General features: G+C 43.9%; 1 protein-coding gene across 1 annotated transcript; it reads right to left on the bottom strand.

Moving 5' to 3' along the window:
• Positions 1-12,093: 12,093 nt before the first annotated feature.
• Positions 12,094-43,553, bottom strand: LOC143817604 (uncharacterized). Its single transcript, XM_077299094.1, has 12 exons — positions 43,292-43,553; positions 42,530-42,784; positions 40,705-40,817; positions 38,247-38,466; positions 33,778-33,918; positions 33,524-33,664; positions 31,833-32,939; positions 30,301-30,441; positions 21,954-22,034; positions 20,604-20,716; positions 20,197-20,398; positions 12,094-13,020 (listed from the first exon to the last, which is right to left on the bottom strand). The coding sequence occupies exons 1-12, from the start codon at positions 43,551-43,553 to the stop codon at positions 12,827-12,829; spliced, it is 2,970 nt and encodes a 989-aa protein (XP_077155209.1). The 3' UTR covers positions 12,094-12,826.
• Between the last annotated feature and the right edge of the window lie 100,626 nt (positions 43,554-144,179).

Consider the following 144,179-nt stretch of genomic DNA (forward strand, 5'->3'; position numbering starts at 1 on the left):
GATTAGACAGCCACCACTAAGGGAACCTCATTACATATAGACTGTTATGAACTGGTGGCCAAGGAGCCAGGGCCGGCCTTTGCGGCCGCACAGGGCGCCAAGGCTCGTTAGCATACAAGGGGCGCATTTATTGAGCTCAGCAGATTAATGTCACATTACATCAAAATCAGGGGTGGGATTCAGCCGGTACGACCCGGTACGGGGCAGCCGTTTTCTAAAATTTCCATCTGCCAGCGTTCCGGTTACCACGCCCCCGGTCATCGGGCCCCCCCTGGCAGTGGCGTAGGAAGGGGGCGGCACAATGCGGGGGGCGGCACAATGCGGGGGGGCGGGTCGCCGGCGGCGCAGAATTTACCTGGCTGTTCGCTTCTCGGCTTCAGAAAAATGGCCGCCGCGATCTCCATCTGCGCATGCGCGGCATCCCGCGGCCATTTTCCTGAAGCCCCGGGCAGCAGAGCACTCCACCTGCGCACGCGCGGCCTCAGGAAGATGGCCGCCCCCACCGATAAGCAGATAGAGCAGGATCGCGGTCAGGTAAGAAGAACTTGTTTTTTTTTTTAATTATTATTGAGAGCGGCGATCGGGAGGGGGGGGCAGGGCAGAAAGCTGGACACAGGGAGGCAGAACGCTGGACACTGGGGCAGAAAGCTGGACACTGGGGCAGAAAGCTGGACACTGGGGCAGAAAGCTGGAGACGGGGCAGAAAGCTGGACACAGGGGGGGCAGAGCGCTGGACACTGGGGCAGAACGCTGGACACTGGGGCAGAACGCTGGACACTGGGGCAGAACGCTGGACACTGGGGCAGAGCGCTGGACACTGGGGCAGAACGCTGGACACGGGGGCAGAACGCTGGACACGGGGGCAGAACGCTGGACACGGGGGCAGAACGCTGGACACTGGGGCAGAAAGCTGGACACTGGGGCAGAAAGCTGGACACTGGGGCAGAAAGCTGGACACTGGGGCAGAAAGCTGGACACTGGGGCAGAAAGCTGGACACGGGGGCAGAACGCTGGACATTGGGGCAGAACGCTGGACACTGATGCAGAACGCTGGACACTGGGGCAGAATGCTGGACACGGGGGCAGAACGCTGGACACCGGGGCAGAACGCTGGACACTGGGGCAGAACGCTGGACACTGGGGCAGAACGCTGGACACGGGGGCAGAACGCTGGACACGGGGGCAGAACGCTGGACACGGGGGCAGAACGCTGGACACTGGGGCAGAACGCTGGACACTGGGGCAGAACGCTGGACACGGGGGCAGAACGCTGGACACGGGGGCAGAACGCTGGACACTGGGGCAGAAAGCTGGACACTGGGGCAGAAAGCTGGACACTGGGGCAGAAAGCTGGACACTGGGGCAGAAAGCTGGACACTGGGGCAGAAAGCTGGACACTGGGGCAGAAAGCTGGACACGGGGGCAGAACGCTGGACATTGGGGCAGAACGCTGGACACTGATGCAGAACGCTGGACACTGGGGCAGAAAGCTGGACACGGGGGCAGAAAGCTGGACACGGGGGCAGAAAGCTGGACACGGGGGCAGAACGCTGGACACGGGGGCAGAAAGCTGGACACTGGGGCAGAAAGCTGGACACTGGGGCAGAAAGCTGGACACTGGGGCAGAAAGCTGGACACTGGGGCAGAAAGCTGGACACAGGGGCAGAACGCTGGACACAGGGGTAGAACGCTGGACATTGGGGCAGAACGCTGGACACTGATGCAGAACGCTGGACACTGGGGCAGAAAGCTGGACACTGGGGCAGAACGCTGGACACTGGGGCAGAAAGCTGGACACTGGGGCAGAAAGCTGGACACTGGGGCAGAAAGCTGGACACAGGGGGCAGAAAGCTGGACACTGGTGCAGAATGCTGGACACTGGTGCAGAATGCTGGACACTGGTGCAGAATGCTGGACACGGGCAGAATGCTTGACACAGGGGCAGAATGGAGACACGGGGCAGGATGACAGACATGGCGTCATGACTGGAGACACTGGAGGCAGGATTGGAGACAGATGGGGCAGGATGGATACGATGGAGACAGATAGGGCAGGATGGGAAGATCATATGGGGCAGGATAGATACTCATTAGGGCAGGATGGGAGAATATATGGCTGACGCCAGGAATGAGACACACGGGGGCCAGGATGGCGAATATTATTACCATAGGGGCTAATTAAGGGATATTATTACTGCAGTGATGTATTTATTTTATTTTTTGAGTATACTGTTTTAAATGGAGGGGCGGTCCTATTACTGTGTAGAGTGACACTATGTCGCCTTCTTCATGTGGTGTAATGTAGAAGTTGGGAAAATTAAGTAATGTGTTCTGCAAGTGGAACTCGAGATAACTGTGTTATTTCCTGCAGAGACGAGTCCTGGCTGGATGAAGTGATGGCGGTCTGTGCGGGATGAAAGATGAAGGACTTCACCTAGAGATGTCACTGGTGAGTCAGTGTGTTACCTATACACTGACACTATACACTGTATACTATATACTGAGGTCCTGTGTATGTCACCGGTAGTGTTGAGCATTCCGATGCTGCAAGTATCGGGTATCGGCCGATACTTGCTGTATCGGAATTCCGATACCGGGATTCCGATACTCTTGTGGTATCGGGTATCGGGTATCGCAACAACATTAATGTTGAAATGTGTAAAAGAGAGAATTAAAATAAAAAATATCGCTATACTCACCTGTCCGACGCAGCCGGGACTTCAGCGAGGGAACCGGCAGCGTTGTTTGTTTAAAATTCGCGCTATTACTTGGTTACGTGAATTCCCGGCTTGTGATTGGTCAGGTCGGCCACGTTGCCGGGACGCGGACCAATCACAGCAAGCCGTGACGAAATTACGTCACGGCTTGCTGTGATTGGTCCGCGTCCCGGCAATATGGCCGCCCTGACCAATCACAAGCCGTGACGTCACGGGAGGCTGGACACGCGCCCATTTTAAAATGAGCGCGTCCAGCCTCCCGGCTTGTGATTGGTTGACCGCGGCGCAACCAATCACAAGCCGTGACGTCACGGGAGGCTGGACACGCGCCCATTTTAAAATGAGCGCGTCCAGCCTCCCGGCTTGTGATTGGTTGACCGCGGCGCAACCAATCACAAGCCGTGACGTCACGGGAGGCTGGACACGCGCCCATTTTAAAATGAGCGCGTGTCCAGCCTCCCGTGACGTCACGGCTTGTGATTGGTCAGGGCGGCCATATTGCCGGGACGCGGACCAATCACAGCAAGCCGTGACGTAATTTCGTCACGGCTTGCTGTGATTGGTCCGCGTCCCGGCAACATGGCCGACCTGACCAATCACAAGCCGGGAATTCACGTAACCAAGTAATAGCGCGAATTTTAAACAAACAACGCTGCCGGTTCCCTCGCTGAAGTCCCGGCTGCGTCGGACAGGTGAGTATAGCGATATTTTTTATTTTAATTCTTTCTTTTACACATTTATATGGTTCCCAGGGCCTGAAGGAGAGTTTCCTCTCCTTCAGACCCTGGGAACCATCAGGAATACCGTCCGATACATGAGTCCCATTGACTTGTATTGGTATCGGGTATCGGTATCGGATTGGATCCGATATTTTGCCGGTATCGGCCGATACTTTCCGATACCGATACTTTCAAGTATCGGACGGTATCGCTCAACACTAGTCACCGGTGATCACTGTATTACCTATACACAGACGCTGCATACTAAGTACAGATCTCCTGTGTATAATGGCACTTATGGTGATAGTATTGTGGGTTTTTTTATTATTGATCAGTATTGTAGTATTCAGTCACTATGTGGTGGTAATATGTGGTCTGGTCATGATGTTGTGGTATTCGTTCCTTGTATTTGATATTATTCGATCACTGTGGTGGTAATATGTCATCTGGTCATGGTGTGGCGGTGTTTGGCCTTGCAGGCCGCCGCTCTGCACTCTGATTGGCTGTCAGCCCATATGGCTTTGGACCAAGCGTCATTTTTTCCTTTTGGTCCGCTTTAAAGCACTTTATAATTCCCGTTATTGCAATATTAGTGTTTCTTCAAGTGTTTTGCAGGGAAACACAAGTTTTCTAAGTAAACGTGTTGTTGTGAATATTAAAGAGTTATTGTTTTCTTTCAAAGTTTGGAGGGGGGGGCGCCGTCCTGCAGTCTCGCACAGGGCGCCTTTTGGGCTAAGTCCGGCCCTGCTAGGAGCGGTATGAGACGTACTCTGGAGAATGTGGTAACTGTACTGACCGCAGACCCTGGACTTAACACCGCAACTAGAAGTAGCCGTGGGGTGTACCTACCAATCCTAGACACCTCGACACAGCCGGAGGACTAATTAACCCTATAGATAGAAAAGGGAAAACTATCTTGCCTCAGAGAAAATTCCCAAAGGATAGGCAGCCCCCCACAAATATTGACTGTGAGAGGAGAGGAAAAAAACATACACAGGGGCTGAAAACAGAATTTAGCAAAGGAGGCCAATCTAGCTAGATAGAAAAGATAGGACAGAGAACTATGCGGTCAGTATTAAAATACTAAGAAATGTCCACCACAGATAAGACAAAAAAACCTCCACATCTAACTAAAGACATAAAGGGTAAATCTGCCTCTCCAGAGATTCCAGCTTGGCTGCATAAATCCTTACACAGATTAAGCTGGACAAGAAAAAACATGTAATGCACTGAACAATGAGGCCCACAACATGTGGGCAGAAAAACAAGCAGAACTTATCTTGAAGAAATGAACTGCAAGCAGGAGCGACCAGGAAGGGATGTGAATCCTCCAGAACAATGAACAACTGGCACTCACCAAAGGGTGAAGCCAGACTAAATAGCCCCGTCCGAAGTGGACGCACCTGATGACTGCTGTGAAGGATAAACAGCAGCACTACCACTTATAACCACCGGAGGGAGCCCAAGAGCAGAACCCACAACAGAATTCACAACAGTACCCCCCCTTGAGGAGGGGTCACCGAACCCTCACCAGAGCCCCCAGGCCGATCAGGATGAGCCAAATGGAAGGCACGAACCAAATCGTCAGCATGAACATCGGAGGCAACAACCCAAGAATTATCCTCCTGGCCATAACCCTTCCACTTGACAAGATACTGAAGCCTCCGTCTTGAAAAACGAGAATCCAAGATATTCTCCACAACATACTCCAACTCCCCATCAATCAACACCAGGGCAGGAGGATCAACAGAGGGAACCACGGGCACCACATATTTCCGCAACAAAGATCTATGAAAAACATTATGGATGGAAAAAGAGGCTGGAAGGGCCAAACGAAAAGACACTGGATTGATAATCTCAGAAATCCTATAAGGACCAATAAACCGAGGCTTGAACTTAGGAGAAGAAACCTTCATAGGAACATGACGGGAAGACAACCAGACCAAATACCCAACCTGAAGCCGGGAACCCACACGCCGACGACGGTTGGCAAAACGCTGAGCCTCCTCCTGAGACAACACCAAATTGTCCACAACATGAGCCCAAATTTGCTGCAACGTGTCAACCACATAGTCCACCCCAGGACAATCAGAAGACTCAACCTGCCCTGAAGAAAAACGAGGATGAAACCCAGAATTGCAAAAGAAGGGTGAAACCAAGGTAGCAGAACTAGCCCAATTATTAAGGGCAAACTCGGCCAATGGCAAGAAAGCCACCCAATCATCCTGATCGTCAGACACAAAGCATCTCAAATAAGTTTCCAAAGTCTGGTTAGTTCGCTCGGTTTGGCCGTTTGTCTGAGGATGAAATGCGGAAGAAAAAGACAAATCAATGCCCAGCTTAGCACAAAAGGACCGCCAAAACCTAGAAACAAACTGGGAACCTCTATCGGACACAATATTCTCCGGAATGCCATGCAAACGAACCACATGCTGAAAAAACAACGGAACCAACTCAGAAGAGGAAGGCAATTTAGGCAAAGGTACCAAATGAACCATTTTAGAAAACCGGTCACAGACCACTCAGATAACCGACATCCTCTGGGAAACAGGAAGATCCGAAATAAAATCCATAGAAATATGCGTCCAAGGCCTCTCAGGGACCAGCAAAGGCAAAAGCAACCCACTGGCGTGGGAGCAGCAAGGTTTGGCCCGCGCACAAGTCCCACAGGACTGCACAAAAGAACGCACATCCAGTGACAAAGAAGGCCACCAAAAGGACCTACTAACCAAATCTCTGGTACCAAAAATCCCAGGATGGCCAGCCAACACAGAACAGTGAACCTCAGAAATCACTTTACTAGTCCATCTGTCAGGAACAAACAGTTTCCCCGCAGGACAGCGATCAGGTTTATCAGCCTGAAACTCCTGAAGAGCCCGTCGCAAATCAGGGGAGATGGCAGAAAGAATCACCCCCTCCTTCAGAATACCAACCGGCTCAAGAACCCCAGGGGAATCAGGCAAAAAACTCCTAGAGAGGGCATCAGCCTTAACATTCTTAGAACCCGGAAGATACGAGACAACAAAATCAAAACGGGAGAAAAACAGGGACCATTGAGCCTGTCTAGGATTCAGCCGCTTGGCAGACTCGAGGTAAATCAGATTCTTATGATCGGTCAAGACCACAATACGGTGCTTGGCCCCCTCAAGCCAATGTCTGCACTCCTCAAATGCCCACTTCATAGCCAACAACTCACGATTGCCGACATCATAATTGCGTTCAGCAGGCGAAAACTTTCGGGAAAAGAAGGCACACGGTTTCATCAAGGAACCATCAGAATTCCTCTGAGACAAAACGGCCCCTGCCCCAATCTCAGAAGCGTCAACCTCAACCTGAAAAGGAAGAGAAACATCCGGCTGATGCAACACAGGGGCAGAAGTAAATCGGCGCTTAAGCTCCTGAAAGGCAGAAACAGCCTCAGAGGACCAATTCGTTACATCAGCGCCCTTCCTCGTCAAATCAGTCAGGGGTTTAACCACACTGGAGAAGTTGGCAATGAAACAGCGATAAAAATTAGCAAAGCCCCAAAATTTCTGAAGGCTCTTCACGGATGTGGGCTGGATCCAATCATGAATGGCCTGAACCTTAACCGGATCCATTTCTATAGATGATGGAGAAAAAATGAAGCCCAAAAAAGAAACCTTCTGTACTCCAAAGAGGCACTTAGACCCCTTCACAAACAAGGCATTATCACGAAGGACCTGAAATACCATCCTGACTTGTTTCACATGAGACTCCCAATCATCGGAAAAAATCAAAATATCATCCAAATATACAATCATGAATTTATCAAGATAATTCCGAAAAATATCATGCATGAAGGACTGAAACACAGATGGGGCATTAGAGAGTCCGAATGGCATCACAAGATATTCAAAATGGCCCTCGGGCGTATTAAACACAGTTTTCCATTCATCACCCTGCTTAATACGAACAAGATTACAAGATTATATGCCCCTCGAAAGTCAATCTTAGTAAACCAACTAGCCCCCTTAATCCTGGCAAACAAATCAGAAAGCAAAGGCAAAGGGTATTGGAATTTGACCGTGATCTTATTCAAGAGGCTATAATCAATACAAGGTCTCAAGGAGCCATCCTTCTTGGCAACAAAAAAAAAAACCTGCTCCCAATGGAGAAGAAGATGGTCGAATATGCCCCTTCTCCAAAGACTCCTTAACATAACTCCGCATGGCGGCATGTTCAGGCACAGACAGGTTGAAAAGTCGGCCCTTAGGGAACTTACAGCCTGGAATCAAATCAATAGCACAATCACAGTCCCTATGCGGTGGAAGGGAACTGGATTTGGGCTCATCGAAAACATCCTGGAAATCTGACAGAAACTCAGGAATTTCAGAAGAGGGGGAGGAGGAAATTGAAATCAGAGGAACGTCATCGTGAACCCCCTGACAACCCCAACTAGTCACATACATAGATTTCCAATCCAACACCGGATTATGTACCTGTAACCATGGAAACCCCAGCACAATAGCATCATGCAAATTATGCAACACCAGGAAACGACAATCTTCCTGATGGGCTGGCGCCATGCACATGGTTAACTGTGTCCAAAACTGAGGTTTATTTTTAGCCAATGGTGTAGCATCAATGCCCCTCAAAGGGATAGGACTCTGCAAAGGCTGTAAGGGAAAACCACAACGTCTGGCAAATTCTAAGTCCATTAAATTTAAAGCGGCGCCTGAATCCAGAAATGCCATGACAGAAAATGACGATAATGAGCAGATCAGGGTCACAGATAACAGAAATTTAGGTTGTACAGTACTGATGGTAACGGAACTAGCGATTCTCTTGGCACGCTTAGGGCAATCAGAAATAACATGAGCAGAATCGCCGCAGTAAAAACACAACCTATTCTGACGTCTGAATCCTTGGCGTTCAGCTCTGGACACAATCCTATCACACTGCATAGGCTCAGGTCTCCGCTCGGAAGACAACGCCATAGTGTGCACAACTCTGCGCTCACGCAAGCGCCGATCCATTTGAATGGCCAGAGACATAGAATCACTCAGACCTGCAGGCGTGGGAAACCCCACCATAACCTCTTTAACGGATTCAGAAAGACCCTTTCTGAAAATTGCCGCCAAAGCATCCTCATTCCATTTAGTGAGCACAGACCATTTTCTAAATTTCTGGCAATACGATTCTGCCGCTTCTTGACAATAACCCAAGTGCCTGAAAAAAGGTGTCTACATTAAGCAAGGCCGGATTCCCAGATTCCAGGCAAAAAAATGCCCAATCCTGAGGGTCGCCATGCAACAGAGATATGACAATTTTTATCTGCTGGATGGGATCACCAGAGGAACGGGGCTTCAGAGCAAAAAACAGTTTACAATTATTTTTAAAGCTCAAAAATTTGGACCTGTCCCCAAAAAACAGATCAGGGGTAGGAATTCTAGGCTCTAAAACAGGAGTCTGCACGATATAATCAGAAATACCCTGTACTCTAGCAGCAAGTTGATCCACACGAGAAGCAAGTCCCTGAACATCCATGTCAGCGCCTAACTCCTGAGCCACCCAGAGGTAAAGATGGAAAAAAAAACACAACAGAGTACAGAAAAAAAAATGGCTCAGCACTTTCTTTCCCTTCTTTTGAGATGCGGTTAACTTATTGTTGGCCAGTTGTACTGTTATGAACTGGTGGCCTAGGAGCGGCATGAGACATACTCTGGAGAATGTGGTAACTGTACTGACCGCAGACCCTGGACTTAACAAGCCGTGGGGTGTACCTACCAATCCTAGACACCTCGACACAGCCGGAGGACTAATTAACCCTATAGATAGAAAAGGGAAAACTATCTTGCCTCAGAGAAAATTCCCAAAGGATAGGCAGCCCCCCACAAATATTGACTGTGAGAGGAGAGGAAAAAAACATACACAGGCTGAAAACAGAATTTAGCAAAGGAGGCCAATCTAGCTAGATAGAAAAGATATGACAGATAGATAGGACATAGAACTATGCGGTCAGTATTAAAATACTAAGAAATGTCCACCACAGATAATACAAAAAAACTCCACATCTAACTAAAGACATAGATGATAAATCTGCCTCTCCAGAGATTCCAGCTTGGCTGCATAAATCCTTACACAGATTAAGCTGGACAAGAAAAACATGTAATGCACTGAACAATGAGGCCCACAACATGTGGGCAGAAAAACAAGCAGAACTTATCTTGAAGAAATGAACTGCAAGCAGGAGCGACCAGGAAGGGATGTGAATCCTCCAGAACAATGAACAACTGGCACTCACTAAAGGGTGAAGCCAGACTAAATAGCCCCGTCCGAAGTGGACGCACCTGATGACTGCTGTGAAGGATAAACAGCAGCACTACCACTTATAACCACCGGAGGGAGCCCAAGAGCAGAACCCACAACAGAATTCAAAACAATAGACTAACACAGCCAACTCAAGGATGGGCTTAGTATTTAAGAATGTTTTTTCTGGTAGTTGACAACCTCTAATAAATATATACAGTAACTAGATGGTAGCCCGATTCTAACGCATCGGGTATTCTAGAATATGTATGTAGTTTATGAAGATTTTAGAATAATACATTGAATACACAGGATTCGGCCGGCCGCGACCAATTAGTGAAGAGTGGTTCAAATCCCGCGCCAATTCTCAGCCGGACTGCGCCTGTCGCTGATTGTTCGTGGCCGGCCGTGTAGTATATAACAGCCTACGTAGTAAATAGCACAGCCACGTAGTATATTGCACAGCCACGTAGTATATTGCACAGACACGTAGTATATAGCACAGCCACGTAGTATGTAGCTCAGCCACATAGTAAATAGCACAGCTCACGGAGTATATAGCACAGCCCACGGAGTATATAGCACAGCCACGTAGTATATAACACAGCCCACGGAGTGTATAACAGCCCACATAGCATATAACACAGCCACAAAGTTTATAACAGCCCACGTACCATATAACACAGCTCACGTAGTATATAACAGCCCATGCACGCAATATATAACACAGCCCACGTAGTGTATAACACAGCCCACGTAGTGTATAACACAGCCCACGTAGTGTATATCACAGGCCACGTAGTGTATCACACAGCCCACGTAGTGTATCACACAGCCCACGTAGTATATTGCACAGCCCACGTAGTATATAGCACAGCCCATGCAGTATATTGCACAGCCCAGATAGTATATTGCACAGCCCACGTAGTATATTGCACAGCCCACATAGTATATTGTACAGCCCACGCAGTATATTGCACAGCCACGTAGTATATTGCACAGCCATGTAATATATTGCACAGCCCATGTAGTACACTGCACAGCCCACGTAGTATATTGCACAGCCCGCGTAGTATATTGCACAGCCCACGTAGTATATTGTACAGCCCACGCAGTATATTGCACAGCCCACATAGTACATTGCACAGCCCACGTAGTATATTGCACAGCCGCTTAGTATATTGCACAGCCCACATAGTATATTGCACAGCCCATGCAGTATATAGCACAGGACACGTAGTATATTGCACAGCCACGTAGCATATTGCACAGCCCATGTAATATATTGCCCAGCCCACATAGTATATTGCACAGCCACGCAGTATATAGCACAGCCCACATGGTATATTGTACATCCCACGCAGTATATTGCACAGCCACGTAGTATATTGCACAGCCCACGTAGTACACTGTACAGCCCACGTAGTATATTGCACAGCCCACGTAGTATATTGTACAGCCCACGTAGTATATAACAGCCCACGTAGTATATTGTACAGCCCACACAGTATATTGCACAGCCCACGTACTACATTGCACAGCCCATGTAGTATATTGCACAGCCCACATAGTATATTGCACAGCCCACGCAGTATATAGCAAAGCCCACGTAGTATATTGCACAGCCACGTAGTATATTGCACAGCCCACGTAGTATATTGCACAGCCCACGTAATATATTGCACAGCCCACGCAGTATATTGCACAGCCCACGTAATATATTGCACAGCCCACGTAGTACTGTATATTGCACAGCCCACATAGTATATTGCACAGCCACATAATATATTGCACAGCCACGTAGTATATAGTACAGCCCACGTAGTATATTGCACAGCCACACAGTATATAGCACAACCCGCATAGTATATAGCACAGCCCATGTAGTATATTGCACAGCCACGCAGTATATAGCACAGCCTGCGTAGTATATAGCACAGCCCATGTAGTATATTGCCCAGCCACGTTGTATATTGCACAGCCCACGTAGTATATAGCACACAGTACACGTAGTATATAGCAATGTGGGCATCATTTCCCTGTTAAAAAAAAGAATAAAAAAAAATAGTTATATACTCACCTTCTGTTGGCCCCGGATGCAGGCGAAGAGGTTACCGGTTATTATTATTATTTTTTTTTTATTTTCATTTACGGTAGTTCTGAATGCCTCTTTGCTTAGAGACGTATGTGTACGTAAGTGCAAATTTCCTTCGTAATTCTAAAATTAAGTGAAACGGGTTCTGCCACCACTAGGGGGAGCTCAGTGCAGATAGATTTTATTACTGAGATGAATGGAAATTGAATCAGTCTTCAGTGAGCTCCCCCTAGTGGTGGCCATTATCACTACACTTTGATTACTAGTAGTAAATAATTTAGCAGAAACCGCACTTTAATAAAAAATAATCTGTTTATTGTCTTCAGCTTAAATAGCATCATAATAAATAAAAAAAGTATACATATTATTTCTTTACGCATTACACAGTATAAACATTGTTTTATAGCATCATACACATATACATACACCATTTAAGGGTTGCTTAAAACAAAAAATCACATCATTGATAATACGCCACCCAAGCGATCCCAGTGCTGTTCCCGGCCAACTATAAAGATTAATCGACCATGGATATGAATGGGAGTTATGGGCTGTCATTTCTGGCACCACCAGGGTAACATGTAGAACATATAGTTCCATACCTTATAATATAAATGCAATCAATGCATATTAATATAATAAAAAATATAATATATATTATACTATCATCATGTAAACCAAAGAGAGCGACATTTGTTCTTTACGACAATACGGGGATTTTCATCGATCCCTATATTGATTATTTGGCACATTATTGGCTGATTACGGCCCCATAGACGCTAATGAGGACACAAATAGAAAAATAGTGCAAAAAAAATAGTTCCAAATATATCACTATAATGAGTAATCGGAGGTTTTCGGAACTGATATATGACTGATACATTTTATCCCCGTTATGCTAGGTAGGAATAGCCGGAGTCATATATACGATCACAGCCAGGTCCCTTATATATGGTAAATTCCTTTAATCCGGCATCTGAACTCTGTACATCCAGATCTATTTGTTGACTTAACGTTCCGTTTTCCCTATAAATGTTTGTAGGAGGAGGCTATGATGTTCTCCGTGTAGGGCGAGAACCTCCCGACTCTGTTCTTGGTGTAAATCCACAAGGCGGACAACACTACGACAATTAGCAAGAAGACTCCGAGCAGGACGGCGACGACGATGGTTGCCGTCCTCCAGCTGCTGTCTTCGCTTGGCGTCGTGGTTGTGATTATCGCTGTAATCAAAGGTAAAGATGCGTTAATATCATCACTTGTGTGCAGCATTCACAGATTATTATTAGTTTTTATACTAATACTTGTGTATGGCGTTTGCTATTATATGTCCTTTATTAACTTAAATAAAACCATAAAACGCAGTTATTTCTGTTATTGACACCAGGTGTCGCTGTTGTCACATTATATTGGCAATGATACCTCATGTTGCACCTTGCAGAATTTTATCTGTAGGGTATTTTGTCAATTTTGTAGGATATTATGGCACTGATGCGAGGACAATCGGATTTTAATTGTGTGTTTTTTTCTAATATAAGAGGTCCTTGCATGCAGCTGTATACAGTTCTTTACTACCTGTATAAATCCATAGGTAATGAGTTCCCTCTAGTGGAGGCTGTATACATCTAGTGGTGTTTGCATGCAGGTATATATAGTTCTTTACTACATGTATAAATCTATATGCAGCGAGCTTCCCCTAGTGCTGGCTGCATGCAGATATATACAAATTTTTATTACCTGTATAGATCTGTATGTAGTGAGCTCCCCTGTTGTGAATTTGCTTTTTGCTCCCTCTAGTGGTTACTAGTTTTTTGACTCTGGTTTTTCTGTCATTCCTTTTATCCGCACCTGGGTCGTTAGTTAGGGGTGTTGCTATATAAGCTCCCTGGACCTTCAGTTCAATGCCTGGCAACGTAGTTATCAGAGCTAGTCTGCTGTGCTCTTGTCTACTGATCCTGGTTCCAGTTATATCAGCTAAGTCTGCCTTTTGCTTTTTGCTATTTGTTTTGGTTTTGTATTTTTGTCCAGCTTGTTCCTAATCTATATCCTGACCTTTGCTGGAAGCTCTAGGGAGCTGGTGTTCTCCCCCCGGACCGTTAGACGGTTCGGGGGTTCTTGAATTTCCAGTGTGGATTTTGATAGGGTTTTTGTTGACCATATAAGTTACCTTTCTTTATTCTGCTATCAGTAAGCGGGCCTCTCTGTGCTAAACCTGGTTCATTTCTGTGTTTGTCATTTCCTCTTACCTCACCGTCATTATTTGTGGGGGGCTTCTATCCAGCTTTGGGGTCCCCTTCTCTGGAGGCAAGAAAGGTCTTTGTTTTCCTCTACTAGGGGTAGCTAGATTCTCCGGCTGGCGCGTGTCATCTAGAATCAACGTAGGAATGATCCCCGGCTACTTCTAGTGTTGGCGTTAGGAGTAGATATATGGTCAAACCAGTTACCACTGCCCTATGAGCTGGATTTTTGTATTCTGCAGACTTCCACGTTCCTCTGAGACCCTCGCCATTGGGGTCATAACAGTTTGCCAGGCCAGTATTAAATGTTTAATGCATTGCAGAAGAGGGATTATAAGAAAGAAGATTCTGAGTTTTTTTTTTTTTTCTTCTTCCCCTTTACCTCAGAGTGGCTATGCTTGCTGCAGACATGAATGTCCAGACCTTGATTACAAGTGTGGACCAGCTGGCTACTCGTGTGCAGGGCATACAAGACTATGTTATCAGAAATCCTAGGTCAGAACCTAAAATACCGATTCCTGAACTGTTTTCCGGAGACAGGTTTAAGTTTAGGAATTTCGTGAATAATTGTAAATTGTTTTTGTCCCTGAGACCCTGTTCATCTGGAGATTCTGCTCAGCAAGTAAAAATTGTTATTTCGTTCTTACGGGGTGACCCTCAGGATTGGGCTTTTTCGCTGGCGCCAGGAGATCCGGCATTGGCTGATCTTGATGCGTTTTTTCTGGCGCTCGGTTTACTTTATGAGGAACCCAATCTTGAGATTCAGGCAGAAAAGGCCTTGCTGGCTATGTCTCAGGGGCAGGACGAGGCTGAAGTGTATTGCCAAAAATTTCGGAAATGGTCCGTGCTGACACATTGGAACGAGTGTGCACTGGCCGCTAATTTTAGAAATGGCCTTTCTGAAGCCATTAAGAATGTTATGGTGGGTTTTCCCATTCCCACAGGTCTGAATGATACTATGGCACTGGCTATTCAAATTGACCGGCGGTTGCGGGAGCGCAAAACCGCAAATTCCCTCATGGTGTTGTCTGAACAGACACCTGATTTAATGCAATGTGATAGAATCCTGACTAGAAATGAGCGGAAAATTCATAGACGCCGGAATGGCTTGTGCTACTACTGTGGTGATTCTACACATGTTATCTCAGCATGCTCTAAACGTATAGCTAAGGTTGTTAGTCCTGTCACCGTTGGTAATTTGCAACCTAAATTTATTCTGTCTGTAACTTTGATTTGCTCACTGTCATCTTATCCTGTCATGGCGTTTGTAGATTCAGGTGCTGCCCTGAGTCTCATGGATCTCTCATTTGCTAAGCGCTGCGGTTTTACTCTTGAACCATTAGAAAATCCTATTCCTCTTAGGGGTATTGATGCTACACCATTGGCAGCAAATAAACCGCAGTATTGGACACAGGTTACCATGTGCATGATTCCTGAACACCGCGAGGTGATACGTTTCCTGGTTTTACATAAAATGCATGATTTGGTTGTTTTAGGGCTGCCATGGTTACAGACCCATAATCCAGTCCTGGACTGGAAGGCTATGTCAGTCTCAAGTTGGGGCTGTCGTGGTATTCATGGGGATTCCCTGCCTGTGTCTATTGCTTCTTCTACGCCTTCGGAAGTTCCGGAGTATTTGTCTGATTATCAGGATGTCTTCAGTGAGTCTGAGTCCAGTGCACTGCCTCCTCATAGGGACTGTGACTGTGCTATAGATTTGATCCCAGGCAGTAAATTTCCTAAGGGAAGACTGTTTAATCTGTCGGTACCTGAACATACCGCTATGCGTTCATATATCAAGGAGTCTCTGGAGAAAGGACATATTCGTCCGTCTTCTTCCCCTCTTGGTGCGGGATTCTTTTTTGTGGCAAAAAAGGACGGATCTTTGAGACCTTGTATTGATTATCGGCTTTTAAATAAGATCACTGTCAAATTTCAGTATCCTTTACCGCTGTTGTCTGACTTGTTTGCCCGGATTAAGGGTGCCAAGTGGTTCACCAAGATAGACCTTCGTGGTGCGTACAACCTTGTGCGCATTAAGCAAGGTGATGAATGGAAAACCGCATTCAATACGCCCGAAGGTCATTTTGAGTACTTGGTGATGCCTTTTGGGCTCTCCAATGCGCCTTCAGTTTTTCAGTCCTTTATGCATGACATTTTCCGGAAGTATCTGGATAAATTTTTGATTGTTTATCTGGATGATATTTTGGTTTTTTCTGATAATTGGGATTCGCATGTGGAGCAGGTCAGGTTGGTCTTTAAAATTTTGCGTGAAAATTCTTTGTTTGTCAAGGGCTCAAAGTGTCTCTTTGGTGTACAGAAGGTTCCCTTTTTGGGGTTCATTTTTTCCCCTTCTGCTGTGGAGATGGACCCAGTCAAGGTCCGAGCTATTCTTGATTGGACTCAGCCCTCGTCAGTTAAGAGTCTTCAGAAGTTCTTGGGCTTCGCTAACTTCTACCGTCGTTTTATCGCTAATTTTTCTAGCATTGTGAAACCTTTGACGGATATGACCAAGAAGGGCTCCGATGTAGCTAACTGGGCTCCTGCTGCCGTGGAGGCTTTCCAGGAGTTGAAACGCCGGTTTACTTCGGCGCCTGTTTTGTGCCAGCCTGACGTCTCACTTCCCTTTCAGGTTGAGGTGGATGCTTCGGAGATTGGGGCAGGGGCCGTTTTGTCGCAGAGAGGCCCTGGTTGTTCTGTTATGAAACCTTGTGCCTTTTTCTCTAGGAAGTTTTCGCCTGCCGAGCGAAATTATGATGTGGGCAATCGGGAGTTGTTGGCCATGAAATGGGCATTTGAGGAGTGGCGTCATTGGCTCGAGGGTGCTAAGCATCGTGTGGTGGTCTTGACTGATCACAAAAATCTGATGTATCTCGAGTCTGCTAAACGCCTTAATCCGAGACAGGCCCGCTGGTCATTGTTTTTCTCCCGCTTTGATTTTGTTGTCTCGTATTTACCAGGTTCAAAGAATGTGAAGGCCGATGCTCTTTCTAGGAGCTTTGTGCCTGATGCTCCTGGAGTCGCTGATCCTGTTGGTATTCTTAAAGATGGAGTTATCTTGTCAGCTATTTCTCCGGATCTGCGACGTGTGTTGCAGAGATTTCAGGCTGATAGGCCTGAGTCTTGTCCACCTGACAGACTGTTTGTCCCGGATAAGTGGACCAGCAGAGTCATTTCCGAGGTTCATTCCTCGGTGTTGGCAGGTCACCCGGGAATTTTTGGCACCAGAGATCTGGTGGCCAGGTCCTTTTGGTGGCCTTCCTTGTCAAGGGATGTGCGGTCATTTGTGCAGTCCTGTGGGACTTGTGCTCGAGCTAAGCCTTGCTGTTCTCGTGCCAGCGGTTTGCTCTTGCCTTTGCCTGTCCCGAAGAGACCTTGGACACATATCTCCATGGATTTCATTTCTGATCTTCCGCTATCTCAGGGCATGTCCGTTATCTGGGTGATATGTGATCGCTTCTCCAAGATGGTCCATTTGGTTCCTTTGCCTAAGCTGCCTTCATCTTCCGATCTGGTTCCTGTGTTTTTCCAGAACGTGGTTCGTTTGCACGGCATCCCTGAGAATATTGTGTCAGACAGAGGATCCCAGTTCGTTTCCAGGTTCTGGCGATCCTTTTGTAGTAGGATGGGCATTGATTTGTCGTTTTCGTCTGCTTTCCATCCTCAGACTAATGGACAGACGGAGCGAACCAATCAGACTTTGGAGGCTTATTTGAGGTGTTTTGTCTCTGCTGATCAGGACGATTGGGTGACATTCTTGCCGTTGGCTGAGTTTGCCCTTAATAATCGGGCTAGTTCCGCCACCTTGGTTTCGCCTTTTTTCTGCAACTCTGGTTTCCATCCTCGCTTTTCTTCGGGTCATGTGGAGCCTTCTGACTGTCCTGGGGTGGATTCTGTGGTGGATAGGTTGCAGCAGATCTGGAATCATGTGGTGGACAACTTGAAGTTGTCACAGGAGAAGGCTCAGCGCTTTGCCAACCGCCGCCGCGGTGTGGGTCCCCGACTACGCGTTGGGGATTTGGTGTGGCTTTCTTCCCGCTTTGTTCCTATGAAGGTCTCCTCTCCCAAATTTAAACCTCGTTTTATTGGGCCTTACAAGATATTGGAAATCCTTAATCCTGTATCTTTTCGTCTGGATCTTCCTGTGTCGTTTGCTATTCACAATGTATTTCATAGGTCCTTGTTGCGGCGGTACATTGTGCCTGTAGTTCCTTCTGCTGAGCCTCCTGCTCCGGTGTTGGTGGAGGGCGAGTTGGAGTACGTGGTGGAGAAGATCTTGGATTCTCGCCTCTCCAGGCGGAGGCTTCAGTACCTGGTCAAGTGGAAGGGCTATGGTCAGGAGGATAATTCCTGGGTGGTCGCCTCTGATGTTCATGCGGCCGATTTGGTTCGTGCCTTTCATGCCGCTCATCCTGATCGCCCTGGTGGTCGTGGTGAGGGTTCGGTGACCCCTCACTAAGGGGGGGGTACTGTTGTGAATTTGCTTTTTGCTCCCTCTAGTGGTTACTAGTTTTTTGACTCTGGTTTTTCTGTCATTCCTTTTATCCGCACCTGGGTCGTTAGTTAGGGGTGTTGCTATATAAGCTCCCTGAACCTTCAGTTCAATGCCTGGCAACGTAGTTATCAGAGCTAGTCTGCTGTGCTCTTGTCTACTGATCCTGGTTCCAGTTATATCAGCTAAGTCTGCCTTTTGCTTTTTGCTATTTGTTTTGGTTTTGTATTTTTGTCCAGCTTGTTCCTAATCTATATCCTGACCTTTGCTGGAAGCTCTAGGGGGCTGGTGTTCTCCCCCCGGACCGTTAGACGGTTCGGGGGTTCTTGAATTTCCAGTGTGGATTTTGATAGGGTTTTTGTTGACCATATAAGTTACCTTTCTTTATTCTGCTATCAGTAAGCGGGCCTCTCTGTGCTAAACCTGGTTCATTTCTGTGTTTGTCATTTCCTCTTACCTCACCGTCATTATTTGTGGGGGGCTTCTATCCAGCTTTGGGGTCCCCTTCTCTGGAGGCAAGAAAGGTCTTTGTTTTCCTCTACTAGGGGTAGCTAGATTCTCCGGCTGGCGCGTGTCATCTAGAATCAACGTAGGAATGATCCCCGGCTACTTCTAGTGTTGGCGTTAGGAGTAGATATATGGTCAAACCAGTTACCACTGCCCTATGAGCTGGATTTTTGTATTCTGCAGACTTCCACGTTCCTCTGAGACCCTCGCCATTGGGGTCATAACACTCCCCCTAGTGGTGGCTGTATAAATCTGTATGTAGTGAGCTCTCGCTAGTGGTGGTTGTATAAATCTGTATGTAGTGAGCGCCCTCTAGTGGTGGCTGCATGCAAGTACATACAGTTCTTTACTACCTATATGAATCCATATATAAGTGAGCTCCATCTAGTGGTGCCTGCATGCAAATATATATAGTTCTTTATTACTTGCATAAATCCATATGCGGTGAGTTCCCCCTAGTGGTGACGGTATAAATTCATATGCAGTGAGCTCCCCCTAATGGTGGCTTTATATAGATCTGAATGTAGCGAGCTCCCCCTGGTGGTGGGTGTATAGATCTGTATGCAGTGAGCTCTCCCTAGTGATGGTTGTATAAATCCATATGTAGTGAGTTCCCCTTAGTGGTGGCTACATACAGATATATACAGTTCTTTGCTACCTATATAAATCTATATGTAGCAAGCTCTCTTTAATGGAGGCTGTATAAATCCATATGTATTAAGCTCTCCCTAGTGGTGACTGCATCCAGATATATACAGTTATTTGCTACCTATATAAATCTATATGTAGCGAGCTCTCTTTAATGGTGGCTGTATAAATCTATATGCAGTAAGCTCCCCTAGTGGTGGCTGTATAAATCCATATGAAGTGAGTTCCCCCTAGTGGTGGATGCATCCAGATATATACAGTTCTTTGCTACCTATATAAATCCATGTGTAGCGAGCTCTCTTTAATGGTGGCTGTATAAATCCATGTGTAGTGAGCTCCCCCTAGTGGAGGCTGTATAAATCCATATGTATTGAGCTCCCCCTAGTGGTGCCTGCATGCAGGTATATACAGTTCCTTACTACCTGCATTAGTTCATGTGTAGTGAACTCCTCCTAGTGATGTTCTCATGCAGCTAGAATTGCACTGATATAATATGAAGTATAAACATTACTTACGTGACTTTACAGTAACTGAGACATCCGTAGAGAAGATTCCTTGGGCACCAGTTCTCAGAGCGTTCTCCATTACAGTGGAGCTAATTGGCGAAGATGAATTTAGGATGGACACAAAGTAGGCAATGATGCTGCCCTGCCGGAAGCCCACTATGGCAATCTCAAAACTGTTCTCATTCAGCTCTATCCTCATGTAATTTGTTAGCTGCAGAGGGAAAATAAATTGTCAGTCCGCATAAGGTAAGTCCATAGTTGATACCACAAGTTCCCAATATTAGCCTTAGTCGATATGGACGAGACAATGAAGCTCGCGGGCCCCAATGCAAAATCTCCAACATGGCCCCCAACTATCACGGGCCTTTAGTATTATATCTACGCCCTTGGGCCGTGCTGGTTTCATCGTTACTTACGTTGCGGGTGAACAGTATGGAGAGATTTCTATAGGCTTCACTGGATGGATTATAGTAGTCTTTGGTAAAAGTAAGGTTCTTCATCAGGATGGAGGATGGGAATGCCTGTTTACCTGTGGAAAGTAGAGAAGGACCATTAGAGATGATGACGTGGGACACTTAGAGGGTCGTCCAATTTAGAAATCTTATTTTCGTGCACCCTAGTAATAAATTCTATGTTAATAGAGGAGAGTCATGGTAATTTGGATCTTCATCTTTTGTTCAATGCGCACATCTGTGTAACGCGTTTTTCGCGGACGGCATGCTGGCCCACGAAGTTTCGTCATTTCATAAACACATCAATTTAAAAAAAGTGATTGATGATTCCGATCCGTGAGACCCATCCGACTGCGCTCGGATGACATCCCAGTGCACTCCGACCTCTGCGGACACAGACAATGGAGAAGATGGAGAAATTAAGCTCTCCATCTTCGCACCTGTGAATCGGATCACAGTAAACTGATGCTCGGATGAAACTCTGATTGGGGTGTGTGCCGAGGGTCATTACCATAATCGATCCGATTTTCTCGGAAGAGGGAATCATCGCTAGAGTGAGCGTACCTTAAAAATGTTTCTAAATCTTTTCTGGAATAAAATTTGGCAAATGCGGTCAACCCTGATACATTTTTAGAGTGGAGAAGGGATGGAAGGTGTTGGTCCTTGGGAATTTTTAGTCCAGCTCCTTGAACAGTTGTGGTGATGGTCGGCCCACTTGCCTGCAAGACCCCAATACCTTCTACTTGTACAGGACAGGTTCCCAGTAGTTGTAGTCATCAGCAAAATGTCCTATCAAGGTTGAAGGAGAAGCTGCAATGGGCAATCAGCAGGGGAGATGCCCCGGGTTCAGGGTGCATAGGAGGGCATTAAAAAGGCACGTTCAACTTTGGCCAGGGTTATTAAACGGATGGCTGGGACTGCACACTGAAATTCTGCCCTGGTTTAGGGAAAGCCCAGCTACTACTCTGCAGTGAGTGCTACTTTAGGGGCAAAAAGTGGCCTCAATTCCTTGACCCCTTACACATAGAGTACAGTTATATATCCATTCTGTAATATCCCAGACAAGTATTGGAAATGAATATAAATTTATAACGTGGAGACAAATTTGGTAACTGGGAAAAAAATAAGAAGGTAACTATAAGTATGATAAATGGGGATGCAGCAGAGCCGAAGCTGTGTCTTCCGCGGTTAGTAAGTAAAGGTAATAAAGTAGAATGACCTGCGATACACGTATAAAACATCCTGTTATAACATTGACATTTGTGAAATGACAAACCGCTGCACAAATAATAAATAGGTGTAGCCGATACTTACTGGCACATATATTGACTTTGGAGTCAAAGTTGCAGGTAGATGCAGAGCAGAGCGTGGAATCGCTATAACAATCGACAGGTTCTGGAAGATAAATGACATGATTGACGGTTGCCAGCTACATAATCAGGTCTGCCAGTATTCTCCGTAGTGACATAAGCTGGAAGAACAAGTCGGTCTTGTCCGCTTTGTGCGGAGTATAATACATCCCATATAATGACTGGGGTATAACGCGGGCAGGCCGGCGCCCACTGTACAAAGAGATTTCAAGAATGTTTTATTCCGCATGTTCATTTATTGGGTCCAAGGAAAGATGGGTGATGAGTCTAATTTAATAGATTTCTGAATGGGAAATTATCTGGTCTGGAGAAAACTACTAAAGAGCAAACAAATTACATTGCATTGTTATATATGCATCTCTGCATTCAGGATTCTGGGAAAGCTGGGTACCCCCCTGACAATAAAGGGGGCCTCTGTGCAGGATGAGTGTCTGGCCACCAATTCTGTAAAGCCTCACTCACATGTACAAACACATTCATACACATGCTTATTCACATTGGGCACACATACAGTGGGGCAAAAAAGTATTTAGTCATTCAGCAATAGTGCAAGTTCCACCACTTAAAAAGATGAGAGGCGTCTGTAATTTACATCATAGGTAGACCTCAACTATGGGAGACAAACTGAGAAAAAAAAATCCAGAAAATCACATTGTCTGTTTTTTTATCATTTTATTTGCATATTATGGTGGAAAATAAGTATTTGGTCAGAAACAAAATTTCATCTCAATACTTTGTAATATATCCTTTGTTGGCAATGACAGAGGTCAAACGTTTTCTGTAAGTCTTCACAAGGTTGCCACACACTGTTGTTGGTATGTTGGCCCATTCCTCCATGCAGATCTCCTCTAGAGCAGTGATGTTTTTGGCTTTTCGCTTGGCAACACGGACTTTCAACTCCCTCCAAAGGTTTTCTATAGGGTTGAGATCTGGAGACTGGCTAGGCCACTCCAGGACCTTGAAATGCTTCTTACGAAGCCACTCCTTCGTTGCCCTGGCGGTGTGCTTTGGATCATTGTCATGTTGAAAGACCCAGCCACGTTTCATCTTCAATGCCCTTGCTGATGGAAGGAGGTTTGCACTCAAAATCTCACGATACATGGCCCCATTCATTCTTTCATGTACCCGGATCAGTCGTCCTGGCCCCTTTGCAGAGAAACAGCCCCAAAGCATGATGTTTCCACCACCATGCTTTACAGTAGGTATGGTGTTTGATGGATGCAACTCAGTATTCTTTTTCCTCCAAACACGACAAGTTGTGTTTCTACAAAACAGTTCCAGTTTGGTTTCATCAGACCATAGGACATTCTCCCAAAACTCCTCTGGATCATCCAAATGCTCTCTAGCAAACTTCAGATGGGCCCGGACATGTACTGGCTTAAGCAGTGGGACACGTCTGGCACTGCAGGATCTGAGTCCATGGTGGCGTAGTGTGTTACTTATGGTAGGCCTTGTTACATTGGTCCCAGCTCTCTGCAGTTCATTCACTAGGTCCCCCCGCGTGGTTCTGGGATTTTTGCTCACCATTCTTGTGATCATTCTGACCCCACGGGGTGGGATTTTGCGTGGAGCCCCAGATCGAGGGAGATTATCAGTGGTCTTGAATGTCTTCCATTTTCTAATTATTGCTCCCACTGTTGATTTCTTCACTCCAAGCTGGTTGGCTATTGCAGATTCAGTCTTCCCAGCCTGGTGCAGGGCTACAATTTTGTTTCTGGTGTCCTTTGACAGCTCTTTGGTCTTCACCATAGTGGAGTTTGGAGTCAGACTGTTTGAGGGTGTGCACAGGTGTCTTTTTATACTGATAACAAGTTTAAACAGGAGCCATTACTACATGTAATGAGTGGAGGAAAGAGGAGACTCTTAAAGAAGAAGTTACAGGTCTGTGAGAGCCAGAAATCTTGATTGTTTGTTTCTGACCAAATACTTATGTTCCACCATAATATGCAAATAAAATGATAAAAAAACAGACAATGTGATTTTCTGGATTTTTTTTTCTCAGTTTGTCTCCCATAGTTGAGGTCTACCTATGATGTCAATTACAGACGCCTCTCATCTTCTTAAGTGGTGGAAATTGCACTATTGCTGAATGACTAAATACTTTTTTGCCCCACTGTATACACATTACACATCAACATACAGAGTACACAAGCATATATAAAATGAGCATATACACATTATGCACACATGGAACACAAAAAAGGCACAGTAAAACCAAAAAATACTCTGTTGCAAAAAAATATCAGTAAACGGCAAGTGCTAATAAAAGGATGGAAAAACACAGGGTATTCGGTTGATACGTTTTTTGCAAATATACATTTTTTGATTTTACTGTGCCTTTTTTTGTGTTCCAGTTTCTTGGTGGTCATGTGTTTCTGTTTTACACAAGCACACATGGTATATACCTATTTGTGCATCACACAAATGTTCTCTTTAAACATGCATTCAATTACACGTTACACACACATATACACATTGCACTGGCATATATACATATATAATCATCACCACAAAAACTTCCCCATAAATAGGGCACAGAAAAAACTGATACACGTTATATTCTCACCATAGAAAATCCAGTATACTGTGCTAACCTATACAGGTTCGCCTCCTAACGAAGGGACGAAACGCGCGTTGGGGCGCTTCAGGGGATTACCACACACCACGGACCACCCTAATGTAAGTGCCATATACACATAGTGATATGAGTCTGATTCCATAGGCACGTAGTATACAGCTGATGTACCGCAACTAGTAAGGACTTTACTGCATAATATACTGAGCACTGCATGGATAGGTTTTGGCTATGTGGGTGTTGGAAATTTTCCCCATTAAAGTAGTGACCTGAACGGTTTTAATAATTTTCATTGATACTTTGTGTATTGCATATTCCTGAACTTTTTGTTGAGTATATTTCAATAAATATTATATCTTTTACTCAGCACAGTATACTGGATTTTCTATGGTGAGAATATACATATATAGTACACACATACACAGCATGCATATGCACATGAGTACATTACATACAAATGTACAAATTACGTATATATATATATTCACATTTATATATTCACATTATGCACACATAAAATATGCACATTACACATGCATATACCTAATACAAACATATACAGTACATACTAAACACACACATATATAGGAACATTTATACACAGTACAAATGCATATACATAGTACAAACAAAAACATACTAAACACACACACATATATATACACATGCACACAATATAAATGCATATACACATTATGCACACACAAAACATGCACATTACACATGCATATACCGTACATAGTACAAACATAAACATACTAAACACATATATATATATATATATATATATACACACATATATACATATGCAGTACATACACACAATATAAATGCATATACACATTATGCATAATACACCCAAATTCACACACGTATAATATGGATTAGTGGAAAAAGGAGATCGACGTTTCAGAATGGACCGCACTGATGTAGAAGGGATGGAGGTGCAGAATGGAATAGTAATGTTGTAGTTTTTTTTTAACGCGCTTTGTGCTCGCCCTTCTTCAAAAACAAACTACGTAGCACAATCATGCACACTACACATTGATATGCATAGTACACACATATACATATAAACGAACACACACTTAAATATATATATACACACAATACACATTATTCACACACATGCACATTACACACATAGTCACATTACACACACATATACATACATAGTACACACATATACAAGTATAGAAAAATATTCACCCACATAACAGACATACACATTACATATGAGTGTAAATATGACATACACATGTACTGTATATAGTAAACACATACATATATATAATATCTAGTATATAAAGCTGAATGTGTGTATGTATGTATGTATGTATGTGTGTGTGTATGTCCCGGATTGGCATCTGAACCGTCGCAGCTACAGGCACAAAATTTTGCACAGTCACACGTCTGGACCCCGAGAGCGTCATAGGCTATGTTGTGAGGTGAAATTTTAACCCCGCGCTTTCCAATTCACCAAACAATTTTGCCCCTATCTACATAATGGGGAAAAAATGAAAGGAAAAGTGTTGGAGGCAAATTAACAGCTGCCAGATGTGAACAAGGGGGACTTAAAGAATGAGAGCGATGGCGCCAAAGAGAATATACTGTACAGTTGCTAAGGTGGGGCCCCGACATGGGATAATCACCACACCACCACGGGGATATGAACACACACACAAAATGCGCCACACACTACCACGTGCTCGAACACATATACCACCCTCAGTGCACATTTCACCACACATACACCAACATCGCCACATAAAAGTCGAAACACAAAAGTCGCCGCTCAAAACTCGCCACGCGCAAAACTCTCCACATACAAAACTCGCCACACGTGCAAAACTCACCTCATGGAAAACTCGCCACATGCAAAACTTGCACACACGGAAAAAATGCCACATGCACAAAAGTTGCAACACATGCAAAAGTTGCCTCACACAAAACTTGCACATACTCAAAAAGCACCACACATAAAACTCGCCACGCGCAAAACTCGCCATGCGCAAAACTTGCTGCACACAACTTGCTACACTAACCTGTCACATGCAACTCGACACACAAAAATTTGCTACACGCATGTCGCCACACAAAACTCATCTCACAAAAGTCACTACATGCATGTCGCCACACGCAACTCAACACACACAACTTGACACACGAAACTCGCCCTAAAACACACACAAGTCTGGTATTATCCTTCAAAAATAAAAATCTGATTAATAAGCAGACAAACTACAAGAGCAACAAATGTACCATATAGGAATCCGGCAGCTGTCAGTCACATGACCAGTCTATTATGTGTATGTGTGAGCTAATATATACTGCCAGGGGGTGGGCTTACTGTTGGCTGGGGATTTATCAGGCTGCCAATTTAGCTTACAAATACTGAGGTAAAAATACTGACCAAATAACGTGTGAACGAGGTCTAATACAGGAGGAGATGACATACAGATATATAGTATATACAGGAGGAGATGACACACAGGTATATACTATTTACAGGGGAGATGACACACAGGTATATACTATATACAGGAGGAGATGACACAGATATATACTATATACAGGAGAGATGACACACAGGTATATACTATATACAGGAGGAGATTACATACAGGTATATACTATATATAGGAGATGACATACAGGTATATACTATATACAGGGGACATGACACACAGCAGGTATATACTATATACAGGGGAGATGACATACAGGTATATACTATATACAGGTGTATACTATATATAAGGGAGATGACAAACATGTATATACTGAGGTGAAAATGAGAGGTGTGAGGTGAAAATGAAAAGGTTGAGTGCAAAATGAGAGGAGTGATCGGAAAATGACAGATGTGAGGTCGAAATGACAAGTGTTAGGGGGGAATGAGAGGTGTGAGGGAGAAAATGAGAGATGTGAGGGGGAAAATGAAAGATGTGATGGGGAAAATGAGAGGCGTGATGGGAAAATAAGAGAAGTGAGGTGCTATAACTAACCACAGATATTTACTATGCCCAGGCAACGCCGGGCTCTTCAGCTACTATATATATATATATATATATATATATATATATATATATATATATATATATATATACACACATTACACATTACACATAAACACATTATCCACATATGATCATGTGAACACATGCTGAAACACATTATACGTATGTGTAAAGGTAAAGCATAACAGTGACATAAATATAGGGTAACGAGAAGCTATGGGGTGAGATGGGTCCTCATTTTAGGCTATCTAGATAGAACGTTTAGTCCCAGCACTGTACATGTAGTTATAACATGGGGGATCGTCCGGGATGTACTGTGGGAATGTTTGTCATCCTCCTAGTGCTAATAGACTCACATAAAGAAAATATTGACTCAGCTTCACGGAAGAAAACCTTCTATAATAAGGATAAGAGAATAAGTTCAGATGAAGGCCGGGTGTAGGAGGGTCTCTGGGCCGTGCCAAAAGCTACTGCCCGACACCTGGGCAGACAGTCACCGGTATAGGAAATCCAGGCCGCCATGAAATATCTATGATACACGACAATCCGCGCTCCTCATGCCGCTATTATTTCACAATCTATGGGGCTGATTCATCATTTTTGCTTTTTAATGTCATTTTTCTGTCTAAATTTATTAATTTTGTGCCTAATGCAAGGAAACATTGAACATTTTGTGAATTCGGCAGATTTTAAAAATTTCCGCCGATTTACAAAAAATGCACAATTTTTCTGACATCTTTGAAGTGTAGTTTGGGTAGAAAAAAAATTGCACTTTTTGTAAAAGTCAGTCGGCATCATTTTCTCTGTGTTTGACACCCAAAAAGGAAGAAAATTGTTAAGACGACGGCAAAATATCAATGCAAAGAAAATGGTGTAAATTAGGTCAAAGGAAAAAAAGGAGCAATAAGCCACTATGTCATCATAATTACAATGTCTTGGTCATATAATCAAGGGGTGTAGGTAAAAGAGGTGCAGAAGCAGCTGTGGCCCTCTTAGAGCTGTACTTTCACATATAAGTGGACACAAGTGGCACATGGTAGGTGGGCAGCATTAAACTTGGGTTTAATAAAAGGAGATATATCTAAGTAAGTGTATTTTAGTTCAGGTTCTGTAACGTGTTTTGTTGGTTTCTCAGTGACAGAAAACCTGTATATACGGTAAACAGAAAGGCCTAAAAGAACCAATCAGATCCCAGCTTTCATTTCCCAAGCCCAGGTTATAAAATGAAAGCAGTGAGTTCATTGGTTGCTATGGGCAACACCTTTGCCTCATGAGGCCTAGTGTTTTTCTTGTTCACAAAAGCCTCCATTTTCATAACCCCAAAGAATACAGAAAAAAAAAGTCATAAACATGAAGTGCCTTGCCTTTCATGTGAATGATTATTGTCTATTCATTTACTACAGTAAATCCGATAATCCGCTAATAATCGTGCCGCTTAAAATAGTCTAAAAGTTCCCAGAGAGGTCAAAGGGCAATTGCAAACCCATAATTATCACTAATTATTGCATACATCCTGAGTTGTATCCGGGCTCTGTTTGGTGCAAACTATAGGTTACGTTCCCACGGGACCTTATGTAGTGGAATGTTCCCATTGAATGAATGATTTTCTCCACATTTCACCCTTTGCTTAGATATAAGCCCCTGTACCCCTGATGAAGCCACATTAAAGATGAAACGTGTCGGCGAGGGTGCTTGCGTGATAGGTCAGCCAGCACAATTTAGAAATATCTTATTAATACGGCGGGCAAAGGAATACTACGGAATGGATTTTCCACAGGCAAATCCTCTGCAAAAAATGCATTGTGGGAACATACACTAAGGCCTCCTTCACTTACATTTTTTTTTTCATTAAGGCTTCCTCTACTGGCATTGTTGTTTTTTTAGTATTTTTTTCTGTGTTTTTACTTGTTTTTCTTCTTTAACAGTCATTTTTTGTCATTCCCTTTATAACATGCGTTTTATGATGCTTTTGAAGTCCTATGGAGATACCTACAGCGCGCTGCTTTTTTTTTTAATATCATAAACCACAAAATAAAGGCTGGTAGCTTTCTGAACTAATATAGTTTTTTTAAATAATAAAACTCAAAAATGGCAAAAAAGGCTGGTACTTTTTTTTTTAACTAATATGGGGGTTTTTTGTTTGTTTTTTATAATATGTCAATTGATAAAAAACAGGCTAAAATAATAAAATAATGTATTATTCAGCTTTACTATAAATGTTATATCTTCTCCCTCCTCTGGCCATTTTTGGAGTCCTGCATGGCGACACTTTATCTGGCGGTATAATACAGTGGCTGACCCTGATTGGCTGCCATGAGAGACCCTACTGGGGAGTGTAGAGTCAATATAATCCCCCTTTTTTTTTACTGTTTTCACAGCCACGTGGGTTGTCAACCCAACTTTCCCAAACTCCTATATAAGAAATCTGCTAAGGGATAGTTTGTCATTCAGGGGTCATGCAAAGCTGGGTGACCTCGGCTCTTTTCTATCCATTGTCTATAGGGGGAGGGGCATGTTCCTAATTCTAGACATGCAGATATTGATGAGATTGTATAAGGACAGGCTTTAGTAAATGGAGGGTTTGCGCAGAAATGAAGGTTTTCTGATCTGTACTGGTTAGTTCTGCAGAACAGGTAACGCCGATTCACCCGAATAAAGTCCGAAGCAGTGAAAATACAGAGATGCCAAGCTGCACTCACCTAAACAGTCCCGTCCGGCATTGGAAGGGGTGAGATCCTGAATTCCTGGGTAGCACTGACATGTATAGCTTCCATTAGTGTTGGTGCAGGTCGCCAGCACTGAGCACGTGTTAGTATCTGCCGCGTCACACTCATTTATATCTGTGCAGGAACATAAAATATAAACCAATGTGAAATAAATAAAAAAAACCAGCCATACTAAAATAAAAAATGATGTATTGTCATAACTTTTCTGATATCACAAGAATGGAGCTTCCCTTTAAAGAGTAACTAATCGTATATATATTTTTATAATTTTGTCCAGCATACAAAGTTATGAAACTTTGTAAATCACTTTATTAGGAAATGTTCTTCATTCCGTAAAAAAATGTACACATAAGTGGTTTCCCAAACCCCTGCTATACCCCAGTCTATTCGCCTGCCTTCATCTGCAGTGATATCAGAGCTGGAGTACAGATGATGGCAGTGACAGGGACAGATGAGCACCTGTGTAATACTCTGGGGATAATCTACTGCACGAGATTGTCCTGATAAGCAGAACAATCATCTACAGACACAGATCAGAGGTGCAGACCGGTGCTGACCCTTTCACTGCCAGCATTAGTACTCCAAATAATTGCGTTTTGAAATCAATGCAGCTAAAGGCAGGCAAAACGAAATGAAGAAATTAAGACAAAGCCCCAAATAAAGTGCTATTTACAAAATATTATCACTTTCCATGCTGGGCAAAATTATATAAAATAAAATTAATTAATACTTTAAGACTACTACGCAGCATCAATAGTAAAAAGTTGGTCACACAGGGTTAATAGCTGCGTTACCGGAGTGCGTTACACCGCGGCATAACGCGGTCCGTTAACGCTGCCATTAACCCTGTGTGAGGGCTGACTGGAGGGGATTATGGAGCGGGCACTGACTGCGGGGAGGAAGGAGCAGCCATTTTGCCGCCGGACTGTGCCCGTCGCTGATTGGTCATGGCAATGGTCGTGGGCGTTGTGCCACGACCAATCAGCGACTTGGATTTCCATGACAGGCAGAGGCCACGACCAATGAATATACGTGACAGACAGAAAGAAAGAAAGACAGAAGGACAGACAGAAAGACGGAAGTGACCCTTAGACAATTATATAGTAGATAGTGATCAGAGTTTAGCCACCACTAGAGGGAGCTAAAGAGCTTACTGCATACTGATAATACATTGAACTCTATGAAAAAAACAGTATGGAGTGAGCTCCCTCTTGTGGTGACCACATGCAATGGAATATATTAACTCTGCTTATGCAGGAGATGGGGAATCCTGTATCAGAGTTCCAAATCTGACTGCTATAAAGATATATTATGAAAATGTGATACATTATGATAGGGGATTCAGAGCATAACTATAGGTCCTCATAGTAAAAAAAAAATTCAGTTTCACTTTACACCACTACTGCTGAAATCTATTTTACTATTTACAAAAGTTGTTTATATACTGTACTGTCTATGTGTAGCATCAGACTGGGACAGAGAAAAGGACAGTATTATTAACTTACCAGAAACTGAAGTTGTTGTTGCTTTTGTGGTTGTCTTTGTTGTTGGCTTTGTAGTTGGCGCCGTTGTTGTTGGCTTTGTGGTTGTGGCTGTTGCTGTTGTTGATGTGGTGTTTGATGGTGTAGTGGTTGTTGTTGATGTGGTGTTTGCTGGTGTAGTGGTTGGTGTTGTTGCGGCTGTTACTGTTGATGTGGTGTTTGATGGTGTAGTGGTTGGTGTTGTTGCGGTTGTTGATGTTGTTGATGTGGTGTTTGATGGTGTAGTGGTTGGTGTTGTTGCGGTTGTTGCTGTTGTTGATGTGGTGTTTGATGGTGTAGTGGTTGGTATTGTTGCGGTTGTTGCTGTTGTTGATGTGGTGTTTGATGGTGTAGTGGTTGGTGTTGTTGCGGCTGTTACTGTTGATGTGGTGTTTGATGGTATAGTGGTTGGTGTTGTTGCGGTTGTTGCTGTTGTTGATGTGGTGTTTGTTGGTGTAGTGGTTTTTGTTGATGATTTTGTGCTTGTTGCTGATGTTGCTGGCAATGTGGTCACTGATGGCATTGTTGCTGTTGTAGCAGTAGGTGTGGCAGGACTTGAAGGAACACTTGTCGTTGTGGAACTGACAGATGTCTCAGCCGTACCACTTGCTGTAGATGGTTCTGTCGAATTGTTTCCAGCTGTGCTTAAACTACTACTGGCCTTACTTGTTGTTACTGATGAGGTTAAGCTTGAAGAGGGTGTTGTTTTGGTTATTTCTGTAGATGTAGTACTTGAAACAGTGCTTATAGTTGTGTAGTTGACAGATGTGCCAGTTGTTGGTTCAGTGTTAGTAGTAGCGGTGGTAGAAGTGGTTGTATGTAATGTGGTACTTGCTGTAGAAGCTTCTGTTGAATTGATCCCAGCTGTGCTCAGGATAGTGCTGGTCTTATTCGTTGTTGCAGATATACTTGAGCTTAAAGAAGGTGTTATTGTTGTTGTTGATGTAGATGTAGAACTTGGAAGGATGCTTGTCCCTGTTGAGTTGATAGATGTGCCAACTGGAAGTTCAGTAGTAGTGGTGGTGGCAGTAGTGGTTGTGGCTGTATCTATTGTGCTACTTGCTGTAGAAAGTTCTGTAGAGTTGTCTATATCTGCACATGATCATAAAATATGCAATAATGTAAAATAAGAAAACAACCATACTAAAATAAAAATGATATATTGTCGTAACCCTGCGCATGTCACAATATGGAAACTCCAACAATAGAGTTTCCCTTTAAAGAGTAACTAAACATTTATTTTTTTATATTTTTTTCCAGTATGTAAAGTTCTGATACTTTGCAATTCACTTTATTAGAAAATGTTCTTCATTCCTGGGAAAAGTTTTTTGCATGGACGTGGTTTTGAAATCCCTGCTTATCCCCAGTCTATTCACCTGCCTTCATCTACATTGATATCAGAACTGGAGTACAGATGATGGCAGTGTCAGGGACAAATTAGCACCTGTGTTTCACTAACTCTGGAGAGGTGGGAGAAATAAACGTTGAATATTGTTTCCATGTTGTTGTTTTTTTGTTTTGAACACATTGCCTTCCTTTTAAAGCCCAGATAACACATTTAAAGGGTCACTCCACCCAAGCAGCATCACCTACTATTCTCGGTCTCCTACCGTCACTGCAGAAGTTTTGAAAATGAAAATACTGTGAATCTTTTGTCCTGTAGTGTCCGTACTCACCTACACAGTCCCGCCCGGGGATGGAGGGGTTGTTATCTGTGGTTCCTGGATTGCACTGACATTGATAGCTGCCAACATTGTTGGTGCAGGTCGCCAGCTGGGAGCAGTTGTTGCTGCTTGCATTGGCACATTCGTCTATATCTGTACATGATCATAAAATAAAAACAAACGTGACATTAAAAAGAAAGAGTAAACTCATTCTGTCAGTGAATCTAATACTAAAATACATCACCGCTGCGGTGGCTCAGCCGTACCTGCTTCACATGTGATCCCTGGGACACTGGGACTGGTGTCAACAAATCCAGAAAAGCATACACAAGTGTATGTTCCATTGGATGGTGTGCAGGTGGCATTCTCAGAGCATCCATTCAGCCCAGACGCACAGCTGTTCTGAGCTGCACAAATAAAATATACAAATGTATAAATAAACTATAAATATAGAGAAGAATATTGATAAGTCAGAAATACATTTTATTAACTATATAGTAGTTAGATTCTTGTATATAGGGAGCAGTATTATAGTAGTTATATTCTTGTACATAGGAGCAGTATTATAGTAGTTATATTCTTGTACATAGGAGCAGTATTATAGTAGTTATATTCTTGTACATAGGGGCAGTATTAAAGTAGTTATATTCTTGTACATAGGGGCAGTATTATAGTAGTTATATTCTTGTACATATGAGCAGTGTTATAGTAGTTATATTCTTGTACATAGGAGCAGTATTATAGTAGTTATATTCTTATACATAGGAGCAGTATTATAGTAGTTATATTCTTGTACATAGGGGGCAGTATTATAGTAGTTATATTCTTGTACATAGGGGGCAGTATTATAGTAGTTATATTCTTGTACATAGGAGCAGTATTATAGTAGTTATATTCTTGTACATAGGAGCAGTATTATAGTAGATATATTCTTGTACATAGGAGCAGTATTATAGTAGTTATATACTTGTACATAGGAGCAGTATTATAGTAGTTATATTCTTGTATATAGGAGCAGTATTATAGTAGTTACATTCTTGTACATAGGGGCAGTATTATAGTAGTTATATTCTTGTACATAGGGGCAGTATTATAGTAGTTATATTGTTGTACATAGGGGGCAGTATTATAGTAGTTATATTCTTGTACATAGGAGCAGTATTATAGTAGTTATATTCTTGTACATAGGAGCAGTATTATAGTAGATATATTCTTGTACATAGGAGCAGTATTATAGTAGATATATTCTTGTACATAGGGGGCAGTATTATAGTAGTTATATTCTTGTACATAGGGGCAGTATTATAGTAGTTATATTCTTGTACATAGGGGCAGTATTATAGTAGTCATATTCTTGTACATAGGAGCAGTATTATAGTAGTTTTATTCTTATACATAGGAGCAGTATTATAGTAGTTATACTCCTGTACATAGGAGCAGTATTATAGTAGTTATATTCTTGTATATAGGGGCAGTATTATAGTGTTTATATTCTTGTACTTAAGGGGCAGTATTATATTAGTTATATTCTTGTACATAGGAGCAGTATTATAGTAGTTATATTCTTGCATATAGGGGCAGTATTATAGTAGTTATATTCTTGTACATAGGGGCAGTATTATAGTAGTTATATTCTTGTACATAGGGGCAGTATTATATTAGTTATATTCTTGCATATAGGGGCAGTATTATAGTAGTTATATTCTTGTACATAGGAGCAGTATTATAGTAGTTATATTCTTGTATATAGGAGCAGTATTATAGTAGTTATATTCTTGTACATAGGAGCAGTATTATAGTAGTTATATTCTTGTATATAGGAGCAGTATTATAGTAGTTATATTCTTGTACAAAGGGGCAGTATTATAGTAGTTATATTCTTGTACATAGGGGCAGTATTATAGTGGTTATATTCTTGTACATAGGGGCAGTATTATAGTAGTTATATTCTTTTATTAAGGAGCAGTATTATAGTAGTTATATTCTTGTACATAGGGGCAGTATTATAGTAGTTATATTCTTGTACATAGGGGCAGTATTATAGTGGTTATATTCTTGTACAAAGGGGCAGTATTATAGTGGTTATATTCTTTTATTAAGGAGCAGTATAATAGTAGTTATATTCTTGTACATAGGAGCAGTATTATAGTAGTTATATTCTTGTACATGGGGCAGTATTATAGTAGTTATATTCTTGTACATAGGAGCAGTGTTATAGTAGTTATATTCTTGTACATAGGAGCAGTATTATAGTAGTTATATTCTTGTTCATAGAGAGCAGTATTATAGTAGTTATATTCTTGTACATAGGGGCAGTATTATAGTAGTTATATTCTTGTACAAAGGGGCAGTATTATAGTGGTTATATTCTTGTACATAGGGGCAGTATTATAGTAGTTATATTCTTTTATTAAGGAGCAGTATAATAGTAGTTATATTCTTGTACATAGGAGCAGTATTATAGTAGTTATATTCTTGTACATGGGGCAGTATTATAGTAGTTATATTCTTGTACATAGGAGCAGTGTTATAGTAGTTATATTCTTGTACATAGGAGCAGTATTATAGTAGTTATATTCTTGTTCATAGAGAGCAGTATTATAGTAGTTATATTCTTGTACATAGGGGCAGTATTATAGTAGTTATATTCTTGTACATAGGAGCAATATTATAGTAGTTATATTCTTGTACATAGGAGCAATATTATAGTAGTTATATTCTTGTACATAGCAGTATTATAGTAGTTATATTCTCGTACATAGGAGCAGTATTATAGTAGTTATATTCTTGTACATAGGAGCAGTATTATAGTAGTTATATTCTTGTACATAGGAGCAGTATTATAGTAGTTATATTCTTGTACATAGGGGGCAGTATTATAGTAGTTATATTCTTATACATAGGAGCAGTATTATAGTAGTTATATTCTTGTACATAGGGGGCAGTATTATAGTAGTTATATTCTTGTACATAGGAGCAGTATTATAGTAGATATATTCTTGTACATAGGAGCAGTATTATAGTAGATAAATTCTTGTACATAGGGGGCAGTATTATAGTAGTTATATTCTTGTACATAGGGGCAGTATTATAGTAGTTATATTCTTGTACATAGGGGGCAGTATTATAGTAGTTATATTCTTGTACATAGGAGCAGTATTATAGTAGTTATATTCTTGTACATAGGAGCGGTATTATAGTAGATATATTCTTGTACATAGGAGCAGTATTATAGTAGATATATTCTTGTACATAGGGGGCAGTATTATAGTAGTTATATTCTTGTACATAGGGGCAGTATTATAGTAGTTATATTCTTGTACATAGGGGCAGTATTATAGTAGTCATATTCTTGTACATAGGAGCAGTATTATAGTAGTTTTATTCTTGTACATAGGAGCAGTATTATAGTTGTTAATTTGTTGTCCATAGGAGCAGTATTATAGTAGTTATATTCTTGTATATATGGGCAGTATTATAGTGTTTATATTCTTGTACTTAAGGGGCAGTATTATATTAGTTATATTCTTGTACATAGGAGCAGTATTATAGTAGTTATATTCTTGCATATAGGGGCAGTATTATAGTAGTTATATTCTTGTACATAGGGGCAGTATTATAGTAGTTACATTCTTGTACATAGGGGCAGTATTATAGTAGTTATATTCTTGCATATAGGGGCAGTATTATAGTAGTTATATTCTTGTACATAGGGGCAGTATTATAGTAGATATATTCTTGCATATAGGAGCAGTATTATAGTAGTTATATTCTTGTACATAGAGGCAGTATTATAGTAGTTATATTCTTGTACATAGGGGCAGTATTATAGTAGTTATATTCTTGTACATAGGAGCAGTATTTTAGTAGTTATATTCTTGTACATAGGGGCAGTATTATAGTAGTTATATTCTTGTACATAGGGGCAGTATTATAGTGGTTATATTCTTGTATATAGGAGCAGTATTATAGTGTTTATATTCTTGTACTTAAGGGGCAGTATTATATTAGTTATATTCTTGTACATAGGAGCAGTATTATAGTAGTTATATTCTTGTACATAGGGGCAGTATTATAGTAGTTATATTCTTGTATATAGGAGCAGTATTATAGTAGTTATATTCTTGTACAAAGGGGCAGTATTATAGTGGTTATATTCTTGTACATAGGGGCAGTATTATAGTAGTTATATTCTTTTATTAAGGAGCAGTATTATAGTAGTTATATTCTTGTACATAGGAGCAGTATTATAGTAGTTATATTCTTGTACATAGGGGCAGTATTATAGTAGTTATATTCTTGTACATTGGGGCAGTATTATAGTAGTTATATTCTTTTATATAGGAGCACTATTATAGAAGTTATATTTTTGTTCACAGTGGGCAGTATTTGTTGCTGATTTAGAAAAGATGTTCATTAGTTTGATCAGCTTCAGTAAGCTTTGAAAGGTATCAGTAACCCTTAGTGTAATCCTTAATACAAAAATCGTATTTAACAATGATTGCTTAGTAGTACAGGCCCAGTGTCTGATGCTAGACTACTGCCAGGTTTTGATGAGAACGTTTATTTTTCTTATTCATATCGTCTGTGTGTTATCTAGAAGTATCTGCCTCTATGAAGTCAGGGTGGAGGACAATTTTGCACCTGGCTGAAATCAGAGCAGGACAACCTCTCAGTAGTGCAGCCTCCGGCTTTGGGCCTGTATCTTCCCTCCTAACACAATATTTCTACGCACCGTTATACGTGTAAGATCTCGGATCTATCACCAGGGTAGAGCTATTTTGTAGGGAATCAGTGAATTCTGCGCTCACATTTTCCAACGTGATATTGTCAGCGACGTTGGTGATAATGTCGTAATCCACAATGATGCTGCCATTGGTCAGGCTGTTCACCACCACTCTCATTCGACCAGAATTAATCAGGTCTTTTAAAAGAGGGATCAGGGAGTTTAGTAACTGGAAATTAAAAGATAATCGAGAGACAGAACGTTAGGACCTGTGATATTCGGCCCAATGCATAAATCCTACTTTCAATGCAGAATTGTGAATTCAGCTCTGGAGTATCATTTAGAGTAACCTATGTACAGAGGATGAATCGCGTGTATATATAATGCTTCTGTACCCTTGGTTTATTTGTGCCGCATGCTTAGATCCAGAGTAGCCACTTTCACAAGAAAGTAAGTGTACATAACCTGTCATCATCTCACGGCTGAATCATGTCAGTAAATATTTGTCTTCATAAGGAACTATTGTAAAAGCTGAATTACTGCGTTAACACACATCTACATAATTGCCGCATGTGTCAGCGGTGCCAGTGCCTCCGGGAAATGTCTGACACGAAGATAAGAAGCTTCTACAATAATTGGTCATACATATAGATATTTAAAGGAGAAATCTCTCATTTGAGACTGGTCAGGAGGGTGGTAGAAGGCGGTCTGTTACTGAGGTATAAAAAGGCTGGCATAACTCTGTGTCTATCTATCAGCGGCGTACATAAAAATCATGGGGGCCCCCTCCTAAAAAAAAAATCCTTTATAATTGGCGGAGTCACAAAAGTGAATATCTCACTACTTTGCAGCCCTTACAAAGTCATTTTCCACATGGTATCATTCCTCAACCGTGATCACCACACAGCCCTCCATACAGTATAATGGCCCCCACACAGCCCTCCACTCAGGATGATGGCCCCAATACAACCAACCACACTGTATAATGGCCCCTACTAGTATAGTACCACATTAGAAACAGTATAGTGGTCTAAACCCAACAGTCCTGACAGCATACTGACCTCCACACAGCCTTCCATACAGTATAATGGCCCCCACACACCCTTCCACTCAGTATGATGGCCCCAATACAACCATCCACACTGTATAATGGCCCCTACTAGTATAGTACCACATTAGAAACAGTATAGTGGTCTCCACCCAGCCGTCCTGACAGCATACTGACCCCACACAGCCCTCTACAAAGTATTTTGGAACCCACAAAAACCTTCACACTGTATAATTGTTTGCATACAGTGTAATGGCCCCGAACTAGCACTCCAATCAATATAATAGCCCTCCAAACAGTATAATGGTCCCCACATCGCCCTCTAAATAGTATATGGCCCCCACATAGCCTTCTAAATAGAATAATGGCCACACAAAGCCCTCCTTACAGTATAATGGGCTCCATATAGTGCTCCATACAGTAGTATTGGTACCATATAATGCTCCTTTCATTATTATGGGCACCATATAGTCCTCCACAAAGTCCAAATGGGTCCCATATAGTGCTCGATACAGTATTATGAGCCCCATATAGTCCATTATACATGAAAAATGATAATGTCTGTAAAGTGCTACGGAATATGTTAGCGCTATATAAAAATAAAGATTATTATTATTATTATTATTATTAATAAAAAAAAAGATAAATACTCACCTCTCCCATTCCTCCACAGCTCCAGTCTACTCAGCATCTCCTGATCATCTGCACGGCTCAGCACAGTGCTACCCTCTGTCACAGAGCTCAGACGCAGAGGAAGAATGATGGGAGAGGGAGCGTCAGCTGAAGGCTCCCTCTCCCATCATTTTTTTCCACTGTATTGGCATCGAAGACCAGATGTGATAACCGGCCCCCCACAGGCCACATAGAATCCGCGTGATCTGCCACCATCCCACGGATATCTATCTATCTATCTATCTATCTATCTATCTATCTATCTATCTATCTATCTATCATCTATCTATGATCTATCTATGATCTATTATCTATTTATTATCTATCTATCTATCTATTTATCTATCTGTTATCTATCTATCTGATATCTATCTATCTATTATCTATCTATTATCTCTCTGTTATCTATCTATTTATTTATCTATCATCTATCTATTATCTATCTGTTATCTATCTATCTATACAGTATATAATCTATCTATCATCTATTTATCTATTATCTATCTATTATCTATTTATCTATTATCTATCTATCTATTATCTATTTATCTATTATCTATCTATTTATCTATTATCTGTTTATCTATTATCTATCTATCTACGTATTTATCTATCTATTATCTATCTAATTTGTAAAGCGCTGTGGAATATGTTGGTGCTATATAAATAAAATTATTATTTATTATTATCTATCTATTATCTATCATCTTTCTATCTCTGATGCTGTCACAATCTGCCTTTTCTCACCTGAGTAATGAATATGTTCTCAAAGTCCTGGAACTCTTGGCTATTTTTGTTGGCGTATCCATCTGTGTAGTCCATATTTGTCACCCTGACTTGTGCTGTAAATATTCTGGCAGCTGATGAGGCAAAACAGGCGTTAACAGGTACATCAGACACGGTAAAGCGTGGCGTCGCGGTTATAATCTACGGGTCATTATAATACCTTATCGGCCTGATATACACTGCTTCTCACGTACTATAACAAGACACATGGAGATGTTCACATTTCACCCTACACCATCCATACATCACGCCTTGCTGCACTTTCCGTGCGGAGGCCAAGTGCGTGGGACAGGCACAGGTGACAGAGGTCATATAATGCAGTGGGAAAACCAAACAAGCAAGTGTGTCTGTGTATGGCGGGGGCAGTGTCAAATAGTGGAAAATGGGTGACAGTCATCAATCAGCAGCATGAAGCACATCACCGGACCGGTCACGTTACGTTCCTCCGCGCCTGGAGGATGAGTCACTTCCTCCTAGCAGAACATCGCACCATCGCTTCTCCTCTCTGTAGGTTTTATGTCGCTTTCTGTACTTTTTTCTATTTATCTTTACATTTACAAAGAAGACGAGGATTCACAGGTAACGTCTTCTTAGGTATCATGTCACAATATCCACGGGACTTCAGGAAATGCCAGACTTATTCCTGAAATGTAAGCTCCCGGTGCTGATAAATGATGTTTATCTGAGTAGTCTATAAACAAGGCGAGTAACATATTCATTCCCGCTGGTGGAGATTAGATGCAAGGTAAATACTTACATAATAGAAGAACAGTAAGAAAAATATTTAATGAACGGGTAACACCTCGGGCAAACTAAAAATCGTTGGTCAAAATTCAAAACAGCGCCGCACCTGACCACAGGTTGTGAGTGGTATTGCACCCTAGCTCCATTCACTTCAATGGAGCTTCAATATTGGTCACAACTAGAGACGAGTAAAACAAATTGACCTCAACATTTTACCAAAAATTACAATTGACCAGGATAAAAAAATTTTTTCTGGAGAATCCGGCAAAATGAAAAATTATATTTTTCTCTCCTTGGTCTTCTCCGTACCAGTTCCATCTCTGCCGTTCCTTCATCTGGCTCTGCTATCTTCTACCTTCGTACTTCTATCTTCCTTCTGGCCAAATCTTCCATTCACTAAGGCCTGCGTTAATGACGTGCGACATGGGATCTAGTGAACGGAAAGATCCGGCTGCAAGGAAAGTAGAAGACAGAAGATAGAAGAGCAGATCCTATGGGACAGGTTCAGGGAAGGCCAAAGAGAGGTGAGTATAAGTTTTTTTGTATTTTTTTTAATCCCTTCCTACCCTTCCCTCCCACTAGTGACCAAATCTGCCAAGATTGCAGAAGATTTGCTCAACACTAGTCATGACCGGTTGAAAGGTGTGTGACACTGGTTTTAGAAGAAATCCGACACTAATGATCTTCACATAGATACATGTAAAAATCTGCAGACACAGACTCAAGTATCAATAATCTGCTACCTGCGGCCACCACTAGAGGGAGCTTATGAGCTCAGTGTATACTGCTTTTTAATGGATTTCAATGGATCACCTGTATGCAGTAAGCTCTTTAGCTCCCCCTAGTGGTGGCTACAAGTAGATGAAAAAAATGTTCTTGTAACTATTCCCATACAATGTGTTTTGAGCTATGAATGGAGCTACTTCATCTATAAAATAAATTATTAAATTCATCTTTAAAAAATGTTGAAATCTATTAAATTATGTATAGCATAAAAAGGAAACGATTGTATTTAAGCAGTTTATGTAAACCAGCCACTTACTTGTCCAGACGGCTATGGTATAATTTGCGTTCTGAGGACAAAATGTCTGCTGCACAGATATTTGATACTGAGTTGAAGGCAAAAGATCGGTGATGTTCAGTTGTGTGTCTGACGTATCCATCTGTTTTATGACTTGGCCGTTGGTGGACACTACCACTCTGTAGACAGCACTGATTGGCGCACTTTGTTTGATAAGCTTAAGCGTAATCAAATCACTGGTGATGTTGAGTAGTTCTACAGAAACAGAGGCAACAGCTGCAAAAAGAATTGAAGCCATTAGTCCACAACAGGCATATTATAAATAATGAATATTCAGAACTGAGCAACATTTTGTTTCCTTTAAGTCTGACATTCTGTCCTGATATATCTTCATAGTGATCAGAGTTTAGCCACCACTAGAGGGAGCTAAAGAGCTTACTGCATACCGATTACACATTGAACACTATAAAAAAAAAGTATGCAGTGAGCTCCCTCTTGTGGTGACCACATGCAGTGGAATATATTAACTCTGCTTATGCAGGAGATGGGGAATGCTGTATCAGAGTTCCAAATCTGACTGCTATAAAGATATATTATGAAAATGTGATACATTATCATAGGGGATTCAGAGCATAACTATAGGTCCTCATTGTAAAAAAAAATTCAGTTTCACTTTACACCACTACTGCTGAAATCTATTTTACTATTTACAAAAATTGTGTATATACTATATATGTGTAGCATCAGACTGGGACAGAGAAAAGAATGGTATTATTAACTTACCACAAACTGAAGTTGTTGTTGCTTTTGTGGTTGTCTTTGTTGTTGGCTTTGTAGTTGGCGCTGTTGTTGTTGTCTTTGTGGTTGTGGTTGTGGTTGTTGTTGATGTTGCTGTTGTGGTTTTTGCTGTTGTATTTGATGTCTCAGCCGTACTACTTGTTGTAGATGGTTCTGTCGAATTGTTTCCAGCTGTGCTTAAACTACTACTGGCCTTACTTGCTGTTACTGATGAGGTTAAGCTTGAAGAGGGTGTTGTTGTGGTCATTTCTGTAGATGTAGTACTTGAAACAGTGCTTATAGTTGTGTAGTTAACAGATGTGCCAGTTGTCAGTTCAGCGTTAGTAGTAGCGGTGGTGGTAGTGGTTGTATCTAATGTGGTACTTGCTGTAGAAGCTTCTGTTGAATTGATCCCAGCTGTGCTCAGGATAGTGCTGGTCTTATTCGTTGTTGCAGATATACTTGAGCTTAAAGAAGGTGTTGTTGTTAATGTAGATGTAGAACTTGGAAGGATGCTTGTCCCTGTTGAGTTGATAGATGTGCCAACTGGAAGTTCAGTAGTAGTGGCTGTGGCTGTATCTAATGTGGTACTTGCTGTGGAAGGTTCTGTAGAATTGTTCCCTGCCATGATTACACTAGTACTGCTGTCACCTGCTCCTGTTGTAGTCAAAGAAGGCGTTGACGTTACCTTAGATGAAGAAGTGGAAAGGATACTTGTCGATGTTGAGTTGACAGTTGTGCCACTTAGCGCAGACGTACTGGTGGCAGTAGTGGTTGTGGCTGTATCTAATGTGCTACTTGCTGTAGAAAGTTCTGTAGAATTGTTTCCAGCTGTGCTTACACTAGTACTGACATTATTTGCTGTGGCTGGTGTAGTCAAGGAGGATGTTATGGTGTTGCTGGTGGTGGTCATTTCTGTAGATGTAGGAGCTGAAACAGTGCTTGTAGTTGTAGAACTGAGAGATGTGTCAGTTTTTAGTTCCGTAGTAGTAGTGTTGGAAAAAGTGGTTGCATCTAATGTGGTACTTGCTGTAGAAACTTCTGTTGAATTGATCCCAGCTGTACTTAGGATAGTACTGACATTGTTGGTTGGAGATGCAGTTGAGCTTACAGGTGATGTTGTTGTTGTTAACGTTGATGTAGAACTTGAAAGGATGCTTGTCCCTATTGAGTTGATAGATGTACCAGTTGATAGTTCAGTGGTAGTAGTTGTGGCTGTATCTAATGTGGTACTTGATGAAGAAGCTTCTGTAGAATTGTTTCCTGCCGTGATTACACTAGTACTGCTGTCACCTGCTCCTGTTGTACTCAAAGAAGGTGTTGATGTTACCTTAGATGAAGAAGTGGAAAGGATACTTGTGGATGTTGAATTGACAGTTGTGACACTTGGTACAAAAGTGCTGGTGGCAGCAGTGGTTGTTGCGGTATCTAATGTGGCACTTGCTGTAGAAGCTTCTGTAGAGTTGTTCCCAGCAGTGTATTCACTAGTACTGCTGTCACTGGCTCTTGTTGTTGTAACCAAAGAAGGTGTCGATGTTGATGTCAATGTAGATGGAGAACCAGATGTGACAGGTGTTGGTGCAGTAGAGGTGGTTGTTGAAATGGTTTCAGCAGTATCTAATGTGCTACTTGCTGTAGAAGGTTCTGTAGAATTGATCCCAGCTGTGTTTGGACTACTACCAATAATATTTTCTGTTATTGGTGTAGTTGAGCTCAAAGATGATGTTATAGTTGTTGTTGTGTTGGTAGTAAAAGTCACGACTGGTGTTGATGTCACTTTTGACTCTGTTGAGTCAACTACAGTGTTTGAAATAGTTGTAGGCACACTAGCCGATGTAGAAGTGCTAAAACTGCTTGTAGTAGAATCAAAAGTCACTTGAGGTATTGTAGAGGAAGATGTGAGGCTTGCAGTTGGGATGCCTGTCAAGCCATTTGTACTAGTAGTTTGCACTGCATTCGTAGAAATTTGACCAGTTGTAATGGTTTGTGATACTGTTGATTGCACATTCGTGTGTACACTCTGGGAAGAGCTCTCTCGCAGATTTGTCGTATCTGGTATCGTAGATTCAGAAGCTGTTGGCCCAACTGTTGTCAGACTACTTGTAGAAGTTGACGTAAGGACACCTGAAGTATCAGAAATAGTGTTTGGTAGTACTGTAGTTGTAGATTCAGTTATAATGGTTGATATTGGACTAATCGTGGTTTCGGATGTGGGCACAACAGATGTTGTGGAGCTTTTAGTAGACAGTTCTGTGTTCGTTCCAGTGGTGGTAGATAGAAATGATGTTACTACTGAGATTATTGGTGTACTTGTAGTACTAAGTGTGTTAAGGGGGCTTGTAAATGGTGATGTGGTTGCAGTTGGACTAATTGATGAGCTTGGTGATGGTGTTTCAGAGAACACGGTATTTGGTGATGTCTCAACAATTGAAGATGTTACAATGCTACCTTGCGTAGACAATGTTTCTGTGACTGCTTTAGTTGTAAGTACTGTGGAGGATGCTGTATCTTTAGTTGAGCTAATAATTAATCCACTTGTTGCACCAGTAATTGAACCTGTCCCAGTGGGTGGTTCTGAAGGACTTGAAGGCGATGATGAAGATAGGGAAGTCACAAAATATGAAGATGAAGAAGATTCTGTAGTTGTGACCGAGGATTCTTGGTTAGCCCCAGTTGAAGCTGTCATGGTGGATGACCCAACTGGACTTGACTCAAGAGATGTGTCTGTAGGACTCAAATTAGATGCTTCAGAAGTCAATGAAGAGCTTGGAGATGATGATACAGCAGTAGAGGTTTCAGTAAATGTAGATGACAATAAATTGCTTGATGTCACTGAAGATATTTCAGAAGCTAAGAAAACTGTAGAGAAACTGTCTGCAATTGGTGAAGAAACAATAACTGGAGAAGTTAAAGGCTCCCTAGTGGTTGCTGCAGATTCTGATTGTATCACACTTGTAGTAATTTCAGTGGATGATGTTGTAGATGACTCTAAGATACTTGATGTTGCAGAGGTTGAGGAATCTGTGGATACACTATCTGTGCTGGGTGAAGAAAAAAGGTTTTGAGAAGTTACAGGTTCAACAGTGCTGGCTGCAGTTTCAGACTGTTTCACACTCGTATTAATTTCAGTGGATAGTGTGATTGATGACTCTAAGTTACTTGATGTTGCTGAAGATGTTTCAGAGGTTGAGAAGTCTGTGGAGACACTTTCTTTAGTGGTTGAAGAAATAACTTGGGAAGTTACAGGTTCAGCAGTGGTTGCTTGTATTTCTGATTGTGTCACACTTGTAGTGATTTCACTGGTTGGTGTGGTTGACTCTAAGTTATTTGATGTTGCTGAAGATGTTTCAGAGGTTGAGAAGACTGTAGAGGCACTGCCTTTAGTGGTTGAAGAAATAACTTGGGAAGTTACAGGTTCAACAGTGGTTGCTGCTGTTTCTGATTGTGTCACACTTGTAGTGATTTCACTGGATAGCGTGGTTGACTCTACATTATTTGATGTTGCAGAAGATGTTTCAGAGGTTGAGAAGTCTGTGGAGACATTGTCTATGGTGGTTGAAGAAATATCTTGGGAAGTTACAGGTTCAGCAGTGCTTGCTGCTGTTTCTGATTGTGTCACACTTGTAGTGATTTCGCTGGATAGCGTGGTTGACTGTACATTATTTGATGTTGCAAAAGATATTTCAGAGGTTGAGAAGTCTGTGGAGACATTGTCTATGGTGGTTGAAGAAATATCTTGGGAGGTTACAGGTTCAGCAGTGCTTGCTGCTGTTTCTGATTGTGTCACACTTGCAGAGATTTCACTGGATAGCGTGGTTGACTCTACATTATTTGATGTTGCTGAAGATGTCTCAAAGGTTGAGAAGTCTGTGGAGACATTGTCTATGGTGGTTGAAGAAATATCTTGGGAAGTTACAGGTTCAGCAGTGCTTGCTGCTGTTTCTGATTGTGTCACACTTGTAGTGATTTCACTGAATAGCGCGGTTGACTGTACATTATTTGATGTTGCAGAAGGTGTTTCAGAGGTTGAGAAGTCTGTGGAGACATTGTCTATGGTGGTTGAAGAAATATCTTTGGAAGTTACAGGTTCAGCAGTGTCGGCTGCTGTTTCTGATTGTGTCACACTTGTAGTGATTTCACTGGATAGCGTGGTTGACTCTACATTATTTGATGTTGCAGAAGATGTTTCAGAGGTTGCGAAGTCTGTGGAGACATTGTCTATGGTGGTTGTAGAAATTTCTTGGGAAGTTACAGGTTCAGCAGTGGTTGCTGCTCTTTCTGATGGTGTCACACTTGTAGTGATTTCACTGAATAGCCTGGTTGACTCTGCATTATTTGATGTTGCAGAAGATGTTTCAGAGGTTGCGAAGTCTGTGGAGACATTGTCTATGGTGGCTGAAGAAATATCTTGGGAAGTTACAGGTTCAGCAGTGCTTGCTGCTGTTTCTGATTGTGTCACACTTGTAGTGATTTCGCTGGATAGCGTGGTTGACTGTACATTATTTGATGTTGCAAAAGATATTTCAGAGGTTGAGAAGTCTGTGGAGACATTGTCTATGGTGGTCGAAGAAATATCTTGGGAAGTTACAGGTTCAGCAGTGCTTGCTGCTGTTTCTGATTGTGTCACGCTTGCAGTGATTTCACTGGATAGCGTGGTTGACTCTACATTATTTGATGTTGCAGAAGATGTTTCAGAGGTTGAGAAGTCTGTGGAGACACTGTCTATGGTCGTTGAAGAAATATCTTGGGAAGTTACAGGTTTAGTAGTGCTTGCTGCTGATTCTGATTGTGTCACACTTGTAGTGATTTCACTGGATAGCGTGGTTGACTCTACATTATTTGATGTTCCAGAAGATGTTTGAGAGGTTGAGAAGTCTGTGGAGACATTGTCTATAGTGGTTGAAGAACTATCTTGGGAAGTTACAGGTTCAGCAGTGCTTGCTGCTGTTTCTGATTGTGTCACACTTGTAGTGATTTCACTGGATAGCGTGGTTGACTCTACATTATTTGATGTTGCTGAAGATGTTTCAGATGTTGAGAAGTCTGTGGAGACATTTTCTATGGTGGTTAAAGAAATATCTTGGGACGTTACAGGTTCAGCAGTGCTTGCTGCTGTTTCTGATTGTGTCACACTTGTAGTGATTTCACTGAATAGCGTGGTTGACTCTACATTATTTGATGTTGCAGAAGAAGATGTTTCAGAGGTTGAAAAGTCTGTGGAGACACTATCTATGGTCGTTGAAGAAATATCTTGGGAAGTTACAGGTTCAGTAGTGCTTGCTGCTGATTCTGATTGTGTCTCACTTGTAGTGATTTCACTGGATAGTGTGGTTGACTCTACATTATTTGATGTTGGAGAAGATGTTTCAGATGTTGAAAAGTCTGTGGAGACACTATCTATGGTCGTTGAAAAAATATCTTGGGAAGTTACAGGTTTAGTAGTGCTTGATGCTGATTCTGATTGTGTCACACTTGTAGTGATTTCACTGGATAGTGTGGTTGACTCTACATTATTTGATGTTGCAGAAGATGTTTCAGAGGTTGAAAAGTCTGTGGAGACACTATCTATGGTCGTTGAAGAAATATCTTGGGAAGTTCCAGGTTTAGTAGTGCTTGCTGCTGATGCTGATTGTGTCACACTTGTAGTGATTTCACTGGATAGTGTGGTTGACTCTACATTATTTGATTTTGCAGAAGGTGTTTCAGAGGTTGGAATCTCTGTGGAGACACTTTCTATGGTTGTTGAAGAAATATCTTGGGACGTTACAGGTTCAGCAGTGCTTGCTGCTGATTCTGATTGTGTCTCACTTGTAGTGATTTCACTGGATAGTGTGGTTGACACTACGTTATTTGATGTTGCAGAAGATGTTTCAGAGGTTGGAATCTCTGTGGAGACACTTTCTATGGTTGTTGAAGAAATATCTTGGGACGTTACAGGTTCAGCAGTGCTTGCTGCTGATTCTGATTGTGTCTCACTTGTAGTGATTTCACTGGATAGCGTGGTTGACTCTACATTATTTGATGTTACAGAAGATGTTTCAGAGGTTGAAAAGTCTGTGGAGACACTATCTATGGTCGTTGAAGAAATATCTTGGGAAGTTACAGGTTCCGTAGTGCTTGCTGCTGATTCTGATTGTGTCACACTTGTAGTGATTTCACTGGATAGTGTGGTTGACTCTACATTATTTGATGTTGCAGAAGATGTTTCAGATGTTGAAAAGTCTGTGGAGACACTATCTATGGTCGTTGAAGAAATATCTTGGGAAGTTACAGGTTTAGTAGTGCTTGCTGCTGATTCTGATTGTGTCACACTTGTAGTGATTTCACTGGATAGCGTGGTTGACTCTACATTATTTGATGTTGCTGAAGATGTTTGAGAGGTTGAGAAGTCTGTGGAGACATTGTCTATAGTGGTTGAAGAACTATCTTGGGAAGTTACAGGTTCAGCAGTGCTTGCTGCTGTTTCTGATTGTGTCACACTTGTAGTGATTTCACTGGATAGCATGGTTGACTCTACATTATTTGATGTTGCTGAAGATGTTTCAAATGTTGAGAAGTCTGTGGAGACATTTTCTATGGTAGTTAAAGAAATATCTTGGGACGTTACAGGTTCAGCAGTGCTTGCTGCTGTTTCTGATTGTGTCACACTTGTAGTGATTTCACTGAATAGCGTGGTTGACTCTACATTATTTGATGTTGCAGAAGAAGATGTTTCAGAGGTTGAAAAGTCTGTGGAGACACTATCTATGGTCGTTGAAGAAATATCTTGGGAAGGTACAGGTTCAGTAGTGCTTGCTGCTGATTCTGATTGTGTCTCACTTGTAGTGATTTCACTGGATAGCGTGGTTGACTCTACATTATTTGATGTTACAGAAGATGTTTCAGAGGTTGAAAAGTCTGTGGAGACACTATCTATGGTCGTTGAAGAAATATCTTGGGAAGTTACAGGTTCAGTAGTGCTTGCTGCTGATTCTGCTTGTGTCTCACTTGTAGTGATTTCACTGGATAGTGTGGTTGACTCTACATTATTTGATGTTGCTGAAGATGTTTCAGATGTTGAAAACTCTGTGGAGACACTATCTATGGTCGTTGAAGAAATATCTTGGGAAGTTACAGGTTCCGTAGTGCTTGCTGCTGATTCTGATTGTGTCACCCTTGTAGTGATTTCACTGGATAGTGTGGTTGACTCTACATTATTTGATGTTGGAGAAGATGTTTCAGATGTTGAAAAGTCTGTGGAGACACTATCTATGGTCGTTGAAGAAATATCTTGGGAAGTTACAGGTTTAGTAGTGCTTGATGCTGATTCTGATTGTGTCACACTTGTAGTGATTTCACTGGATAGTGTGGTTGTCTCTACATTATTTGATGTTGCAGAAGATGTTTCAGAGGTTGAAAAGTCTGTGGAGACACTATCTATGGTCGTTGAAGAAATATCTTGGGAAGTTACAGGTTCAGTAGTGCTTGCTGCTGATTCTGCTTGTGTCTCACTTGTAGTGATTTCACTGGATAGTGTGGTTGACTCTACATTATTTGATGTTGCTGAAGATGTTTCAGATGTTGAAAACTCTGTGGAGACACTATCTATGGTCGTTGAAGAAATATCTTGGGAAGTTACAGGTTCCGTAGTGCTTGCTGCTGATTCTGATTGTGTCACCCTTGTAGTGATTTCACTGGATAGTGTGGTTGACTCTACATTATTTGATGTTGGAGAAGATGTTTCAGATGTTGAAAAGTCTGTGGAGACACTATCTATGGTCGTTGAAGAAATATCTTGGGAAGTTACAGGTTTAGTAGTGCTTGATGCTGATTCTGATTGTGTCACACTTGTAGTGATTTCACTGGATAGTGTGGTTGACTCTACATTATTTGATGTTGCAGAAGATGTTTCAGAGGTTGAAAAGTCTGTGGAGACACTATCTATGGTCGTTGAAGAAATATCTTGGGAAGTTACAGGTTCCGTAGTGCTTGCTGCTGATTCTGATTGTGTCACACTTGTAGTGATTTCACTGGATAGTGTGGTTGACTCTACATTATTTGATGTTGCAGAAGATGTTTCAGATGTTGAAAAGTCTGTGGAGACACTATCTATGGTCGTTGAAGAAATATCTTGGGAAGTTACAGGTTTAGTAGTGCTTGATGCTGATTCTGATTGTGTCACACTTGTAGTGATTTCACTGGATAGCGTGGTTGACTCTACATTATTTGATGTTGCTGAAGATGTTTGAGAGGTTGAGAAGTCTGTGGAGACATTGTCTATAGTGGTTGAAGAACTATCTTGGGAAGTTACAGGTTCAGCAGTGCTTGCTGCTGTTTCTGATTGTGTCACACTTGTAGTGATTTCACTGGATAGCATGGTTGACTCTACATTATTTGATGTTGCTGAAGATGTTTCAGATGTTGAGAAGTCTGTGGAGACATTTTCTATGGTAGTTAAAGAAATATCTTGGGACGTTACAGGTTCAGCAGTGCTTGCTGCTGTTTCTGATTGTGTCACACTTGTAGTGATTTCACTGAATAGCGTGGTTGACTCTACATTATTTGATGTTGCAGAAGAAGATGTTTCAGAGGTTGAAAAGTCTGTGGAGACACTATCTATGGTCGTTGAAGAAATATCTTGGGAAGGTACAGGTTCAGTAGTGCTTGCTGCTGATTCTGATTGTGTCTCACTTGTAGTGATTTCACTGGATAGCGTGGTTGACTCTACATTATTTGATGTTACAGAAGATGTTTCAGAGGTTGAAAAGTCTGTGGAGACACTATCTATGGTCGTTGAAGAAATATCTTGGGAAGTTACAGGTTCAGTAGTGCTTGCTGCTGATTCTGCTTGTGTCTCACTTGTAGTGATTTCACTGGATAGTGTGGTTGACTCTACATTATTTGATGTTGCTGAAGATGTTTCAGATGTTGAAAACTCTGTGGAGACACTATCTATGGTCGTTGAAGAAATATCTTGGGAAGTTACAGGTTCCGTAGTGCTTGCTGCTGATTCTGATTGTGTCACACTTGTAGTGATTTCACTGGATAGTGTGGTTGACTCTACATTATTTGATGTTGGAGAAGATGTTTCAGATGTTGAAAAGTCTGTGGGGACACTATCTATGGTCGTTGAAGAAATATCTTGGGAAGTTACAGATTTAGTAGTGCTTGATGCTGATTCTGATTGTGTCACACTTGTAGTGATTTCACTGGATAGTGTGGTTGACTCTACATTATTTGATGTTGCAGAAGATGTATCAGAGGTTGAAAAGTCTGTGGAGACACTATCGATGGTCGTTGAAGAAATATCTTGGGAAGTTACAGGTTCAGTAGTGCTTGCTGCTGATTCTGCTTGTGTCTCACTTGTAGTGATTTCACTGGATAGTGTGGTTGACTCTACATTATTTGATGTTGCTGAAGATGTTTCAGATGTTGAAAACTCTGTGGAGACACTATCTATGGTCGTTGAAGAAATATCTTGGGAAGTTACAGGTTCCGTAGTGCTTGCTGCTGATTCTGATTGTGTCACACTTGTAGTGATTTCACTGGATAGTGTGGTTGACTCTACATTATTTGATGTTGGAGAAGATGTTTCAGATGTTGAAAAGTCTGTGGAGACACTATCTATGGTCGTTGAAGAAATATCTTGGGAAGTTACAGGTTTAGTAGTGCTTGATGCTGATTCTGATTGTGTCACACTTGTAGTGATTTCACTGGATAATGTGGTTGACTCTACATTATTTGATGTTGCAGAAGATGTTTCAGAGGTTGAAAAGTCTGTGGAGACACTATCTATGGTCGTTGAAGAAATATCTTGGGAAGTTACAGGTTCCGTAGTGCTTGCTGCTGATTCTGATTGTGTCACACTTGTAGTGATTTCACTGGATAGTGTGGTTGACTCTACATTATTTGATATTGCAGAAGATGTTTCAGATGTTGAAAAGTCTGTGGAGACACTATCTATGGTCGTTGAAGAAATATCTTGGGAAGTTACAGGTTTAGTAGTGCTTGCTGCTGATTCTGATTGTGTCACACTTGTAGTGATTTCACTGGATAGCGTGGTTGACTCTACATTATTTGATGTTGCTGAAGATGTTTGAGAGGTTGAGAAGTCTGTGGAGACATTGTCTATAGTGGTTGAAGAACTATCTTGGGAAGTTACCGGTTCAGCAGTGCTTGCTGCTGTTTCTGATTGTGTCACACTTGTAGTGATTTCACTGGATAGCATGGTTGACTCTACATTATTTGATGTTGCTGAAGATGTTTCAGATGTTGAGAAGTCTGTGGAGACATTTTCTATGGTAGTTAAAGAAATATCTTGGGACGTTACAGGTTCAGCAGTGCTTGCTGCTGTTTCTGATTGTGTCACACTTGTAGTGATTTCACTGAATAGCGTGGTTGACTCTACATTATTTGATGTTGCAGAAGAAGATGTTTCAGAGGTTGAAAAGTCTGTGGAGACACTATCTATGGTCGTTGAAGAAATATCTTGGGAAGGTACAGGTTCAGTAGTGCTTGCTGCTGATTCTGCTTGTGTCTCACTTGTAGTGATTTCACTGGATAGTGTGGTTGACTCTACATTATTTGATGTTGGAGAAGATGTTTCAGATGTTGAAAAGTCTGTGGGGACACTATCTATGGTCGTTGAAGAAATATCTTGGGAAGTTACAGGTTCCGTAGTGCTTGCTGCTGATTCTGATTGTGTCACACTTGTAGTGATTTCACTGGATAGTGTGGTTGACTCTACATTATTTGATGTTGCAGAAGATGTTTCAGATGTTGAAAAGTCTGTGGAGACACTATCTATGGTCGTTGAAGAAATATCTTGGGAAGTTACAGGTTTAGTAGTGCTTGCTGCTGATTCTGATTGTGTCACACTTGTAGTGATTTCACTGGATAGCGTGGTTGACTCTACATTATTTGATGTTGCTGAAGATGTTTGAGAGGTTGAGAAGTCTGTGGAGACATTGTCTATAGTGGTTGAAGAACTATCTTGGGAAGTTACAGGTTCAGCAGTGCTTGCTGCTGTTTCTGATTGTGTCACACTTGTAGTGATTTCACTGGATAGCATGGTTGACTCTACATTATTTGATGTTGCTGAAGATGTTTCAGATGTTGAGAAGTCTGTGGAGACATTTTCTATGGTAGTTAAAGAAATATCTTGGGACGTTACAGGTTCAGCAGTGCTTGCTGCTGTTTCTGATTGTGTCACACTTGTAGTGATTTCACTGAATAGCGTGGTTGACTCTACATTATTTGATGTTGCAGAAGAAGATGTTTCAGAGGTTGAAAAGTCTGTGGAGACACTATCTATGGTCGTTGAAGAAATATCTTGGGAAGGTACAGGTTCAGTAGTGCTTGCTGCTGATTCTGCTTGTGTCTCACTTGTAGTGATTTCACTGGATAGTGTGGTTGACTCTACATTATTTGATGTTGGAGAAGATGTTTCAGATGTTGAAAAGTCTGTGGGGACACTATCTATGGTCGTTGAAGAAATATCTTGGGAAGTTACAGGTTTAGTAGTGCTTGATGCTGATTCTGATTGTGTCACACTTGTAGTGATTTCACTGGATAGTGTGGTTGACTCTACATTATTTGATGTTGCAGAAGATGTTTCAGAGGTTGAAAAGTCTGTGGAGACACTATCTATGGTCGTTGAAGAAATATCTTGGGAAGTTACAGGTTCAGTAGTGCTTGCTGCTGATTCTGCTTGTGTCTCACTTGTAGTGATTTCACTGGATAGTGTGGTTGACTCTACATTATTTGATGTTGCTGAAGATGTTTCAGATGTTGAAAACTCTGTGGAGACACTATCTATGGTCGTTGAAGAAATATCTTGGGAAGTTACAGGTTCCGTAGTGCTTGCTGCTGATTCTGATTGTGTCACACTTGTAGTGATTTCACTGGATAGTGTGGTTGACTCTACATTATTTGATGTTGGAGAAGATGTTTCAGATGTTGAAAAGTCTGTGGAGACACTATCTATGGTCGTTGAAGAAATATCTTGGGAAGTTACAGGTTTAGTAGTGCTTGATGCTGATTCTGATTGTGTCACACTTGTAGTGATTTCACTGGATAGTGTGGTTGACTCTACATTATTTGATGTTGCAGAAGATGTTTCAGAGGTTGAAAAGTCTGTGGAGACACTATCTATGGTCGTTGAAGAAATATCTTGGGAAGTTCCAGGTTTAGTAGTGCTTGCTGCTGATGCTGATTGTGTCACACTTGTAGTGATTTCACTGGATAGTGTGGTTGACTCTACATTATTTGATTTTGAAGAAGGTGTTTCAGAGGTTGGAATCTCTGTGGAAACACTTTCTATGGTTGTTGAAGAAATATCTTGGGACGTTACAGGTTCAGCAGTGCTTGCTGCTGATTCTGATTGTGTCTCACTTGTAGTGATTTCACTGGATAGTGTGGTTGACTCTACGTTATTTGATGTTGCAGAAGATGTTTCAGAAGTTGAAAAGTCTGTGGAGACACTATCTATGGTTGTTGAAGAAATATCTTGGGAAGTTAAAGGTTCAGTAGTGCTTGCTGCTGATTCTGATTGTGTCACACTTGTAGTGATTTCACTGGATAGTGTGGTTGACTCTACATTATTTGATGTTTCAGAAGATGTTTCAGAGGTTGAGAAGTCTGTGGAGACATTGTCTGTACCGGTTGAAGAAATATCATGTGAAGTTACAGGTTCAGTAGTGCTTGCTGCTGATTCTAATTGTGTCACACTTGTAGTGATTTCACTGGATAGTGTGGTTGACTCTACATTATTTGATGTTGCTGAAGATGTTTCAGATGTTGAAAACTCTGTGGAGACACTATCTATGGTCGTTGAAGAAATATCTTGGGAAGTTACAAGTTCCGTAGTGCTTGCTGCTGATTCTGATTGTGTCACACTTGTAGTGATTTCACTGGATAGTGTGGTTGACTGTACATTATTTGATGTTGGAGAAGATGTTTCAGATGTTGAAAAGTCTGTGGAGACACTATCTATGGTCGTTGAAGAAATATCTTGGGAAGTTACAGGTTTAGTAGTGCTTGATGCTGATTCTGATTGTGTCACACTTGTAGTGATTTCACTGGATAGTGTGGTTGACTCTACATTATTTGATGTTGCAGAAGATGTTTCAGAGGTTGAAAAGTCTGTGGAGACACTATCTATGGTCATTGAAGAAATATCTTGGGAAGTTCCAGGTTTAGTAGTGCTTGCTGCTGATGCTGATTGTGTCACACTTGTAGTGATTTCACTGGATAGTGTGGTTGACTCTACATTATTTGATTTTGCAGAAGGTGTTTCAGAGGTTGGAATCTCTGTGGAGACACTTTCTATGGTTGTTGAAGAAATATCTTGGGAAGTTAAAAGTTCAGTAGTGCTTGCTGCTGATTCTGATTGTGTCACACTTGTAGTGATTTCACTGGATAGTGTGGTTGACTCTACATTATTTGATGTTGCAGAAGATGTTTCAGAGGTTGAGAAGTCTGTGGAGACATTGTCTGTACCGGTTGAAGAAATATCATGTGAAGTTACAGGTTCAGTAGTGCTTGCTGCTGATTCTAATTGTGTCACACTTGTAGTGATTTCACTGGATAGTGTGGTTGACTCTACATAACTTGATGTTGCTGAAGATGTTTCAGAGGCTGAAAAGTCTGTGGAGACACTATCTATGGTCGTTGAAGAAATATCTTGGGACGTTACAGGTTCAGCAGTGCTTGCTGCTGTTTCTGATTGTGTCACACTTGTAGTGATTTCACTGAATAGCGTGGTTGACTCTACATTATTTGATGTTGCAGAAGAAGATGTTTCAGAGGTTGAAAAGTCTTTGGAGACACTATCTATGGTCGTTGAAGAAATATCTTTTGAAGTTACAGGTTCAGTAGTGCTTGCTGCTGATTCTGATTGTGCCTCACTTGTAGTGATTTCACTGGATAGCGTGGTTGACTCTACATTATTTGATGTTACAGAAGATGTTTCAGAGGTTGAAAAGTCTGTGGAGACACTATCTATGGTCGTTGAAGAAATATCTTGGGGAGTTACAGGTTTAGTAGTGCTTGCTGCTGATTCTGATTGTGTCACACTTGTAGTGATTTCACTGGATAGTGTGGTTGACTCTACATTATTTGATGTTGCAGAAGGTGTTTCAGAGGTTGGAAACTCTGTGGAGACACTTTCTATGGTTGTTGAAGAAATATCTTGGGATGTTACAGGTTCAGTAGTGCTTGCTACTGATTCTGATTGTGTCACACTTCTAGTGATTTCACTGGATAGTGTGGTTGACTCTACATTATTTGATGTTGCAGAAGATGTTTCAGAGGTTGAAAAGTCTGTGGAGACACTATCTATGGTTGTTGAAGAAATATCTTGGGAAGTTAAAGGTTCAGTAGTGCTTGCTGCTGATTCTGATTGTGTCACACTTATAGTGATTTCACTGGATTGTGTGGTTGACTCTACATTATTTGATGTTGCAGAAGATGTTTCAGAGGTTGAAAAGTCTGTGGAGACACTATCTATGGTCGTTGAAGAAATATCTTGGGAAGTTCCAGGTTTAGTAGTGCTTGCTGCTGATTCTGATTGTGTCTCACTTGTAGTGATTTCATTGGATAATGTGGTTGACTCTACATTATTTGATGTTGTTGAAGATGTTTCAGAGGTTGAAAAGTCTGTGGAGATATTGTCTATAGAGTTTGAAGAAATATATTGGGAAGTAATAGGTTCAGCAGTGCTTGTTGTCGTTTCTGATTGTGCCTCACTTGTAGTAATTTCACTGGATAGCGTAGTTGACTCTACGCTATTTGATGTTGCTGAAGATGTTTCAGAGGTTGAGAAGTCTGTGGAGACACTATCTATGGTGGTTGACGAAATATCTTGGGATGTTACAGGTTCAGTAGTGCTTGCTACTGATTCTGATTGTGTCACACTTGTAGTGATTTCACTGGACAGTGTGGTTGAATCTACATTATTTGATGTTGCAGAAGGTGTTTCAGAGGTTGGAAACTCTGTGGAGACACTTTCTATGGTTGTTGAAGAAATATCTTGGGAAGTTACAGGTTCAGCAGCGCTTGTTGTTGTTTCTGATTGTGCCTCACTTGTAGTGATTTCACTGGATAGTGTGGTTGACTCTACATTATTTGATGTTGCAGAAGATGTTTCAGATGTTGAAAAGTCTGTGGAGATACTATCTATGGTCGTTGAAGAAATATCTTGGGAAGTTACAGGTTCAGTAGTGGTTGCTGTAGTTTCAGATTGTGTTACACTTGTAGTGATTTCAGTGGTTGGTAATTCTGAATTACTTGATGGTGTAGAAGATATTGTTGAAACTTCAGGTGAATAAGTACTGGATACTTTTGTGGATGAAGAGTCTTGAGTAGTTGAATTATCTGTGGTACTCGTATCTGTAGTACTCGTAGACTGTCCTTTATTTAGAACATCTATAAAAACATATAAAACATCACCAAATCAAACTTTGACAAACTTTTTAGGAAATTAAAGAATGCATATAGGAATGATATTGATCAGTACGATTACTCGTTAGCAAGTAGTATTATTTTGTCCTTGATATTAACAGCCATTTATATAGTGCCTGGTAATAAAGAATTCCCTCACTTTATTTATTGGATCAGATGGACCATCACATAAGAAAGACAGCATAGAGGGCAAGTTGTTTTTCAAAATGTTTTTTTTTCTCATCAATTACGTTACACATTTGAATCTCACTAGAAAAACCTGCATGGAGAATAACTGGATTTCGAGCTAAATAATGTATCTACAAGGGATCTTTGTGTGCCCTACTATTCCTAAAGATATTCCCCATACATAGGGTTAAATGGCTTCTCCATTTTGGAGAATCCCTACTCTTTGGAAAGGTTTCATGACAATAAGCTGTTAATCGAAACCCATCATTGGGTTTCTGTTTAATGCTGGACAGGAAGGGTCCTCCAGACAGAGATGGTATTTATAATTGTTTTCCCTTTTATTCATAAGGTGAAGACCATAAAGCTCTGGTCTCCAGTATCACTATTATGGAGTATGGAAATGGGTGCTTAATAGAGAAGACCGGTCCTAGTTCGTCACCTATGTTCTGCCTTCAGTTTATAGCTAGTTTCATTTAAGTTGGAGACCTTAGAAAGGTTGGGGACAATACCACTGACCCTACTGGCTAATTTTAATTCAATTTAAAAAAAAAAATGAAATCTCCCATGTAAATGAACATTAATATTGTACTTTATTGGAAAAACAAGAACAGCTCATAGGCTTTTTAGTAGTATCATCTTAACTACTTTCCGTAAGTTCTACCGGGCAGCCTCTTCAAAACCTATGAGAGCACACAGAGAACAGCGACAGTAGAGGACACGGCTCTGGTAAAACACAAAGGACTAACACACAAAAGCTATTCTAAAATAAACTAAAAAAAGTAAAACATTGACATTTTCATCACACGGAACTCTCTTATATTGAGAAACACAAAGAAGAGAGACACATTCATCCTGACCCTGCCCTCCTATCCTCACATTTTATATTTGGATTGTGTCATGTGTTTGCTTTGTGTTTTGCGAGAGGGTAAGAAAACACAATTGAGAGGTAATAAACCGACACAATCAAGTAAAACTGCGTAAAACCGCATTAAACTGTACAGTCATCTTGGATTATCAAAGAACCAGATGCAAAATCAGAAGACGTTTCTTAATCTCGAAAGGACATCGTGCACTTTGAGCACATACCAAACTTCCGTATTTCAAGGTTACAGCAGGTGTCAGAAATTCCCAGTGCTGCTCCCTCTCCCCTCTCACAGCAAGCAGTCTCAGAGATACACTGTGAATTTGAAGCTGCAGCTTCATCCCCCTCCTCTCCCCTACACTTTTTCTATTATTTAATGTATGAATTTAGATAGATTTTTTTTGCTACTCATGAACTTGGTGCAGGGAGAGAAAGATGATCCTCATTTCTGATTAGGTAGATTACAGATTTTTTACATTGAGATATATTACTGATTTATTGTAAAAAGAAAAAACTCCCAAAGAAGCGAACAGACAAAACTTCACAAGATGGAGTTCCGTTCTCAAAACAAGATACGTCCATTTTATATATAGTATTTAGCTTCATCTTTATCTCCCATCATAAATGTGGCCTCATATACTTGACAGCTCTGTACATATCGAATCATCACTTTACAGTCATTTCTTTGTGAAAAATGACAAGAGTAAGCTAAAACCTACTGAAATTAGTTGAGGGGTTATCCTGTAATTATATTGTCAAAGGTCTGGAATTTCAACAAAGTTATTGTCCTCCTCAGCACTGCTTAAAACAAGAACCGGACATTGTAACCTCTTCCACATACGTGAAAAACAGGTCGGCTGTCACTCTTCTGCACAGTTTTTGCAGTCTCACTTGGAGCATGGGATGAATCTTGGAGTTTGCCTCCGGATATCTGGACCGTCCCTGGCTATGTTCACTGCAAACATTTACACTTTACGCATCAGATCCTTCTTCAGGATTAATATTTAACTGCAGATCCCTTATACTCATGTTCAATATCTACTTTCACAAGTTTGCGGCACGGATGATGACTATCACCAATATTGACCATTACGTGCTGCCAAGTGAAAGCATTTTTATTTGCACATAATACTTATAAAATCTACCCTGTAAATAATGTTTTATGGGAAAGACGTCAAGGAATCGTCCATACACCCTATGAGGGCTGAGTGCGTCTCTGCCCCACTTAAAGGGCTATAGGGTGGATAGAATATAATTTAAATTTGGAATACCCCTTTAAGTGAATACCTGCAATACCAGAAACAACCTATAGACCAGAGTGGCGCTATTTCTGAAACAGACATATTCTGACGGCTCCTTTCTAAATTTCTCTATTATCCCATTGCCTTACTATTCTTTATAATATTGGGGAGATCAAATGGAACAACATGTGATGAGTTCATATTTCAAAACTCTTACACCAAAGCCAATAATAATCTTTTCTATTTCATTAACAACAGGAATCATAATTATCTTCCCCCACCCGTAAGGAATGGAGGAGACCTCGCGATCAACTCACGTGTCAACCGATAAGGTTATGTTCCCATTATTGGGGGTCCATAAAAATCCCCCAAGTCTAGAAGTGGCGGATATTTTCTCCAAATCCATTTGTGCGGCTTCTCCGGCAATATATTGAGCACACAGTGGATTGGAGAATCTATAGGGTGTTCTTCATATTTCTGCTGTGGCTTTTTTTTCCCGCCAGGTGTGGTGGGAGTTTTTGAAAACACAAGTCCGCTTATAATATAATGTAAACTTCTGCTCCGCAAACATATGACAACTCTGCCACATCTGAACACATCCCAATAATCCTAACCGGTAAACCTCAACCCATAAAATTCCTTATTAATCAGGACACTCGTATTAAGTATTTAAAAGTTTTAGTACTACATTTTTAGAATTATTATAATATTATGTTATTAATATATTATATTAATATTCTATTATTATATTATTATAATGTAATAATATATAATAATAATTATTTATTTATTATTAGAATTATTGGTATTATAATTATTTAAAAATATTATAATAATATTAAATAATGCATAAAATAAATATATAATATATAATGTATTTTTATATTAAAATAAATAATAATAATAATAATAATAATATAGATATATGTCAAGACTCCAAATAAAGGTTTTAATGCATTACAAAATACTATGATAATGGGACAAATAAAATACACTGAATATTATATTTTTTAATAATTTTAAGTTTTTATGCTTTTTTGTATTTTATCAATAGTACATTATATTATTATTATTATTATTAATAATAATAATTTCAATAATATTGTCATTTTGCTGTGTGTAAAAAATAATAGTAATAATAATGCAAATAATACGTATAATAATATGGCACTATTATTAACAGTTAATACTTGTTTATTGTATAATTGTATATTTTTTTATTTTAGGTATAGATATGCTTGGAATGAAAAAAAATATATTTCTTGAAAAAAGAAAAAGTTTTTTGTTGATATCATTAAAAAAAAATAATAATAATAAATAAATTATCAATAATCAGAATTTTTTTTTTTTTTTTTAAATCCTATAAGACCATCCTTAAATTAAAATGTTTCATTATCGTTGGATTTTCTTTAATTTGCATAAATCAGAAACCTTAATGTGAACCCTAATTTCAGTTCCTAACATTTTCTATCCCTCAGCACTCTCAATTCTAAATATTTTTCAGCACAATACATATATATTTATTTTTATTTTATTATTATTATTATTATTATTATTATTATTATTATTATCATTATTATTATTATTATTTTATATACACGGTATATACAATAATAAAACTAATATAAAAATAATATTAATAATAATAAATAAAATTATAATAAAATAAAAATCCTTTGCTGAAAGGATAAAATGTACTTTTTCAGATGGCATATTAAAAATTAAATTCAAATATGTAGTAACAATCTTAAAAGTGAACAGTGAAAAAAAAAATTCTGCTAAATAATACTGAAAACAATTATCTATTTTCTTAATAATAATAGTGGAAAAAAATATTAAAAAATGATTCTAAATTTAACAGATGTATAAAAGTGTGAGGCTGACTTACATGAGCTGAGGGCAATAATAATCAATAAATAGGTCCTGTCTCCCATGGCAGGCAGTGTGTGGTATCCCTGGGAGTGAATGTGTGCAGCAGTCAGTGTGGGGTTATGAAGCCTCTGTTACAGGTGGGTGAGGCCATTGAGAGCAGAACAGGAAATCTCTGAAGAGGAACCTGTCCTCAGTAATACCTGTGTTTGGCCACTGAGGTACAATGAGGTTATAAATATCCTGCAGCGACGCGTTTCCATCAGATGTTTATTGTTTCTATGTTTTCCTCTTACGAAATTGGATGATTCCCCTGTAAAGGGCCACTGGAGGTGTGAGAGGCCGAGCATCCAGGTGTAGAGAGCCACAATGTCACCAAGAACCTCCCAGTGACCGACTACAATGGCTGTAACCACATACTGCACCCTATACGGCGAGATGGACCACACTGGTATAACCTGGGCATCTCCTGTATATAATTATGGATCGCCCCCATGCAAGGGCAATGGGGTACTCGGCACCGCGTCCTTCGGTTCTGGGAATGTCACGGTGGCTCGACCCGGTCCATGGCCCTTTGAGGGACGTCCAATAAAGAAAAGAGTTTTTATGGTTTTGGGAAAGGTCTTTAAAAGGGTAGTTCGTGACGCCACCTGTGGTATTCGGTCAGGGTGACCGACGCTGTTTAGGGGTCCGCTGGGGTGATGTGATGGCAGCTAGATGGTATACCTTCCCACAGGTGAAATGTATCCCCAGGGCTTCCCAGAAGTGTAGGTGGTGATGGTGGATGATGTAAGGCGCAGTGAAGAATGAGGACACAAGGTTGCAGTCTCTTTACCTTTTACTGAATCCAGGGTACAGACCACAGGGCAGGCAGAGTCCAGCCGGTCCGAAGGCAAATCCAGAGTCCCCTTATCCAGGTGGAAATCAGTAGCCTTCCTACTAGCGCCTGTGTGGGGGTAGCACCCAATTCAGGGGTCCTCAGTACCGGGTAAGATCCTGCTCCTAGCGGTGTCTGAGTGGTGGGATATATTTGTTGACGCCAGTGGGTTTTTTACTCATATCTGTCCACGGACATTTCACAGGTTAATCCCCACTCTGAGCTGTGTGTTAGCTAGACCTTTATAGTTAAAGTAATATTTGGCATGATTGTTACAAATAGGGTTATTGTTGTAGGCTTCACAGCCTGGTGTCTTTTTAGGGGGCTTCTGGAGACTATGGATCCTCTACTTATGCACAATTATATGTACTGATGTTACCATTTGGTGTCTTTGTTTGGTTTTTTAAATGTGTAAATTTTAATGAACTTTTCTAATAAACTTTGTATAATTAGTTTTATAAACGCTCCTGTTGTCCTCCTGTGTTGGCATATGGCTTTTTGGGAGCTTTTGATATAGGGGCCGGGAAATTTTCCTTGGCTACCTTTCAATATGAGTCTGGGTTTATGTGCAGTCATAGCGCCTGTGTGTTGTAGTACCTCCCTGCTGAGCTTCTCGGTAAGGTCCTCACAACTCTTGTAAATGTTCTAGATGTTATTTCTTCCTCTCTGTCCCCCAGATGGTATGGATAGGACATACCCATATGACTGATGGCCTGAGGCTTGTTTATAGGGACCCTAGAGACGCCCCCACCCCCACAAGTTGCCACTGTGTCTTCTTAGGTATTAACGTCGGGCAGCCAACTTGGAATTGACTGTCCTGCCGGTCTCTGGAGCAAGGCTTGGAGACGGTTGCTCCCTCGGTGTTCCGGCCACCGGCTTCGCGCCTCAGAAGGAGGCAGCCTTTTACAGGGCAGAACTCCTTCTGGTGTTTTCTCCTTGTGCTATGACTTCGTTTCTCACCCTCTACAATAAAATTCTCTTTGTGTCCTTTCTTAGGATGCTGCCACACGTGGGGCAGGCGCAGCTCCGTAGCTTTCTGTCTAGCTAGGCCTCTGACAGGATCCCACCCCTGTCAGGGACCCTCTGTCTGCAGCTCCAATGTTCCTCCTTTCCCCCTGTCTGCTGCCTGACAGGTGTTGCCTGGGCAAAGCCCAGTCAGCTTCTCTCTCACTTTCTATTCAGCCCACCAGTTTTACCGTTCTGTGAGGAGTCCCCTAGTGGATAGGAGCAAGGCTCCCCCTGGTGGTCTGGAGTGTGAAGTGTGGTGTATGGTTTGTGATACCTGGTAGTAAGATCTCCTTTATTGCCATCAGACGTAATATCACTCCCCCTGGTGGAAGAATGACATTACTGCAACGACCAGGACTCTGGGGCACTGCACTTATATATGTACAGCTGGTATAACCTGGGTTTCTCCTGTATTTCATTTTATATGTACAGCTGGTGTAACCTGGGTATCTTCTGTATAAAATTATATATGTACATCTGGTATAACCTGGGTGTCACCTGTATATAATTATATATGTACTGCTGGTATAACCTGGGCGTCTCCTGTATATCATTATATATGTACAGCTGGTATAACCTGGGAATCTCCTGTATATAATTATATATGTACAGCTGGTATAACCTGAGCATCTCCTGTATATAATTATACTGTATATGTACAGCTGGTATAACCTGGGAATCTCTTGTATATAATTATATATGTACAGCTGGTATAACCTGGGTATCACTTGTTTACAATGATATATGTACAGCTGGTGTAACTTGGACATCTTGGGTATATAAATATATAAGTGCAGCGCCCCAGAGTCCTGGTCGTTGCAGTACTGTGGCTCCGCCACTAAGGGGAGCTATGGTACGTCTGATGGCACTGAAGGAGTTCATCTGATCAGGTATCACAGACACCAATACATTTCACCGCCGGGCCTCCAGGGGGAGCTAAGGGTTCTATTTACTAGGCCACTCCCCACCATAGTGGGTAAACTGGGGGTCAGGCAGGAAGTTAGATCAGAAAGCTGACTGGGTTGGAACCAGGCAACACCTTGTGGCAGAGGGTGTTGTAGGGGAAGAGACAGTAGGGTCTCTGTTAGGGGTGGGATCCTGACAGAGGCTTGGCAACGAGAACGAACGTAACGGGACCGTGCCTGCTCCGGGTAGCGGTGGTGCCCAAGAAAGGATTAGAAGAGAGATAGATTGTGCTGAGTGAGAAACGAGATCAAAGCGATAGGAGAATACCAGTAGAAGTCATGCTGTAAGACCGAGGCAACATTCTACTGAGGCGCACAACCGGTGGCCGGAACGCCGAGAGAGTATCATAATATCCAGCTTCAAGCAATACTCTAAACAGCGGCAGGACAGTCAGTCTCAGGCGGGCTGTCTAACTCAAATCACCTATGAAGTCTTGGGGGGCAACTTGTGGAGAGGGGCGTCTCTAGGGTCCCGGAAGAGCTCCGAGCCTACCCGTCAAACGGGTGCCGTTCCTACCCGAACCTCAGGGAGGGATGGAGGATTAGCAGAACATCATCTAGTCGAGTTGTGAGGGAACTTAAGAAACAGACACAACAGTTGTGGGGACTTTCCGTAAGCACAGCAGGGAAGGACCACAACACATAGCGCAAGCGGGAAGGCACAGATTTCCACCTGTGAAGAGAACTCTGGAGGTGCCATTGGACCGGCCGGACTTGCGCAGCCTGGTAAACCGTATCCTGGACTGAAGACTCAGAGATCTTCAGTAAAGAGGTAAAGAGACTGCAACCTGGTGTCCTCGTTATTTACCGCGACCTGCACCTCACAATTGCACCGTTACACCACCACTTATTCTACCGGACGTCCCCCGCTGACAGACAGGGCCACGGACCGGGCCTAGCCACCGTGACATCCCCAGAACTGAACAGAGACTCCCAGAGGCCCGGCTCCGGGTATCCCTCGGCCCTGCGGCGGTGTGGGGGCGCTCCAACTTGGCGTCACGAACAGGATTCTACTTAAGCCTGAAGAATCAGGTCATGTGTGCCTTGGAATTGTGATTTATTGTGCTTGGACTGTACTTTATTGCAAGGACTGTGCTGCGCCATTTGCCGCCAAAATCCGCCGCCATTACAGCGCTGAGGAGAGCGCAGGAAGAGAAGAGGGGCGTGGAGTGGGCGTAGGCAAGCTGGAGAGCGCGAAAGACAATGGCCGCCCAGTCTAAATATTTCTGTGTCCTGCGGACGTGTCCGTCAACGGCTGAGGTCCGCCTCCTGATCCTGTTTGGAGGGTGGAGACCATCGCGACGGGGCCGCCCACGAAAGAGACCGCGGGAAGAAGACTTTGGAGAGGAGAAAAAGATGGCGACGCCGGAGGCACCGCATGGGGATGGTCGAACGCAGAGAGGGGCTGGACAGTCCGATGTGGCTCAGGATACGCCGTCACTGCGAAAGCTGACCCTTACGGAGCCAACGATGGGCCGACCCCCCCGGCCGCCGTCGGAAGAATGTATGGCCGCAGCCGAGGCCCGGCGGATCACTGCCCGCCTGGAGGCCGATGCCCGTGTGACTGCTCGGCTGGGCCAACCCACGGAGGTCTGCTTGTCTCCAATGTCCCCTGATCCTCTCGACCCGGTCGCGGCTGACAGCGCGCCGCAGGCACCGGGCCTGAAACTCATGCCTGAGGCCGAACACCTGCGGCGCATGATGGATGCACGGCGAACCCGACCACAACCGGCAACCCGGGTTGATCTAACCACCGTTGCGGAGCCCCCTTTGTCCCACTGGGGTGTAGTGGTCTCCTTCAACCCCCAATATGGACGCGGGGTTATCCAGGAGATCGGGGAGCCGCTACAAGTCCACGTGGACCGAGAGGAGGTGGAGCCTTGCGAAGGACGATTCCCTCGCGATCTGGAGCCTGGTGATGCGGTAACTTATACCAGATGGAAGAGAGCCATGGGAGAGGCTGGCTGGGTGGCGCGGGGCGTCCAGCGGTGCGTCGCACTACAAGCCACTGCCGGAACACCGGAGGATAGATCTCCTGTTGAAAAAGCCGCTGAATCTGGCCCTGAAGAACAGCGGAACACCCGGACTCACCATGTACCTTGGGGGCGTGCCGGAGCTTCAGTGAAAAGAACATCCCGGCGAGGGGTCCTGTCGCTGTTGGGGCGGGACCCGATCCTGGAACCAGCCGGACGACCCGTTGGTCTGGTGAGGCCCGGAAGGAAACCACCTTCTTCCCCGAAAAATGAGTAAGCATGAATGCCTTAAAGATGTACATAGTTTTTAACTGTTTGTTTTCCTGATTCTTGTTGCTGAACCCGTCCAGGGTTAATTCTTCAATGGATCCCTTTGTTGACCCGGGATCCCTGTTTGTTTATTTTTCTTCGAGTTTGCACAAAAGTTGAAAGAACTGTTGTAATCATGGACCGTGCGTGATACAAACTTTTTTTTGTGAATAGTTTGCACCTTCTTAAAGGCGCTTCCTACTGGTTTTACTTAAGGACTCTTTGCGAAGATACCACACCGGAGCCTTTGCTGAGTAAAGACTGGTAGCCAGAAAAGAAATGTTACCCCTTAAAGACTTGGTCCCCTCCCTTAAAGGAGACCTCCATGTTTTACATTCACAGAACTGTATTGCTTTAAGATTGATGGATAGCAATAATGTCTTGATGGACGAAAGTGATGACAATCTTTACATGTAAAAGTTATATGTATCTGATTAGTTAAGTTGTAAAAGAAAAGCAGATGATGTTTTCAGAAGGAAGGATGCAGTAGACCCGTAGGGGTAGACATAGAGTTCTGCATGATTGCTAGTAAGAAAGTAATGATGGAAGTCAAGAAAATGTTGATAACGTTGATAGAAAATGGGGATAGAAGGTGAACCCTGAGTCCTCCGTAGAAAGCTAGTTTATTGTAAAGAAGGAGTTAATAATGTGTTGCAGAGGACAGAAAGTGAACCCGTAGGGGTTAGGTAGTGAGTCCTCCTAGGAGCCATATGAAGATGGCTCAGTGTTCCTAAACTGAAAGCATGTTATGTTCTATACTGTGTATAGTAGAGGAAAAGACAGAAGGCTCGGGCTGAAAGGAGCGGTCCTGTAAGAAAGGAGAGGCAGTAGGTCTGGTGCCGTTAGGACAGGCGGTCCTGCAGATTTAAAGAAGGAGAATGTAGCACAGTTGCTTAAGCCTTATAATGTGTATAAGAAGGTCTTTTAGGGATTTAGAGTGTGCATCCTTAAAGGCAATGTTAACTTATTGTTCCAGAATTTGTGCCAAGTAGAATACCCGGTTGGGTAAGAAAAGTTATTTATAGCATGTTGCTATGTTATTTAACCATGTTTGTAACGTTCAAGTGTCCTCACCTCCCATAAAGGGAAGCTCTGTTCAAGTATACTTATTGTTATTTGCACTCAACAAAAATTGTATGTCTTTTTGCTAACCTGTATTGTTGTTTCTTCCCAGTCCCGGAGTACTGGATTTAACCGGGGGGGAGTGCAGCGCCCCAGAGTCCTGGTCGTTGCAGTACTGTGGCTCCGCCACTAAGGGGAGCTATGGTACGTCTGATGGCACTGAAGGAGTTCATCTGATCAGGTATCACAGACACCAATACATTTCACCGCCGGGCCTCCAGGGGGAGCTAAGGGTTCTATTTACTAGGCCACTCCCCACCATAGTGGGTAAACTGGAGGTCAGGCAGGAAGTTAGAACAGAAAGCTGACTGGGTTGGAACCAGGCAACACCTTGTGGCAGAGGGTGTTGTAGGGGAAGAGACAGTAGGGTCTCTGTTAGGGGTGGGATCCTGACAGAGGCTTGGCAACGAGAACGAACGTAACGGGACCGTGCCTGCTCCAGGTAGCGGCGGTGCCCAAGAAAGGATTAGAAGAGAGATAGATTGTGCTGAGTGAGAAACGAGATCAAAGCGATAGGAGAATACCAGTAGGAGTCGTGCTGTAAGACCGAGGCAACATTCTACTGAGGCGCACAACCGGTGGCCGGAACGCCGAGAGAGTATCATAATATCCAGCTTCAAGCAATACTCTAAACAGCGGCAGGACAGTCAGTCTCAGGCGGGCTGTCTAACTCAAATCACCTATGAAGTCTTGGGGGGCAACTTGTGGAGAGGGGCGTCTCTAGGGTCCCGGAAGAGCTCCGAGCCTACCCGTCAAACGGGTGCCGTTCCTACCCGAACCTCAGGGAGGGACGGAGGATTAGCAGAACATCATCTAGTCGAGTTGTGAGGGAACTTAAGAAACAGACACAACAGTTGTGGGGACTTTCCATAAGCACAGCAGGGAAGGACCACAACACATAGCGCAAGCAGGAAGGCACAGATTTCCACCTGTGAAGAGAACTCTGGAGGTGCCATTGGACCGGCCGGACTTGCGCAGCCTGGTAAACCGTATCCTGGACTGAGGACTCAGAGATCTTCAGTAAAGAGGTAAAGAGACTGCAACCTGGTGTCCTCGTTATTTACCGCGACCTGCACCTCACAATTGCACCGTTACACCACCACTTATTCTACCGGACGTCCCCCGCTGACAGACAGGGCCACGGACCGGGCCTAGCCACCGTGACATCTCCAGAACTGAACAGAGACTCCCAGAGGCCCGGCTCCGGGTATCCCTCGGCCCTGCGGCGGTGTGGGGGCGCTCCATATGTACAGCTGGTATAACCTGGGCATCTTCTGTATATAGTTACATATGTACAGCCGGTATAGCCTGGGCATATCCTGTATATAGTTATATATGTACAGCTGGTATATTTGGTCTAAAAAGAAATAATTCATACACAAAAAAGCAAGCCCTCATATGGGGACATCAGTGGAAAAATTATGACAATGGTGTAAAACCCCCGGTGACCGGTTGTTACAGTGATATTGCCTTCCTTTCGTTGAGGGTAATATCATGCTTGGAGGCAAGGAGGATCCTCTTTACCAGGTAAGGCACCCGCACACAACACATTCCAAATCCAGGCCAGGAGGGGGAGCTCTGAACCCGGATTCGGGGGATCTTCCCTTAGAGAGATATCCTGGTCAGGAGGAGGAGTTGGACAGGCAGTCGGAGAGAAAAAGTGGACAGAGAAGGAAGTCTGAAACTGAGTGCAGACAGCGGAGCTGTGCAGCCAGGATTGAGCTGCAGCTCAAGGAAGGAAGGAGAACCCAAGGGGTTGAATGTGGGAGAGCCACTGAGGGAAGGAGCAGAGGAGAAATAAAGGGCTCAGAGGGGAACTGCGACCGGGCACCCTCAGAGCCAGAACGCAGAAACCGGGCACCAGGAGCCTGAGGTCGTGTTGCTCTCCAGGACACACGACAGAACCGGAGGGCCAACAACTGTATGTGATTTCCCCACACCACATCTGAGGACGCAGCAGCACCTGAAGAGCCCGGATCATGAGAGAGACCCTGTGAAACGGCTCAAGCTGCCCGCCATACAGGTACCTGTCCCAGGACAGGGGAAAGAAGGGGGTACCTTGCCAGCAAGCTTCAGGCAGCAGGCACCTCACACACCAGCGTTAGTAGGAAAGGCTCACGAATCTCAACTGGAAAAGGGATTCATCTATCTCCTCCAGGCCGGCCGGACCACCGCGACACCTGTACCTGGTACCCTGGACTGAGATGGACTGCTACCATCAGTAAACCAGGTAAGGACTATCATACGGTGTCCTTTATTATTTACCGGCCACACATCATCCCTGCCATACACCTTGGGAGCCCTGGGGACCCCGCTTCACCTGTGGGAAGCATCACCCCAGAGGACCCCTTTAAGCGGCTTCGGTCCCTACTGACTGAAAACCACAGGTGGCATCACGAGCAATAGACTTTATTCGCAATTTCCCTTAACCCCTTCGCGACATGCGCCGTACTAGTACTGCGCTGCCGGCACTGCATTTGTGCCAGCAGCAGTACTAGTACGGCGCATCGATCACCGCGGTCTCGCGCTGAGCGCCGCGGTGATCGGGTGCGGGTGTCAGCTGTATATGACAGCTGACACCCCGCAGCAATGCCCACGATCGGCGCTATCGCCGATCGCGGGCATTTAACCCCTCTGATGCCGCTGTCAATAGTGACAGCGGCATAGAGGGGGATCGCGCAGGGACGGGGGCTCCCTGCGCTCTCCCACCGGAGCAGCGCGATGAGATCGCACTGCTCCGGTGACCTGGAAGGAGTCCACGGATCCAAGATGGCCGCGGGACTCCTTCCGGGTCATGAGATGACCCTGCTTGCCGGCGCCTGCTGAGAATTCCTAGTAGCAGGCGCCGGCAAGCCTCTGTAAGGTGCCTCTAAGATCGGTGATCTTACAGAGTGCTGTGCACACTGTCAGATCACCGATCTGTGATGTCCCCCCCTGGGACAAAGTAAAAAAGTTAAAAAAAAAAAAGTCCACATGTGTAAAAAAAAGAAAAAAAAAATTCCTAAATAAAGAAAAATATATATATATATATTCCCATAAATACATTTCTTTATCTAAATTTAAAAAAAATCACACAATAAAAGTACACATATTTAGTATCGCCGCGTCCGTAACGACCCCACCTATAAAACTATATCACCAGTTAACCCCTTCAGTGAACACCGTAAAAAAAAAAAAAAAAAAAACGAGGCAAAAAACAACGCTTTATTCTCATACCGCCAAACAAAAAGTGGAATAACACGCGATCAAAAAGACGGATATAAATAACCATGGTACCGCTGAAAATGTCATCTTGTCCCGCAAAAGAAAAGCCACCATACAGCATCATCAGCAGAAAAATAAAAAAGTTATAGCTCTCAGAATAAAGCGATGCAAAAACAATTATTTTTTTATATAAAATAGTTTTTATTGTGTAAAAACATAAAAAAATTACATAAATTAATAAATTACATAAATGAGATATCGCTGTAATCGTACTGACCCGAAGAATAAAACTGCTTTATCAATTTTAACAAACGCGGAACGGTATAAACGCCCCCCCTAAAAGAATTTCAGGAATTGCTGGTTTTTGTTCATTCTGCCTCACAAAAATCGGAATAAAAAGCGATCAAAAAATGTCATGTGCCCGAAAATGGTACCAATAAAAACGTCAACTCATCCCGCAAAAAACAAGATCTCACATGACTCTGTGGGCCAAAATATGGATAAATTATAGCTCTCAAAATGTGGTGATGCAAAAACTATTTAACCATATTAACTATTTAAAATCCGCCCAAAAAACGCTATAAAAGTAAATCAAATCCCCCTTCATCACCCCCTTAGTTAGGGAAAAATAATAAAATTAAAAAATATATATTTATTTCCATTTTCCCGTTAGGCTACTTTCACACTAGTGTCGGCCCGACATACCGACGCATACTGTGCAAGCGCCGCACAACGGGGGCAGTGGATGCTGTTTTTCCAAGCATCCGCTGCCCCATTGTTAGGTGCGGGGAGGTGGGGGCGGAGTTTCAGCCGCGCATGCGCGGTCGGAAATGGTGGACCGTCGGCACAAAAAAAGTTACATGTAACGTTTTTTGCTGCCGGCGGTCCGCCACAACACGATGCAACCGTCGCACGATGGTTGCGACGTGTGTCAATACGTCGCAATGTGTCGCTAATGTTAGTCTATGGGGAAAAAACGCATCCTGCAGATGACTTTGCAGGATGTGTTTTTTCGCCAAAACGACGCATTACGACGTATGCAAAAAAACGCTAGTGTGAAAGTAGCGCTAGGGTTAGGACTAGGGTTAGGGCTAGGGTTAGGGTTGGGGTTAGGGCTAGGGTTAGGGCTGGGGTTAGGGTTGGGGTTAGGGTTTCAGTTAGAATTGGGGAGTTTTCACTGTTTAGGCACATCAGGGGCTCTCCAAACGCGATATGGCGTCCGATCTCAAATCCAGCCAATTCTGCTTTGAAAAACTAGAACAGTGCTCCTTCCCTTCCGAGTTCTCCCGTGCGCCCAAACAGTGGTTCCCCCCAATATATGGGGTATCAGCGTTCTCAGGACAAGTTGGACAACAACTTTTGGTGTCCAATTTGTCCTATTACCCTTGGGAAAATAAAAACGTGGGGGCTAAAATATCAGTTTCGTGGAAAAAAAAATATTTTTTATTTTCACGGTTCTGCGTGATAAACTGTAGTGAAACACTTGTTGGTTCAAAGTTCTCACAACACATCTAGATAAGTTCCCTGGGAGGTCTAGTTTCCAATATGGGGTCACTTGTGGGGGCTTTCTACTGTTTAGGTACATCAGGGGCTCTGCAAATGCAACATGACACCTGCAGACCAATCCATCTAAGTCTGCAATTCAAACGGCGCTCCTTCCCTTCCGAGCTCTGCCGTGCGCCCAAACAGTGGTTCCCCCCCATACATGGGGTATCAGCGTACTCAGGACAAATTGGACAACAACTTTTGTTGTCCAATTTCTCCTGTTACCCTTGGGAAAATAAAAACGTGGGGGCTAAAATATCATTTTCGTGGAAAAATATATATTTTTTATTTTTACGGCTCTGCGTGATAAACTGTAGTGAAACACTTGTTGGTTCAAAGTTCTCACAACACATCTAGATAAGTTCCTTGGGGGGTCTAGTTTCCAATATGGGGTCACTTGTGGGGGGTTTCTACTGTTTAGGTACATCAGGGGCTCTGCAAATGCAACATGACACCTGCAGACCAATCCATCTAAGTCTGCATTTCAAACGGCGCTCCTTCCCTTCCGAGCTCTGCCGGGTGCCCAAACAGTGGTTCCCCCCAATGTATGGGGTATCAGTGTACACAGGACAAATTGTACAATAACTTTTGTGGTCCAATTTCTCCTGTTACCCTTGGGAAGAAAAAAATGCGGGCTAAAACATCATTTTGTGGAAAGAAAAAATGATTTTTTTTAATTTTTACAGCGCTACATTCTAAACTTTAGTGAAACAATTGGGGTTAAAAGTGCTCACCACACATCTAGATAAGTTCCTTAGGGGGTCTTCTTTCCAAAATGGTGTCACTTGTGGGGGTTTCCACTGTTTAGGCACGTCAGGGGCTCTCCAAACACGACATGGTTTCCGATCTCAATTCCAGCCAATTTTGCATTGAAAAGTCAAATGGCGCTCCTTCCCTTCCGCACTCTGCCATGCGCTCAAACAGTGGTTTATCCCCATATATGAAGTATCAGCGTACTCAGGACAAATTGCACAACAACTTTTGGGGTCCAATTTATCCTGTTACCCTTGGGAAAATAAAAAATTTGGGGCAAAAAATCATTTTTTGTGAAAATTAATATGAATTTTTTTTTACGGCTCTACATTCTAAACTTCTGTGAAGCACTTGGAGATTCAAAGTGCTCACCACACATCTAGATTAGTTCCTTAGAGGGTCTACTTTCCAAAATGGTGTCACTTGTGGGGGTTTCCACTGTTTAGGCACATCAGGGGCTCTGCAATCGCTACATGGGTTCCGATCTCAATTCCAGCAAATCTTGCATTGAAAAGTCAAATGGCGCTCCTTCCCTTCCGAGCTCTGCCATGTGCCCAATTAATGGTTTACCCCAACATGTGGGGTATCGGCATACTCAGTACAAATTGTACAACGACGTTTTGGGTCCAATTTCTCCTGTTACTCTTGGTAAAATAAAACAAATTGGATCTGAAGTAAAAATTTTGTGAAAAAAAAGTTAAATGTTCAATTTTTTTTAAACATTCCAAAAATTCCTGTGAAGCACCTGAAGGGTTAATAAACTTTTTGAATGTGCTTTTGAGTACCTTGAGGGGTGCAGTTTTTAGAATGGTGTCACTTTTGGGCATTTTCTGTCATATAGACCCCTCAAAGTCACTTCAAGTGTGAGGTGGTCCGTAAAAAAAAATGGTTTTGCAAATTTTGTTGCAAAAATGAGAAATCGCTGGTCAACTTTTAACCCTTATAACTCCCTAACAAAAAAAAATTATGTTTCCAAAATTGTGCTGATGTAAAGCAGACATGTGGGAAATGTTGTTTATTAACTATATTATGAGATATAACTCTCTAATTTAAGGGCATAAAAACTAAAAGTTTGAAAATTGCTAAATTTTCATAATTTTTGACAAATTTTTGTTTTTTTCACAAATAAATGCAAGTCATATCGAAGAAGTTTTACCACTATCATGAAGTACAATATGTCACGAGAAAACAGTGTCAGAATCACCAGGATCCGTTGAAGCGTTTTAGAGTTATGACCTCATAAAGTGACAGTGGTCAGAATTGTAAAAATTGGCCGTCACTTAGGTGAAAACAGGCTTCGGGGTGAAGGGGTTAAAAGACTGTTTCCCTTTTATTTGAGCACCCAGTGCCACAGACTGGGTCGCAGCCACCGTGACATCCCCTTTAAGAGCGTCCGTACCCGGTGCCGAGTATCCCCATTGCCCTGGTGGGCGACTCAATGGTTAATAAAAATATGGCGTCTAGTGGAGGGACACAAATTTCAGTCTGTAAATAGTACCCTGGAACATGTGGCACCAGATTTTTTACTTTATGAAGGTCGGTATTCTTACATCATAGAAGACCTATGGAGACAAACAAATCGATTGTCAGTCTGCTAGTCCAGCAGTCACATCAGTTGTCAGTGGTGATCAGACATGAGCCTTGTTAAGCGCCTCATATCTTCCGACATTACCCGCGCCTCTCCTGATTACTAGGCCCAGCACAAGGTCATACTTCTCTACTCCTCTAAGATGATGTCATCCTGGGCCTAAAAGTAAAAAGAGGCACTGGGTATTCCAGAAGGCAGTAGGATGTTCACAGCCATGGACTACTGACGTGGCCACTTGACCAAGGTCTTCTGAAAAGCTTCACTCATCTCAACCTGTAGTTTTTTTTACTGAAGAATACCATCAGATGGAAATATGGAGCCAACAAACGCAAAAGTGAAGAAGAACTTACGTCTAAGCTTAACATCATCAAAAGGACAAGACCAACAAGTTGGTAACTCTTTGTTTAAGAACTACCCAGGGGCAATATAATATTTTAAAGGAGTCACGCCTTGGCCTACTGTCGAGTTTGTATGATTCCTATCAGCATGGTGATGACTGAGTGCTCTTCTCACTATGTGTGCCATGAGGTTTAACATTTCGCATGGGAATGCTTTACATTCCGGCTTGTGACAAAGACCATAATTTGAGGATTACCGTATGACTGAAAACTGGGCTGTCATTATCTAATGGTGCTGGCATATGGACAAAGTGACTATATCCTAAATTAATAGCACTCTATTTATATCTTGGTCATGTAGAAATAATATGTCTAGGTTCTTAGGGGAAATTTACTAAGACTGGCATTTCACACATAGGTCCTAAACAGGAGCCCATTGGGTAAGTTGCAACCAAATGTATCTGGTGTATCTTGGCTGTCCGGGCACCGCAAACTGAACGCTACACCAACTATGAGCTGGCATATATTTTCCGCTATTTTCTGCATAGAAAATCAGAGTCAACCCTATGTAACTTCTTTCGACTTTTTGGCAAAATTGGCGTAAAAGTTAACATTTTTTGCTCAAAACAGAATACTGCAGGCACATTCACAACTTGCGGTCCCCAAGTATCTGCTGATTGGTGATGGCTGCAGCATATGGACCGTAAACAAAAGCTAAACGTTGGGGTAGAATTTTGAGTCAGGAAGTAGAGACCAAAGCCAGAAGTCAAACCTTGAAAACCAGGAAATGCAAACCAACGTGACAATCAAAGATTTAAAGCAGCTGGTTTTTCATGATTAGAAACATTGGCAGTTTTCCAACAGAAACAGAGCCACACCTCTCCATTGGTTGATTTGGGAACTACAGCTCCCTTTTAATTAAGCTGACATGACTGAGCTGCAATGTAACAAACAATCTGTTTGGTATAGAAGAAAAGTCAGGTTTCTCCATTTGCATATTGCCATGTACACGGGAAAATCCTCATTCAGTCAATCATCTTCTCTTTTCTATCGTTCTGCATCCAAACTCTCCGCCACCCTTTTCACCTTCTCCGCAGTCATGTAGCTAGGAATGGTTTCCACCACTGTAATCACCTTCTCATGCTCTCAAACCCAGCGCTTATCAATCTAGTCACCACCTGTATACTCTTATAGCCAGGACTCCTATACACCGTTCTAAGCACTTTTTCCATAATCTTGATCCATGCTATAAGATCTAAGACTTCTAGTAACACCTCACCACTGTATTCAAATAACCTGGACTTCTTACCACCGCTTTACTGACCATCTCCACACTCAAGTACCCATGATTTGTCTACCACCCTAGTAATTATTATTATTATTATAGCGCCATTTACTGCATAGCGCTTTACATGTGAGAAGGGGTATACATATGTGGCACCCCTCAGGGTCCTGGTCGTCACAGTAGCATAGCTTTCCTCACGGGGAGAGTGATGCTACGTTTGGAAGCGATGAAAGATAACTCTCATCAGGTAACCACCAAACACACAACATGTTCACACTCCAGGCCACAAGGGGGAGCGCTTGATCCTATTTACTAGGTGACTCCCCTATATATTGTGGTTTGGAGGGAAAAGAGATCAGATTGTCAGAGAGACAGAAGAGAGCAGACGGAGCTAGAGGGTCAGAACGTCTGAAGGGGCCGTGTGGTCTGAAGCACCACAGCTCTGGGAAAGAGACACACAGAAAGCCGAACATTGTTCAGTGAGCATGCAGGAAAGTGAAGCACAGGAGAGGAAATATCAGGGGAGACCAGCTAAGAGCAGGCTGCCTCCCTCTAAGGCGCAGATAACCGGTAGCCGGACCACCGAGGTTGTAAGGACTCTACGACTTACATCAGACACCGGCAGGACAGCTGAACTGCAAGTTACCTGTCCGCCTTAAAACCCAGGAGGCACGGTGACACCTATAGAGCCCGGGGCGTGCTAGAGTCCCTGTAAAAAGGCTCAAGTCACCAGTCATACGGGTTATGTCCTATCCTATATGGGGGACAGAGAGAACAACTGTGAGGACCTTATGTGAAGCCATAGGCAGTAAGGGACTGCAACACCCCCACGCTTTAAGGAAGGCTTTTAACTCCCACCTGGTAAAGGGGACTCTGGATTCCAAACCGGCCGGACCCTGCCTGCCCTGTGATCTGGTACCCTGGACTGTGGCTGCATGAAGTCTTCAGTAAACCAGATAAAGAGACTGCAAACCTGTGTCCTCATTCTTTGCTGTGCCATTCACCATCTTCCATCTATACACCGGGAGCCCTTGGGATATACTTCACCTGTGGGAAGGTATACCATCTAGCTGCCATAACATCACCCCAGAGGACCCCTTAAAGCAACGTTGGTCCCCACTGACCGAATACCACAGGTGGTGTCATGTGTTGTGAATTTGCTTTTTGCTCCCTCTAGTGGTTACTAGTTTTTTGACTCTGGTTTTTCTGTCATTCCTTTTATCCGCACCTGGGTCGTTAGTTAGGGGTGTTGCTATATAAGCTCCCTGGACCTTCAGTTCAATGCCTGGCAACGTAGTTATCAGAGCTAGTCTGCTGTGCTCTTGTCTACTGATCCTGGTTCCAGTTATTTCAGCTTAGTCTGCCTTTTGCTTTTTACTATTTGTTTTGGTTTTGTATTTTTGTCCAGCTTGTTCCTAATCTATATCCTGACCTTTGCTGGAAGCTCTAGGGGGGCTGGTGTTCTCCCCCCGGACCGTTAGACGGTTCGGGGGTTCTTGAATTTCCAGTGTGGATTTTGATAGGGTTTTTGTTGACCATATAAGTTACCTTTCTTTATTCTGCTATCAGTAAGCGGGCCTCTCTGTGCTAAACCTGGTTCATTTCTGTGTTTGTCATTTCCTCTTACCTCACCGTCATTATTTGTGGGGGGCTTCTATCCAGCTTTGGGGTCCCCTTCTCTGGAGGCAAGAAAGGTCTTTGTTTTCCTCTACTAGGGGTAGCTAGATTCTCCGGCTGGAGCGTGTCATCTAGAATCAACGTAGGAATGATCCCCGGCTACTTCTAGTGTTGGCGTTAGGAGTAGATATATGGTCAACCCAGTTACCACTGCCCTATGAGCTGGATTTTTGTATTCTGCAGACTTCCACGTTCCTCTGAGACCCTCGCCATTGGGGTCATAACAGTTTGCCAGGCCCGTATTAAATGTTTAATGCATTGCAGAAGAGGGATTATAAGAAAGAAGATTCTGAGTTTTTTTTTTTTTTTTTTTTCTTCTTCCCCTTTACCTCAGAGTGGCTATGCTTGCTGCAGACATGAATGTCCAGACCTTGATTACAAGTGTGGACCAGCTGGCTACTCGTGTGCAGGGCATACAAGACTATGTTATCAGAAATCCTAGGTCAGAACCTAAAATACCGATTCCTGAACTGTTTTCCGGAGACAGGTTTAAGTTTAGGAATTTCGTGAATAATTGTAAATTGTTTTTGTCCCTGAGACCCTGTTCATCTGGAGATTCTGCTCAGCAAGTAAAAATTGTTATTTCGTTCTTACGGGGCGACCCTCAGGATTGGGCTTTTTCGCTGGCGCCAGGAGATCCGGCATTGGCTGATCTTGATGCGTTTTTTCTGACGCTCGGTTTACTTTATGAGGAACCCAATCTTGAGATTCAGGCAGAAAAGGCCTTGCTGGCTATGTCTCAGGGGCAGGACGAGGCTGAAGTGTATTGCCAAAAATTTCGGAAATGGTCCGTGCTGACACATTGGAACGAGTGTGCACTGGCCGCTAATTTTAGAAATGGCCTTTCTGAAGCCATTAAGAATGTTATGGTGGGTTTTCCCATTCCCACAGGTCTGAATGATACTATGGCACTGGCTATTCAAATTGACCGGCGGTTGCGGGAGCGCAAAACCGCAAATTCCCTCATGGTGTTGTCTGAACAGACACCTAATTCGGTGCAATGTGATAGAAAAACCGCAAATTCCCTCATGGTGTTGTCTGAACAGACACCTGATTTAATGCAATGTGATAGAATCCTGACTAGAAATGAGCGGAAAATTCATAGACGCCAGAATGGCTTGTGCTACTACTGTGGTGATTCTACACATGTTATCTCAGCATGCTCTAAACGTATAGCTAAGGTTGTTAGTCCTGTCACCGTTGGTAATTTGCAACCTAAATTTATTCTGTCTGTAACTTTGATTTGCTCACTGTCATCTTATCCTGTCATGGCGTTTGTAGATTCAGGTGCTGCCCTGAGTCTCATGGATCTCTCATTTGCTAAGCGCTGTGGTTTTACTCTTGAACCATTAGAAAATCCTATTCCTCTTAGGGGTATTGATGCTACACCATTGGCAGCAAATAAACCGCAGTATTGGACACAGGTTACCATGTGCATGACTCCTGAACACCGCGAGGTGATACGTTTCCTGGTTTTACATAAAATGCATGATTTGGTTGTTTTAGGGCTGCCATGGTTACAGACCCATAATCCAGTCCTGGACTGGAAGGCTATGTCAGTCTCAAGTTGGGGCTGTCGTGGTATTCATGGGGATTCCCTGCCTGTGTCTATTGCTTCTTCTACGCCTTCGGAAGTTCCGGAGTATTTGTCTGATTATCAGGATGTCATCAGTGAGTCTGAGTCCAGTGCACTGCCTCCTCATAGGGACTGTGACTGTGCTATAGATTTGATCCCGGGCAGTAAGTTTCCTAAGGGAAGACTGTTTAATCTGTCGGTACCTGAACATACCGCTATGCGTTCATATATCAAGGAGTCTCTGGAGAAGGGACATATTCGTCCGTCTTCTTCCCCTCTTGGTGCGGGATTCTTTTTTGTGGCAAAAAAGGACGGATCTTTGAGACCTTGTATTGATTATCGGCTTTTGAATAAGATCACTGTCAAATTTCAGTATCCTTTGCCGCTGTTGTCTGACTTGTTTGCCCGGATTAAGGGTGCCAAGTGGTTCACCAAGATAGACCTTCGTGGTGCGTACAACCTTGTGCGCATTAAGCAAGGTGATGAATGGAAAACCGCATTCAATACGCCCGAAGGTCATTTTGAGTACTTAGTGATGCCTTTTGGGCTCTCCAATGCGCCTTCAGTTTTTCAGTCCTTTATGCATGACATTTTCCGGAAGTATCTGGATAAATTTTTGATTGTTTATCTGGATGATATTTTGGTTTTTTCTGATAATTGGGATTCGCATGTGGAGCAGGTCAGGTTGGTCTTTAAAATTTTGCGTGAAAATTCTTTGTTTGTCAAGGGCTCAAAGTGTCTCTTTGGTGTACAGAAGGTTCCCTTTTTGGGGTTCATTTTTTCCCCTTCTGCTGTGGAGATGGACCCAGTCAAGGTCCGAGCTATTCTTGATTGGACTCAGCCCTCGTCAGTTAAGAGTCTTCAGAAGTTCTTGGGCTTCGCTAACTTCTACCGTCGTTTTATCGCTAATTTTTCTAGCATTGTGAAACCTTTGACGGATATGACCAAGAAGGGCTCCGATGTAGCTAACTGGGCTCCTGCTGCCGTGGAGGCTTTCCAGGAGTTGAAACGCCGGTTTACTTCGGCGCCTGTTTTGTGCCAGCCTGACGTCTCACTTCCCTTTCAGGTTGAGGTGGATGCTTCGGAGATTGGGGCAGGGGCCGTTTTGTCGCAGAGAGGCCCTGGTTGCTCTGTTATGAAACCTTGTGCCTTTTTCTCTAGGAAGTTTTCGCCTGCCGAGCGAAATTATGATGTGGGCAATCGGGAGTTGTTGGCCATGAAATGGGCATTTGAGGAGTGGCGTCATTGGCTCGAGGGTGCTAAGCATCGTGTGGTGGTCTTGACTGATCACAAAAATCTGATGTATCTCGAGTCTGCTAAACGCCTTAATCCGAGACAGGCCCGCTGGTCATTGTTTTTCTCCCGCTTTGATTTTGTTGTCTCGTATTTACCAGGTTCAAAGAATGTGAAGGCCGATGCTCTTTCCAGGAGCTTTGTGCCTGATGCTCCTGGAGTCACTGATCCTGTTGGTATTCTTAAAGATGGAGTTATCTTGTCAGCTATTTCTCCGGATCTGCGACGTGTGTTGCAGAGATTTCAGGCTGATAGGCCTGAGTCTTGTCCACCAGACAGACTGTTTGTCCCGGATAAGTGGACCAGCAGAGTCATTTCCGAGGTTCATTCCTCGGTGTTGGCAGGTCACCCGGGAATTTTTGGCACCAGAGATCTGGTGGCCAGGTCCTTTTGGTGGCCTTCCTTGTCAAGGGATGTGCGGTCATTTGTGCAGTCCTGTGGGACTTGTGCTCGAGCTAAGCCTTGCTGTTCTCGTGCCAGCGGTTTGCTCTTGCCCTTGCCTGTCCCGAAGAGACCTTGGACACATATCTCCATGGATTTCATTTCTGATCTTCCGCTATCTCAGGGCATGTCCGTTATCTGGGTGATATGTGATCGCTTCTCCAAGATGGTCCATTTGGTTCCTTTGCCTAAGCTGCCTTCCTCTTCCGATCTGGTTCCTGTGTTTTTCCAGAACGTGGTTCGTTTGCACGGCATCCCTGAGAATATTGTGTCAGACAGAGGATCCCAGTTCGTTTCCAGGTTCTGGCGATCCTTTTGTAGTAGGATGGGCATTGATTTGTCGTTTTCGTCTGCTTTCCATCCTCAGACTAATGGACAGACGGAGCGAACCAATCAGACTTTGGAGGCTTATTTGAGGTGTTTTGTCTCTGCTGATCAGGACGATTGGGTGACATTCTTGCCATTGGCTGAGTTTGCCCTTAATAATCGGGCTAGTTCCGCCACCTTGGTTTCGCCTTTTTTCTGCAACTCTGGTTTCCATCCTCGCTTTTCTTCGGGTCATGTGGAGCCTTCTGACTGTCCTGGGGTGGATTCTGTGGTGGATAGGTTGCAGCAGATCTGGAATCATGTGGTGGACAACTTGAAGTTGTCACAGGAGAAGGCTCAGCGCTTTGCCAACCGCCGTCGCGGTGTGGGTCCCCGACTACGCGTTGGGGATTTGGTATGGCTTTCTTCCCGCTTTGTTCCTATGAAGGTCTCCTCTCCCAAATTTAAACCTCGTTTTATTGGGCCTTACAAGATATTGGAAATCCTTAATCCTGTATCTTTTCGTCTGGATCTTCCTGTGTCGTTTGCTATTCACAATGTATTTCATAGGTCCTTGTTGCGGCGGTACATTGTGCCTGTAGTTCCTTCTGCTGAGCCTCCTGCTCCGGTGTTGGTTGAGGGCGAGTTGGAGTACGTGGTGGAGAAGATCTTGGATTCTCGCCTCTCCAGGCGGAGGCTTCAGTACCTGGTCAAGTGGAAGGGCTATGGTCAGGAGGATAATTCCTGGGTGGTCGCCTCTGATGTTCATGCGGCCGATTTAGTTCGTGCCTTTCATGCCGCTCATCCTGATCGCCCTGGTGGTCGTGGTGAGGGTTCGGTGACCCCTCACTAAGGGGGGGGTACTGTTGTGAATTTGCTTTTTGCTCCCTCTAGTGGTTACTAGTTTTTTGACTCTGGTTTTTCTGTCATTCCTTTTATCCGCACCTGGGTCGTTAGTTAGGGGTGTTGCTATATAAGCTCCCTGGACCTTCAGTTCAATGCCTGGCAACGTAGTTATCAGAGCTAGTCTGCTGTGCTCTTGTCTACTGATCCTGGTTCCAGTTATTTCAGCTTAGTCTGCCTTTTGCTTTTTGCTATTTGTTTTGGTTTTGTATTTTTGTCCAGCTTGTTCCTAATCTATATCCTGACCTTTGCTGGAAGCTCTAGGGGGGCTGGTGTTCTCCCCCCGGACCGTTAGACGGTTCGGGGGTTCTTGAATTTCCAGTGTGGATTTTGATAGGGTTTTTGTTGACCATATAAGTTACCTTTCTTTATTCTGCTATCAGTAAGCGGGCCTCTCTGTGCTAAACCTGGTTCATTTCTGTGTTTGTCATTTCCTCTTACCTCACCGTCATTATTTGTGGGGGGCTTCTATCCAGCTTTGGGGTCCCCTTCTCTGGAGGCAAGAAAGGTCTTTGTTTTCCTCTACTAGGGGTAGCTAGATTCTCCGGCTGGAGCGTGTCATCTAGAATCAACGTAGGAATGATCCCCGGCTACTTCTAGTGTTGGCGTTAGGAGTAGATATATGGTCAACCCAGTTACCACTGCCCTATGAGCTGGATTTTTGTATTCTGCAGACTTCCACGTTCCTCTGAGCCCCTCGCCATTGGGGTCATAACAGTCATGAACATAAACTATTCACCGAATCCCTTTAAAGACTTTCCCCTTTTACATCGGTGCCCAGGGCCACAGACCGGGTCACCACTGTGACATCCCCCTGTGAACACCGGACCCGGTATCGGGTACCCCGCGGCCCTGGCAGGCGACTCATATTGGTGTCACAAACAGGATGGACCGACCCGAAAAATCGGGTCCTGTGCGCCTAAGAGACTGTGTTGTGTTGAGAGACTGTGCATTATGAAATACCGCCAAGATTGCTGCCAAAACCGCAGCCATTACAGCACCATGAGGAGCGCCAGAAAAGAAGGGCGTGCCATCGTGGGCGGTCCCAGCAGAGCGGCGCGAAGATCATGCCCGCTCCCTGCCAGCACCTTGATGTGGGGAAGGAGGAAGAACCGGTAATCAAGATGGCGGAGGGACGTGAGCGGACCACAGAGCGTGGGATGGAGCAAGAGGACTCTCCCAGCCGGGACCTGCAAGAACTGCACCCGTCACCGACGATGAATCTGGACCTCCTGCGGAAGGAAAAAGAGGAAGAACTCACCTGGCAGCTCGTGTGAATTGAGCTGGAAGCTGTGGCCGGGTGGAAGAAGACCATCATCGTGAGCCTTACTGGATGTCTGTCGGCAGCCTCGTCTGGTCCGGAGCAGGAAAGAAGATTCAGCGCTCCGGAGCCAGAAAGAGCAGCACTGCTGAAAAAGATGGCAACGCCGATGAAAGACCTGCAGCCCGCACCTTTGACCCCAGCAGAGCCGGAAAGTGAGACGCCGTTGAAGAAGACGACAACACCGTGGCCTGTCCAGCAACCAGCGACTGCAGCTTCAACAGTGGAGCAGACCGGCACCGGAGGGACCACATCTGAAACAGGAATGAAGAACGACCCTGCCCCGGTGACCGACCCCACTCCAGCGATTGCTCCTGACCCAGCTACTGACCCCGCTCCAGTGACTGACCTTACCGCGGCCACTGACTGTGCCACACTGCAGGCCGACACATTACTGGTAGGCCAGCTCCCTGTACCATCAGCCCTCCAACATGGTTGGGGCCATGACAACATCCCCTGGGACCAGGACTCTGGTATGAAGAAACAGCAATTCCTGGCCCAGCAAGCATAAGAGAAAGTAAATGAGAAAAGTGATGTGACTGTAAATAGTTGGAAATTAACCCATCGTTGCTGAAAGTTTAAAATGACTGCTACAATTTAAAAGTTTTGAGAAACCTGACCAGGTTTCCATTTAAAAGGGTCCCTCGTTAAAAGGGATCCTCTGTTTAAAGAGTTCATTCGTTTAAAGAACATTTGAATCATGGATGTGAATGGTTCACAAACTTTCTTATAAATAGTTTTCACCTTCTTAAAGGTGCTTTCTACTGGTTTTACAAAGAAGCTTTAAAGAGACTGTTCCTAATATTACTGTGAGAGTTACTTTGTTTTACAGAGTCGTGAAGAAAAACCCGTTTGGCGTGGCAGGATTTCGGGTCTGAATACACGCCTTATAGCCCGCCTAAGTCCTACGTTGGGGGTTTATGATGGGTCCCTCGCTTCGATGCTGCTGTTCTAAAGTTATTGATTGACTTGAGTATTAAATTGCACTTTTAAATGCATTACCTCAGTACTGAAAAGACTTTAGATTTGAATTTGCACTTTTGACCAGTTAAATGTTTTGCACTGTTATATCTGTGTAATATCTGAAGTTAGTCAGAACTACATTTTATATGCTAGATAGTTAATATATTAGTGAGTTAATAGAGTTAATATAATGAATAAAAATGAAACTGGAACTTGAATCCAGATAGTGTTATGTGAAGAAAGTATTGAAGATGTCTAATGTTGCACTTGTGAATTAAACGGACTTGATGCAGTGTACCTGTAGGGGTAGTCTCCATCTTGTAGGAAAAGTTTTGCACTTTGAAGCCTTAAGAGATAGTATACCCGTAGCCTTTTATAGTTAGTTAGTCATTATACTGTTCTCTATTGTTAAAAGTAGGCCTACAATGTAAATATGTTCTTGTAACGTTCAAGGCAAATATACCTCCCATAAAGGGAAGCTCCAGTTTACCGTTATTAACTTGTTTTACATGTTTATTACAGCATTTAAAAATTTGTATGTCTATTTACTAATGTATTGTTGTTCTTCTTTTCCCAGGCTGGGAGTACTAGATTTAATGGGGGGGAATGTGGCGCCCCAGGGTCCTGGTCATCACAGTAGCATCGCTTTCCTCATGGGGAGAGTGATGCTACGTTTGGAAGCGATGAAAGATAACTCTCATCAGGTAATAACCAAACACACAACATGTTCACACTCCAGGCCACAAGGGGGAGCATTTGATCCTATTTACTAGGCGACTCCCCTATATACATTGTGGTTTGGAGGGAAAAAAGATCAGATTGTCAGAGAGACCGAAGAAAGCAGACGGACCTAAAGGGTCAGAAATTCTGAAGGGGCCGTGTGGTCTGAAGCACCACAGCTCCTGGAAAGAGACACACAGAAAGCCAAACATTGTTCAGTGAGCCTTCAGGAGAGCGAAGCACAGGAGAGGAAATATCAGGGGAGACCAGCTAAGAGCAGGCTGCCTCCCTCTGAGCCGCAGATAACCGGTTGCCAGACCACCAAGGTTGTAAGGACTCTACGACTTATATCAGAGACCGGCAGGACAGCTGAACTGCAAGTTACCTGTCCGCCTTAAAACCCAGGAGGCACGGTGACACCTATAGAGCCCGGGGCGTGCTAGAGTCCCTGTAAAAAGGCTCAAGTCACCAGTCATACGGGTTATGTCTATCCTATATGGGGACAGAGAGAACAACTGTGAGGACCTTATGTGAAGCCATAGGCAGTAAGGGACTGCAACATCCCCGCGCTTTAAGGAAGGCTTTTAACTCCCACCTGGTAAAGGGGACTCTGGATTCGCTTCCAAGCCGGCCGGACCCTGCCTGCCCTGTGATCTGGTGCCCTGGACTGTGGCTGCCTGAAGTCTTCAGTAAACCAGGTAAAGAGACTGCAAACCTGTGTCCTCATTCTTTACTGCGCCATTCACCATCTTCCATCTACACACCGGGAGCCCTTGGGACACACTTCACCTGTGGGAAGGTATACCATCTAGCTGCCATAACATTACCCCTGAGGACCCCTTAAAGGGAACCTGTCACCCCCCAGGCATTTGTAACTAAAAGCGTCCCCGGCGCCTGCGCTGTAAGTTCGAAGGGCAGCACAACTGCACATGCCCGAAAAAAAAACAACAGCGCAGGCGCCGGGGACGCTAATGAAGGAAGAGGAGGCTGCACCCAGCGTGCAGAGGCCATGATTGATGGCTGCGAGGCGTCTGAATTAGGGGGGAAAGACCTGCCCCCGGGACAATTTCACAGGTATGAGGGGCAAACTTCAAAAGCGATTATTGCAGCAGTGCCAGGGACCCAAACTAAAAGAGCCACCTTGTCAGAATGCAGCATTAGTGCTGCACAAGGTGGCTCTTTTAGTTACAAACGCCTGGGGGGGTGACAGGTTCCCTTTAAACCAGCGTCGGTCCCCACTGACCGAATTCCACAGGTGGCGTCACAAACATAAACTCTATTCACCAAATGCCTTTAAAGACTTTCACCTTTTACATGGGCGCCCAGGGCCATGGACTGGGTTGCCACCGTGACATCCCCCTGTGAACACCGAACCCGGTACCGTGTACTCCACGGCCCTGGCAGGCGACTCACATAATAAAAAACAAGTACGGTAAACTTACAAAATACAAGTCTTGACTGGTACAGTAGGAGAGAGGACCCTGCCGGCGAGGGCTCACAATCTACAAGGGATGGGTGAGAATACAGTAGGTGAGGGCAGAGCTGGTTGTGCAGTGGTTTGGTCTATCTGTGGTTACTGCAGGTTGTAGGCTTGTCGGAAGAAGTAGGTCTTCAGATTCTTTTTGAAGATTTGCACGGTAGGCGAGAGTCTGATATGTTGGGGTAGAGAGTTCCAGAGTATGGGAGATGCGTGGGAGAAATCTTGTATGTGATTGTGGGAAGAGGAGATAAGAGGGGAGTAGAGAAGAAGTTCTTGTGAGGATCTGAGGTTGCGTGCAGGTAAGTACCGGGCTATGAGGTCACAAATGTATGGAGGAGACAGGTTGTGGATGGCTTTGTATGCCATGGTTAGGGTTTTGAACTGGAGACTGTTGGTAATGGAGAGCCAGTGCAGGGATTGACAGAGGGGAGAGGCCGGGGAATAGCGGGGGGACAGGTGGATTAGTCGGGCAGCAGAGTTTAGAATAGATTGGAGGGGTGCGAGAGTGTTAGAGGGGAGGCCACAGAGCAGGAGGTTGCAGTAGTTGAGGCGGGAGATGATGAAGGTATGGACTAGGGTTTTTGCAGATTCTTGGTTGAGGAATGTACTTTGAGAGTCTTCTCAGACTCTCAAATCCAAGACTTCCATCAACCACTAAATGCCTAATCAGTCATACTCTCACGGCCAGAACTTTTTTCCACCACTCTAATACTTTAATCACCTACCCATAATTCTTATAGCCTGGCCTTCTTTAATAGGCAGAACTTTTAATAGGCAGGACTTCTCCCTATCATTCCAACTGTTCCCTCTATCCTCTCAAAACCATGACCTCTTTCTTGCACTTTACTCATACTCACTTTTGTTGAGCACATATAACGAGGACATATCTACATTACTTTACTTTTCTTCTTATGTTCTCATAGCCACAAATTCTTCTTACGACTGTAATCACCTCCTCCATAGTCTCATACTCAGGACTTTTCCCCACCACTCTCATCACCTTCTCACTTTTTCCTACCCAGGATATCTCTACACCTTTTTTTTCACCTTCTCACTCTCTCATGGCCAGAACTTTTTCTCACGACTCTAACCACCTCCTCAATTGTCTCATACTAAGAACATCTCCCCACCACTCTAACTAGCTCCTCTGTACTCTTCACCCAGGACTTCTCTTCAGTGCTCTCATCACCTTCTCACATTCTCACCTAGGACTTATCTCCACTATAATCATCATCTTTTCACAAACTCATAGCCAGAATTTCTACTCAAGACTCTGATCATCTCCTCTATAGTTTCATTCCAAGGACTTTTCCTCATCAATCTAATCATTTCCTCTATATTCTCATAACCAAAACTTCTCTCCGCCATCCTAATCACCTCTTCTCATAGCTAGGGCTTCGCTCCGCCACTTTATTACTTCCTTCATCTCAAGGATTTCTCTCAGCACTCTAATTCACCGTCATCCTATACACTATCATAGTCATGATATCTTTCCATCACCATAATCACATCATCACCTTCACGTATACATCCTCTACCTCATTGCTATCCATCACTGTCCAACCCACGACCTCAACAACTTACCCTGAAAACAATTATTTTCAAAGACATTTATAACCTCGTTTTGGACTCCCACCTCACCCTAAAAGAATAGAGAAGCATGCCCACTTTACAACCTCGTGTACCTACCACCTTACAGTTGGTCTATATAAGCCGGGACCTCATGTATCTAGTTCCCTCTGCATAATACTAGCATGGTATATTGTTTTTTTTCACAATGTATTAGCAACAGTGGTTTATTATCTAAAATGTCATAGAATGATGATGTTGCCACTTTCCTGTATCCCCCTCCTGCTTTATTTGCATACATTATTTTGTAATGAAGAAGATAAAACAATCCAGTTTCATTAGTTTATAAAAATGGAAAGGTCCATCACATTGCTCCCATTATGTAAGTCAGTCAGTAGATCTTGCCTTGGGCAATGGTGGTTATGTCCGCACGATTGAGATATCAGATGTCAACATGTCTGTTTCAGCACATGATGTATAGACAAAATTTATTTGGCATTGACTGCCTACCGTGACAACATACTTATTATCAGTTGAAATGGGCATGACGGAACTAAATATTCAACCAGTGATGGTGGTTGAAAAGGAACATGCATAAAATACAAATAAGTTCCCAATAAATTGGCCAAGTTCAAGTTCAACTCGTAGAATTTCCTGGTGCTAAAAATGACTATGTTATGTGGGGAAAAGTCTACATGTGAGCCATTACATTGCACAAAGAGGACTTAGTCAAGAGTCTTTCAAAAGTCTCGAAATTTTCTAAATCAGCACAGCTTGACAAGTGAAGTCATACTAAGCTCAAAAAATATATGTATAAGGGTCACCTTGCCAGCGCAGCAAAATGGGTTGTTTTATATGTAAATTGACTTAGTTGGTCATAGGAATATGTTTTCAGTATACCGATTGACCAATAATTAATTGCCTAAGGGCACCGGTAGACTGCCCTGCTACTTGTTTGGCACATGTTAAATTGAGGTACGGATATTAAGGGATCCCTTGATTTTGCCCTTAACTTCCACAAGTAGATATAGTTTTTGTTTCGTTTATCCCTAAGTTTTGGTGCCCAAATTAGTCCCAGGTTAGCAACCACATGTGGCAGCCACGAGAGAAACTAGAGAATAGACATGGAAGAAGTCAAGAATCAGGCTTGAAGGGCAGTAGGTCAATGCAAGGAGGACTGGAAATGGTTAAACAGCAGTGAGTTATAATCTAGATTATCAGAATGATGTGAGGCCATACAGAAATGTGGTTCAGAGCCAGAAGGACAAAACTAGATTATGGTCAGAAAAGACCATGGGTCAAATCCAAGAAGACAGGACTGGTACATAACCAAACTGAGCTTGTAGTAAGAGTCAGGTCTGCCTGACTGGAGTAAGGGAAGACATGAGCAAGGGTCAAAGCCAGGATTATCCAACTAGAGCATAGTCAGATTGGGCTAAAGGTCAGAGCAAGGAGGACTAAACAGAGTCCAGAGGATAAGACCGCAGTGAGGCCAGACTGGGCTGAGGGTCAGAGATCCTAGTATATCGTGAAAGTTTAGAGACCATAGATTGGATATCACTTCAACAGGATCACTGAACATGATAAGACCCACTGAATTTTCTAGTCTTTCTTAACTTTGATATACATGTAAACTAATACAACAAATAACAGCGATTTATCTCGTGTATTGAGAAATTAAAGCACCTGTCATGAATTACATACATTTTTCATATTCCAGATGAGAATCATGAGACCACTAACCCCTCCCTGTTATTGTTCAGTTTTGTCTCTTTGATTGATAATAGGCAGTAATGACATGTTTTCTCACAAATAACTTTGGTCTTTTCATCTTTAAGAAACATTCATGCAGATGAGATTTATGACAGTGGTTTATGACAGTAGTCTACGTACTTAGGGTACAATGCCCTTACAATTTTTTTCAATGTCCCACCTGTGCAAGTAGTAGACTTACTACAAGTGGTGTTTATTACTACTCCATTCAGACCACACCAAGTTCAACCAAGTCCAGATTCTCATGCTTGGCAGACACATTTGGTGGGAAGTTTTTCAACATAAATCCCAAATACCGTGGACATTTTAACAGTCTTTCTGTATAACGCTTCTGAGGTTTCAAAATTCTCAAAACCGGCACACCTTGACAACTGCTTTATACTATACCCCAAAATATATCTGTATAGCAGTCACCCAGCTATCTCGGCAAAGGTGGTTCTTTTATATGTATATGCACGATCCTTGACATAGCACTACGTTTTCAGTCATCAGATTGGCTAATATTGGCTAATATAAGGCAATTGCCTTAGTGCATCGGTAGACCGCCCTGTTACATCCCTGTTCAAGAAAGTTTATTTTCAAGGTTGCAACCTATTTGGCACATATTAAATTGTGGTGTAAATACAAAGTAATCTTTTATTTTTTGTCCTTAACCCCCACAAAGAGGTATAGTTCTTACTGGAGGCTGATCCCTAGATTGTGGTGCCCAGAATCGTCCCAAGTTGGCAACTAGATGTAGTAGCCGCTAAAGTAACTGGAGGTTAGGAAAGGAGCCAAGGATCAGGCTTGAAGGTCATAAAGAGCAATAAATCAAAGCTAGGAGGACTGTAGAATGTGCAAGCAAAGTAGTGGGTTACAATCTAGAGAACCAGACTGGAGTGAGATCAGACATAACTGTGGGTCAGAGCCAGAAGGACAGAACTGGAGCATGGCCAGGAAAGATCATGGGTCAAAGTCAAGAGAATGGGACTGGTACATGGCCAGACTGAGCTGGATGGTCAGATCCAGGTCAACTGGACTGGTGTAAGGTCAGGTGGGTCAGTGAGTCAAAGGCAGAAGGATCTAAGTAGAACATGATTAGATTGGGGCGCAGGTCAGAGCCAGTAGGACTGAACAGAAGTGTGCTAACTAGATTGGTCTGTGGATGAGAGCTTGTTGGACCAGACTGGAGTGGGGTCAGAAAGGGCTGAAGGTCAGAGCTACTAGTATGTCCTGAAAGTTTAGGCCATAGATTGAATATCATACCTTCAATAGGAACACTGAACCGGATGAGTTCCGCTGGATTTTTTTTGTCTTTCTAAACTTTGACATACATGTAAACTAACACCCCAAATAACAACGGAAATGTGTCCTGCGTATGATGAAATTAAAGCACCTGTTATGAATTACATACATTTTTCATATTCCAAATGACAATCACAAGACCTCTATCCCCTCCCCGTTATTGTTCAGTTTGTCTCTTTGATTGATAATAGGCAAGAATAACATGTTTTTTCACATATAACTTTGGTCTTTTCATCTTCAGGAAACACTCATGCAGATGAGATTTATTACAGTGCTTTCTAGTCTTCGCACTTAGCGTATAATGGGTGGACAATTTTCTCAAGGTCCCACCTGTGCACTAGGATTTACTACAAGTGGTGTTTGTTACTGCTTCATTCAGTCCACTCTAACCTCAACCAAGTCTAGATTCTCATGCTTGGTAGAAACATTTGGTGGGAAGTTTTCACAATAAATCCCACACACTGTGGACTTAGTTAACAGGTTTTCTGTACAAATGTTTTAAAGGTCTCATAATTCTCAAAATCGGCACAACTTGAAAAATTGACGTCAAGTATTCGAAATTCAATTACTCACGTGGTTACTTGAAGGCCAAAATTGTGGGTCATCAGGCAGGAAAAGCAGAAATAGTTACTCTGTATGTAATGATCGCCATATAAGTAAGTTTTAACTGAACAGACCTGTTGATAAGCTATTGACTATGTGTACCGGTAGACCACCAATCTTTAGGTTAGTGGAACCTGACCCTATTGTCTGAGACAAGGTTATAAATAGATGTTATGTCTAAGGGCAGCTTGACTAAATCAATCGGCAATCTTAGCAATTTGGTCCTTAAAGGCACATTTTTCTTTAGAGGTTCAGGTAAAATCTGATCTAAACTTAGCTATGCCCCAGAGCGGATCTTGCATAATTATAATCATGGGTTCATCCTGTTCATCTTCCTTTTCAGAAAAGTCCAAAATTACTTTATATGCAAAATACTATGGCTCCATGTTGTATATTTTTCGTTGTCTACTTCCTTAAAAGAGTTCTTAACCCCCTTCCGCCGTGGTCCGTAATTATACATCTCAGCACCCTGGTACTTATTGACGCGGGACGTAATATTATGGAATTTTTTTCGTGCGACACGGCGACCGAAGTCACGGTGATCGCATTAAAATTCCGATGCCATCTTACTTCAGGGTAGATTACGTTGTCATCCGGGGAGGTGTCAACTCCCCCCCCCCCCCCGCAACTACGATCGCTGTGATTGGTTGTTCATTTCTAAACAGCCAATCCCAGCATTTCTCAGTGTTTCAGACAATCCGATTGCCTGAAACACTAATGTCCCAGCTCTAAGAGCACTGATCACAGGCTGGGGCCTGCCAACTCCAGGCATCGCCTTAACCCACTCTGGTGCGATCGACGATTACATTGATCGCACCAATCACAGTGCACAGATGCGGAGTGACCATGCTATGACCGCGCTGTGACCGCCCTGTAACCTGCCTAGGATCGGAGCTGTAAGAGCAGCAACCCTAGCCTGGTGCCTGGCAACACCAGCGTCACCTCAGCCAGCTCTGATTGGTGCGATCAACAATGACATTGATCGCACCAATCACAGGGCACAGATGCGGAGTGACCATGCTATGACCGCGCTGTGACCGCCCTGTAACCTGCCTAGGATCGGAGCTGTAAGAGCAGCAACCCTAGCCTGGTGCCTGCCAATGTCAACATCACCTCAGCCAGCTCTGATTGGTGCGATCGATGATGACATCGATCTCACAACTCATAGGGCAGAGACGCGGTGTGACCGATCTGTGACCTGTCTGTGACCACCCAGCACGTCATCATAGTACCTGAGGATTTGTACAGGGCAGTCATGCTGTCCGATCTGCACTGTACTGGGCCTTGCGGTGCCACAGAAGCCTGTGACACCACAATCGCTCACTGCTTCTGCTACTAGAGAAGAGAGAAGAATCTGTAAGAAAATCCCTGCCTGATCTCTCCTGATCCACCCCAATCCCTCTCAACCTTCTTCACCCCACCTCCCCCCCTCTTTTTACCCTTCTCCCTAACCCCACTTTCTGAGGTCATGCTGTCCGATCGTGGGCCGTGTAGTGCGTTGAGGTGCCACAGAAGCTTGTGACACCGCAATCGCTGCTCCTGAAGAATATAGAAGAAGGAAGAGAGAAGACTAAAGAAAGAAGAGAGAAGACAACTGTAAGTTTTTGGATCCCTGATCCCTGCCTGATCTCTCCTCATCAACCCCAATCCCCCTTTTCCCATGTCGGAAAGACTGAGCAAAATGAGTAATTTGAGGAATCACTAGAATTATCAACATCCCAGAAAGGGTTCTAGGACCTGACCCTATTGTTTGAGACAAGGTTATAAACAGTTGCAATGTCAAAGGGCAGTTTGACTGAATCAATAGGCAATCTTAGCAATTTGGTCCTTAAAGGCACATTTTTCTTCAGCGTTTCAGGTAAAATCTGATCTAAACTTAGCTATGCCCCAAAGCGAATGTTACATAATTAGATTCATGGGCTCATCCTGTTTACAGGTTCGTCTTCATTCTCAGAAAAAGTCCAAGCTTACTTTATATGCAAACTACTATGGCTCCTCTCATTAATTTATAGGTATCTGTTGGACCTTGTATTAATAATACACCCCATACGGTCAAAAGAAAAATGGGTGAGCATGATAGGTCCTATTGAAGAGGGGCTGTGGATTGAAATACTGGAAAGAGTTCTATAGTTGCCTTTGAGTGAATCCCATAGATTCTCCCACTTACAGGTACTGCACCAGTCATATACAGTAGAACCACCCAATTTCTCCATGATATAGGGCTTTGACCAGACCCCATAAGTGCTAGATGTAAAACCTCCCCAGCTAATATGCTTCATATGATGTGGACATGCTCCACTTTGGAAATCTTCTCTAGGGATGTAATAGCGATCATTAATAGAACATACTCAGTCGCTGCACATCCCTCACCATTAACCCTTTTGTGACAGCCAATTTTGTACTTAATGATCAAGCCAATTTTTACAATTCTGACCACTGTCATTTTATGAGGTTACAGCTCTGGAGCGCTTCAACAGATCCCACTGATTTATGATAGTGCTTTTTCGTGACATAGTGTACTTCATTTTACTGGTAAAATTTCTTTGATATGACTCACGTTTATTTATGAAAAAATGGAAATTTGACAAAAAATTTGAAAAATTTGCAATTTTCAAACTTTAAATTTTTGTGCCCACATGTCTACTTTACATCAGCACAATTTTAGAAACAAGTTTTTTTTTTGTTAGGACATTATAAGGGTTAAAAGTTGACCAGCGTTTTCTCATATTTCCAACAACATTTACAAAACCATTTTTTTAGGGACCACCTCACATTTTAAGTGAGTTTGGGGGGGACAATAAAACAGAAAATACCCAAAAGTGACACCATTCTAAAACTGCACCCCTCAAGGTGCTCAAAACCACATTCAAGAAGTTTATTCACCCTTCAGGTGCTTCAAGAGAACTAAAGAAATGTGGAAGGAAAAAAATGAACATTTTACTTTTTTCACAAAAAAATTATTTTGGAACCAAACTTTTTATTTTCACAAGGATATCAGGAGAAAATGGACAACAAAATTTGTTGTGCAATGTCTCCTGAGTACGCCGATGTGGGGCAAAGCCACTGTTTGGGCGCATGGCAGGGCTCAGAAGGGAGGGAACACCATTTGACTTTTTGAATGCAAAATCTATGGCGGGCACCATGTCACGTTTGGAGACCCCCTGATGTACCTAAACAGTGGAACCCCCCCAATTCTAACTTCGACCCTAACACAGCCCTAACCCCAACCCTAACCCCAACAGACCCATAACCATAATCCCAACCCTAACCGTAGACCCTATCCCCAACCCTAACCTTAGCTCCAACCCTAGCCCAACCCTAACCCTAGCCCCAACCCTAACCCTAATGGGAAAAATGGAAAAAAAATATTTTTTATTTTATTATTTTTATCTAACTAATGGGATGATAAAGAAGAGTTTGATTTACTAGTTTTTTTTATCTCTGTGATAGGGTCTATCACAGTGATCAATATGAACCAAAAGAATACATTTCCTATTGTTGCCAGGCCGTGGCCGGCAGATCTCGGCGGGCACACTGCGCATGCGCCTGCCATTTTCATCCCAGAAGAAGATGCCGAGGGCAGGGGGATAGAGCTGGAGAGACCGTGGGATGCCAAAGGTACCGGGGGAATGCTAAGGGGACCCTATTTCTCTTTGCTCAGCTATGCTAGATCATACGATACGATACGATACGATACACTTTATTGATCCCGTGGGAAATTATGGTATCACAGCAGCACAACTTACATCATAAGAATCATAAAATGAATTACTTAATTGACATGACAGTGTAGTTGACAGAAGGACATTATACATTAGAATAGGACATACACCGCAGGTAAACTGAAAAGTAGAAGGAATAAAGCAGACATTCACCTTGATGATTTAACCCTAATGTTATTGTTGTACATTCCCATCGCAGTTGGCACAAACGATTTCCTATATTTTTCCTTCTTACACCTCACAAGTATTAGCCGGTTACTGAAGGTGCTCTTCTGTCTCATGAATAGCTCATATAGTGGATGTGCATTATTGTTCATGATTGCCATACACTTTTTCAGAGTTCTTCTCTCCACTACCTCCTCAAGAGAGTCCAGATTGCAGCCGACAGCAGAACTTGCCTTTTTGATAAGCTTATTCAGCTTATTAGCATCAGAGGCCCGCACACTATTACCCCAGCATATGATTGCAAAAAAGATGGCACTTGCCACCACAGACTGGTAGAACATTTCTAACATTTTGCTGCACACATTAAAAGATCTCAGTTTCCTTAGGAAATACAATCTGCTCATCCCCTTCTTGTAGACAGTCTCTGAGTGGCATCACCAGTCCAGTTTGCTATCCAAATGGACCCCCAAATATTTATAACTCTCCACCTGCTCTACCTCCTGCCCAGCAATAGTGATCGGTAAGCATTCCAACTTAATCCTGCTATAGTTGGCCACCAACTCCTTAGTTTTCTTAACATTTAGTTGTAGATAGTTACCATTGCACCAATCCACGAAATTCGACACCACCCTTCTGTATTCCTCATCCCCCTGATCTCCCCTAATACATCCCACAACCACGGGGTCATCCGAAAATTTTTGAAGGTGGCAAAGATCAGATTTATACTGAAAGTCTGATGTATACAGTGTGAATAGAAAGGGCGCAAGCACCGTTCCCTGTGGGGCACCTACACTGCTCAGTAATCTGCTTGACACAACTGCTCCCATCTGTACAAACTGTGGCCGATCTGATAGGTAGTCAGTTATCCAATTTCTCATCCCCTCCTCCACCTTCATATCAGTCATATTTTTGTGTAGTAAAGGTGGCTGCAGGGAATTAAATGCACTCGAGAAATCAAAGAACATCGCTCGCACCATGGTTCCGTCAGTCTCCAGAAATGAATGTACACTATGTAACAGAGAAAGAATAGCATCATCCACCCCCAATCTATGTCAGTAAGCAAACTGAAGGGGATCGATAAAAGCATTGACCCTTGGTCTTAAGTGAGCAAGCACTAATCTTTCCAAGGCCTTCATAGCGTGAGATGTTAAGGCTACCGGACGATAGTCATTTAGGGTTGCAGGAGAAGAAGTCTTGGGTACCGGCACCAGACAGGAAGTTTTCCATAACACTGGTACCCTCTGTGTTTGTAGACTTCCATTAAAGAGGAGAGAGAAATAAATGGGAAATCTGACTTTTTTTTGTGATCGCAACACTGGGCACGGTGAAAACTGACCTGAATCATGTTCTCCGGGCTCTCAACTACCCCCGATACCCGAGACCTCGGAGATCTTACGACGCTGGGGGGCACTATAACCTTGTTTCTCAGCGGCGTTAAAAAGTGGTGCTGAGCAATAAGTACCCTTAAGAGAGAAGAAAGAAGAAGAGAGAAGACAACTGTAATTTTATTGATCCCTGCCTGATCTCTCCTCATCAATCCCAATCCCCTTCTCCCCCCTTCCCCCCTCTTTTAACCCCCTCCACCCCCCTTCTCACCACCTATGTGTGCACATCCAGCAGCCACCGAGCGTTGATTAGTGACACAATTCACTGATCAGCACTCGTGCTCGCTGTTTTACACTTTTTTTTTCACTGACAATTTTTTCTCACCGGTAGCTGCTTTTGTCTTTTATCTTTTTCTTGTTAAAAAAAAAAAAGTTTACATCAAGCTCTATCTCACGCACACACAACTGAAGAAAGTACTGACACAAATACCACGTACATAAAATAAATGTCCTCCCACTCGTCCCAAAAATGCTATTCAGTGGAGGAAGCATATGCTTTCCTTGCCTCTAACACTGACAGTGAGGGAGAGGATCCCACCTTTCTTTATTTTTCAGACTCTGACTCCTTGTCCTCCTCTTCTTCCTCCTCAGGTGCTGCTTAACCACCACGAAGATAACCCAGGACAGAAGGTAAACCAGCACCAAGACACCACAGGACAGAAGGTGAACCAGCACATAGATGCCCCAGCACAGAAAGTGAACCAATGACTCCCATTAGTGACCCCATATGGACCTCGCCCCCCTGAAAATTATGAGCCACTGATTCCTGATTTTGTGGTGCAATCAGGAGTCAAGTTTGACACCACCGGCCTCACAGAAATAGACTTATTCAAAGTTTTTTTCTTTAAGATTATTGTTAACCTCATGGTGGGCCAAACTAATTTGTATGCTCATCAATTTTTGGCACAAAACCCAGATTCATAATTTTTTAACTGGACCCCTGTAGACGCAGTTGAAATGACGAAGTTTTAGGGCTTCGTCCTTCATGTGGGGATCCTAAAGAAGCCAGAACTTCAGCAATATTGGAGTGTTGATATTGTATACAACACTCCAGTGTTCCAAATGGTTATGGCCAAGATATGTTTGAGGCTATCAACAAATTCCTGCATTATAATGATAATGCACAGTGTTCTCCCCGAGATGACCTCAACTTTGAACGTCTATGCAAAGTTCGGCCGGTCATCGAGCACTTCAACAAAAAGTTTGCTGAAGTGTACGTACCCCAAAGGGACATCTGCTTGGATGAGTCCCTAATTCAATTCAAGAAGAGGTTCAAATTCCAGCAGTATCTGTCCAGTAAAGGGGTCAGGTACATAGGAGATAAGGTATGGCTCTCAGGTACATCTGCTTGACGATATCATCTTATAAATTGAGTCCCTGCTTCATCGGTCCGTTCGAGATCCTTAAATAGATCAACGCGATATCCTACATGTTGAAGCTTCCAGTTTCCCTGCATGTGCCTAACTCCTTCCACGTATCTCTCCCTGAAACCAGTCATCTTACATCCTTTCTTCTAAGACCTGGGCACCACTCCTGCTCCCATTAGCTCTGAGGATGTCTTTGAGGTAAAGCGCATCTTGGCCACTAAGAGGGTAACAGAAAAACCTTTTATCTAGTGGACAGGAAGGGGTGTGGTCTCGAGGATGCCGACTAACTCACTACCCTGGCTGCCCATCTGTGTCTCCTGCCTACACTCTGTGCACGTATGGCAGATTCCCTGTCAGCATGTTTAGGACGTGTGTGCTTCCTGTCTCTTAAAAAAACAGCGCGCGTCCAGCCAATAGCTGGGAGACACTTACTACTTAAGGCACCTCCACCTGTTGGGAGGTGCCTGAGCAACAAATGTGCTAGTTAGTCAATGCTTGTATGTCTGTTGTTACGTGCCCTTGTCTGCCTTATCTGATCCAGACCCTGCTTTGTTTAACCTTTATTCTGCTTGCATTCCTGACCTGTCTGCTATCCAGAAGCTGCACAGTCTGAAACTGTACCAGTGAACTTTGTGTCTTCTATAAGAAGCCGCATAGTCTGAACTAGTACCAGTGGCCATCCTGTCTGCTATCCTGAAGCTGCACAGTCTGAACTTGCACCAGTGACCATTCTCTCTGCTATCCAGAAGCTGCACAGTCTGTACTATTACCAGTGGCTGTCCTGTCTGCTATCCAGAAGCTGCACAGTCTGAACCTGTATCAGTGGCCATTCTGTCCTGCCTGGGACATGCAATCCAAACCAGAATCTCTGACCCTTGGACACTACCCTGGAATGGTAAATGGGAGCTACCGGCTGCACAAGCCTGACCTCACCATCAGAGGCTACAGTGAATACTAGGTAGCTGCTTAGTCACGCCCCTCCAGGGTAAGCCCGGCTGTAGTACCGTGGGACCACGATCCACAGTTGTTACATCCTGATTCATCCTATGGCGACTTCCTTCAAAATCTGTGGGAAACCCAGTTTTCCATCCTTAAGACTGTGTCCCATATGACGAACGATGCAGACAAAATGAGAGGCTCACCACCTCAGTATCACCACAGAGATAAGGTCTGATTGTCTTCTCAGGACATATGGCTGAAGATGCATTCATACAAGTTTGCTCTTTGGTCCCTTCAAGATTCTCAGACAGGTCAACCCAGTCTAACCTTCATCTGTCGCCCAGTCATTGGATCCCGAATACCTTCCACTTCTCACTCTTGACGCCTGTAATCCTGAATCGGTTCTTCACGATTCGCTCCACTGTCCCTCCATCTGTCTAAAGGTTCTTCGGACATATTCAAGGTAAAGGACTTTTGGATTCTAAGAAGGTCCGAGGAAAGATCTTCTATTTGATGAAATGGAGAGAGTTCTTGGGAACTTGCTGGGAACATCCTCGCCCCTGCCATTCTCGAGAGGTTCCTCCGACGGTCTGGCCAAAAAGGAGGGGGCATAAGGGAGGAGTACTGTCACAGTGGCAACTCACAAGATGCCTCACTGCCATTCCCATTTACTGTGTGGTTTCTCATGGCGGGCTGCTCCTCTGATTTTATTTCATCCTGCACTCCTCTGCAATGCTACTAATTTATGCTGCTTCCATTTTGCCTTAGGGGGCGTGGCCGGTCTTTGCCGGAACTTAACCCTACTGTGCAGGGCTGGATTTAGGCAAAGTGGGGCCCTAGGCAAAGTTTAAAATGGGGCCCCAAATGCTAACATATTGCACATCACACAGAAGCATTTTGGTTGTATTTACGTTCACTGAGTTCAGGCCGCTAAAAGAGTGTGATCGACAATATTGAAATCATTCAAAGCTTGTTTCCTGGCCTCTTTCCACCGTCTGAGAAAGAAAGATGGGGACAGAACAATCACTAATAGATCACTAACAGATCACCATACAGTATCATGTTATCAGCAGCATATCTACAGTTTACACCGGCGATGTGCTGCTGAGAACAATGATTTTTGTTCCGGCGTAAACAATCCAATCACTCTATGAATATAAAGCATTTTGCTTGTTTAGTATAATGCACTGCATAGTCCTCCATATATTATAATGTGCAACACAGTCCTCCATATTGTAAAATGCACACCGCATAGTCCTCCATATAATATAATATGCCACATAGTCCTCTATATAGTATAATACACTCAGTCCTCCATATAGTATTATACACTTCCCATAGTCCTCCATATAGTATAATACACTCCTCATAGTCCTCCACATAATATAATACACTCCTCGTAGTCCTCCATATATTAAAATACACTGCTCAGTCCTCCACATAGTATAATACACTCCTCATAGTGCTCCATATAGTATAATGCATCGCCATAGTCATCCATGTAGTACAATTCTCTTCCCAAAGTATAATGCACCCCATAGTTCTTCATATAGTATAATGTATTCCCCATAGTCCTTGATACAGTAGAATGCAGCCCACATATAGTATAATGCAGCCACCCCACAGAGTATAATGGTATAATGCAACCACCCCACAGAGTATAATGTAACCCCCCCATAGAATATAATGCAGCCCCCTCATATGGTATAATGTAGCCCCCTCATAGAGTATGATGCAATCACCGCTCATAGAATATAAATATAATACAGCCCCCATAGAATATAATGTAGCCCCATCAAAGAGTATGATACAATCCTCCCTCATAAAATCTAATACAGCCCCCCCATAGAATATAATGTAGCCCCCTATAGAATATAATACAGCCCACTTCCCCATAGTATATAATGTAGCCCCCATAGTATATAACACAGCCTCCCCCATAGAATATAATGTATAATTTACCCCCCATAGTATATAACACAGCCACGTAGTATATAAAACAGCCTCCCCATAGAATATAATATACCCCCAATTGTCCTGGTTCCCAATGGCAAGGGAACGTAAAAAACACATAAGTAAAGAACGAGCTCTCGGGTGATGGAAACTCGAGTTGACCGTGAGCTAAATCTACCACACAACTAACAGTAGCCAGGGAGCATACCTACGGCTTCCTATATGCCACGCGCCAGCTGGAGGACTAACTACGCCTGGTAGAGGAAGAAACAGACCTGGCTTACCTCTAGGGAAATACCCCAAAAGATGATAGCAGCCCCCCACATGTAATAACGGTGAATTAAGAGGAAAAGACATACACAGTATGAAAGTAGATTTAGCAAAGAGAGGTCCACTTACTAGATAGCAGAAGGATACAAAAGAGGACTTCACGGTCAACTGAAAACCCTTTCAAAAACCATCCTGAAATTACTTTAAGACTCCTGTGTCGGGGCGTGGTTTGCCAGGGGAGACAAGCAGACGTGCTTCATAGGAGCTCCTGTTGTTTCCCCTTAAAAAAGCTACAAAAAGCATACTAAAAGTGGAATTTTAGACTCCTGGAGCATTTATAACATGCCAGGAGCCAGCCAAGCTAAGAAGAGACCTACTATGACTGAAAGTGTCCCGGTTTGGAGCCAGAGGGGAGCAAAGAGGAATGGAGGCATGGGAACACAAGGAGGGACTTTGCCTGCCGATGCAGGGACTGAGCCGTGTTCTCCCCACACCCGGCTTCAGCCAGAGAAGCAGGAGGTACCGCTGCGCAAAAAGCTCCTGAATGGCAGGTCTCCCACAGCTGCCAAAGCGCCGGATCAGCCCCGCAGCGCTAAGAACAGAAGCAGGGAGGAAGCGATGCCTCAGCGTGCCGGGGGCAGCCCGAGAAGTAAGATGGCGCCGGTGACGTCACAGCTAAGGCACAGCGCTCCTGCGTTTGTGCCGAGGCTGCGATCGCCGGCCGAAGAACAACTACAGGACACAGCGGCGCCGGAGAGTGAGGACGCGCCGCTGCATCTGGAAAGTCCGGGGGAGCTGCACGCTGCCCTGGAACAAACACCGACTGGCAAAGCTCAGCAGGTGAGAGAAGCCGCAAAGCGACATAGCAGAGCCGGAAATCGAGCGGCGCCCTCACAGCAGGACCATGAAGACATCAGCCGCCGGCAGGTACTGAGGGGGCCAGGAGCAGAAGCGCTGAACACCCAGAAGCTTATGCAGAGGAACGCTGGTGAAGCGCTGGAGAAGGTAACAGATGCGGGGAGGGAGGAGGGAGCCCCGCCGCTGCATTCCTATCAAGCACATGATGGAGCGGTGAGTGGAACGCCGCCACCGCTATATAGCGCCGCAATTCCTTCTCCCCACAATAATGACTGTGCCACCCCTGATCACCAATGTGACTTTACTGCTATCACTGAGGAATATAGAAGGAAGAGGAAAACTAAGGGACAAGTGCGCAGAGATGACAGAGGGGAGCCTGAGGAATGGATGGATAGAGAGGAGGTAGGCGGGCTAATAAGGAGCACAGGAATGGAGCCAACAGTATCACCTCTGCTACATAGCTCCACACACTCTCCTCAGAACTGGAGAAATTGCTTCATACCCGGAAGTGCAGGGAGCGAGCGGCGTCAGGCGCTGGGAATGACAGCAGAATACAGGGATGCTAGGGAGCAGCGGCGTGGCTTGCCCGCCGCAATACAGCCCAGGGGGGCAATTCACCCACGGATTTTATAAGCGGCAACAAGCGCTCCATACCAGACTGGGACAGACTCATTAGGGATGGAGCCAAACCATACTAACATAAGGGGCATAGCCACAGACACAATCCAATATCACCTCCATTGCAGAATTATGAAGAGGAAGAGGAACTTTCACTGAAGCTAGGGATCCAAGTTAATACCACCAATGTCTGTTCACCCTCAAAAAACAAAACTAACCTGCGTGGGAATAATTCCCCTTTAATGAGAGAAATAGCGGAACAAGCTGCATTACTACCTCAGTCACTCATTGAATCGCTCACCTCACAGCTTGAAAAGAAAAGAAGAAAAGAAGCTTGAGACCCTTAGTAGAGAGTCACTTAAAGACCACCCCAACACTGACAATTTTCCGGACCCTCCTATGTCACCAATGGAGGAGAAATCTGCACACTCTGACAATTCTATAGTCTCTTCGGCCTCCTCTGGACACGAATCTTCTGATGACTTAGATACTGAGGGTCTGACAGATCAAGACAGGTTCTCAGAGGGGTTCAGTGACATGGGGGATTCTGACGGCTCAGGTGACACTTCAAAGTCCTCAGATGTTAGCGACATAGAGCAGGAGCAGTCTCGCTATGAGGGTCCCAGCTACTCCCTGATAGACAATATCTCAGCTTCCGACAATTACCCCTCAGTGAATTTCATGGTCAATTTATGTAAGGCTTTATTAACATCTATGGATCTAACAGGAACTAGATCATCTGAGAAAATCTTCAAAAAATTATTTAAAGATATTCTCTCACAATTTAACAATGTCCCATCATCCGACTTTAACAAGACCACTGACAAACTTCCTAACATCCCGAGGAGGTCTGACCCTCCTGGTGTGCATCTTGAACGGGTCTCTCCGATTGCTGTGGGGGAGGATTCTAGGCGTTTGGATCATTTGGTTAATCTAGAGAAGGAAATAGTCTCATTTAAAAACAAACTGACAGATTTTGAGAACTTTAAAAGAAGGAATAACCTAAAAGTCCGAGGAATCCCAGAGTCGGTGGGAAAATCTCAGCTGGGCGACTATGTCTCCTCTATGGTATCTTACCTGCTCCCCGACACAAGAGGAAAAAACTTAGTGGTGAAGGCATTTAGAATACCTAGGCCACCTTCTCTCCCGTCAAACCTAGCAGCGGATGTTATCGTCTCTTTCTACCCCAACTGGCTAAGAGACTCTTTGCTGGACACCGCCAGAGAATCAAAATTCTGTTCTTCCCCTTATAGTCACTTGTCCTTCTACAGGGACTTATGTAAGGTTACTCTACAAAAACGAAATTCGTTTCAGCACGCCACTCATAGATTGCAGCAGGCCGGAATACGGTACAACTGGCTCCAATGCTCTAGCCTAAGATTCCTTTTCGCGGCAAAATGGTATACCTTTACTTCTCCAGATGGGGTGGCGGACTTCCTAGACCGTGCAGGGATAGGTCCTCCCGGGTCCACTTCTGGCCCTTCGTCTAAAGCTAAACCAAAGTGAGAATTTAAAGAGACATTTTTCATCTTTCCGTTTAATCCACATCACAGCCTGTGTTTGAACTGAACATTTTGCCCACAAGATATCCTAAGGTCATCTGGAGATGACCTGGAACTGACAGGCCTTCATATGTTATTTCAAGTCTACTGGACAGCTTTAGAATATTATTGCATTACGTATGTCATTGCATTCTTTAACCATCTTTTTTTATTCTAGGTTTTTCTCTTCTTTAAGCTACAGCGTATTGTCAAAGCGGATCTGACCAAGTTTATACACATTGTACATTGTACATGTTTATACACATGTATGTACATTCCTTACATACATGGTAAATCATAACGAATAATGGTATACTAATATTTTATAGGGCCTACTATGGTGTTTCAACCATACTAAGTTATAGCTTTACATATAGCCTAAATTCTATTGCCTACTGCAACTCTAAAGTTATTACTTTTCTGGTTCAAGAGAGCTACTCATATCAATTCCTAGACTAACGTTTATCCTACTTAAAATCTACTATGTATTATTTTATGATGCCACATCTATCTTGTAAATTTTTACAGTACTATGATTGCCTGTATCCCCTATCTTTATAGGGGATCTTTCCCTACACTCGTATCCCTCCCTTTACCCTCCCTCCCTTCCCCTGTCTATCCTTCCCTGTTTAAAAAGTTAAAATCAAATAAAGTTTGTTGAAAAAGACTCCTGTGTCAACTCATGACACAGGAGTGGCAATTTCAGCCCGCAAGAGCTTCCAGCTACAGAGAATTACAAAAACTGCAAACTGGACAAAAGGTACAAAACAAAAGGACAAAGTCCACTTAGCTGATCAGCAGACTAGTAGCAGGAACATGCAACCGAAGGCTCTGGTTACAATGATGACCGGCAAGGAAATGACTGGAGAGCAAGGCTAAATAGGAAACTCCCAAACACTGATGGAAGCAGGTGAACAGAAGAAGCAAAGTACAAACAAGTCACCAATACCACCAGCAACCACCAGGGGAGCCCAAAAAGCGGATACACAACAGTACCCTCCCCTTAAGGAGGGGGCACCGAACCCTCACAAGAACCGCCAGGGCGATCTGGATGAGCCCTATGAAAGGCACGAACCAAATCCGAGGCATGAACATCAGAGGCAGTTACCCAAGAATTATCTTCCTGACCATAGCCTTTCCATTTAACCAGATATTGAAGTCTCCGTCTGGAAATACGGGAGTCCAAGATCTTCTCCACGACGTACTCCAATTCACCCTCCACCAGCACAGGAGCAGGAGGTTCAGTAGAAGGAACCACCGGTACCTCATATCTCCGCAACAACGACCGATGGAACACATTATGGATAGCGAAAGATGCCGGGAGGTCCAAACGAAAGGAAACAGGGTTAAGAATCTCCAAAATCCTATAAGGACCGATGAACCGAGGCTTAAATTTGGGAGAAGAAACCCTCATAGGGACAAAACGGGAAGACAACCACACCAAGTCCCCAACGCGAAGGTGGGGACCAACACGACGACGACGGTTAGCAAACTGCTGAGTCCTCTCCTGGGACAATTCCAAATTATCCACCACTTGTCCCCAAATCCGATGCAACCGATCCACCACCGCATCCACTCCAGGACAATCCGAAGATTCAACCTGACCAGATGAAAAACGCGGATGAAACCCTGAATTGCAAAAGAAAGGAGAAACCAAAGTGGCAGAACTAGCCCGATTATTAAGAGCAAACTCCACCAACGGCAGAAAGGCAACCCAATCATCCTGATCCGCAGACACAAAACACCTCAAATAAGTCTCCAAAGTTTGATTAGTTCGCTCCGTCTGGCCATTGGTCTGAGGATGGAATGCAGACGAAAAGGACAAATCAATGCCCAACCTGGCACAGACTGCCCGCCAAAATCTAGACACGAACTGGGTACCCCTGTCAGAAACTATGTTTTCCGGAATACCATGCAAGCGAACCACATTTTGAAAAAACAGAGGGACCAACTCAGATGAGGAAGGCAACTTAGGCAATGGCACCAAATGAACCATTTTAGAAAAACGGTCACACACCACCCAGATGACAGACATCTTCTGAGAAACAGGGAGATCCGAGATAAAGTCCATAGAGATGTGCGTCCAAGGCCTCTTCGGAATAGGCAAGGGCAACAACAACCCACTAGCCCTAGAACAACAAGGCTTGGCCCGAGCACACACATCGCAAGACTGCACAAAAACACGCACATCTCGAGACAGGGAAGGCCACCAGAAGGATCTAGCCACCAAATCTCTGGTGCCAAAAATTCCCGGATGACCTGCCAGAGTAGAAGAATGAACTTCCGAGATGACTCTAGTGGTCCACTCGTCAGGAACAAACAGTCTACCAGACGGACAACGATCAGGTCTATCCGCCTGAAATTCTTGCAAAGCACGTCGCAAATCTGGAGAGACAGCAGACAAAACCACTCCATCCTTAAGGACACCAGCAGGTTCAGAATTCCCAGGAGAGTCAGGCTCAAAACTCCTAGAAAGAGCATCTGCTTTCACATTCCTAGAACCCGGTAAGTACGAGACCACAAAATTAAACCGGGAAAAGAACAACGACCAACGTGCCTGTCTAGGATTCAGGCGCCTGGCAGACTCCAAATAAATTAAATTCTTGTGATCAGTCAAAACTACCACCTGATGTCTGGCACCCTCAAGCCAATGACGCCACTCCTCAAATGCCCACTTCATGGCCAAAAGCTCCCGATTACCAACATCATAGTTTCGCTCGGCGGCCGAAGATTTTCGCGAAAAGAACGCACAAGGTCTCATCACTGAGCAGTCGGAACTTTTCTGCGACAAAACCGCCCCCGCTCCGATCTCGGAAGCATCGACCTCAACCTGAAAGGGAAGAGAAACATCAGGCTGGCGCAACACAGGGGCAGACAAAAAGCGGCGCTTAAGCTCCCGAAAGGCCTCCACGGCAGCAGGGGACCAATTGGCAACATCAGCACCCTTTTTAGTCAAATCCGTCAGAGGTTTAGCAACGCCAGAAAAACCAGCTATAAATCGACGATAAAAATTAGCAAAGCCCAAGAATTTCTGGAGACTCTTCAGAGAAGTAGGCTGCGTCCAGTCGTAAATAGCCCGAACCTTGACAGGGTCCATCTCAATAGAAGAAGGGGAAAAAATATACCCCAAAAATGAAATTTTTTGAACCCCAAAAACACACTTTGAACCCTTTACACACAAAGAATTCTCCCGCAAAACCTGAAAAACCCTCCTGACCTGCTGAACATGAGACTCCCAGTCATCAGAAAAAATAAAAATATCATCCAAGTACACAATCATAAATTTATCCAAATATTCCCGGAAAATATCATGCATTAAGGACTGAAAGACAGAAGGTGCATTAGAAAGGCCGAAAGGCATTACCAAATACTCAAAATGGCCCTCAGGCGTATTAAATGCGGTCTTCCACTCATCCCCCTGCTTAATTCGCACCAAATTATACGCCCCACGAAGATCAATCTTAGAGAACCACTTAGCCCCCCTTATGCGAGCAAACAAATCAGTCAGCAAAGGCAACGGATACTGATATTTAACTGTAATTTTATTCAGGAGACGATAATCAATACAAGGCCTCAGAGAGCCATCCTTTTTAGAGACAAAGAAAAAACCGGCTCCTAAAGGTGATGAAGAAGGACGAATATGTCCCTTTTCCAGGGACTCCTTAATATACTCGCGCATAGCAGCATGTTCAGGTACAGATAGGTTAAACAAACGACCCTTTGGAAATTTACTGCCAGGAATCAGATCTATGGCGCAATCAAAATCCCTGTGAGGAGGGAGTGAACCAATCTTAGGCTCTTCAAAAATATCACGATAATCAGACGAAAATGCCGGAATCTCAGATGGAATAGATGACGAAATGGACACCATAGGAGTGTCCCCATGAGCCCCCCGACATCCCCAGCTTAACACAGACATAGCCTTCCAGTCAAGGACTGGGTTATGAGACTGTAACCATGGTAATCCAAGCACCAAAACATCATGTAAATTGTACAACACAAGGAAGCGAATCACCTCCTGATGGTCTGGAGTCATACGCATAGTCACTTGCGTCCAGAACCGTGGTTTATTACAAGCCAAAGGTGTAGAATCAATACCCTTCAGAGGTATAGGGACTTCCAGAGGCTCTAAATCAAACCCACAGCGCCTGGCAAAGGACCAGTCCATAAGACTCAGAGCGGCGCCCGAGTCCACATAGGCATCCACGGTAATAACTGATAATGAACAAATCAAGGTTACAGACAAAATAAATTTGGACTGTAAAGTGCCAATTGAAATGAACTTGTCAACCTTCCTACTACGCTTAGAGCATGCCGATATAACATGAGCAGAATCACCACAATAGAAGCATAACCCATTTTTACGCCTATAATTCTGCCGCTCGCTTCTGGACATAACTCTGTCACATTGTATTTTCTCTGGCGTCTCTTCAGAAGATACCGCCAAATGGTGCACGGGTTTGCGCTCCCGCAAACGCCGATCAATCTGAATTGCCATTGTCATGGACTCATTCAGACCTGTAGGCGCAGGGAACCCGACCATAACATCTTTAACGGCATCAGAAAGGCCCTCTCTGAAATTTGCCGCTAAGGCGCACTCATTCCACTGAGTAAGCACAGACCACCTACGAAATTTTTGGCAGTATATCTCCGCTTCATCTTGCCCTTGAGATAGGGCTATCAAAGCTTTTTCAGCTTGAATCTCCAAATTAGGTTCCTCATAAAGCAACCCTAAAGCCAGGAAAAACGCATCCACATTGAGCAACGCAGGATCCCCTGGTGCCAATGAAAATGCCCAATTTTGAGGGTCACCTCGCAGCAAAGAGATTACAATCTTAACCTGCTGGACAGGATCTCCTGAGGAGTGAGGTCTGAGAGAAAGGAATAATTTACAATTATATTTGAAATTCAAAAACCGAGATCTATCTCCGGAAAACACCTCTGGTGTAGGGATTTTAGGTTCAGAAATAGGAGCATGTATAACAAAATCTTGTAAATTTTGAACCTTCGTAGCAAGATTATTTAAACCTGCAGCCAAACTCTGGACATCCATGTTAAACAGCTAAGGTCAGAGCCATTCAAGGGTTAAGAGGAGGTAAGAAGCAGCTAGACAGCAATTAAGGGCTAGGCAGCAAAACTCTGAGGGAAAGAAAAAAAAAAAATTTCCCTTCAACACTTCTTTTTCTCCTGCTTCAGCCCAAACAATTAACACTTTGTAGGCCGGTCATACTGTCATGGTTGCCAATGGCAAGGGAACGTAAAAAACACATAAGTAAAGAACGAGCTCTCGGGTGATGGAAACTCGAGTTGACCGTGAGCTAAATCTACCACACAACTAACAGTAGCCAGGGAGCATACCTACGGCTTCCTATATGCCACGCGCCAGCCGGAGGACTAACTACGCCTGGTAGAGGAAGAAACAGACCTGGCTTACCTCTAGGGAAATACCCCAAAAGATGATAGCAGCCCCCCACATGTAATAACGGTGAATTAAGAGGAAAAGACATACACAGTATGAAAGTAGATTTAGCAAAGAGAGGTCCACTTACTAGATAGCAGAAGGATACAAAAGAGGACTTCACGGTCAACTGAAAACCCTTTCAAAAACCATCCTGAAATTACTTTAAGACTCCTGTGTCAACTCATGACACAGGAGTGGCAATTTCAGCCCGCAAGAGCTTCCAGCTACAGAGAATTACAAAAACTGCAAACTGGACAAAAGGTACAAAACAAAAGGACAAAGTCCACTTAGCTGATCAGCAGACTAGTAGCAGGAACATGCAACCGAAGGCTCTGGTTACAATGATGACCGGCAAGGAAATGACTGGAGAGCAAGGCTAAATAGGAAACTCCCAAACACTGATGGAAGCAGGTGAACAGAAGAAGCAAAGTGCAAACAAGTCACCAATACCACCAGCAACCACCAGGGGAGCCCAAAAAGCGGATACACAACACCCAATAATATATAACACAGCCTCTCCCATAGAATATAATATACCCCCAATAGTATATAACACAGCCTCCCCATAGAATATAATATACCCCCATAGTATATAACACAGCCTCCCGCATAGAATATAATATACCCCCAATAGTATATAACACAGCCTCCCCCATAGAATATAATATACCCCCCAATAGTATATAACACAGCCTCCCCCATAGAATATAATATACCCCCAATAGTATATAACACAGCCTCCCCCATAGAATATAATATACCCCAATAGTATATAACACCTTCTCCCCCATAGAATATAATATACCCCCAAAGTATAAAACACAGCCTCCCCCATAGAATATAATATACCCCCCATAGTATATAGCACAGCCCGCATAGTATATAACACAGCCTCATAGTATATAGCACAGCCCTTATAGTATATAACACAGCCCGCATAGTATATAGCACAGCTCGCATAGTATATAGCACAGCCCACATAGTATATAGCACAGCCTGCATAGTATATAACACAGCCCGCATAGTGTATAGCACAGCTTGCATAGTATATATCACAGCCCTTATAGTATATAACACAGCCCGCATAGTATATAGCACAGCTCGCATAGTATATAGCACAGCCCGCATAGTATATAGCACAGCCCGCATAGTATATACCACAGCCTGCATAGTGTATAGCACAGCTTGCATAGTATATAGCACAGCCCGCATAGTATATAGAACAGTCCGCATAGTATATAGCACAGCCCGCATAGTATATAGCACAGCCCGCATAGTATATAGCACAGCCCACATACTATATAGCACAGCCCACACAGTATATAGCACAGCCCACACAGTATATAGCACAGCCGCACAGTATATAGCACAACCTGCATAGTATATAGCACAGCCCGCATCTCGCCCCCCGAGAATGGCCCCACAGTCCAGTACTCAGTTATAGTGAAAAAAAAAACACACTCCTCACCTCTCCTCATGCCTGTGCTGCCTGTTCCTGTCTCAGCGGCTGCACTGCCTGGCACACAGTGAATGCACAAACGTCATCGTGCACCCACAGTGTCAGAGGCAGAGTGGGGAATAATGGGAGAGGGAGCATCGGCTGACACTCTCTCCTTCATCATTGCTTTGAACTGTACTGGCAGAGGCCGGTATAGTTCAATGCAGCGGCAGCGGGGGAGTCGGCACTGGCGGAAGGTGGGCCCCCCTGCCCTGCCTCACAGGGGCCCCATAGCAGCTGCATGATGTGCCGCTAGCTGGGGGAGTGGGGGCCCTAGGCAGCTGCCTGATCTGCCTGCCCCTAACACCGGCACTGATACTGTGTCCTGTAGGGATTAGGCACTCCAGCCTATTCGATGCTAGCAAGCTCCATACAAGACAGCTCCTCCCACCACTCCTTGCTCGAACATTAGGTCCCTACCTGGTAGTCAATGTTCATGCTCATTTCTGTATTCCGCCGACCATCACCGCCCCGGCTAGTTTTTCTGTCCTACCTGACCTCTCCACTCCTGACCTCATCTATAACTTCTGATCCTGTGCTGCCTGCCCCAACAGCGGACCTTCTGACCACGTTTTTGTCTGTGCCCTTGGTGTCCTGCATACCTTTGCCTCTGACCCAATGGTGAAGCTTATCTTCACCATCACAGCAAAACCCACGTATCTGCTTAGCCTCGTCCTTCCACAGTAAGCCCAGTCCATAGCGATGTGGTCCACACCCACCCATTTTACAATAGGAATGAGGTCTGGAAGGAGCCCCCTGGATGAGAAATTCCAAAAGATATACTGAAGATTGGCTATAGCCCAACACTAGATAGCCGCCAGCCAAATGATCACTTGGCAAACAACCCACTCTCAGGACTCCTCCATAAACAGAAACTTTTGGCTTGGTCAAACTATCCTGTGTTCTCTATGCTGCTCTGGTAAAGGCTTATCTTCTGAATTCCAATGTGCCCATCCTACTCGTCCCCAACATCATCAGGGAAGAGTCAGGAGGTTCCTACACAAGAGTTAGTGCGAACAAACCCGGACCAGCAGCCATGTCTGTATTCTGTGGCCATCAGACAGAATCCCTGAGAACTGTCTCTTGCCTCCCAACATCCGTGGCTCTTCTTTTTATTAGTCGGCCTGGTACAATGTCATTGAGGCATTATGGTCATGTGACGTTATGTCAGGTCAGCCAATCAAAAGAAAAATCACTGATGACGAAGGACAGGAGGAGGTTCACAGACCTCCCATTCAATGACCACAGATTACTGACCTTGCCGTTGGCTAGTGTCCTGTGAATCAATTTTTGTTAACTCTACCCCATACACATCTGTTGATCCCGTTGATATTGACTTGTTTGGATGACTTTTGTCTTATAATTATGAAGGCCTTAAAGAGGTTGTTCAGGCTTGGGGTTTAATTCTGTAGTCACTACAAGTAAATGCAGATTTGGGAATTTGCACAGTGTGCACAGTACCTGCTGTAAGGATTTCTGGAGCTGGGGCCAGGACCGAGTGTTCATGTAACCACATACTTCTTGCCACATTCCGACTATATGTATCCAGCCTCGTTCAATTCCCTTGTTTTGAGTGAGGCCATACATGCCTAGGTGGTATGTGGTCACATGTATTCAAATCGCATATTTGCAGTCACACACTGTCCTCTTCCAGCGTTGGCACTTGATAATGTGCACACTGTACGCTGTGAGAATTCACCAGTCTACAGTCACATAGGGTGACTGAAGACTGGAATCCCAAGCCTGGACAACCCTTTTAAGGGCCAAACACAGGTGTCCAGAGGCAAAGCTAGGATCAAAAAAGGAAAGTAACTCAGGAAAGGATATCCGACAGGTTATTGAGTTTGAATGGACATCTAAAAGGAAACTTGATCTCACTGTTGTTATCCACCAGCCCATAGGGGTCTTTCTCAGATAAGTCATCAAGGTCTGATCCACCATTCCCAACCCACCAACAGTTCACTCACTATTATGACTACTTTTCACAGCACCAACAGACCCTAAAGTGCTGAACAAGGAAGGCCTCTATCACTGGAAAAACCAGTACTGGAGCTATCGGTGTCCGTGTGTGTGTGTGTATGTGTGTGTGTGTGCATGTGTAACATACATTTGGCATTCATATGCCATCCATATATCAGTGTGACACTTACTGGCACCTGGGAAGAAGCAGTACAGTTAGTGCTGTTCCCAAGCGCTGGGTGCTGAATGCAGCTTTCATCATTGTCGCCTAGTCTCTCTGCGATCAGCGAGACCAGGCGACGCTGATGAGACTTATAGTCAGCACAGGCCGTCTGTTCATCTCATGTATATAATAAATAATTAATTTAAAAAAATTGCATGGGGTCCCCCTTAGATTTCTTAACCAGCTGAGTGAAAGCCGACAGCTGGGGGATGATGTTAATATTCTGGGAGGGGGCCAATAGCCATAAAGATTCAAAGCGATTAATAACAGTTCACAGCTATTTGCTGTGCCTTTACTGGTTGCTATAGGGGGACCCCAAAAAAATGCCGTGGAGTCTCCCCTATATTTACTAATCATCAAAGGATAAACAGACAGCTTAGGGCTGATATCAATAGACTGGGATGAGGCCATGGATATTGGCCCCCTCCCAGACTAAGAACATCAGCCCTCAGCTACCCCAGAAATGACACATCCATTAGATGCTCTAATTTTGGTGTGTAGCCTCCACTCTTCCCACTTTCCCTGGTGCTGTGGCAAGTGGGGCAATAGCTATGGAGTTGACATGATATGTTTTATGTCCGCTGACTAGTGATGAGCAAACGTGATCGGATAAGGTCTTATCTGAGTATGCTCGGGTGCTAACCTGCTTGTTAGGCAATCCCTGCCGAAGACACCTGCTTAGCACCCGAGGTTGCCCAGATAAGACCTTATCCGAGCACATTGGCTCATCACTAGTGCTGACATGAAGCCCAGGGGTTAGTAATGGAGAGATGTCTATCAGACAGCCCCGTTACTAACCCATAGTCAAATTCAATAAAGACACACACAGAGTAAAGTCCTTTAGTTGAAATTAACACTCCCTGACCCTCTTTTACCCATTTATTAACCAAAAAAATAAAAAAATAAAGGAATTCTCACCTTTCTGCTGATAATCCACAATGCTCATGTCCCACGGTGATCCCCTACTCGCTACATCCAGATGGTGCGGTGAGTGGTGACATCAGTGATGTGTCTGCTCAGCACGCCAGCTGGAAGACACTGAGCTGAGCATGAGAATGCGGCTGCGTGTGACCGGCGGTGACGTCATTAAGGTTACCGCTGGTCACAGGCAGTGGTTCTCATGCTGGTATGCGTCACATTTATGACACACGGATGTCATCCGTGTGTCATCAGTGTGCATGTGTGCGGGACATATTGCGGACCATGCTGCTGGCAAAAAGCGGACATGTGAACATGTTTTTCACACGAACACACGGTCCGTGGAAACACACTGACACTTGCACAAGACCCATAGATTGGAATGGGTCTACTTGTGTAAGTGTCTCTCTGCTACCTGTGGAAACGATCACCAGACGAACCGGAAACTTAAAGATGATCTCATTCAGCAGTAGTCCAAATAGTATATCTGTAGACCAACTCCTTGCGGCTAAAAGCTTTCAGGCTACAGGCTATCAGTGGTCGCGTTAATTCACCATATGCACCATTGTGCATACTCCCAGCTCCACTCTACAACGCAATCGCAACTCAAAACATCATGAATTTGAGGATCTTACTATTCAGATAAGGCATTCAGATAAGGCATTCAGGTAGTAAGAAGCTCGCAGTGCTCTGCTCCGGCTGTCGTGGAGGTCCGACTTGGTGGCTGAACCAGGGTCCTGCGAGGGTTCACTTAGCTTTAATACCACGGCATGAACTGCACCAAGAAGAAAGTGCCATTTTTAATATTACTAGAGGTTAGACACTTGGAGATGTTCCCCTTAATAGGTAAGTAAAGTGTATTAACTTTTTCACATACTTCCATTAAGTGTTTGCTCATTGCTAATTTTATGCCCAGTCTAATGTCTCTTGTGGGTATGAGTCCTGTATCTTCTCATCTGAGAGAATCGGGTCCTGTATCTTCTCATCCGAGAGAATCGGGTCAATTATGAGCAAAATTTCTCCATCTTCTCTATTCTGTGAGTCCAAGTGCAGTGATGATTTCCATGCACTTATACACTTGAATGGGTGCGTGACATCTGATTTCTTCTCATGTCGAATCAGTATGAGAAAAAAAATAAACGCCCCATAGTATGACATTGGTCTGAGTGTTACCCGATAAAACATGATGAGCCCTTAGTCACATACATCTTAGCAGGGCCGCCATCAGGGCATTACAGCCGTGACTGGCGTATGGGGCCCGGTGGGCAGAGGGGGCCCGCATCGGGCCCCGTGTCATCTGCTCACCGGGCCCCTACCGGCAGCCGCAGGCTGAACCGGGCCCTTAGCGGCGGCCGGCGCTGCAGCTGTTTAACGCTATTGACGTGCGGGCCCGCACCCGCACGTCAATAGTTAACAGCCGCCAGCCAATCTGAGGCTGGCAGCTGACGTCAGCCACAGCGTGCATGTCGCCGGCGTCTGACGTCATTGTCAGTCGCCGGCGAGTGCACGCTTCAGCTGCGTGGAGAGAGCAGGAGCGCGGCAGGTAAGCGGAACTTTTTTTTTTTTTTGTTGTTGTTGTTTTTTTTTTTATTTTGAGCGGCGATCCGGGGGGCCCAGGGCACGACGCTGGACACACTGGGGCAGAACGGCTGGACACACTGGGGCAGAACGGCTGGACACACTGGGGCAGAATGGCTGGACACACTGGGGCAGAACGGCTGGACACACTGGGGCAGAAGACTTGGGCAGAATGCTGGACACACTGGGGCAGAACGGCTGGACACACTGGGGCAGAACGCTGGACACACTGGGGCAGAACGCTGGACACACTGGGGCAGAACGCTGGACACACTGGGGCAGAACGGCTGGACACACTGGGGCAGAATGGCTGGACACACTGGGGCAGAACGGCTGAACACACTGGGGCAGAACAGCTGGACACTGCGGCAGAACGCTGGACACACTGGGGCAGAACGCTGGACACACTGGGGCAGAATGCTGGACACACTGGGGCAGAACGCTGGACACACTGGGGCAGAACGCTGGGGCAGAACGGCTGGACACACTGGGGCAGAACGGCTGGACACACTGGGGCAGAACGCTGGACAAACTGGGGCAGAACGCTGGACAAACTGGGGCAGAACGCTGGACACACTGGGGCAGAACGCTGGACACAATGGGGCAGAATGCTGGACACACTGGGGCAGAAGACTTGGGCAGAATGCTGGACACACTGGGGCAGAACGCTGGACACACTGGGGCAGAACGGCTGGACACACTGGGGCAGAACGGCTGGACACACTGGGGCAGAACGGCTGGACACACTGGGGCAGAACGGCTGGACACACTGGGGCATGACTGGAGACACTGGGGCATGACTGGAGACACTGGGGCATGACTGGAGACACTGGGGGCATGATTGGAGACGGGGCAGAATGGTGATACGGGCATGATTGGAGACACTGGAGGCAGGATTGGAGACGGATGGGGCAGGATGCATACGATGGAGACAGATGGGGCAGGATGGGGAGATCATATGGGGCAGGATGGATACTCATTAGGGCAGGATGGGAGAACATATGGCTGACGCCAGGAATGAGACACACGGGGGCTAGGATGGCGAATATTATTACCATAGGGGCTAATTAAGGGATATTATTACTGCAGTGATGTATTTATTTTATTTTTTGAGTACACTGTTTTAAATGGAGGGGCGGTCCTATTACTGTGTAGAGTGATACTATGTCGCCTTCTTCATGTGGTGTAATGTAGAAGTTGGGAAAATTAAGTAATGTGTTCTGCAAGTGGAACTCGAGATAACTGTGTTATTTCCTGCAGAGACGAGTCCTGGCTGGATGAAGTGATGGCGGTCTGTGCGGGATGAAAGATGAAGGACTTCACCTAGAGACGTCACTGGTGAGTCAGTGTGTTACCTATACACTGACACTATGCACTGTATACTATATAGAGAGGTCCTGTGTATAATGTCACCGGTGATCACTGGATTACCTGTACACAGACACTGCATACTAAGTACATATCTCCTGTGTATAATGGCACTTATGGTGATAGTATTGTGGGTTTTTTTTATTATAGTATTCAGTCACTATGTGGTGGTAATATGTGGTCTGGTCATGATGTTGTGGTATTTGTTCCTTGTATTTGATATTATTCGATCACTGTGGTGGTAATATGTCATCTGGTCATGGTGTGGCGGTATTTGTGCCTTGTAGATAGTATTATAGGTCACTGTGGTGATAATATGGTGTTTGGTCACGGTGCTGTGGTATTTGCTCCTTGTATGTGGTATTATAGGTCATTTTAAAAATTGAAAAATAAATAAAAATATACCTAAATTGTATTGCATATTTTAACAAATATTTAATAGGTTACAGTAGAGTAGGGCCCGGCCAAAAGTGTCTACCTTGTCATTTTGGTGGCTTAAAAAATCTTTTGGCCAAAACAAAAGCTGCCGGCTATATGTGTGATCTGGTGATGGGAACTGTCAATGTGTGATAGGTGAGAAGTGGAGATTTTCCAAGAGAGAGCGGTGGGACTGTGGACAGTTTGAGGGGTGGGGCGTGGAGGCGGAGCTGGGGTGGAGCCTGGGCGGAGTCTCAAGGGGGCCCCGGAAATTTTGCCAGTATGGGGCCCCGAAATTTCTAGTGGCAGCCCTGCATCTTAGCATTAAACGTTTACAAAGTTTGGGGAACTAATGCAAAAAATAGCAATTCTTCCATTGCTTTTTAATTTTTTTTTCTTCCACTTTATAGTATAAATAACCTGTACAATTTGTTCTTTTTATAAGGTTAATTTTAATCCGTAAATATTGCTTTTCTAGCATTAAAAAAAGTTTAGTCTTAATTTTTATGAGTCCATCTTTTTTTCAGCTTTGTTCCACTTTATTTTTTTGTTGCACTTGAGAAAATTTTAATCATGATTTTTAGTTTTAAGAAATAATGCAATTTCTGTATGTTTTCGGAGTATGTTGGCGCTATATAAAATACAATTATTATTATTAATTGAATCATATCACAAACTTTTTCTTCCTCTATAAGGTCTCATTCAGACATCTCTTTTCGCCTATAAAAAACAAGATTTTTTTTATCAGTAAGTTGGATCCAATTTTTCCATTTTTGGTCTTTGCGTCCTATTTGACCATCAGTTTGGCATCTGTTTTTTCTCATAAGCAAAAAAAAAAATCCAAAATTAGTTTTAAAAAATCTAAAACCCATGTAAAAAATGGACAGCACTCTGATGAAACACGGATGGCGGCTGAGTGATATTTGTTTTATTGATGGAACCGTTCACTTTAATGAATGACATTGATATGCAAATCGGATCAATAACCTGACATGTCTCCATTTATTTTTCCAGAGAAACTATTTAAAAAAAAACAGTGAACAGTCCCCTAGACTATACTGGGTACATGGTCAATCTGTGAAAAGCCTTGACATTTTGGTAAAAGTAGAAAATGGCTTTAGATTAACGATCCTTTTGGGGGCCTTATTGGAGGAGTTTTTCTATTCCAGTAGAGCGTTTCTTGAAGCAATTTTGAAGATTTTCTAAAACGTTTTGGAAGAGGTTTTTTTTGTTTTCTGGAGAGTTCTGATTGTACAATGCCTGAAGAGCGGATTCCATCAGGAACTTTTTGTTTCCGAGATGGTTTTTTTCCAAACTTAAAGTAGAAAGAAAAATTCAAAAACACTTTTTAAGCAAAGAGGAGTAGCAAAAAATGAATATGATGAGTCTTTCAATCGCTTTTAGGCAATTTATATAGCTTTTTTTAGAGATCAGTTCCTAAATATTTAATCTATAGAAAGCCAAACCCTGAATTTCTAGGAATAAAGCCGTTTCACTTGCAAAACTTCAAGGTCAATGATAAGGACAATGGCTATAATTATTTTTCTTGAGTATCTGATGCGTTGTTTATCTGGTGACTATATACACTATTTATCTGGGCATTGCTGGTATTATCTGGACACTATATTGGACCTTGAACGACTGTATGAAAACATTTTTTTATACTGCTTTGTGGCTAAAACCTCATTGAGTATCTGAGAAACTGTACCGACTGGTCGCTGGTCTCCTGGCCAGAACTTAACAGCATCATAGACACGGATCGTGTCTCAGCTCGATCTCTGAATGAGGTTTAAAAGAAGCCAAAATCATCATGGTGGTCAAAGTTGAGAAAGTGTATCTCTAGTTATTAAGTAGTATGAACATTTTTGTTCTAGGGCCTCGAGGCTTACAGTTGGTGGTATAGAAATAGCACTGTCATGCTACACATTTTGACATGTGGTTGTCTCTGTGTTGCATTCTTGAATTCTTTTTACATTTTTGTGAATTTAGATTTTCTTGGTAACGTTCCTCTCAGGTACAGTCAGGGGCGGATTATAATGAGCTCAATCTGGGCAGTAGCCCAGGGCCCAGTGGTGTGGGGGGGCCCTGGGCAACTGCTCAGATTGACCGCCGCCATCAGGGCATTAATGCCCTGACTGGCGTATGGGCCCGGTGGGCAGAGGGGGCCCGCACAGTCTCATCTGCTCACCGGCCCCCTACCGGCGCTGCAGCAGTTTAACAGCCGCCAGCCAATCGGAGGCTGGCAGCTGACATCAGCCGCAGCGCACACGTCGCCGGCGTCTGATGTCATTGCCAGTCGCCTGCGAGTGCGTGCTGTTGGAGGGAGCATTGCCGAAGGAGCGCGGACAGGTGAGGAGAACTAGGTTTTTTTTTTTCCTTGCGAACGGCAATCCATGGGGCCCGGGCCAGAATGCTGTAGACACTGGGGCCAAAAATTCTGGACACACTGGGGGCAATATGCTGGACACACTGGGGGCAATATGCTGGACACACTGGGGGCAATATGCTGGACACACTGGGGGCAGATTGCTGGGCACACTGGGGGCAGAATGCTGGACAAACTGGGGGCAATATGCTGGACACACGGGCAGAATGCTGGACACACTGGGGCAATATGCTGGAGACACTGGGGCAATATGCTGGAGACACTGGGGGCAATATGCTGGAGACACTGGGGGCAATATGCTGGAGACACTGGGGGCAATATGCTGGACACACTGGGGGCAATATGCTGGACACACTGGGGGCAGAATGCTGGACACACTGGGGCAATATGCTGGACACACTGGGGCAGAATGCTGGACACACTGGGGGCAATATGCTGGAGACACTGGGTCAGAATGCTGGACACACTGGGGGCAATATGCTGGAGACACTGGGGCCAGAGATGCAGGACACACTGGGGCAATATGCTGGACACACTGGGGGCAATATGCTGGACTCACTGGGGGCAATATGCTGGACACACTGGGGGCAGATTGCTGGGCACACTGGGGGCAGAATGCTGGACAAACTGGGGGCAATATGCTGGACAAACTGGGATAGAATGCTGGACACACTGGGGGCAGAATGCTGGACACACTGGGGGCAGATTGCTGGACACACTGGGGGCAGAATGCTGGACAAACTGGGGGCAATATGCTGGACAAACTGGGATAGAATGCTGGACACACTGGGGGCAGAATGCTGGACACACTGGGGGCAGATTACTGGACACACTGGGGGCAGAATGCTGGACAAACTGGGGGCAGAATGCTGGATACACTGGGGCAGAATGCTGGACACACTGGGGCAATATGCTGGAGACACTGGGGCAATATGCTGGAGACACTGGGGGCAATATGCTGGAGACACGGGGCAATATGCTGGAGACACTGGGGGCAATATGCTGGACACACTGGGAGCAGAATGCTGGACAAACTAGGGGCAATATGCTGGACACACTGGGGAAGAATGCTTGACACACTGGGGGCAATATGCTGGAGACACTGGGGCAGATTGCTGGACACACTGGGGGCAATATGCTGGAGACACTGAGGCAGATTGCTGGACACACTGGGGACAATATGCTGGACACACTGGGGGCAGAATGCTGGACAAACTGGGGGCAATATGCTGGACACACTGGGGGGCAGATTGCTGGACACACTGGGGGCAGAATGCTGGTCAAACTGGGGACAGAATGCTGGACACACTGGGGCAGAATGCTAGACACACTGGGGGCAATATGCTGGAGACACCAGGGCAATATGCTGGAGACACTGAGGGCAATAAGCTGGACACACTGGGGACAGAATGCTGGACACACTGAGGGCAATATGCTGGACACACTGGGGCAGAATGCTGGACACACTGGGGGCAATATGCTGGAGATACTGGGACAGATTGCTGGACATACTGGGGGCAATATGCTGGACACACTGGGGGCAATATGCTGGAGACACTGGGGCAGATTGCTGGACACACTGGGGGCAATTTGCTGGAGACACTGGGACAGATTGCTGGACACACTAGGGACAATATGCTGAACACACTGGGGGCAGAATGCTGGACAAACTGGGGGCAATATGCTGGACACACTGGGGGCAGAGATGCTGGACACATTGGGGGCAGAGATGCTGGACATTGGGGCAGAGATGCTGGACACTGGGGGGCAGAGATGCTGGACACTGGGGGCAGAGATGCTAGACACTGGGGGCAGAGATGCTGGACACACTGGGGGCAGGACAGGAGACAGATGGGGCATGATTGGAGACATGGGGCAGAATGAAAGACATGGGGCAGGATTGGGCACAGATCGTGCAGGATCATGGGGCAGGATGGATATGATGGACACTGATGGGGCAGGATGGGGAGATCATATGGGGCAGGATGGATATTTATGAGGGCACTTCACCTAGAGACGTCACTGGTGAGTGAGTGTTACCTATACAATGACACTATACACTGTATACTATATACAGAGCTCCTGTGTATAATGTCACCGGTGATCACTGTATTACCTCTACACGGACACTGCATACTAAGTACAGATCTCCTTTGAATACTGGCACTTATGGTGATAGTATTGTGGGGTTTTTTTGGTTTTTTTTCTTCCTGACTGAAGGGTAAATTGACCAGATCAGTGGATGTTTGACAGGTTATAGTTTCACACAGCAACTATTTTTCTGGAATAATCTGGTTCAGGTATATGATGACCCCGTCACGTGACCCCGTCACATGATCGGGGGGCCCACAGTGTCTGAACAGCCCGGAGCCCAGGCTACCCTTAATCCACCCCTGGGTATGGTAGATATGGGAACCTACCCCGGCTGTCATCGCTTCTCATAAGATCGCTAATGTCGGCCCCGATCCCCTACTCAAGACAATAGTTGTTTTACATCACACATGAGCGGGCTAAGAAAAATATGTTACAAATTCTTTTGACCCACACCTGTTTGCTTTAGAAATGAATGTCAATTTCTTTTCCCTTTTGTTGCCACTGACCCCAAACTGGAATTTTCTAACATCAAAACATAAATACGTTGAAGACGTCAAGCTCACAATGACACTGAGATTGTCGGAGCAAAGATATCTCCTTAGTGCGACGAAGACAGATGGAGCCGTGACGTGATAATGGGTCCGACACGTTCATTGTGCGTGATACAAAGAGTTTTTGTGTACGCAGCAAGTAAAAAATTAATGATGTTAGAGGGTCATGTGATGTTTATGGAGACTACAGCCAACTGAAGGAAATGCAAGATCTAAAATTTACATGTTATTAAAATTGTTGTCTTCTTTGGTGTTTTCTCAAGTGACTATTCACTTAAAAACATCTTGAAATTTTGTTGTCTTCTCATTACCCACTAGAGTAGAACATTTTCTGATTTCCTGTTATCTAGGTCACTTCATAGCTTTGCTGCATATGCTGGGACAGAATTATATGAGTCATTTCATTCCCATTAGAATGTGGAGAATTTAAGATAGCCATCTTGTAATTCTGTGTGCTTAGATAGGGCATCATACTGTGGGGGTAATATACCTTATGTGTAGAGGACTTCTTGGTCATCATATTATGGGGTCACTCTAAGGTAGAGTGCGTACGTGGGGGGGCACTGTGGAACATTATGTGTGTGGGAAGCTGTGAGCAATCTTAACATAATGGGGGAACTTCAGGGGCATCATACTGTGTGGGGCTCCATTGGGGGCATCCCACTATGTTGGTGTCACCTGTGGACATCATACTGTGGGGGCACCATACTGTGTAGGAGGCATCATACTATATGTGAGAGGCACTGTGGAGCAACATGTAAGCAGGGCATCTTAATGTGCCAGGGTCGGTTTGAGGGCATCATACTGTGAGGAGTAATACACTGGGGGTATGAAGCTGTACGGTAGGAGGCACTGTGTATGGGATGCAGTTTGTGGCTTTCATATTATTTGTTGGGTATGTAATGAGGGGGGCATCTTATTGTTTGTGGGGAGGGGTCACTCTGTGGGCATCATACTGTATGGGCACCTTAGGTATCATATAGTGGGGCATTAAACTTTGTCCTAGGGCACAATGGGGGGGCATTATATTGTGTGGAGGGTTATTGTGTTGACGTCATACTGTATTTGGAGTAATGTACTAGGGGAACATCATACTGTGTGTGGGGAATGTACTGGGGGAACCTCATACTGTGTGTGGGGAATGTACTGGGGGAACATCATACTGTGTGTGGGGAATGTACTGTGGGGACATCATACTGTGTGTGGGGAATGTAATGGGGGAACATCATACTGTGTGTGGGGAATGTACTGTGGGGACATCATACTGTGTGTGGGGAATGTACTGGGGGAACATCATACTGTGTGTGGGGAATCTATTGTGGGGACATCATACTGTGTGTGGGGAATGTACTGGGGGAACATCATGTTGTGTGTGGGGAATGTACTGTGGGGACATCATACTGTGTGTGGGGATTGTACTGTGGGGACATCATACTGTGTGTGGGGAATGTACTGGGGGAACATCATACTGTGTGTGGGGAATGTACTGGGGGAATATCATACTGTGTGTGGGGAATGTACTGGGGGAACATCATACTGTGTGTGGGGAATGTATTGTGTGGACGTTATACTGTATGTGGAGTAATGTACTAGGGGAACATCATACTGTGTGGGGAAATTACTGGGGCAACATCATACTGTGTGTGGGGAATGTACTGTGGGGACATCATACTATGAGTGGGAAATGAACCGTGGGGGAATTATACTGTTTGTGAAGGAAAGCAGGAAAGTACTTTGGGGACATCATACTGTGTGAGGAGGAATTTAATGTGGGGACATCATACTTTGTGGGGGGAAATTTAATGTGAGGACATCATACAGTGTTTGGGGAAGTTTTAAATGGGGGGATCATACTGTGTATGGGGAAATGTAATGTGAGGACATCATACCGTTCATGGGGAATATACTGTAAGAGCATTATACTATATGTAGGGGGAATGTACTGTAGAGACATCATGCTGTGTGGGCAGAAATATTCTTTGGGGGCATCATTAGTGTTGAGCATTCCGATACCGCAAGTATTGGGTATCGGCCGATATTTGCTGTATCGGAATTCCGATACCGAGTTCCGATATTTTTGTGATATCGGAAATCGGAATCGGAAGTTCCCAGTGTATGGTTCCCAGGGTCTGGAGGAGAGGAGACTCTCCTTCAGGCCCTGGGATCCATATTCATGTAAAAAATAAAGAATAAAAATAAAAAATATGGATATACTCACCCCTCCGGCGGACCCTGGACCTTAGCGATGTAACCGGCAGCCTCCGTTCCTAAGAATGCAGTGAGTGTAGGACCTGCGATGACGTCGCGGCTTATGATTGGTCGCGTGAGCGGTCACATGAGCAGTCACGCGACCAATCACAAGCCGCGACGTCATCGAAGGTCCTTCACTCTGCATTCTTAGGAACGGAGGCTGCCGGTTACATCGCTAAGGTCCAGGGTCCGCCGGAGGGGTGAGTATATCCATATTTTTTATTTTTATTCTTTATTTTTACATGAATATGGATCCCAGGGCCTGAAGGAGAGTTTCCTCTCCTTCAGACCCTGGGAACCATCCAGGATACCTTCCGATATTTGTGTCCCATTGACTTGTATTGGTATCGGGTATCGGTATCGGCGAGATCCGATATTTTGCCTGTATCGGCCGATCCAATCCGATACCGATACTTTCGAATATCGGAAGGTATCGCTCAACACTAGGCATCATACTGTGTGGAGCAATGTAGTGTGGGGCATGATTGTGTGTACGAGCTATGAAAAATATATTGTGGATAATGAGAAGTGAAAAACTAATACTGTCAGCACTACGCTGAGATAGCATTCTACAATAATTTCTTCAAATTAAATAGAGGGTTTTTTAGCCTATTTGTTGCTGAATTTTAAGATTTTACCAATCTCCTCATCAGGACATAATGTGACATCAGTAAAAACAAATATAAATAGTAAAGAAAATGGCAAATTGAAACAAATGGACTGGTCAGAGTTTGATAAATACAGCTCTGGCAAAAATTAGAAGACCACCACATCAAAACCCTGTCATGGGCAGCCCAATCTTCAGACCTGGACCCCACTGAAAACCTCTGGAATGTAATCAAGAGGATGATGGATAGTCACAAGACATCAAACAAAGAAGAACTGCTGACATTTTTGCGCCAGAAAAAGCGTGAAAGACTGGTGGAAAGCATGCCAAGACGCATGAAAGCTGTGATTAAAAATCATGGTTATTCCACAAAATATTGATTTCTGAACTCTTCCTGAGTTAAAACATTAGTATTGTTGCTTCTAAATGATTATGAACTTGTTTTCTTTGCATTATTTGAGGTCTGAAAGCACTGCTTTTTTTAAAAAAAATTTACCATTTTTCTTTGTCAGAAAAATATACAAAATTTATTGCTTGGAAATTCGGAGACATGTTGTCAGAAGTTTATAGAATAAAAGAGCAATTTACATTTTACTCAAAAATATACCAATAAAGAGAAAAATCAGACAAACTGAACATTTTGCAGTGGTTTCTTAATTTTTTCAAGAGCTGTACACTATACACAATGTCATTCAGATTGAATAAAATGGTTATACATACACTTGTTTGTTCAGTTATATAGTATATATGTACAGTGTGTACAGAAAGTATTCAGACCCCTTTAAATTTTTCACTCTTTGTTTCATTGCAGCCATTTGGTAAATTCAAAAAAGTTCATTTTTTTCTCATTAGTGTACTCTCTGCATCCCATCTTAGCTGAAAAAAACCCCAGAAATGTAGAAATTTTTGCAAATTTAATAAAAAAGAAAGACTAAAATATCACATGGTCATAAGTATTCAGACCCATTGCTCAGACACTCATATTTAAGTCACATGCTGTCCATTTCCTTGTGATCCTCCTTGAGATGGTTCTACTCCTTCAGTGGAGTCCAGCTATGTTTAATTAAACTGATAGGACTTGATTTGGAAAGGCGCACACCTGTCTATAAAAGACCTCACAGCTCACAGTGCGTGTCACACCAAATGAGAATCATGAGGTCAAAGCAACTGGCCAAGGAGCTCAGAGACAGAATTGTGGCATGGCACAGATCTGGCCAATGTTACAGCAGTATTTCTGCAGTACTCAAGGTTCCTAAGAGCACAGTGGCCTCCATAATCCTTAAATGGAGAAGTTTGGGACCACCAGAAGTCTTCCTAGACCTGGCTGTCCAGCCAAACTGAGCAATCGTGAGAGAAGAGCCTTGGAGAGAGAGGTAAAGAAGAGCCCCAAGATCACTGTGGCTGAGCTCCAGAGATGCAGTAGGGAGATGGGAGCAAGTTCCACAAAGTCAACTATCACTGCAGCCCTCCACCAGTCGATCCTTTATAGCAGAGTGGCCCGACGGAAGCCTCTCCTCAGTGCAAGACATATGAAAGCCGCATAGAGTTTGCTAAACAAACACATGAAGGACTCCCAGACTATGAGAAATAAGATTCTCTGGTCTGATGAGATGAAGATAGACCTTTATGGTGATAATTCTAAGCGGTATGTGTGGAGAAACCAGGCACTGCTCATCACCTGCCCAATGCAATCCCAACAGTGAAACATGGTGGTGGCAGCATCCTGCTATTGGGGTGTTTCTCAGCTGCAGGGACAGGATGATTGGTTGCCACTGAAGGAAACATCAATGCTGTCAAGTACAGAGATATCCTGGATGAAAACCTCTTCCAGAGTGCTCTGGACATCAGACTTGGCCGAAGGTTCACCTTCCAACAAGACAATGACCCTAAGCACACAGCTAAAATAACAGAGAAATGGCTTCAGAACAACTCTGTGACCATTCCTGACTGGCCCAGCCAGAGCCCTGACCTAAACCCAACTGACCTGAAAATGGCGTCCACCAACGTTCACCATCCAACCTGACGGAACTGGAGAGGATCTGCAAGGAAGAATGGCCGAGGATCCCCAAATCCAGGGGTAAAAAACTTGTTGCATCATTCCCAAGAAGACTCATTGCTATTTCAGTTTTTCTTTTTTACTAAATTTGCAAAAATTACTACATTTTTGTTTTTTTACAGTCAAGATGGGGTGCAGAGTGTACATTAATGAGAAAAAATGAACTTTTTTGAATTTACCAAATGGCTGCAATGAAACAAAGAGTGAAAAATGTAAAGGGGTCTGAATACTTTCCGCACCCACTGTATATACATATGCAAAAAATATGTGAACAGAACACATATGAAATTTTGGGGCAATGTAACATGGGGCAGCAAATGAACCTGATTTAATTAATGGGTTTCTCTATGATACTTCCTTATATAACGATAAAATGCCAAATATTTTGCAATATTGAAGGAAATGTAATCAAACCACAGAAGCCAGGCTTAAAAACTGGTCAGAGAGCAACATTTCTGACTGTAATTCCATGGTACCTATTTTATGACCCATGACATCACAACCAGGGTCCCTATTCCTCCAAGGTGAACATCCAAACCAAACTTCATAACTTTCCCCAAAGAATTATCACCTCTAGTTAGGTGTCTATGGCATTTTGGAGTCTATTAAGGGTCTTTAGTTAAAAAAAAAAACAGTGCCACTCTTGTCTATAGGATTTGTTAGGTATTGCAGGCATTGAGTGAGTTGCAGTACCACCCAAGTCCACTGCAAAAGACTGGTGCTTTTTCTAAGGGGGTAAAAAATCTTTCTTCTAAGTCTGGGAAAACCCAACAACTTCTGTTTCCATGTACAGTAGCTGAAGTATGAACAGTTGCTGCATATTCACCTTGTACTGTGACTTGTAGTAAATCATGTCCATGGCTTCGGGGTAAATACATCATGCTGTCAATCCAAATAAACTAACGAGCGCACGTACGGTTTATTTGGCAACAGTTCAGTGCTAAAAATAACTGTTCTGGAAATTACTGTACCTTATTGTGTATGGATAATAATTATGAGAATTCAATACTTGCGGACGCCCATTTTGACGTCAGTCGACCTGGACACTGGGGAAGTCTGGTTTCGAACTGGAAAGTCAGGTATTGACAGGCTACATCCTTCTTACTGTAGTTTGGGTGCTATCTGGACACTAAAAAAAAGTGACTGATTCAAAAACATGATTGAGTTCCATAATGTTGGTATATGAAATCACAAGGGATGTTACAGAAATACCAGTCGAACCAAAGTCCGGGGCACGAGGGGATCCAAAATCCATCTGCCACATAAATAGTAACCAATAAAAAAAATTGGATATGGTCAGGGGAGAACAGGGACCCATGAGAATAGAAATACGCTTGGCAAGCAAACTACTCCATGTGGGGTGAGAAGTCCAGAATGTGGTGCCTCTCCTCTAGCTTTCTATTCCTTGTAGGCCGACACAACCAGGTGGTAATCCCTTTTTTTTTATATCATTGTAGTAAAGTTTGTTGAAAACACTTTTTTTGCAAACAATTGCCATAAAGAGGTTGTCTCGTCTGATTTGAAAAACTTAATTTCAAATTAAGTCAGAAGACTGTAAACTAGAATATACTTACTGTCATGATCTCCATGGCCAGAGAACTAGCATAAGCCTCAATAGGAACAAGCTCTTGGAAGATGTAACTGTACTGACCATGAACTAAACCTACCGCATCATCTAGAAGTAGCCAGGTAGCATGTCCTACTTTTTATCCCTATATGCCCAGCGCCGGCCGGAGAACTAAATAATGCTAGCAGAGGGAAATATAAGACCTGACTCACCTCTAGAGAAATGCCCAAAAAGGAGACAGAGGCCCCCCACATATATTGGCGGTGATATGAGATGAAACAACAAACGCAGCAGGAAAATAGATTTAGCAAATTTGAGGTCCGCTTTCTAGATAGCAGAAGACAGAAAGCATACTTTCATGGTCAGTAGAAAACCCTAACAAAACACATCCAGAAATTACTTTAGGACTCTGGCATTAACTCATAATACCAGAGTGGCAATTCCTGATCAACAAGAGCTTTCCAGACACAGTAACGAAACTGCAGCTGTGAACTGGAACCAAAATACAAAAACAAAACATGGACGAATGTCCAACTTATCTAGTAGATGTCTGGGAGCAGGAACAAGCACAGAGAGGCTTCTGATAACATTGTTGACCGGCAAGCATCTAACAGAGAAGCCAGGATATATAGCGACACCCAGATCTAATCAGAACAGGTGAACAGGGAAGATGATGTCACAAGTTCAATTCCACCAGTAGCCACCGGGGGAGCCCAGAATCCAAATTCACAACAGTACCCCCCCCTCAAGGAGGGGGCACCGAACCCTCACCAGAACCACCAGGGCGATCAGGATGGGCCCTATGAAAGGCACGAACCAGATCAGAGGCATGAACATCAGATGCAGTGACCCAAGAATTATCCTCCTGGCCGTATCCCTTCCACTTGACCAGATACTGGAGTCTCCGTCTGGAAACACGGGAGTCTAGGATTTTTTCCACAACGTACTCCAACTCACCCTCAACCAACACCGGAGCAGGAGGCTCAACGGAAGGCACAACCGGTGCCTCATACCTGCGCAATAACGACCGATGAAAAACGTTATGAATAGAAAAGGATGCAGGGAGGTCCAAACGGAAGGAAACAGGGTTAAGAATCTCCAATATTTTATACGGACCGATGAACCGAGGCTTAAACTTAGGAGATGAGACCCTCATAGGGACAAAACGAGAAGACAACCACACCAAATCTCCAACACAAAGCCGAGGACCAACACGACGGTGACGGTTGGCAAAAAGCTGAGTCTTCTCCTGGGACAACTTTAAATTGTCCATCACCTGCCCCCAGATATGATGCAATCTCTCCACCACCGCATCCACTCCAGGACAATCCGAGGATTCCATCTGACCGGAGGAAAATCGAGGGTGGAACCCCGAATTACAGAAAAACGGGGACACCAAAGTGGCAGAGCTGGCCCGATTATTGAGGGCGAACTCCGCCAATGGCAAAAAAGCAACCCAATCATCCTGGTCAGCAGACACAAAACACCTCAGATATGTCTCCAGGGTCTGATTAGTCCGCTCGGTCTGGCCATTAGTCTGAGGGTGAAAAGCAGACGAAAAAGACAAATCTATGCCCATCCTAGCACAGAATGCCCGCCAAAATCTAGACACAAATTGGGTTCCTCTGTCAGAAACGATATTCTCAGGAATACCATGCAAACGAACAACATTTTGAAAAAACAGGGGCACCAACTCGGAAGAAGAAGGCAATTTGGGCAGGGGAACCAAATGGACCATCTTAGAAAAACGGTCACACACCACCCAGATGACAGACATCTTCTGAGAAACAGGCAGATCTGAAATAAAATCCATCGAGATGTGTGTCCAAGGCCTCTTAGGAATAGGCAAGGGCAACAATAATCCACTAGCCCGAGAACAACAAGGCTTGGCCCGAGCACAAACGTCACAAGACTGCACAAAGCCTCGCACATCTCGTGACAGGGAAGGCCACCAGAAGGATCTTGCCACCAAATCCCTGGTACCAAAAATTCCAGGATGACCTGCCAATGCAGAAGAATGTACCTCAGAGATGACTCTACTGGTCCAATCATCAGGAACAAACAACCTATCAGGCGGACAACGATCCGGTCTATCCGCCTGAAACTCCTGCAAGGCCCGCCGCAGGTCTGGAGAAACGGCTGACAAGATAACTCCCTCCTTAAGAATACCTGTGGGGTCAGAGTTGCCGGGTGAATCAGGCTCAAAACTCCTAGAAAGGGCATCCGCCTTAACATTCTTAGAACCCGGTAGGTACGATACCACAAAATTAAACCGAGAGAAAAATAATGACCAGCGCGCCTGTCTAGGATTCAGGCGCCTGGCGGTCTCAAGATAGATCAAATTTTTGTGGTCAGTCAATACCACCACCTGATGTCTGGCCCCCTCGAGCCAATGGCGCCACTCCTCAAACGCCCACTTCATGGCCAAAAGCTCCCGATTCCCAACATCATAATTCCGCTCAGCGGGCGAAAATTTACGGGAAAAGAAGGCACAAGGCCTCATCACGGCGCAGTCAGAACTTTTCTGCGACAACACTGCCCCAGCCCCAATCTCAGAAGCGTCGACCTCAACCTGAAAAGGAAGAGTCACATCAGGCTGACGCAACACAGGGGCAGAAGAAAAACGGCGCTTAAGCTCCTGAAAGGCCTCCACAGCATCAGGGGACCAATTAACAACATCAGCACCCTGTCTAGTCAAATCGGTCAATGGCTTAACGACATCCGAAAAACCAGAAATAAATCGACGATAAAAGTTGGCAAAGCCCAAAAATTTCTGAAGACTTTTAAGAGAAGAGGGCTGCGTCCAATCACAAATAGCTTGAACCTTGACAGGATCCATCTCAATGGAAGAGGGAGAAAAAATATATCCCAAAAAGGAAATTCTCTGAACCCCAAAAACGCACTTAGAACCCTTGACACACAGAGAATTAGACCGCAAAACCTGAAAAACCCTCTTAACTTGCCGGACATGAGAGTCCCAATCATCCGAAAAAATCAGAATATCATCCAGATACACTATCATAAATTTATCCAAAAAATCGCGGAAAATATCATGCATAAAGGACTGGAAGACTGAAGGGGCATTAGAAAGACCAAAAGGCATCACCAAATACTCAAAGTGGCCCTCGGGCGTATTAAATGCGGTTTTCCACTCATCCCCCTGCCTGATCCGCACCAAATTATACGCCCCACGGAGATCAATCTTAGAGAACCACTTGGCCCCCTTTATGCGAGCAAACAAATCAGTCAGCAACGGCAATGGGTATTGATATTTAACCGTGATTTTATTCAAAAGCCGATAATCAATACATGGTCTCAAAGAGCCGTCTTTTTTTGACACAAAGAAAAAACCGGCTCCTAAGGGAGATGACGATGGACGAATATGTCCCTTTTCCAAGGACTCCTTTATATATTCTCGCATAGCAGTATGTTCAGGCACAGACAGATTAAATAAACGACCCTTTGGGTATTTACTACCCGGAATTAAATCTATAGCACAATCGCACTCACGGTGCGGAGGTAGCGAACCCAGCTTGGGTTCTTCAAAGACGTCACGATAATCAGACAGGAACTCAGGGATTTCAGAGGGAATAGATGATGAAATGGACACCAAAGGTACGTCCCCATGAGTCCCCTTACATCCCCAGCTCAACACAGACATAGCTCTCCAGTCAAGGACTGGGTTGTGAGACTGCAGCCATGGCAATCCTAGCACCAAATCATCATGTAGATTATACAGCACCAGAAAACGAATAGTCTCCTGGTGATCCGGATTAATACACATAGTCACTTGTGTCCAGTATTGTGGTTTATTATTAGCCAATGGGGTGGAGTCAATCCCCTTCAGAGGAATAAGAGTCTCCAAAGGCTCTAAATCATACCCACAACGATTGGCAAAGGACCAATCCATAAGACTCAAAGCGGCGCCAGAGTCGATATAGGCGTCCGTAGTAATAGATGACAAAGAGCAAATCAGGGTCACAGACAAAATAAATTTAGACTGTAAAGTGCCAATGGGAACGGATTTATCAAGCTTTTTAGTACGCTTAGAGCATGCTGATATAACATGAGTAGAATCCCCACAATAGAAACACAACCCATTTTTCCGTCTAAAATTCTGCCGCTCGCTTCTGGACAGAATTCTATCACACTGCATGTTTTCTGGCGTCTTCTCAGTGGACACCGCCAGATGGTGCACTGGTTTGCGCTCCCGCAGACGCCTATCGATCTGAATGGCCATTGTCATGGACTCATTCAGACTTGCAGGCACAGGGAACCCCACCATAACATCCTTAATGGCATCAGAAAGACCCTCTCTGAAAGTAGCCGCCAAGGCACACTCATTCCACTGAGTAAGCACAGACCATTTACGGAATCTTTGGCAGTAAATTTCAGCTTCATCTTGCCCCTGCGATAGGGACATCAAAGTTTTTTCTGCCTGAAGTTCCAAATGAGGTTCCTCATAAAGCAAGCCCAAGGCCAGAAAAAACGCATCCACATTGCGCAACGCAGGATCCCCTGGTGCCAATGCAAAAGCCCAATCTTGAGGGTCGCCGCGGAGCAAGGAAATCACAATCCCAACCTGCTGTGCAGGGTCTCCAGCAGAACGAGATTTCAGGGACAAAAATAACTTACAATTATTTCTAAAATTCTGAAAGCTAGATCTATTCCCTGAGAAGAATTCCGGCAAAGGAATTCTCGGCTCTGATACCGGAGCATGAACAACAAAATCTTGCAAACTTTGTACTTTCGTGGCGAGATTATTCAAACCTGCAGTTACACTCTGTAGATCCATTATAGACAGGTGAACATAGAGCCATTCAAAGATTAGAAGGAGAGAGAAAAAAAGAAAGACTGCAGCATAGACAGACTGGCAAGTGATCCAATTAAGAGCACACTAACTACTAGAGAAAAAAAAAAAAAAAAAAAAAAAATTTCAGCAGACTTCTTATTTCTCTCCTTTCTCAGCCAAGGATTTTAACCCTTTAGTGGGCCGGTCAAACTGTCATGATCTCCATGGCCAGAGAACTAGCATAAGCCTCAATAGGAACAAGCTCTTGGAAGATGTAACTGTACTGACCATGAACTAAACCTACCGCATCATCTAGAAGTAGCCAGGTAGCATGTCCTACTTTTTATCCCTATATGCCCAGCGCCGGCCGGAGAACTAAATAATGCTAGCAGAGGGAAATATAAGACCTGACTCACCTCTAGAGAAATGCCCAAAAAGGAGACAGAGGCCCCCCACATATATTGGCGGTGATATGAGATGAAACAACAAACGCAGCAGGAAAATAGATTTAGCAAATTTGAGGTCCGCTTTCTAGATAGCAGAAGACAGAAAGCATACTTTCATGGTCAGTAGAAAACCCTAACAAAACACATCCAGAAATTACTTTAGGACTCTGGCATTAACTCATAATACCAGAGTGGCAATTCCTGATCAACAAGAGCTTTCCAGACACAGTAACGAAACTGCAGCTGTGAACTGGAACCAAAATACAAAAACAAAACATGGACGAATGTCCAACTTATCTAGTAGATGTCTGGGAGCAGGAACAAGCACAGAGAGGCTTCTGATAACATTGTTGACCGGCAAGCATCTAACAGAGAAGCCAGGATATATAGCGACACCCAGATCTAATCAGAACAGGTGAACAGGGAAGATGATGTCACAAGTTCAATTCCACCAGTAGCCACCGGGGGAGCCCAGAATCCAAATTCACAACAACTTACTATCCCTACCAGAACATTTGGGAGACTCCCGGTAAAAGAGAAGATGCCCGGGGGTCTTGAGCCATGTGAGCTAATCATCTTAAATGTCAATCAAAGACAAAGTTTCTCTATCATTTAGTGCCTCAAACAGAACAGTCCTTTTGGTTCCTGCGTCTCAGGTTCCCCCACTCTGGTCATCAAGAACCAACAACAGGTCATGCTTTCAGGATTCCTTTAGTAATTGCATCACCTGGACAGACAACAATTCCATCAACCGTGCAATACTAAGAAAATCCTGAAAGCATGACTTGTTGGCGGCTCTTGAGGACCGGAGTTGAGGAACGCTGCTGTGTCTGAAAAGGTGTGTTTGTCTAGTAGCATTGAGCTAGCTTATATTCTTGACTATGTCTTCTTGTCTGTTGCTGATCCTGCCCTTTCCCCATCAACCCAGCTGACTATGACTTCCTGTCTGCTACTGATCCTGACCTTTCTCCTTCAACCTGGCAAGTCCTCCTGATTGTCATTTTGTCTGCTGCCAATCCTGACCTTTACCCATCAATTTAGCTTATGTTACTGACCATGTATTTTTTTTGTTCACTGACGAACATGACTTTCCCCATCAACCCAGCTTGTGTTCCTGACAATTTTTTCTTATCTGCTGCCCATCCTGACCTTTCCCCATCAACCCAGCTCGTGTTTCTGAGTATGTTTTCCTGTCTGCTGCTGATCATGAACTTTCCCCATCAATCTAGCATATTTTACTAACCACTTCTTGTCCGCTGCTTATCCTGACCTTTCCTCATCAACTCACCTAGTGTTCCTGACCATGTTTTCTTATCTGCGGCTTTTCCTGACTTTCCCCATCAATTCAGCTGCTGTTTCTGACTATGTTTTCAGTCTGCTGCCGATCCTGAACATTCCCCATCAATCTAGCTTGTTTTCCTGACGAATTCTTCTTGTCCACTGCCAATTGTGACCTTTCCTCATTAACCCAGCTAGTGTTTCTGACCATGTTTTCTTGTCTGTGGCCAATTCTGACCTTTCCCCATCAACTTAGCTTGTGTTGATGACCATTTCTTTTTGTTTGCTGACAATCCTGTCCTTTTCCAATCAACACAGCTGAGCTTGTTACCTGACCACTTCTTCTTGTCTCATGCCAATCTTGACCTATCCCCTATCCCCATCAATTCGGCTTACGTCTATGACCACGTCTTCTTGTCTGCTGTCTATCCTGACCTCTACCCAGCTTCCTGTATGCTGCCTTGGTAACACATCCTACCCACTCAAAACAAGTTGCTACTCCTTAGCACATCAAAGCTTTTCCTGTTTGGAATTCCATACTCCCTTGCAGAATTAAAGGGGTTGTCCAGGTTTAAACTAAAAGTCAGCAGTCACTTTATGTGACTGCAATCTGCCGAATTGTGAGGGTGTGTAATGTGCGTGCAGTAACAATTCCCTCTGTATGCCCCGTGTCAGTGGGTGTTAATGTAATTGCATGTATACATGTGACAACTAAACTCCTGCACTTCTGTCAATAGTAGAGAATTGATCATTAGTCAACACTTGACCACAAATGTGCAAATTGCACTTTTGCGGGGCATGCATGGTGAATTGTGACTGCGTGGGCATCACACACCATTGTGATTTGGCATTCTGAGGTCATATAGTCACTGCAGACTTTTCATTTCATCCTGGAGAACCTCTTTAAGGATAAAGAAGACATCATTCCTTAGGCTCCACACACTTGTTTAGCCCTAAGCCAAATCCATTACTGACCCAGCGTCCTCACTTCTCCTATTGACCAAGCTACAGATGGCTACACTCAATGGCTATAGTGGGGATTTGGAGCTCTGTATCTGAAATATTAAGCTCCAACATTTACAAAGATGTATGAAGAAATAAATCAGCACAAACTATTAAACCTAACTATAAATGATACAACAACTTATGGGACTTCCCCAGCATATTTTTTTGTGGCTCTGCCTACAAGACATCCAATGTGAGCGCATACCTAGATTTTGTTTTGACTTATCCCCGACCTGCACTGGTATGGATATATCTTTTCCCATCTGTATTGGGAGCTAATTTAAATACTCTTTGCCATGAATCATTACCATACTTGCTTTATACTGGCTAAAGGATAGTTAGTCCAAAAATTCTTACTTTATTGCTTTTCAATACGAAGGCTTCTGGATAGGAGACTATGGAGGTCATAAGTAGCCCATGGCGGTTCCCTTCAAGGAAATGTAAAGAAATAAACTTTCCCATCCAAGCTATATTGTTACATAAGCTATATTAGTATGTGAGCTATTAGGCTCTGGGCCATGGATTGTGTTGTTTAGTATATGTAAAATATGCAAGACCGAACACCTGACCAAAGAATCAGGAAACTCTATGACATCTGTTTCTAAGAAACGTGGGTGACAACATATGTGACCATTTTGGCTTCCATATTGGCTTTAACACTGCTCTCGTAGAAGCATGTCTAAGAAAAAATCTCAGTAGTGTTTAAGCAAAATAGACCGAAGAGAATGACTCCAGGACATGGTTACTGGTGTGTTCGTTACAGTAGCCATGTTTAGCAGACATAAAGTGGTCATTTAGTCACCCAGACTTCAGAGAAAGGCAAAACAAACCAAATACAATATTTTTACTAGTGATGAGCCAATATATTCGTTGCTCAAGTTTTCCCGAGCACGCCCGGGCGGTCTCCGAGTATTTATGACTACTCAGAGATTTAGTTTTCATTGCCGCAGCTGAATGATTTACAGCTACTAGCCAGGCTGAGTACATGTGGGGGTAGGGAATCCCCACATGTAATCAAGCTGGCTAACAGATGTAACAGTCCAGTACAAAAAAGGAACAGCATCCCATCCAGGTGATGAAATATTAAAAGAGGTTTATTCTGCCATCATGCAACGTTTCGACGATAATAGGTCTTTGTCAAGCATATGATATGGGATGCGGTTCCTTTTTTGTACTGGACTGTGACTTCTCTCCAAATGGGCCATTGGATTGGAACGTGCATTCCTGCGTTGAAGTGCTGTCGGCTGCAATTTATTTCTATTTGGGATAACAGATGTAAATCATTCAGCTGCGGTGATGAAAACTAAATCTCCGAGCACTAAAAAATACTCGGAGACCACCCGAGCATGCTCGGGAAAACCCGAGCAACGAGTATATTCGCTCATCACTAATTTTTACTCATTTCTGGATTTCCTTTTCTCTGCTTAAATGAAAAAAATATATTTCATACATTTGGTATCGTCATAATTGTACTGAAAGGGAGAATCATGATCACTGGAGGTCCCAACAAAAGGATCCTTTTTGATCTGCTTATTGGCAAGGGAACTTTATGGAGGACATCCTCAGGGAATCCGTCTGCAAATGGAGTCATAGAATGTGAACAATGAATGAAGAGAAATTATATATTTCTGGCATACATTTCACAATTTTACTAACCATAGAAACACTGCTCCTTTTCACCTGTCCAAAAATATGTAAAATACGATTGAAATGCTATTCATGGAATCTAAATAATAATATAATATGGACTGTACTACCAAATTCTGGTTTCACAGAACATATTCGTCAAAACATTATCTGCTATAGAGAAGACTTTGCCTTATCCAAGATGGCCCTATACCCAAACTTTATGATGGGCCCCTCTTTTGGTCTTCTGGGCTCTACCAGGTATGGGACTGGAGAATTGTGCTGTGTACTTGCAGCGCCCCAGAGTCCTGGACGTTGCAGTACTGTTGCTCCGCCACTAAGGGGAGCTATGGTACGTCTGATGGCACTGAAGGAGTTCATCTGACCAGGTATCACAGACACCAATACATTTCACAGCCGGGCCTCCAGGGGGAGCTAAGGGTACTATTCATTAGGCCACTCCTCACATACTGGTAAAACTGGGGGTCAGGCAGGAAGTTAGAGAGAAAGCTGACTGGGTTGGAACCAGGCAACACCTTGTGGCAGAGGGTGTTGTGGGGGAAGATTCGGTAGGGCCCCTGTCAGGGGTGGGATCCTGACAGAGGCCTGGCAACTAGAGAGAACGTAACGGGACCGTGCCTGCTCAGCATAGCGGCGGTGCCCAAGGAAGGATTGGAAGCGAGATAGATTGTGCTGAGTGAGAAACGAGATCAAAGCAACAAGGAGAAATATCAGTAGGAGTCGTGCTGTGAGACCGAGGCAACATCCTACTGAGGCGCACAACCGGCGGCCGGAACGCCGAGGAAGTATTACTATATCTAGCTTCAAGCAATACTTCAAACCAACGGCAGGACAGTCAGTCATAGGTGGGCTGTCTCACCTAAATCACCTACGAAGACATAGGGGGCAACTTGTGGAGAGGGGCGACTCTAGGGTCCCGGAAGAGCTCCGAGCCTACCCGTCATACGGGTGCCGTCCTAACCGTAACATCAGGGAGGGACGGAAGATTAGCAGAACATCATCTAATCGAGTTGTGAGGGAACTTAAGAAACAGACACAACAGTGGTGGGGACTTTCCGTAAGCACAGCCGGGAAGGACCACAACACATAGCGCTAGCAGGAAGGCACCGATTTCCACCTGTAAAGAGAACTCTGGAGGTGCCATTGGACCGGCCGGACTTGCGCAGCCTGGTTAACCGTATTTCGGATTGAGGACCCAGAGATCTTCAGTAAAGAGGTAAAGAGACTGCAACCTGGTGTCCTCGTTATTTACTGCACCGCACTACCACCATCATCCACATCTATTATTGGGCGCCCCTCAGCAGGGTCACGGACCGGGTCTAGCCACCGTGACAATCCCAGAGCAGAGACTCAGAGGCCCGGTACCGGGTACCCCTCGGCCCTGCGGCGGTGGGGTCGCTGCAAACTTGGCGTCACGAACAGGATCTACTTAAGCCTGAAGAATCAGGTCATGTGTGCCTTGGAACTGTGATTTACTGTGCTTGGACTGTACTTTATTGAGAGACTGTGTACTACTGCTTGCCGCACCATTTACCGCCAAATTCCGCCACCATTACAGCGCTGAGGAGAGCGCGGGAGAAGAAGAGAGGCGTGGAGTAGGCGTAGACAAGCTGAAGGGCGCGAAGGACAATGGCCGCCCAGTCTAAATATTTCTGCACTGTGAGGACGTGTCCATCAGCAGCGGAGATCCGCCTCCTGATCCTCAATGGAGGGCGGAGACCGAGAAGACGACACCGCCCACGAAGGAGAGAGCGGGAAAAAGACCAGGAAGCGACCCACGTGGAGGACGCCATGGCCAGCAGCTCTGAACCCGAAAGTGGGGTTGAAGTGGAAGTCTCCCCCAACTACCCGGATGAGCACAGCAGCCCGTTCTCCGTGGACAGCACCGAACTCCTGCGGGTCGAGATGGAGAGCTTGCTCGAGCAGCTCCTTCAGCTGAATGTGAAGGCCCAGGCGGCACCGGACAGCAGTCTTCCAGCATCGGATCCGATACTGCTGCCGAGGTCCTCGCTGACACCGCCAGAGGAATTCGCCGCGGAGGAGGAGCCTGCATCGGCTGGTGAGTCCGCCGACCCTGTCCCGCCGGCCGAGGGCTTGCTAGTAGGCCCTGTTGCGGCACCCCCTCTCCCCGGGGCCCATAGACTTCAGCGCCTGTTGCTATGGGAGGAGCCCACGGGTATGGAACACCGCCTGAAAGCCCCGCTTCGACCCACTGCTCTGCTGTGTGAAGTCCGTGCAGAGCGCACAGTGTGCCGCTGGGTGAACCCAGGATCCAACCTTATGGGGTTCCCCGGGGTGAAGACCCAGGAGGGAGAGATGGTACAGGCCCTAAGCTGGGAGGAATACCAGGTCCAGCTAGAGCAGCAATGGGAGGAGAAACAGAAAGAATACCAGGCCGGGCTAGAGGCCTACCACCAGAAAGATTTGGCAGTCAAGGATCGGGCCCGCAAGGACCCCACCGCTCACCAGGCCCCGCGCAGGCAGGGCACCATCGTCACCTTCAGGCTCCGCGGAGGTTGGGGCTTCATCAAAGAACCAAGCCTGTATGCGGAAGTGTTTGTTAATCGGAGGGATGTTGAATCTCACTTGCGGGAGAGTCACCCACCCAGGGGATGAAGTCACCTACACCCGGCACTTTGGGGAGAAGGGATGGTTTGCTTTAAATGTCCACAAGAAAAAGCTGATGGAACCCCCGACTAAGGTGCCGGAGAAGATATCTCCTGTAGCTAAGGTGCCCCCTTGTGGTCGGCCCACGATCACCACTGAGACCACCATGGTCACCCCAACGGGCACGATCGTGAAGACCACGACTTGCCCCGTTGTGACCTCCACCGCAGTCGTGGCCACGCAGGTGCCTCCTCAGGTGACCCTCGTGTCTACTGCCCCAGAACTGAAGACTGTGGGTACACAGACCCCCATCTGGGATAACAGACCCCCTTATGCAGTACCAGGCGGTTCGCAATACCCAAAAGGGTTGCCTCCGCCGGCGCTGCCTCCTGAATGGTTCAAATAAACATTTTAGTATTCTGAACATGTAAATAGTTCCTTAAACTGTTTGTTTTCTGCTATATTGCTGCTAAACCCGTCTAGGGTTAACTCTTAAAGGGATCCCTTTGTTGACCCGGGATCCCTATTGCTTTTTGGTTATTTTCTATCTTTTCTACGTTATCAAGAACTGCCGCAATCATGAACAGTGCATGATACAAACTGCTTGTAAATAGTTTGCACCCTCTTAAAGGTGCTTCCTACTGGTTTTACTTAAAGAAGGACTCTTTGCGAAGATACCGCACTGGAGCCTTTGCTGAGTATGGACTGGTAGCTTGAGAAGATGCGCTACCTCATAAAGACTTGGTCCCCTCTTAAAGGGGATGTTCACCTGTGTACTTACGAGTAATACTGCCTTAAAACAGTAAAGTGATAATGATGCCTTGAAAGAAAGTAATAATGTTGACATATGAAGGTTATGTGTCCCTAACTAGTTGACTGTAAGAAATGTTTGATAACGTTGATAGAAAGAT

The sequence above is a fragment of the Ranitomeya variabilis genome, chromosome 3, assembly GCF_051348905.1.
Source record: "Ranitomeya variabilis isolate aRanVar5 chromosome 3, aRanVar5.hap1, whole genome shotgun sequence".
NCBI lineage: Eukaryota > Metazoa > Chordata > Amphibia > Anura > Dendrobatidae > Ranitomeya > Ranitomeya variabilis.

Bases quoted from the DNA above. Each gene is read 5' to 3' on its own strand.
- LOC143817604 (XM_077299094.1), bottom strand. From the start codon at position 43,553: ATGACCACAACAACACCCTCTTCAAGCTTAACCTCATCAGTAACAGCA. The intron at 38,467-40,704 runs GTGAGAAAAGGC...TTTAATTTCCAG, and splicing joins AGAACATATTCATTACTCAG to TTACTAAACTCCCTGATCCC. The intron at 22,035-30,300 runs GTGAGTGCAGCT...TTTATCTTCCAG, and splicing joins TGCCGGACGGGACTGTTTAG to AACCTGTCGATTGTTATAGC.